Source organism: Camarhynchus parvulus, chromosome 1A, assembly GCF_901933205.1.
Source record: "Camarhynchus parvulus chromosome 1A, STF_HiC, whole genome shotgun sequence".
Lineage (NCBI taxonomy): Eukaryota > Metazoa > Chordata > Aves > Passeriformes > Thraupidae > Camarhynchus > Camarhynchus parvulus.
In genome coordinates this window covers 13,020,496-13,161,269 of record NC_044586.1, presented here as the reverse complement: position 1 = coordinate 13,161,269, position 140,774 = coordinate 13,020,496, and the positions used below count along the sequence as shown (strand labels likewise).

The window sequence follows — 140,774 nt, the reverse complement described above, 5'->3', positions numbered from 1 at the left end:
AGTTGGCAAAACAGGGCTGGGCCAGGAAGTGAGGCTGAGATGACTCTATAAAAGACATGAATTTTGTAGAAAACAGTTTTAATGGTTTAAAAAGTCATTACTCTTTACTGCTAAATCCATTGTCAGTGGCTGTCAGGCAGTGGCCTTTTGTGTAGTTGATGCTGTGTTTCAGGAGATGCACTTGAGCACTTTGGCTGTAAAAGAGAGTGGGAGTTTTTCTGCAAGTGATTGGCTCCTGGATTTGTTTCAATGTACTATTACCTGGAAATAAGATGGTTGCTGTGGTATTCTAGATCTCTTAAGTAAGATTTGCTCTGATATTTCGTTTAACCTCTGTGTGTGTTTGTGCGTGTTTGCTTGCACATATTATATTATGCATCAAACTGGTTTTGAAAGTTGTGAAAAAAACCTCTGAATGTAAGTAATATACAGTACTGTGTGCCTATATAAAAATAACTATTAACCAAATGGATAGATGATTCTTATTTCTATGAAGGAGATACTAAAAATAGTCATTTGAGTGCTCATGTTTGGATCTCTGTTTCTTCAGACTGATTTCGAGGGACAAGCAAAGCAGCTTCTGGAAATAATGGAAAACACAGATCTGATCATTGTTGCAGGAGGAGATGGCACAGTCCAAGAGGTACTGCAGGAGCCTGGTTTGTTGAGAATCATGGTTGGGCTGAGGGCAAGAAGATTGAGTCTGTGCAATGTAGCAGCATCATAACAACTGCTCCTAGAGGTCTGTCCAGTTTAGAATCTGTGTTTTTAGTAAATGTTCTAATATTTTGGGGACAGAACGCTCTGCTTGTTGGTATTAGTCTTAAGAGATGATGAGAGAGGGGGCAAAAAGAATGTGTGACATAGCTGTCTTTCAGAACTTTATTCTGGAATGAGCAAGCTCTTTGGAGGGACACGATTCTAACTTTTTCTTTCTGTGTGATGTAGTTGTAGTGGTTTGATTTTCAAAGTTCTTTCCTTTCTATAAACTCCCCCAGAGGAATGCATATTTTGCTAAGTGGGAATCAGATAATTTAAAAATTATGTGGGAATGATAACAAAGCTTGGAATGTATTTAATAAATGCCTGTTGTCAAGATGATTAATGACAGGAGCAGAACTGGGGGTTACTCTCTTTTTCAAGACTGTATTTTATTCAAGCAGTTCCTGATTTCTAACTACTGATTTCATAAGACAATGGCTAAATGAATACAATGACCTTAAGAGAAAGAGATCAGAATACATCTGTAGGTCATTTTGGCCTTGTGTTAATTGCACTGACCAGTGCTGGTTTTGCATTATGCAGAGCATTATTCAGTGTTAAAACATTTACACTGGCATTGGTTGTGGTACCGGCATGTACTCAGGCATGCTCATAAACCTGGTGTTTCCAACATGTTTGCAGGCTGAACATTCCTCCTTTCCCATGTAAACAACTGTAGCACCTTACATAAAAGAGTAGCTGCTCCTTAAATCTTCTCAAAGATTAAATGTGGTTAAGAATTTAATCTGTTCTTACTGTTACTGAAAAATAAAATTCTTAGAGCATTTCATGTGTTTTTCAGGTCATAACTGGACTTCTCCGTAGAGCAGATGAGGTGAGAAGGTGTCATTTTAAAAACTGTGTTTATTTGGAGTGTCTTATGCATCCACTGTGACCTCTTGGCCTCAGCTGCCTCCAGCAAATACTTTGCTTACTGCTCTGGAGCCAGCTTTCTGTGCAGCAATCCAGCTGGGCTACTGTCCTGCAATGCTGCCTGCTGTTCTTTGTTCCCTTTCTGAGGGAGTGCAGTGACTCCCAAGCCATGGCTTTGGGAAGTTTCCAGCATCAGAATGGGGATTGTGGAGAAGCCAAATGCTCAATTTTCAAAGACCCATGGACCAGCTGTGCATGCCACTTTGTTTGGCAGAAGCATTGGGCAAAAGTACATGTTTTTCTTGTGTTTGTACAGGCTTGAAACTGAATTCAGTTATGGTCACACTCCTACTGCTTTGGGATTGCTTTGCTGTTTCTTCAAGCAGTGCATACCTACCTATGCAGATGGCTGTACTAAGCAAATTTTAACCTCTCAAGGTGGATCACTCTGAATGGAAATGAGAGAGATTTTTCTTTTTCAAGTGGGAGGACAGTGTTATTGAAGAAAGGAGGGAATCATTGTTCCCAAAACCTTCTGGCAGGAGCTGGCTAAAACTCAATTAAACGATCCAAACAAGATTATGATGATACCCTTGGCAGCTAGAATTGTATCTGTTTAGGCATTTGCTTTGTCTGAATGTGACAAGGGGGACTCTGCAACCAAGTCAATATTTTTAAAGGAAGGCTAGTTGTATCAATTCTGGTGCATCATTGTTTTAAATCTAATATTATTATAGTTGGATCCTGAGACTTTTATAATCTGACAATAGTGGAAGCAAAGTTTAGAGGCTTTACTGGCTAGTTTCTCTTTATTTTTAGGCTTCTTATCTTGATATAGCTTGGATAGTTTTGCAGTAGTGTAGGGAATTCTGCATCCAGCGCAATTATGGGTGGAATATGGCATTGTAGTATTGCTACTGTGTCACTTCATGTCTTTGGCCAAAGAGTTCTTGTCCTTCCTGTCGCTGTGTCCTAGGAGTAGAGATCTGCACTTGAGCTCCCTCTCTCTGTGCCCTGCTTCCTTTTCCCTTGGGAGTGTCACACCACTGTTGCCTGCATAAGAGCCTGTGCAAGGCATTCCAGAAGCCCTGTTCCTAGCAGCCAGGGGAGCAGAGCTTGACTGCAGGAGCTGCAGACAGCCTCTCATCTGCACACTGCAAAGCAATGCTGAAGAAAATGAGAGCAGGGTGTTTTGACAGTGTTAGCACCTGCAGGTGACAACACAGATGCAGCAGGGGAGAGGGCTTGGGTGTGCAGTGAGAGGGAAATTCCTAGGTGGCTGCAGATTGGCTGTGTCCTGGTGCTGCTGGCAGCATCCCCCAGGACAGGCATGGTGCACTGGGGTATGGGGTAGCTTACACTGCTTTGCTGACATGCTTCAAAAAGCAAGGTTTGAGATGAGGTACAGGGTAATAACCTGCTCCTTCAACAAGCCCTTTTGCTGAGCAGCTGTACAGAAAAATAATATGGTCAGTGACTTCCAAAAATTAGACCTGCTGCTTCATGATTTGGATGGCAGAGGAATCAATTAATTTCCTTTCCTTAAGTGAGAAAGTCTCTTTGCTGTGCAAGGTTACTCTGTCAGAGGGGGATTTCTGCAGTGCTAAATGGGTTTCAGAGCCTGTGGTGGCTCCATCAGTATTAAGAAAGATGGCAGATTGCTGACAGAATCCATGCATTAGTTGGGATGTGGCTGCCAAAATGCATGTAACAATGCCCTTAATGATTACAGAGAGCTCTTTTGTACCCAGTTGGCAGTGGTGGCTTCACAGATTTGGGTGCCATGTTCTGAGTCATTGTGTGAGGAAGTGCCTGGTGCTCAGTGCCAAAGGGGTGATGCCAGACACAGCTGTGATCTCCACACAGGAAGCTTCATGCAAATGTTAATTTATTCTCCTTATGTGTCCAGGCTGCCTTCAGTAAGATTCCTATAGGATTCATACCCCTTGGGAAAACTTGCACTTTGAGCCACACACTGTACCCTGAGAGCACAAATCAAGTCCAGTAAGTATGACACGTTTCTGAAATATGATTGGTTGTTTTCAAGAAGCAGTGCTTCTTGGTAGCTTTATACTTTTCTTTTTCTTCTGTGTTACATAGAAGTTGGCAGTCTCTGGGCAGAGCCTGATGATTCTCTGGACTTACCTGAGTTAATGACTTCCAAAAACTGATTAAAAATTAAAAGAAGGAAATGTATGTATTATTAGAAATAATTTGCTGTGGCTAATTTCTCTATGATTGTGTGATGCTCAGAGTTTAAAAAGAAAAAGGGATTAAAAGGATCAGCCTCTTAAGGTATGACAAGGATATAGCAAGGATTTGACAAAATAAGCCAAAAATAAGTCTTCTTTCTGACCCTTCTCCACTCTAAGAATTCTAGAAACTGGTCCACATATAGGCTGGTTAGGACTTGCAAAGTAAAGCTTGCAACAATATAGGAAAGGTTGGATCCCATTACTGACTTTTGCAGGGCGGGACTGACTTTTCCCTGGGGTGGGGCTGATGCTGGCAGTAATCCAACAACCCAATTCTTCGGCATCCTCAATATGATCCAGTCTGGGGGTATCTGTTGTCTGCAGTTCAGCTTGCTGCAGGATTGTTTTGTCCACTTATATAGAGAAAAGGGAGTCAATCTTTCTTTTCCCCACACTTCATTTCTTTTCAATTTTTCCCTTCCTCTCCTCTCATAATAATAAATATATTTCTTCTTGATCCTGAAATCTGTTCACTCTCATTCTCCCAGTAACTCATTAACATTGTTCTCTTTGTGGAGCCCTTGCTGGTATCCATCATACACAAAACCCACGAGTCAACTGGCATAACATCCTTCCTTAAAACTACCAGAGTGCTTTGAAGCTCAGAAAGGTGGATAAAGTGTAATCAGCAGCTAAGATTAAAATAATAATTTATGTTTGGGTTCTAAAGAAGCTGTTTGAAATTGATGATCTTCTTGTGCCAAGGTAATGAACTGTGCAGGTGGGACTGCAGCACACTGGAGAAGTTGAAGGTAATTTGGTCAATAGGCTGCTTAACAACCCGCACCAGTGGCAGAAGCTGAGTTAAGAAGTGCAGAAGTGATATTTTTTGAAGAAATATTTGGGCTTTGGTTCCTTCTGCAGTCTCTTAGGAGTGTAGGAACTGTAAAGGTCTTAGAGAAAGATAAGAGCTGGGAGAGAAGATGGGCTTTGAGAAGAACAGCTTCCTTATCTGTCTCAGTATTGTAATCCCGATGAAACCAAGGGCAGTTTCTCCCACTGATTCACATGAATATTGGGCTGGATCTGAAAATTGCATTTTTTCCTTGTCCAGCTGAGGCACTGGAAACATATGCAGTATGGAAACTAAATATTACCCAACTTTGAAAACAAAGAAGGGGTTTCAATCAAGTATATGCTTCAAGATTTGAACAGAGACTATTTAGTGGACTTAGACACTCTGGTTACAAAATCTTTACAGCTTGAAATGACAAAGTACCCTGGGTTCTGTCCACAACTTAATAGAGACCTAAACAATATGGGCACTGCTGGTAGGTAGATTTATGTTGATTAAAAACTTCAGAATAAATTAGCACATACTAATGCAGTTCAATTGCAGACATGTGAGTTGAGACCAGTCATGCTGTCCCATTCTCTCCCAGGCTGTAGTACTTGCTACCACTAAAATAAAACCATGATTTGGGTCCTTAGTGTGTTAAGTATCTGAAACAAGAGGTAACACAGTTGGCCTCTGATCTCCCAGGTTAGCTCAAAAAGGAGGAATCTCAAAAGCTTAGGCTGATAATTTCCTTTTGCTGTTTTCTGTATTTTGCCGTTAGGTTTTGTCATGCATTGCAACCAGCCATTTTGCTTTCTGAATTCAGTTGAGTGCAGCATGTTTCCCTGGGGTTTTTGCTTTTGCTGAAAAAAACCCTACTTGGACTCATAGTGGAATTTTCTGGAAAAAAAAAGTAATTTTAAAGCTTACTCATTTCCTTTTTTCCTGTTTGTTTTGCAGACATATTACTAATGCTACATTGGCCATTTTGAAAGGAGAGACAGTTCCACTTGATGTCTTGCAGATCAAGGTGAAAGCATCTACTTACTTGGAAACCAACATTTCTAAAGCTTTCCCATTCTGATGTTTTTATGTTCACGTGGACTGGTTTTCCTCTGTGTCTTGCTGTTAGGAATTTTAGTTTATGATATCAGCAGTTCTGCTGGTAGTCATTTCTCCACCATGTGCTATGGCATCAGACAAACAGAAGAATGGCATCTTCTAAACGGAAGAAAACACTAAAATGCCTCAACATTGCCTTTCTTTGAGACTCAGAGAATATTGATGAATACAAAACTTACTACAGTGGTGTTTCTGTAGCAATGGTGAGAGATAGCAGTAGCTGTCTGCTGGTTTGATGCATTCATGTGGATTGTGAAGTTAATAGCTTTCGTTGACAAATGGAAAAATACAAAATTGGAAAACCTTTGACTATGCCTTGTATGGTTTCTGAATATTATTTTTCTGTTCTGTTGTAGAATGGACATTTCTGCAGTAAGAGTGTTGTGTTGCTGTGCAGAGCTCCTTGCTTTTGGCTAACAGTCAAATTCACTAAATGAAATGGCCATTGCTGGGTGTGCAGTCAAACTCAGGCTACCTGTCCAAAACGTCACCTCTTATATTCCTCCCTGGAGCAGATGGAATGTACAGTGCTTAAATTCTGCTAAGCTTTATTGCTGTTAGCTCTTTCTCATACCTCTTCTGTTAAATTTCTGTGTAGAAATTTAACAGAAGTTTTTATGTAGCAATGCTGTTTTTCCAACTTCAGAAAATAAAGTTGGAAAAAAGGTAAGAGAAAGCAATTTTGCAATGTTTATTTTTCTTGACAGGGAGAAAAGGAGCAGCCTGTATTTGCCGTCTCTGGTTTAAGATGGGGATCTTACAGAGATGCAGGAGTTAAAGCTAGCAAGTAAGAAAATACTGTTTTTTGAAACAGTACCCTTTTTAGTATCTGTTGCTCAAAAAGACACTCCCCTCTCTCAAGTAAGTCTTTTTTCTGAATGTAGGCATCTGACAGGGAGAGGCACCCACTCTTCTTAGGTCTTTTGTTACACACGTGGGAGTGTAAGATGTATCAGAATTCTTGTAATTTGAATTAAATATTTGGTGCTGACCTGTTCTTTTAAGTATTTACTTTCTTCTTGCCTTGTGGTATCTGCTTCTGGAACTTTATTCAGATTGTAACGGGGAAAAATCTCTCCCTTGAGTAAAGTCTAAGTAAAGTAATTGGCCATTGTCTTTCATCGTCTGCCAATGAAAAGCTGTGTGTGTACTCTGAAACTCAATTCCAGCAAGGGACATCAGGTGCAGTAGAAATGCCTTCAGGTTCCTGCCAGAAGTGGCATGGACTGTGCTATCTAATGACCGTTCTCTGAATGCTAAACTCATAATTATTGGCCTTTCTCCAAATGGACACTTAACATGTCAGTGTCTGTGTATCAAATGACAGGCATTATCTGCTGAAGGAGCTGCAGAGCCAAAGCAGCTTACTCCCCAAACTCTTATGGAGGAAATGCAGCTGTAAGGAAATACCATGGCTTTGTGAATGAGCTGTCATTGTCAAGAAGGAAGAGGGAGCAGACCTCTGGAGTTTGTCTGGCAAATGTTTTTAAGAGATTTAAGAGGGGATGGGGGAGATGCAGTAAATGGTCAGGTTGTCTGTCCCTGGGAAGCCAGGGACATTCTTAGTGGGCTGGGTAGGTGCTGACTTGGCTGTGCTGCAGGCTCTCCTGCTAATTGCAGCCCCCTGTTCAAGGAAGTGCAGTTCTCTCTGCTCTGCACTCCCGCAGGGCTTCCTGCTCATGCCTTGCTTTTCTCCTGGTGTCAGCCTTCAGATCTTTCCCTGCAGCACTTCCCTTTTGTAAGAGTCCTTTGGGCTCAGTGCTGGAGGCATGACAGCACCTTTGGTACATGAGGCACGTGAACATCCTCAAGCCCTGCTTCCTTCCATGTGTTTGAATGCAGAGAAATGTGTCCAGCTTGGAAAGTACTTCAGCAACAAATGAACAAGTGCTCAGTCTGCTTGGAACAAAATCCTTGTGTGCTTGTCCTGTTTCTATACTTTGCCATTTCATCCACTTTTGCTCCCTGTGAGAGATGGATTATTGGACTAAAAACATTTGGTGTGTTCCAGTGCAGCTGATCTTAAACTAAAAAGAACTCAAAGGGAGTTAAGCCATAAGACACAGTTCCAGAAGTGTGTCTGACAGTCCCTCTGCTAAGGACTGTGCTGCTGGAGACCTGGTGCTGTCCTATGTTACTATTTTACAGACAATTTAATAGCTTGAGGGGAGTGGTGGCACATTTGCATGCCTTAATGGTTAATGAGATCCTTAGTTCTGCAGTACTCTTGCGCTGGTGGTGTTCAATGTGCTTTGCTGACCCTCTTTGGTGAAAGACACTGATCAAAATGCGTGCCAAGCCTGCCTAAATACAATCACATCTTTAGATTCTGTACAGTGCTGTGTGGCTGGCAGGATTTTTATTTTGTAAAACCCTGATTTCGATGTCAGAATCCTTTGGGACTAATGAATGTTTGCTGGTTCTTTTGTCACTAAGGTTTTTGGTTTGTTTCCTCCAATCTTTGGAAATGTGCTGTATTGCATATTGTGGAGATGCACACCACCAGCTGTTAGTCCACAGACCTTTGAATCATCCCCAGTTGTCTCACAAAACAAAGTAAAATTCTGATAGTGAGATGTCCTGCTGCCTGTAGTGAAGATTATACACTGCATTTTGGTGATGTGTAACTCAGGATAGAGATGTCACTGCTAGGCTGCTGGTGATGTGTAGAAACTATCTTACAGTATCAAAAAGCTGAAGTTTGTCAGAGAGCACTAACTCAGTGGCAAACAAGTCTGTATGCTCTGGCTTCATGCAGAGTTTCTCCCTTTCCCGCTATTGACTCCTGGATATCTTAGAGGTTCTATTTCTGTTCTTTTTCCAGGTACTGGTACCTTGGGCCTCTGAAAACCAAAGCAGCTCATTTGTTCAGTATATTTAAGGTAAACATTAATTGTGAGGAAAGTGTTTGGGAAATGAACAGGCTGACTTTGCTTTGTATAATATGTCTGCAAGCTTTCCTGAAGGATTCTGGTAACAATATAAAATGGGACTAAAACTCAACTTGTTAAAAAGCCTTCCAATGGGTAGATTTACTTCTGAAGAGAGGAAGGAGAAGAAAAATACTTCTAAATTTTTTTTTTTAATTTTTGCTACAAGATCACCAGGGGAAGCCAGTAACCCCCTGTGAAACTGGTGAGCAGCAGTGGTGAAGTGCTAAAGTGCTCAGCCACATTTTCTCAACAGTCTTTGCAATACATTTCACTCTGATTTATTCTTCTGGCAGAAGGGTCTATAATTAGACTGCTCATGCACATTGATAATCAGGCTTCCTTGTGTAGAATGAACATGAAGATGAATAGCTTTTATCTCACCTTAAACTTTACTGTTGCTTAAAATTGATCTTGGAAAGATTAAAATTTGACCTGTGTTAAAGGTATAAGGCATTTTCATTCACGTGGTTTTCCTTTTCTCTCAACATATAAGGAACGTCCTGAAAGGCAGTGAAAATGCCCAGGAGCTGGTACAGTAGATCAAATAGTGCAGTCTAGCCATGCTGTCTGTGACAATGCCAATGCTTCCTTTAGAGGCAGCTGCTGTAAAGGGGGGTTTAATAGTAATGTATCCAGAAAAGTTAGGATGGGTTTCCCCCCCCATCATCCACAGAAAATTTGAGGTTATGCTTCTGTGTTCTGGCATTCTAGGTAGAAACCTATTCTTCTTTTCTGTCTACCTCCTTTCTCGCTTCCTTTGAGTCCTTAGGCTCAGCTGGGGCTGGTGATAGTGGATTTCTGTGGTGAACTATTAAGTGTACATTGAAAAGATCTGTTTGACCTGCTGAAGGTTAAAGAGAAGTGCCCACTTCTTCAGCCATTTAGATAGGAAACTTTCTACCTGATCTCACCTAATTGTGATATTCACATTGCTTTATGTGCCTCTTATTGTTATCATTTTGTTAATTTCTACAAGAAGTGTCTCCAGCCTGGTGAGTTTAATCTCTTCCTGGCTTGTGTTTGCTGCTCCACACTTCATATTTTCTGTTTTTACTGGGGGTGTCTATTGAAACAGGATGACCTGTAGCTGAAAAAAAGTGTAATTGGAAATATCACCTCTGATATTGGCAGGGGCATTGTTATGAGTGTTATCTCTTCTAAAATACACAGGCTTAAATTATCACAGCATTGCTGCTTTTCCATTTAATCATTAATATTTATTGTTTGTGTACTGCCCTACTGATACAACCTCTGTTTGTCCTGCTTATTATGTAAGTATGAGAGTGGAGTCTTTCCTTGCTCTCAGAGGTGTGAGGTGAATTAGTTTACCAACCTGTGCTATATGATCCAAAACTACTTCTGAAGTTTTGTACATAGAAAAATAATTGTACTGAGTTCATGTGGGCTCTTGGCTGTGTTGTTTTAGTATATAAATTTAAAGACCAATTAAATTATTCCCTCCCATAAGTCCTGTGTTTGGAGCATTTCTGAAATTATTTTCAAAACAATGACAGAAAATAAACTTTGTCAGGATCTGGAGATATTTTGAAAGCTAAGGTTCTTCTGTAGCCCTGGTGCTGGAATCTGAAATATCACCAAGAAAAATGTGTTAGTACTTTACTTTTTTTTTTTAAGATACTTTATGAAACTCACGTGACTTGCCTGAGGAGCTGTTGTGTTGCTGTTCAGAAGCAGCTGACTATCAGGTCAGGTCTGGATTGTTTGAGTTGCTGGAGAACAAAGGCCTGTCAGGTTTTAGTGCCCCTTGGCTGCACACAGCACTGTAGGCTTTGTCTGTTTGCACTGGTTCCTGCTGAGCAGTTACTCTTTGAGGTTGCCTTTTTGCCATGCAGAAACCAACTGTGCTTTCAGACATTACTGTTGACCTGGCTGGTTTGTTCCCTCCAGGCAGAAGCAGCTGTGTCACCCTGCCACACATCAGCAGCAAAGGAAACATCCCTTCACCCTTTGTTCATAGGGGGAAGATGCCCTCACTTCTGTGCAGGGAAGGATTAGATTAGTGGATTTGGGAACTGTGGAGAATCTTTTTGAAACTGCAGAAATGTCATCTCACCAATGAACCTGGAGACTGGAGAGCCATGAAGTAGGCTGAGGCAGTGGTGGGGGTGGGGGGGCTGAGTAGCTCTGCAGGACTACGTGTGAGTACACAATAAATAGGCTACAGGACTAAACAGAATAAACTGGACATGCCCTAAACAAAATGCCCTTTATCTTCTGTCTTTTCTTTCCATGTAAATCCAAGGAGTGGCCTCAGAAACATCAGGCTGCTCTCATGTACGTGGGTCCAACTGAGAGACCACCAGAAGAGTCAGAGGAGAAAACATCCAGACCTCCTTTGTATGTGAGGCTTTACAGACGGCTTCGATCGTACTGGTCATCTCCAAAAGGTGGGCTGCCTGTGTTCTGGCATAAACTCACATGCAGGCTCTACTCCTCTAACACATCCAGGGCTGTGTTGTGTGGAGGGCATGTCTACTTTACTGCTCTCTTTTTTGTTGCTGTTATTTATTTGTTTGTTTCCTTTTTTTATTTATTTAAACTGTTATTTTTGTCAAGACAGTTATAGGGGCATCTGTCAGAAATGGAACAGAGTAGTCCTGCCAGTGTTTGTGGTCTCATAAGCAAATACTCACTTGTAGAGAACCCAGGGCATACCCTGGACTCACAGTTGCCTTTGCAGTGGAGGCCTCCATTGAGGATACTTGGCAGTTCTGGATGAGCTTCTTAATCTTCTTCCAGCAGAATGGCTTCTTAGTGAGCTGGGCAGAGAGGAGCAGCCCTTGTTTTTCCAGGGTGGGGAGAATTGCTGACACAGAGCAACAAATGTTACTTTAAATAGAACAGTAAAATTTTGGCCAGGCCTAAATTTCTCTTAATATGTTAAATTTTTTCTGTACCCTACACTTTGTGTTCTCCGAGCCTCTCTTGGGTTGGGTTGTTGTCTGGGCATTGCACGTGGCAGGCCACAGGAGGAAGGAGTGGGTATTCTGCACAGTCTGGTGCAAAAACCTCATCCCTCCTTGGTTAGCAGAGGTGATTCGTGGAGGAGCATGAACCAAGTGACCTGGATATGAGACCTGAACTGTGGAGCTCATCCTGTAGAAAATGTGTTACCACAGCTTTCTGAACACTGGATTCCTGTTTTTTTGGTGCTAGCATTTTATGGGTTTTCTAAATGTTCCTGTCACCAGCCCAGGAGATCTGTTAATCCCTGGACGTAAGGATTCACAGGGCTGTGATGTACTGTGCTTAACAATCTTTTCTGATACTGTATAAGTGCTGATGGTATTTTTTCTTTTCTTCAGTACTCCTAAGCTCCCTTTTAATTTTTTAAGATTTTGACATTTTAGAGAAACAAAACTAGTGGCCAGCATGGCTCAGACTGATTTTTGTGTCTGGCATCTGCTTCACGGTGATCTGTGTCATTAAATTCCACTTAATGACTGATACCTTCTCTTCCTGCTACACAGAGTTCCCCCAGGAGGTAGCCCCGGAGGACTGGGAAGAGCTGAAGCTGTCCACCATTGAGCTTTCCATTGCAACTCGGAACAGGCAGCTTGATCTAGCAGTAAGACCATAACATAATGGGATTCCAAATGCTGCCTGCCCACAGAGTTTTCCTGTCTTGCTGAACTCGCATTCTTGGGTGTATATAAATAACATTTACTGCTTCATGGAAGAAGAGGTGACTCTGACATTTTGGGGTCTCCCTAACCCCGGCTGCCGTGGTTGCCCAAGACAGAGAGGTCCAATTAAGCACGACCTGTCTGGGCCCCTCAGGCAGGCTCCAGAGCCACAGGCTACCTTAGCAAGCTCAGCTCTTAGGGGATATCAGCTCTGTAGTGATTATCAGCTCATTTGTGATTTCAGCTCTTTGCTTGCTAAGTGCCCTTGGCAGACACAGGGAGAGAGAGGAGAAGGCTGTGTGAGGTTCCACAGAGATGTCCTTTTTTGGCAGCTTCTGCAAAGGTTCTCAGGGACAGCTTCTTCTACCAAACTGGGCAAAAGTAGCTCTTTATATAGGGTACAGGGGTTTTAGGAATTGTCCAATAGTAAGGGTCAAGGGGAATGTGACCTATAGTCTTACAGAGAGATAAGCAAGGGTCTGAGGATGGAAGAGGGGCTTCTTAGGTCCAGCCATCATGACCAGGTGTTTCTTATCTTAGGCTACTGAACACCAGGGAGGCATTGCAGGCCCTGTGTCTGCTGCAGAGGTCCATGATAGAATCCAGGAATGGGCAAGTTTCAGATCCAGTGTGGAAGCACAGGAGACCAATGTAAAACTGGGATGCAGTGGGATCTGAAAGAATTTGTACAAGGTTTCAGTAGCCAATCAGAAGTTTTAAGTTTTCCCATGAGTAAAAAAAGGACCAAGAAGCATTCCTTTCCCTCTTCACTTATGTGAGAGTGATTCTCTTTTATCAACTGCTGCTAGAAGGAAGCTGAGCCTGAGTGTCTGGCTGGAATTTTTTATTTTTCTGTCTTTTTTAGACTTGCAGAGTGGAGTTAAAAATAATTGGTACTAGGGAAAGGACATGGGCTACACTGATTTGAAGGAAGGGAAGTGCAGGTGGTTAAAAGTACAGAAGCAAGGCATCAAAGGAGCTGTTCCTGTCATAACCTTCTCAGCACGTTCATGCTGTTCATTCACTGTTTTAAGAACCTCTCTTTGGCTTATGCCTGTGTTTTGGTGCAATTTTACTGCTGTGAAAGCTATTTGGATAGATGTCAGTCTTTCATTTTACAGGAAAACGCTTACACAGTGATCCTATACTTGTGAGCTGCCCTGCATTTCCTCCTCAAGGGTACAGGAAACCCTTGCCATTATACCCAGGTTAACAGGAGGTGTTGAACTTTCTGCAACATATTTCTTCCTTAGAAGTCAGGGTCTTGAAGAACATAAAAATATTAGTTATATTGGTATGTTATCTTGTAGGTTCAGACCAAAAGAACCCAAACAGGCAAATATAGGTTTTTTTAATGTTCCCCTGGTTTTGCCTTAGAATATGCCACCATGAACTTTAGTTTCTTCTTTGTTGTGGTTTATGATTTGGACTGTCAGTGTCCTAGTAATGATAGAAGCTAGACAGTGGTTTCTAGGTGGCACTTGAACAGAAGAGTTTTGGTTGTTCAATTGAATTGGAGCCGGTGATGTAAAGTAGAAACAGACCTACTAAGAACAGAAAAAGTATCCGATTGCTACAAACTCCCTTATGCTCTTTCTGTGGTTTTGTCTGTTTTGTCTCCCTTAGGCCTTCAAGAGGCACTTTAATATTGGTTTTGAAAGGAAGGAAGTAATGTAGAGTTCTCAGGTCTCTTGCAAAACCTAGAGAAATGGACAAGTTCATGTTAGGCCAGTTGTACTTTCCTGTTTCTAGAGCTGGAAGTATCTTGATACTGCATTTCTTTTTCTACAAGTGTGGATCCCTTATTATTGCATTAAAATCCCTTTCTTGAAACCATTGTCCCTGTAGTCCTCAAAGCTGCCCAGCAGCTGGAATTGTTAAAAGCCATATCTGCTGGCTGCTGCCAGCCAGTCTGTGTCTCACCTCAGATTCATGCGGAGGCTGCCCCATTGAAGGGAAGCTGATAAAGCCACACAGGTGCAGCTCAGGCAGTGCCTCTGCAGAACAGCACAGGAATAAACCAAGTTACACTAATGGATGCATTTATTTTTACTTTTGTCATTTTGATTGCATCTGCACACTATGACTTTTGCCAGGACAAAAATATTAAAATACATAGAAAAATAAGTTGCATCTTAATCAAAATTGCTTTCCTGAAAAAATCTGTACTGTATACTTACTTTAAGGGCAGGCTGTAAATAGGAAAGCTAAGTAAGGAGTTTAGAGGATTGTTACCAAGGACACTTTGATTTCCAATTTCTATTGTTTAAAATCCTCTTACTGTGGTGTTTGGTGGCCAAATGTTGTATCATTGTACTATTGCTTAAATTCATGAAAGACCCATTGAATAGAAAGTAAATAAGAGCCTAAGAGATCTGCTATTGTCTTTAAAGGCAACAAGAAGCCAAGCGTGTGACTCATTATTTTGCTTCTTGTGGTATTTATTGAATATTCATTAATGGGAAAATACAGTCTGTAATTTCTAATTAAAATCTCAAGTTGAGATTTGAATAAAGCATGAAATTCAGAAATGCATCTTCTGCCTCCTTTTGGGGGACAAAGGACTGGCCGTTGTGTGAACATATTGCAGTATCATGGGTGTGGCACTTTCAGATGTTAACTGCTTGATTCCTGGATCTTTTTTTGCACAGCGCACTAAGGACTTCATGGACATTTGCATCGAGGCAGAGAGTGTCAGCAAAGGGGAGTTTGTTCACAGAGGGTGAGTATGGCAAGGCTGCAAAAGGGGGCAGGGTCTCTGAAAAGTGTGCTGGTTTTCTCTTATACTGTGCTGCAAAATTCAGAAGCAGAGAACTGCAAAGCACACCAGCCAGTACTGTTCTCAGGGACTAGTACTTTTATTCTTTAAAATTCTTACTCATCTTCTGTTTCTGTAAACAAGGCAAATGCCAGAACCTGGAGTATTCAGAATCTGGAGTTCTTCCTAGCTTCTGAGTTTGCTATACCTTTCATCTTTTCCCCTGTTGCTGTAAGTCAGTACTGCTTAGATATTATTGTCCTTATTCAGTTTTATAGCCAGCTGTGCAGACGCAGACTTAGCCCAGAATCTTTTAGCCCTAGCTGCTCAGTGGATTGAGAGGTGGGTCACAGTGCTGGTCTGTTTGTACTAGTGGTACCTGGGAATTCTTGAACTGTGATTAGACAGGCCCTCCTCTAAGAAAAGAGCTTCCTTGCCTCAATAGCTCTGGGGGGAAATTAGGTCTAGGCTGGAAGAACTTTGGAAGATGTGAATTTAAACAAGGACTTTAAGCAAATGTATTGGTACTGCTTGTACGTGGAATAAGAAAGGCTGCAGGTACATAGAAGCAGTGTGTGAAGAAAGTGAATGTTACTGCTTCCTTTGTGCTTGTGATGTTGTCTTGTAGTGTGCTTGTTCCTCCTGCTCTTACAAGAAGTGAATCAGAGCTGCCTTTTTCAGCTCCTTCTTACAGTCCTACTCACAAATACATTGCATCTTCAGTGTGGGTTTTACCAGCAACAGATTTTCCTGCTAAATCCAGGGGAGCTCCTCTCCATATTACCTTTGAATTTGCTGTTTTCTCAGTCTTTGAGCTCCCTCTAGTGAAATCAACGTGATGATTTCAGTACAGTTTTACCTGCTTGTCATCGCTCTAATAATTCCTGCAAGATACTTGTTTATGATACTAATGGCAACTATGGCCCCTTATTTGAGCCTCCCAGGAGTCCCAGGGGGAATAAAATCTTCAGACCTATGCATACACTGTAAGTCAGGTTACCACCTGCTTTCAAATTGCATGAGCATGTGGGCCGTGGTTGCTTGGGACTGATTTGTTTGCTTTGAAGGCTACAGAGGGAAAGAAGGAGGCAGTTTTCCTGTTAGAAGCAAGAGGAATCTGGTCTCATAAAGGAGATGTTATTCTGGGTTCTCCAGCACTTTGCTGGCAGAAGAATGTAGATGAGCTTGTGTGGCTTGAGGGAGGCATATTCAAGTGTATTCCCAGTGTAAATAATACCTCCTGTGTTGACTGGACATGCTTCCTGCAAGAGTGTGGCTCATTTTCTGACTGCAGTTACAGTGTCATGCAGAAAAAGCCTCTGAGGAGCATTACCATAGCCCTGCTGTTGAGAGCTAATTAGTGGCAGTACTGAAAGCTTTGAGCTGTTCAAGCAACGTTCAGAGAAACAAGCTCTTTGGATTAAATAGTGCCAAAAAGCCTGTAGGTAACAAAGAAAGACAAAGAGAGGTGTGGACGGGGTGGGGGAGCAGTTGGAGGGGATGGTTAGCTGTACAGAGAGGAATCAGAGCAGAGAAAAGGTGCCCTGTTTTTCCAAGGCAGAATCAGGGTGTTCAGAGGTCCCACTGTGCTTTTGCCAGCTGGATTTGAGATAAGCCCATTATCAGAGGCCCCCCCCCATTGCCTAGCACCAACAGGGTTTGTCTTTGGAAATGTGTGAAACAGCTCTTTCTTTTTTCTTCTTTTTTACTGCATAGTTTAAATACCAGAATTTGGGGGGTTGAAAAAGGTTTTTAGGGGAAGTACCTTATCAGTGCAGATAACAAGGGTTTTTATACTGGAGAGGGCACTGACATGAGCTGATGGGTCACACAGAGAAAACCACACATCCAGCAGGAAGCTGCCATGAAGGCTCAGGCAGTGTGTGTGTCTGGGGAGGTGTGGGGATGCATCAGTGTGCTGGAGGGCAGCTGCTGTTGGATTTCCAAGAAAGGAAGAGGTCATCCCAGGTGTATAAAAGTGCCCTCTGGCTGTGGATCAGATCTGTGTGAACAAGAGCATCCACAGCAGCCATAGAGCTGATGCTTAGATAAGGTGGGGGAAGAAGAGTTGTTTACAGTGGAGTGCTTACTAAGAAGTGCTGCAGGGATGGAGAGCAGGCATGGAAAGTGTGGCATCAGTAATCCACATCCTGGTAGCCAGTTTAGATTCTGTATATGAAAGTACGGAGAGCTGTCACTCCAGGGCATGATTGCAGTTATCATCCACAGTGCACAAAACTGGGATTTTTTTGTTAGAGGTTTTACTCTGACTCATTTAACATTGGCAGCTTCTGGATATGAAAATGATGTTCCAGTTGTGTGTTATGTGCAGTAGATGTTGTGGTTCTCTGCCTGTATTTTTGTGGTTCAGCATAGAGTGGGATGCAACATGCAATGGAAACTTGCTGTTAGACTTCTGATCTTGTTGGTATTTCACATTGCTGTCTGGTCTCGAGTGAGGAGCAGAGTCTAAGGGAAATGAATTATGATTTTTTTCTGCTGGACCACTAGAGGGGCAATCACTGCAGGTGGAGTTGTCTTATTTGCTTATGCCAGTGTTCACCTTTGATTGATCTTTAATTCCATGTCTTGGGTCTTTTGAGTTTACCTTGACCCCACAATTACATCTCTATAGAGCTTCATGTGCCTTCATTGGCCAAAAATTCTGTTCACTCACCAGAGTATGCCTTGTATGTATCTAGGACCTTGTGTGATAAACTCCAAGCAGGTTAAACTTTAAGCGAGGAATCTTGCTGCTTGTTTGTACAGCACTGTATAAACTGACAGTATTGCATGCCATCAATGATTTATAATTTATATTGCTGGAGGATGTTTAATTCCCTCACAGTCACTCATCAATCTTTTAGTGTATACATATTTGATTAAAACCAAACTTTCCACAGTTAATATTGCTTCTGTCCTTCCCTGCCCTTTTCTTAGCTTTTCTTCCTTTGTCTTTGATTTTCATCTCCTGTTTCAACCCTCTCTTATGTTCCTTCTCTGGGATTTTCTGTGACTTTAGAGGTGCTGCCTTCCTTGGGGCATAGAAGACTTGGTGTACAGGGAGATTCTGACATGCTTTTGTGAGTTGTTTTCCTAGGCAATATTAAAATACGCCCTTCTTTCATATCAGTCTAGAGATGGAAATTTGGGGACAGCAGCAGGCATTGCCTGCCAGAGAAATATCTGTGATAATTCCACCATGGTTGAGAGTTGTGGTGTATTAACACTGTAATTCTGTGCTGTTCTTTTTGCTATTTGTGTGTTGCTGTCTCTCTGGGAAGGGGCCCAGACCGAGAGGGTTGCTGCCTGGGATGCAGTGTACCCTTTGCCAGTGGTCAGTCAGGAGGCCAGAGGAAGGTCAGCACAGCCCAGAGCTGGTGCTCACTCTGCAGCAGCACTTGTGGGGAGAAGGAATCACAACTCACTGTCTCTAACAGCTGAGACAGTGACAGGACAGCAGCCTAAGCCTTGAAATTTACCACGTGGCACTTGCAACACCAGCTTTCCAAGACAGAAAACTTCATTCCATGTGGTCCCTTTTGACATCAGCAGACGTGGGAAATGAAGCAGCACTTATCCAAGTACAGTACATAAATAAGAATCTCACAGGTACCAGAAGAGAGAAACTGTCAAAATTGGATGTGTTATTTGGAATGGATAAAATGATGGGGGTTTCTTCATGAGTGATAACAGAAGCAGCTGATAAGAAATGTCATGCTGATTGGTTTTGATATGAAAAATGTGAGGGTTTTGTTTGTTTTTAGATAGCATTATAATTACATTGAACCGTTAAATTACTATCTTTTTTGGCTTAGGTCTTTTAGGTTGCTGGTAAGTTTAGTTGCATGAGCTATGAGGAGATGGTAGTCACTGCAGGAAGTGCACAGTTCAGCATGAAAGTGAAGAGCACAAAACTGTGCTCAGTGTTCAAATATAATTAGTGAGCCTCAGAGCAGAAGCTGGTTGAAGGCTGTCGGTGCATTATGATATGCATTGACTGCAGCAGAAGAGGGAAGGACTCCTCTACTTTTTCACAGTTAAACCCACGAATATTTATGTATATAACCTCTAAGTTTACCAAATGCATAGTGATTTACCACAACAAAATGCCATCCCTGAAGAAGGCTGTTTGTGAGAGAAGCATGTCCTTACCTTACCTCTCTTTTGGTTTGGACAGAAGTCAAAAGATGCGTGACCCACACATGTGCCCTGAAGGGAGTCAGTGCATCCAAGCCAGCAGATGCATCTTGCAACTTCCAGAGGTGAGAAGCTGGGAGAGCTGAAAAACTCTTTCACTTTGTTTCTTGTACCTGTTGATGCTGCACTTTAAGAAATTCCTACTCTAAATCTGGGAGATTGATTACACTGCAAGTGAGACACTCAGTTCCACAGTGCAGCCATGAGTCCCTTGCTGGGACAGACGTACTGAAGTTCCCCAAGTAGTCTGTAAACCTGATGGGGGAGCTTTGTTCTGTCAGGAGATAGTGGCAGTTCTTTTATGAAGGCAGTCATGGTGGTTAAAGGGTCTCTTACTTGAGTGTATTGCATACAAATGGGAAGTTCCACCTGAACATTAGGAAGAACTTCTTTACTGTGCAGATAACCAGGCACTGGAACAGACTGCACAGAGAGTTTGTGGAGTCTCCCTCACTGGAGATACTTAAGAATCATCTGGACACAATCCTGTGCAATGTGCTCTGGGATGACCCTGCTTGAACAGGGAGGTTGGACCTGATGATCCACTGTATATTCAAACATTCTGTAATGCTGTGATATGCAGATCATCTTCTCCTTAGCACTGAAGATGTGTACTCTAGAAGGCATTGTGCTGTAGAGAAGAAGATAAATATTAGAGACAAAGGAGGGTGAGACAGGGCAGGGGAGCTGAGATCAGTATAAAGAAGTGCCTGAAAACTTTGAAATTATGAAGCTGAGAAAGACAAAGCTGTGCCTGCCTGTGTAATTTAGATTTGTGTTTTCCTACCTCTGAGCTGTTATTGCAGCCCTGGGATGACAGTTTCTTATTTTTACAAGGACATTGAATCAATCTCATAGACAATTTCTGTTTTCAAGTGATCTATCATTTGGCAAAATAATTCCATATTAAGGGATAAAGAATTTGTTGAAAGGGAAAAAAAATCTGTTGCTACCAAATAAAAATCATGAATGATGATGTCAGGATTAACCTAATGCTTGCCCTGAATTCAGATCATGGCAAATTTGTGATTCTGAAAGAATACTGTGCAGTGCTGGGCTAAGTACAGCTGGGCCATAAGTAAGGGTTGTGGTATAAAATGAGCTGTTCATACTGCAGCTGCTGCTAAGATCTTCAGAACATGGGTGCATGGTACAGAGCAGTGCTGTTTGACTCCATGGCCCAGCTCCAGTGAAGGAACTGGAGGCAGCCCAGATGAGTCTCACCAGTTCATGTTGATGGAGGTGAACTGCTTTGCTGTACCTCTGGCTGCCAGAACTTGTACTGGTTCCCCTAGCCTGTGCTGCTCTGGTGTCCCAGTTCCCTTGGAGTTGGTTTGAGTACTCACAGCCCTCCCATGAGTCAAGGGCACACAAAGCAGTCACTGAAGTTGTTTTTAGGTAGTCAGCCTGCCATTTTGATGAATGGTTTCAATCACATGGTGACTGTATCAGCATTAAACACTTGAGACAATTCTACTGCTGAGTAATTCCTGGCCAGTAAATTACTTTGCATCTCATGTTTCAGATCAATATAGTAAAACAAAGCTGAAAGGGGTTTTTAACATGGATTTAATAGAAGTTACTTAACAGGCATTTCTGCAGATTAGTTTATGTCACCACTGGCAGACCCAAGATCTAAGTTCACATAATTGTAGTTCCAATAGAAAAGAATCCTTCAGTATAAACAATGTGGGTCATTAGAGCTTCCTAGCGTTTAATTATCACTAATTAGTAACTAAGTGAGGTAACATCTCGTGCATCAGACTCTTAATCCATACTGTGTGGTGAAGGATAGGTCTCCCTGTGTTGTGGAGAGAAAATGGGCTGGAAGGCAGAGGCAGGGGGTCATCTTGGTTGAGACTGAGCTAAGTATGCAGTTGTGTTTTATTAGTAAAATCAGCATTACTGAAATAACATTTGATGTTTAACTCACTGCACACAGGGCACTGAGGGATCCTTTGGCATTGATAATGAGGAGTATGAAGCGATGCCTGTGGAGGTGAAGCTCCTACCCCGCAAACTCCGCTTCTTCTGTGATCCCAAAATAAGAGAGCAGCTGCTGCAGGCAGTGGTACAGTGAAAGTTCATGGCAGAGGGGCCAGTGTTCACCAGAGTCTGTCTCTTCAAGGCACATGAGACCTAACCAACCTGATTAACCCCACTAGACTAATAAGCCTTTTGGCTATTTTTATGTGCAAGGTACTTCCATTGGAAGTGTATGATTTGACTGGTCTCAAAGGGGTTAAAAATGCAAATGAAAATTCTGAAAAATGCATGTTAACTTGATGACATCTTCTTTTCCCCCTCCCCTAAGAAGTCATCATTTACAGCACTACAGGCTGAGTGCTGTTTGCCAGATGCTACTGCTGTAATGTAATTGTATATTAAAGTAAAATTGAAGTATACTTGTCCTTGTGTTCTAAGAGTTTAGGTTTACTTTACCCATGTAAAAATCTTGCAAAACCTGGGGTCCTGGGAAAAAATATTTGGGGGGAATAATGTTAAGGAATTCTATGGAACATTGGAATTGCCACATTAAAATAGATGATTGGTTATCAACTCTGTCACAAAATAAACTGGAGGTTGGTGATACAAAGCTTTGGAGCAAGTTTAAAAATTCCCCATATGTATCTTGAGAATATATTTGTTAATTTTTTCATTTTGCCAGATTCAACAGCACAGAGTTCCAGTAATTATATAGTAGAAATGTATTCCTTTGACCAATTTAGGTATTTTGCACAGAAGCAAATTGGAAAACATCATTGACCCAAAGCATTGACCCAAAGCTGTATGAAGTACATTTGGAAAGACTCTTTAACAAGCAAAGTGAGTCTTTTTTTTTTTTTTTTTGGTAAATATTCCTTTTATTCCTGCAGTAGTATAATGCTAGTAAGGATATCCAAATAAAGTTTATTATTTATTGTGTCTGATTGCTCTTCTCTAATGTAAACAGTGATCACCACTCCATATGCAACCTCCATCCACTTGAGCCTCAGTACCATAATTAGTTTTGCTGCTTTTATGAGCTTTTGTTTATAGCTTTGCTTTAATTGCTGAAAGGAAGTATTACTGACTTAGGCAAGCTTATCTGTTGCCCTTATTCTAACTGAGAAATTCACATGATTCTGCCTTGAAGAAAATTGTCCTTATTTTTCTGATGTGATTGTCTGTGGTCAATGTGTTATGCTGTGGTCTAGTCTAAGTTCACTTGTTGACTCTCTGCTGTTGTCAAAATACAGACCTAAGTGAGTTGGCTTCCAGCAGCTCTATTAAGGACTGAATTCTGGCAGCCTGTGCTCCAACAGCATCCTCTGCTGGAGACATCTTAAAGGAAAAATGCCTTGAAAGAGGAAGCGGGGTTAGGTATGATGCATGATGCTGAAACCCAGCTGAATGTTCTTTCCTGGACTACACTGTAGAGACACAAATTAGCTAAACTGGGTGACCCTTAAAGTCCCTTCCAGCCCTAGCTGTTCTGTAACTCTTGACTGGGACTGAAGGGGGAAGAGAAGCCTGCTAGTTCCTTTTCATAGTTAGGCTGGTGATCAGACCTGGTTTGTGCTGTCTGTCTTTTGGTTTGCAGTAATGAAGAGTGCTCAGTGGAGCCCTGGGTCACTCTCCAAGGAACATGGTGGTTGTGCTTTGCTTTTTGCTTGCCACAGAGACACCTGGGACATGGCTCTGCAGCCCCTGGCTCATTCAGAGTCAAGGGCAGGTCTCACCATTGGAGTTTTCCCTCAAGTTGACGTTTCTGTAATAAAATCAGCAATGTGTTTTTTCTCCAGTGGCAGGAAAGACAAGGCAACAGCCATTTCAAAAAGGTAAGCTTTAATTGTATTAAAAAATACCCATGTTTTTAGTAAGCAGTTTCTCTACAGAGCCACAGGCCTATGGGAGCAACCGCACATCTGCAAGATGCAAACAACTTCAGAGCTGTTAGAATTACACCCAGCCTGCTGCAAGGGGTGAGATGGTAAGAACTGGCTCCTTGTTCATCTGTACCATTTTACAGGGAAAATCACTAGTTCTCCTCCATAGCTCCCATTGCAATGTGTTTCCTTTAGAATTGGTATTGCTGATGCCATTCTGATGTTGAAGTACCAAGGATCATCTGAGACACAGGCTGGTATTTAAATATTCATATCAGCATAAGTTGAGTAGCTTGTAGAAATACCATTCAAGTAGTTTTTCTCCTTCCTCTGCAGTTCAGAGTTCTTCCAGTATAGGGTAATTCTAGGCCTCTGAATTGCAATGTTCAGAAGGGAGGTGTGAGATAAACACTACATAAAATAGGCAGGAGCTGAACCCACTATCTAAAGTGTTGAGGAAAGGACTCAGTTCTCATGTTTCTTTCTGATAGCAACACAAAAATCTTCCTTTGTAAAACTCCAAGACAGGCAGGAGGAGTGGAATCCTAGGTCCCACTCAAGAAAACATTTATCCTGGCTTCAACTTACAGTCCATTCTAAAAGGGCTTAAAATACTGTAACAGAAATAAAAAGGAGGGATAACAATCTAATGATGGACCAGCTCAAGGCACCTGTTTATTTTGACCACATTTAAACATTCCTATTTGAATGACATGTTGCATTAACCAAGATCTAAAATCCTGGTTCATAGGCATTTAGTACCCTCAGTTTTAGACAGATCACACTGTTAATACATTCCAGTCCCTTGTAAAAGACATTTATGTTGTCCTTTCTCATAATCACTACACCACTGGTTTTGGGAAGGGGGGAAGAAGACAGCAACTAACTTAGAAGTAATGCCAGGATGAGAGTTTGGGTTAGTGTGCATGCTTTTTACTTAGAATTCTGCTTTAGGATAGAGTGCTCTTGCCCTGCTATTCCAGGAGCCACTGTCCTTCCACCTCCTTGAGCAAAGCATGCCTGTTCCTTGCACAGTCTGTGGCCAGGAGGGCCACAGCTACTCCCAGCCTTTTGCTCATTAACCCTGCTTTGCTGAATAACCTGTACAGGGAGCTACTTCCACTTGAAAAGGTGATGGGACTTTGTTCTGCCCAAAAGGATGGTGAACAGGCAAGCTCAGCTCCTGTGACCGTGGTGACCATTGGCTGTAAGATCACTGCAGTAAGTACCTCATGTATGCCAGAAAAGAAGGTAGTGGCATGTCTGTAAGACAGATCTGAATTCTAATTCCATAAAGTGCCTTTCTCCTAGTATCCATTATAGTTCTTTATTGGCTCTATGCAGCTTGGCCTAACCTTGCAGTGAGAAGACTTTTGGATGATTTAAATGTCTGGCATGGTGTTGCTTGTTCAGCTTGAAAACCAAGCTTTTATGTCTCTCATAAGCTTTACCTTCAGTGCAGATAATACAAGTAGTAATAATTCATTGCTTGATTATACATTTCTAGTGCAGCTTGAGTTAAGATGTAGGCAGGAAGCTCTTGTTCTCCTGGTTCAAGTCAAGCAAGTACAAGCTGAGAACCTGCACTGGCTATCCAACAATTTGAGTTTTGGAGAATACACAGGGGCACAGCACAGACCTAGTTACTGTAACCACCATTCAAACCTGGGCTCTGATCACGGCAACTGACCAGAGGCATTACACCCAAGAAACTGAAGGCACCACTGTAAAGGCAAAGGAAGAAGATAAATCAGCAATATCCTATCTTATCCCACATTTTCCTCCCTCTTTTGATTCAAAACATACCCAGTAGATGTCTCCCAGCTGCTACTATGCAACAAAGCACCAATTGAGTGCCCAGGAGGGGATTTTGAATATCTGTACATAACTGTTTTACCTTGAATTATGGTATCTTCTGGAAAGGTAAGACTCAGTTAAACTGGTTCCACAGAATAGTCCTTCATGTCCCAAGCTATAACAATTTGTTTCTATTATGTACCCATTACCCATTTCTCAAGAACTTTCCCCATGTGACGAAAATAAAAGCACTATCTTTTAGAAAAGGAGTGCAGGTGAAAGCACTTTTGCAGCTAATCAAATAAGGAAAGGGTTAGGAGAGAAAAGTCTTCTTGTTCTGTCTTCTGTTGGACAACTTCCTGACTTCTGTAGCAGTTACCTGCCAAGAGAAGCTTGATAGGCAAAATTACAAGGAAGAACATGATTCCAAGGAAGAACAAGATAGGCTGCAAGCATCCAACTGGATGTAGCACATGGATGCTGCTGCAGCAATCTGCTTGCTTTGATGCTTCTGCACCCGTACTACTGCTAACAACTGAGGACCGGATTTCTGGAAAGCAGAGGTTTAATAAATGACAAATAGGAATTTCAGGAGCTTCTGCTCAGTGGGCTATGTCAGTGCAGTCTACTAGATCTCATGTTCCAACAGTCTGTAAACAACACTGCTCTAATGCAGGGTGTTAGAAAGACTCTGACTGCAGTGACTGTAAAATTTCAACATTAAATCAAAGGTTTGTTTCTGTTTAGTTTAGCAAAAGAACTACTGACAAAGAAAACAAAGTCATTAACAACTGATTACAGCTAAACTATGTAGCAAACCTTCAAGAAAGTGAGAGGAGAAATTGCTTGTGACTAGTTTCAGTTCTGGTTTTCTTTTGATGTTTGAAGAAGTGACAGCAATACAAGGGCAGCTCAGCTGTACTTCAGGGATCATCACTGCAGGCAGCATGTTAAAACTGAAGTGGAAGTTAGAGGAAAAAGTGTGGAGGTTGTGGGCCACTTTTATATGTCAGGTGTCAATTTCAAAACAAAGCCATTTCTTAAGGAAAAGAGACTGGTCTTTCCATTAAATGATACTCAGCTGTTTTTACCTCTTTTCCCACTTTTTTCCCCAACCTTCTAAGGATGATGTTACAGTTATTGTGAGCAATTGATAGTATGAACAACAGCCTATTTTCTTCTGTACAAAAACATCCCAAAGCCTTGAAAAAGCAGCTAGGGGAATGACTGCTCAGAGACAGGCAAATTGCAGGAACAATTACCTCCTCCTTTCCAGAGGAAGACAATCTACAGAGGGTAATGCTTGGAGAACATTGGCTTCACCTGTTTCAAAAAGGTGCTTGCCTGCTTTAGAGTGGTTCAGGCTCTGTCTCATCCTATAAAATGCTAGGACAAATGGATACATCAGCTGAAGTTTGCATTCCTACAGTGCACAGAAACCCTCCAAGGGTGCTGAAATCTGTAATAATAGAAGCAGCAACTAATCAGCTATAGCCACAGTTCAGGAAGAAACAGTCAGCTTAAAGCTGATATTGCTGCTGGCTGAAGGATTTGGAGCAAAGCTGTATGTCACACATAGAACCCCCAGTAGCATTCTTGGATTTTGTATGGCCAAGGGGTTACTCTTTACTGGGACAGCCTTCTTGGAGGTAATGACTAGTCCTTCAGGAACTGAATCCTGTTCTTTCAACAGCATAAGAAAACATCTATTTCATCTGGTTCTACAGCTCTGCCCAGAAAAAAAAGACAGACTTCGTTGTAAACATTGCTCCTAGCAGCTGTGCCAGGTAAGAATACCAAACTCCAAGGGAACCTCCTGCAAACTTCAGTTGTTCCAGCTGAAAGGTCTGTTCTCTGTCTCACATGGAAAGCCAGGGATAGCAGCAGGCAGTGCTGAAGGCTCAACAAAAGGATTAGCAGACAGTGTTAAAGCAAAGGAGCAACAAGTCCCATCAGCTACAAAGGAAGGGTTAGTGACAGTACTTAAAGCATTCTTATTCTACTCCCTCCAGCCCAGCACCATCCGAGCTGAGGCTGGACAATAAAGTGACTGCAAAGTGGCTCAGTGGTGTTGGTCCCTGTTAAATGGAGACCATCTTGCTGGTTTGAAGATTTTAAACCAAAGCAGCAGGTGGGATGCAACTAAAAGCCAAAGGTGGTGGTGGGATGGATTGAGGAGAGAGGCTGCTCTTCTCCAGCTATGAGATAGGTAGGTGCAGTCTCTGCCAGTTTAGAGCACCTTAGATGCTGGAAGTGAAACTGCTGCTCCAGTAAGCAAAGTCAGAAGATCCTGTAGCATCCCCAATCCCAAACTTTCTTCTGCCATTTACAAGGAAGGGTGGCTTGGCTCCAATTCACCTTAAAGTTGGGTGAGGAGTATTTAAAGGAGTCCTGGTTCTTATCATTGGTTTAACTGTCCCAGCCAATAAACTTGGTAGGAGCTGTTTATGAGATTGGGCCGTTAACAGCTTGTGCTAAAGCCCTCTTCAGTCCCCAGGTGGAAGGGGGAGTTGATAGGAGGATTTTCCAGCCAAGTCTGAAAGCTCAGCTATAGCATTTCACATTGGTTGTCATCAAACAAAGTGCTTTCCTGAAGTCTTCAGCCCTCAGGTATCCAGGCTAGGCCAAAACCTAGCTATCACTGGCAACAGTGAGGTTTGGTGCAAAGGTGCCACTGGTCCTAGCTAGACAAAACAAAAAAACACAAATGAAAGGGAAAGGGAGACAAAACCAAAAGGACCCTTAGAGCAGGTACTCACTGGGAAGTTGAGTGTGAGAAAATAAAATCACATTTTGTTTTAAAATTATAAATACTCTCCATATAAAGTTATTAAATAACTGTGGCTGTGGTGAGTTCCAGTGATCCTCCTAAGCAATGTCCAGTAGTCTTTAAAAAGTGATCTTTGCTCCCCATCTCTCTTGCCCTTGGTTTAAGTGCAGCAGGGGTTGTCAATGACCAGCATAACATCAATGCCATACACTTCCAGGAGGTCCATGAGGAAGCTTCGATCCCCTTGGGGATCCAGGCCCATGCCTCGTGCGTGCTCAGCTGTCAGGGTCTTGTCCTGGCTGGCTGACACCTCCATCAGCGTCTGGAATATGCGGTTGTTCTGCTCCATGAAAAACCTATGGGGGAAAGTCAGAGAAAGGGATTGCACGCACTCTCCAAAACGACGGTGTATTCACCAAACAGGCAGCAGAACTGCACTGAACCCCCTTCAGCCAGAGATCCCACCTTGTTAGGTGGCACTGTAGTGCTTTTCCATCCACTCTATGGTGACCCAGATAAAGCAGGAACTGTTAATTGACAGGGGTGCTCCCATCTGTGGGTGGCATTTCCCTCAGAAGGAGCCACGTTATCAGCTAGAGTGTGATCTGTGGTCACCAAGCAGGTACATCACACCTACAGCTCCCCTAATGTAAAGGAGGAAACAGTGTTGTCACCCATCTGATAAGCCAGTGGGTAAATAAATTCTCCATTACTGGTGCAGAACACACCAGTGAGAGCTACTTCTTACCTGTTGCTTTCCTAGAAACATGCAAAGCTATTTTGAAAGAGCCCTGGCTACACCTGTGAAGCTCAACAATCAGAGCTCTGCCTCCACAGCCCTTCACACAGTTTCATCCCCTTACTTCTCACCTGCTGCAGAGTGTGAGTAGCAACAGGCAGAGAAGGGCTTCAGAGGTGGTAGGCATGTGGTTTTTATCTAATTCTGTACCTCTCACTCTACACCCAGTTCTGATTCCTCTGTTTGCCAGGTATGAAGTCAGCCACATCAGTGAGCCAATCCTTCACATGCAGGTCTGATCTCCACACTGTACCAACCCCCAGTATGGTACAGTGCCTGCTTTCCATGAACACTGTCCTTTCCAGAGCCAAATGTTCTGGCAATAGCGCTTATGTTTGAAAGGGCATTCTTACGTCTCTAATTGTGTTTTTAAAATTCACTTCTCCCTTCTGGCACGTAAGCAACCCCAGTGGATACTACATTTTGGCTTCTTGAAAGGAAGATGATCTGAAGAAGAAAAGCCAGTCTGGTTTTGGAACCCTATAGGAAGAAAGCTAACTATGGAATTATGTCAAACATGCTGTTTCATAATACACCAAACAGTGCAACACAAAATCAGAGCAAGAGGCTCCCTAAAACTAGCAGTGTCCAACTAAGTATTAGAGGTAGCCACTCACAAGATAAAAAGGTCCTCTTCACAGGAGCTGCAATCCTCACCCACTTCTTGAGAATACATTAACATCTGCCTGAGAGAAGGGAGACAAGTTAATTGCGCATACCTACTGTGAACCTCAAAGCTTTATGAGAAGACCAGAATCTTCAAGAGATGAGCTGAACCAGTGGGGTATTTTGAAAATACTACAAGGAGGAAAATACAGAGGAACAGTGTCCTCTTTATTCCACATCTCCTGTCAGGAGCACCCAGACCTCTGTGATTACCTTTGGTCATTGAGCCGTCTGTACTTCTCCTTGTCAGCATTGTTAATTTTCAGGAGTGGTTGCAGATGTTCGTGATGCGTCTTCACATTCTGGTTGTCCACGTAGACATCATAGAGATCCCGTTTCTGCTCAAAGATCTTTTCTGTTGTACCTGCCAAAACCAGAGAAGATTTTCAGAGCAGCACGTTGCTTTCCCAGCAGACCAACTGTTCTCTCCTGCTTGCATAGTTAGTCATTCCATGCACAACCTATTTCTCATCAGTTCTATTCCACAGTCTGGTGTCTCAAGACATTTTGCAGCCTGAAGCTAAAAACATCATGCCTAATCCATCATACTTACAGGCCACGTATGATACTTCTGTCTCCAGCATTTCTATGTCTGCCACATTCACATAGAAGAATGGTTTGGACTCTGGGACAGTTCCTCCAAGACCAGGCAGAGAAACATTTGCAAGGCAACAGCAGCAATACACTGCGGACAAGAGAAGTACATCCTGAGATGGTTTTGGTTTCCCTCAAGGCACTCAGAACCCCATTTGCCCAGTTCTCCCACAGGTCTCTAGGAAAACAATGGTCAGAGCCCTGAAATGCCCTTGAACACCAGAACTTCTCAACTGATGACATCTTGTTTTGCATAGGAAATAATCAGTTCTCCCATAGGAATCCCACATTCTAGAATCCACACATTCAGTCAGTGCTCTTATTGTCCTGTGCTGACAGGAACTGAGTTTGACAGTGCCAGATGTGTCCTTACTCACGAGGCCTGAAGAAAAGCATTTGGTAGGAAGCATGTAAATGCAGATTGAGCGGTGGTTTCACAAGGCATGGTCACAATGGATTTTGAAGACCTGCATGACGTCTGTCCCCTCAGTACTTGCAGGCAATTTCTGCAATGCTTCAGCCTACATGATCAGAGCTCTGCAGTGTCCCTGGAAACATACCTCTGTAGCAGACAACTCCAACTGGGGGTGGTGAAAATATCAGTATGCGCTTGCGCAGCAGGGCAAACTTCCAGAGGACGAGGATCTGCTCACCGAAGAATTTGATGAACTGAGACATACAGCCAGCAGGGTGTGTGATCTGCAGGTGGAGCGAAAGGGAAGAAAACAGCTTAGAGGTGAAGCAGGGACACATGCACAGATGCTAAGTCTAAATGTGGGAGCAAGACCAGCACACAGCTTGCAACGGTCCAAGTAACAAAATCTTATCTAAGCAGCCTACAAAGCGCGGGAGTGACTGCTTACATAAAGGAGTATGAGGCACCAGCAAGGAGCAGCAGCCCTCTGCCCATTCCTGCAGGCCTCAGGCACCTGCCTCACCTTCATCTCTGGGTACATGTATCTGTGGATGGAAGGCAGCCAGTGGACAGGTTGCTGAGAGCTGGGGGTGCCCTTGCTATCAGGGAGAACTCCTTTCTTGTCATCATAGAATGCCTCTAGATGGGAGTAGTGCCCTGGCATTTCCAGCTGGTGTCTGGAAAAGAAAGGAAAAAAGGGGAGATCTGTAGTATCCCCATACTATTTGTTTAGTGCCCTGCCCCCAGCAAACATCTGCTCTCCCAGCTAAAAGGGATCCTGGGTGCCTCAAGTGCACAGAGTCATCCAAGAGGGATGAAGAAACATCAGGACCGCCAGCTCTCAGTGCAGCCAGAGAACACACACATGCTGACACAGGCAGTGAGCTGGGGTGTGCATAGCACTGGTCCTGTTTGAAATACACTCAGGTAGGAACAGTTTTCTACCATCACCATTTTTGCTGCTAGATCCACTCGACATAACTGAAGCACACAGCTAGCCAGGAGCATCATTACACAATTAGAAGCCTTTTGTAAACCCCTAGTAAAATGGTTTTCAGAAGGAGAAAAGGGGAACTTCTTGTTCTCTCAACTCTCCCTGTGACACTTATGTCTGCCTACAATAACCGGGGTTTGGGTGACATTTGACTAGCCTGTTAAGGAAGGAACAGACCGCTGCTAATCAGTTCCTTGTCTCCTTCACACTGTGAACCTGTAATACTTTCTGGAGAAAGAGCCAGTCAAGGAAATCACAGCAGAGCATTGTCACTGGATTCTCACTTGCCTAAAACTGCTCTCCATAGAAGGAACATTACTCTCCCAGGTGGGGAATGGCCAGGCTCATTCCCAAAGGAACTTACCTGACCTGGTTCTCCAGGAAGTGCATGTACCTATACAGCAGCGTGTAGGAAGGGGAGAGGATGCCCACGGACTTCATGCGGGCACCACGCTCTAACTCACTCTCCACAGGCATGTTGGCAAAGCAGGCCAGGCCAAAACAGAGCCCCTTCCTGAAATAACTGCAGACAAAGGTTTGACAGAAGGGTTAGTGTTAAAAAGAGGAAAGAAGAAGAAAGGTAACTGAGGGCTAAAATTGCTGATTTGGGAATATATTTTCTTGTGTAAGGAGCTCCCTGAAATCCCACTCTGCTAACTGAAGGGCTGTGGACAAGCCTTGGGTGCCCCAGTCTTCTGAGCAGCAAGACAAAATATTTAAGGCAAGAGTTCCCAGGAGTTCCCACTAAAGCCCCTACCAGCCTCGTCACAGGCCAGTAAATATAAAATAAATCAGTAACTTGGAAGGAAGACCAACAGAATGCATCATTCAGTCAGTGCAGAGGCCTTCCTCCAAGGAAGAAGCCTGCAGTGAATGCAGTCTGAGTACACTACAGCTACTTGGTCATATTTTGGGTACCAGCACATTGAAGCACACTCTGATCATCAGACTGCAAGAGTTCAGTTCACATGCCTTTAAGAAAGTAACTGTTATTCCTGACCAAAAGGAATTGTGACACTGCAGTTCATTGCAAAACATTGCTGCATTGCAACATTGGGTTAGCAGAATGCAGAAAATTCCTCTCTTATGTGTTTCCAGTGAAGGAACTAGCAAACAAGAAAGCAAGCAAGACCTGTTTATAACAACATTTAAAGGAATCAAAAGCCCTGTCAGAGTTAAGAACATTTTTCTAAGTCCTGCTCCTGCAAAATCCTTCCAATTTCAGTTCTGCCATTCCTTGCCCTTCACCCTAGGCCTCTGCTGACAGTCTCAATAGTGGCAGTCCAGATCATCTGCCCAGTACACATTAAGATTTGCACACCAGTGAGAAGCTGGCCTGCCCCAGTTGGTTTCCACAGGCAAAGCAGACATACAGCAGATCCCTGCAGCTAGCTGGTACTTAACATGATACTGAAAGTGTCTGAAAAGTATCTTTGGCACAGGTAGAAACAGCTTAGCAAGCCGGTTTCTGCAGGACCCTACTTCCTAGAAGGTATTTTTCTTGCATGTTCTGAATTAAGAGCTGGTGGTGTACATGGACAGCTAAGAAAGGAAGAAGTAACATAGCTCAGATGTACTCACATGAAATCTGACTGGATTTTGTGGGACCCGCTTGCCATGGATTTGAATTCCACACCTTCCAAATCTATATCTTGGGGTAAACACCATTCCACCATGTTGCCTGCAGAGAAGCAAATGAATTTGGGTAAGCTTGAATACAGTATCCCTTTCTAAAATGCATACATCATCAACAGCAAGTTGTTGCTTTTCTAACCCTGGGACACCTGTAGCAGTGCCCTAACACAACTCCTGAACTCCTAAATTGTCACAGACAGTACATGACATACAATACTCCACACATCTCTTGCAAATGTTACTTGTTGTAGCACAACACACAGACACTGCAGAACAATTTATCCATGATAAGCTTAATTACAGAGCAGCTATGATTTTACCTGATGGTGGATAAGCTTTGGTCTACACAAATATCCATCCCATAGGAAAGAACCAAAGGACAGACTGTTGTTCTTTAGGATGAGTTTCTGGGATAGTTCACACCACCACCAATATTGTTCTTTGCCTGTGCTTGGCAGGTGTGGTCAAACAGAAACCCTTAAGGCATCATCCAAGTCATCACTTCTTCCCTGAAGTCTCTCCTATTTTCTTTAGGATAGGAGGAGTTACCTGAAGCTCTATATGGAGGCTGAGGTGATACAGGTGCTGCAATGCGTTTGTGCGTGCTAGAATAACCAGCAAAAAAGTACATAAATTACAGGCTAGATCAAGATCAGCAAACATGTCACCTGCCAACCCAGCCAGAAAGCATGCAGTTGTTCAGGGGAAAAGGCCACCTGAGGAGCCTGATCCTGGAACAGATGATATCAGAGAAGTTATAAAATGTCCCTAAAGCAAATGAAGTCCAACAAGTTTACCACGGACCAAAAAAGGGGTGACTTCTCACACTTTCCCATGACAGCACTTCAGAGCCCAACCTGCTCACCTGGACATTCCCACTGCACTGAGATGTGCCCCAAATTTATGCACCAAGTTTCTGTTCTCTGTCAGTCTGCCCACAGCATTTGAAGTCACCTGGCTTAGTTTTAAAAACAAGGCAAACAAACCAAAATTCTTCAGGATAATACAATGGCAGGTGCAGCACAAAGGTGCTTCCTACTGGTTCACTCCTTTCCCTGCCCTTTAGGGTGAGCATTCCAGCAGTGCTTGCACAGACAGCGTACATTTGGAGGGGCCTTACACTCAGCCAAGACTCTTGGAGATATTTAAATCTGAGGCCTCATTTCTGAAGCCTGTCTTTTGTCTCATTACTCATACTGCACAAGTATATGCCTGCACAGGAATAGGGCTTAGCTACTGACATTTAAATAGGCTATTTTTCTTCTCACATAGATGCTGTATTCAGTAGACCTCCCCCAGCCCTGCCTGGCAAGGACTTCAAAAAACCCAAGAGCGTTAGACATGGCAACAGGAGGAGCCGTGCATCCAGGAGCCCACTGGAAGTGCACAAGCAGAGCTCTCCTGCAGAGCCAGGAGCAGCAGCAGCCTCGTGACCCCGAGCGCAGCCCTGTGCAGTGACAGGCGGGAGCACAGAGCTCTGCTGTGCGGAGCCTCGGCCTCTGAGGCGTGTGAAAGGCTGGCAGAGAGAGCCACTGACATCATAGCAGCCTGCACGCTCCCCTGGAGGGCCTGCAGATTATATATAGATGGTGGCTTTTGTTGTTTGGAGCTTGTGTGAGCCTGTTTGGTTCGCTTTTTAAAGGCGCAAGAACCTTCCTTGAAAGCGCGAGGAAGTCAACTCTTGAGACTGTTGCCTCATAACCATGAAATTGTGGTTAAGGCCAGATGTGCTTTTAAGCATCCCTTATTGGTCACTACCTGTAGATTCATAGATCAGTAGGTGAGAGTGCCAGCAAGAGCAAAGGAAAATGGGCTTTGCTCAGTTCAGTCACAAACACTGGCCCGTGTCACATCCGCTGCAGAGCTGTTAAAGCAGACGTTGCTCCAACAATGCCTGTTCTGTAGCAGCAATAAGGAAAGGACGCCTTGAAACAGATCTTTACCCAGCATGTGACCTCAAAACCAGCTCACCTATCACACAGCTTTTTTTTTTTTTCTGGGATCTGTCAGGAGCAACCTGCAGCTGTGCTCCTGGCTGTTCCTCACGCCACCTTGCCCTGTGAGCACATGAGCGACGTGGCAGTCGGAGAACAAACGCCAAGATTAAAAAGTAGGAAAGTCAGTCTGGCGAAACAGGAGAGCAAACAAAGGAGAGACTTCACCCAGATGCAACAGGACTGCCAGTCTGCCCGAGAAACCAGAGCAGGGAGGAGGGAACAATGTTGTAGAAAAACAGGAAGCACTGCCCTTCCCCATGGAGAAAGCAGCTCTCGTGCACACAGGAAACTTTCCAAGTGAGAGTCACCCAGCATCAGAGAGCAGACTAGTGATTTTGCTGAGAGTCAGATCTGCAGATCCAATCTCCTGGAAGCTATCTCCCACCTTCAGGTCAGGTCTGAGCCAGCACTCATTTTCTAGTGTGCAAATTTAAGGATGTTCTTCCTCCTTCCCTTGTATTTCTTTTCCACTGGATTTTCACATCCTCACAAAGAAGATATTGGCACCAGAATTTGGGGTCATCACCTGTCACTCCTCACTATTTGATGTTTGCTGAGGGCTTTAGGGTCCCCTGCTGTGCAGTGCTACCATGTTGTGCCAGGACAGGAGAAGCATAAAGTGAAACCTAAACATTACACTGGCTCCATTTCCTGCACGGAAGAAATGTGGGACAGAAAAACAGAATATTTGCATGTTCACTGGTGTAAAACACATTACTTCCCTCTCTTCCCTCCTTGTCTCTCTCCATTACTCACAGACCCTTTAAGCTAACAGACTGTGTGGGACCTCCACAAAGGTGATGTTATCAGCTGTCCCACAGCAGCAGTGAGGAGAGCTCCTTCTCAAGTGCTACAGGGCTCACCGTGCTGCAGGTGAGGACAGCACCGATTCAGAAGCTGCCTCTGGCTCTTATGTCAGTCACTCACATGAGCACTGACAGTCACAGGGACACTGGAACTGTAACAGTGACCTGGCAACCCCATAACCTACCTTTGGAAGCTCATCATGCAACTGCTGCACACTAACCTCTTCTGCTTCAAGCCCTCCTAAATTTTGGAGGGAAGTTGTTATGTTCTTTATTAGCATGGTCACCACTTCATGCTTCTACAGTAAAACCTCTCTTGCCCACACCTACTTGCCTGTAGTTGGGCAGACACTACCTGTATAACCACCTGCACAGCCAGTACCAGAAATTCAGCTGTTCTGTGCCTCAGCAAGCTGCCAAAGGAGGTCCATGCTTTTCCTAGGCAGGATCAAGCAGCTCAGACACTACCTGGATGATTTCCTTTAAGTCATACACAAGGACCAGCTACCCTTACAAACTTTACAGAAGTTCTTCATACTATCTGATGTGGTTTACCAGTAATTCCTGTATTCTCTTTTTGACCTTAGCAAGTTCACACCACTGCACCTTCATGATATTTTTCCAAGTCCGCACCCTCCACAGGGCACTTTGCTCCCCAGCTGTAAAGCTGACATTTGCTGGTATATTGCTCACAGACCTATCATCCCTGCTGGGTAGCAGCAGGAGGCTGAATCTTCCTGGACTTGACAGACTACTCTAAGGCTGATGACACCCAGCATTAACTGCACATCAGATGTGAGAAGAGCTGTTGCCCAACTTTCCCTGGACTTCATTCAAAGCAACAGCTGGTTCAGAAAAACTCCTGAGAAAGCTCAGCTTTCTGCCAACTCTCAAGAAAATCTCACAATTTCATAGAAGGCATATGCTGTCAGATTGAAAGGCAACCTGCTGTTGCTGCAGTCACCCAGACTCTTTCATGTTTTGGATACTTAGCAAAAACACCTCCATTTTCCATCTCCTGGTGGAAAGATGACATCCAATCTTATTTCAGATTTTTATGAGTGAATGACCTCTAGACTGAAGACACTTCCCTCTGGTGCAGTATGAAAGGGTAACTTCTCAAAATCCTTGGGTGTTTTGGGACACAGCAGCCATGCTGTCTGACAGTGGGCATTGCTGACACCACATCGCTCCAGCAGCTACGTCCTGTTCTCTACTTCCTTAGGATTTTCAGTTCAAGACTGGCATTCAGTCTTCACTACCAAGGCCCTCTTGTGAGCAGGATGTCAGGTACTTTCCCCTCCCACTGGAGAACTAACCTCACTGTGCTTTACAGACTCCTGTCTCTTGTACTTTTGCTGTGGATTTGCTAAGGCAGTTTCTTCTGTCTAGAGAACAAAGAGGAGCTCAGTCTCACACACCTGGGCTCCTGAATCTCTCTCTTGCCTTTGAACCCCAGGTTGGTGCCTGGCAGCCAAAAGACCCAAGAGTGGGTCTCAGGACATCAAACCCCTCTGCACAGTGGTACCTGTGTTCACAGGTGCAAGGCAGGTGCTAACTTCCTATCTGTGTCCTAACATCCTGTTTGGTGGATGCTGTGGGAGCACTGGGACTAGGAAAACAAAGTTAAGACATTTTCTGAAATGCTGACTTACAGGTTTGAAATTAATAACCTCTGTCAGTAGTGATACAACAGCACAGTCCAACAACACTGAGCGTGATGGATATGGCAGTGAGAAGCAGAAAATACATTCCCTTGCCCTTCTCCTCTGCGCTCCTGGATCGCAGCACTCCTTCAAAGCACCGAGTCCCAGAGATCCCACCAGAGGCCAGCCTCTAAACACACTGGTCACCAAGAAATAGGCAGCTGAGCTGCTGCTGCTGCTGCTGGTGATCATGCCCTGCGAGCCTGCCGGATTTACGCCTGCCACAAACGCCATCCATCACCGACAGCTGCGGGCAGGCCTGCGCCACTCCACGGAGACAGAAGGATGCTCTCAAGATGCTGCTAACAGGTTGGTGCCCTCCAGGCAGCGCTGGGCAGAGGCTCGGCCTAAATCTGTGCGGGGCACAGGGGATGCCCCAGCGCCGTCCGCAAACTCCCTGTGCCGTGGAGAAACACCCATCCCTCTCCTCCGAGTGGCACGAGACGCGGCGCCGTCCTCCCGCCAGAACAACTTCTCGGCGGGATGGAGACCAAAAGCAATCCCCTTGTGCTCCGTTTTCGGCAAATGCCCACGGCGCCCGCTCCCGACCCCGGCAGCCGTGCGGTGAAGCCGCGGTCCCGGTGCGGGCACAGGGCAGCCCGGCTCCCGCGGCCGCTCCGCACGGGCTCCGGCCACGCCGCCCAGCGCGGCGGGAGGAGCGGTCCCTGGGGGGCGGGATGCGGGCAGCGCTCCCCAAGAGAAGCCCGGTCCCGGCCGCATCCATCTTAGTCCAGCGGCACCGGGAGCCCCAGGCCCACCCCCGCGCCCCGGCCCGCCCGCTCCCGGCGCCGCTCACCCGTGCGGGGGTCGAAGGTGACCACGAAGACGGCCACGATCTGGTCCTCCTCCGCCTCGGCCCGCTGCGGCCCCGCCGCCTCCGCCGGCCCCTCGCCGTCCCACGGAGCCGCGCTCCAGCCGCCGCCGAGCCGCCGCCCGCCGCTGCTGCTGCTGCCCGGCTCGGCCGCGGGCGGCGGCGCCGACACGGCGGGGCCCTCGGCCCAGAACAGCAGCGGCGCCTCGTCCGAGCGCTCCACCATGGCCGGGCCGGGCCGGGCCGAGCCGAGATGAACCGAGCCGAGCAGAGATGAGCCGAGCTGGGCCGAGCCGAGATGAACCGAGCCGAGCCGAGCGGAGCAGAGATGAGCCAAGCCGGGCCGAGCCGAGATGAACCAAGCCGAGATGAACTGAGCCGAGCCGAGCGGGCAGAGATAAGCCGAGCCGAGCCGAGCCGAGCCGAGCTGAGCTGAAGCGAGCGAAGCCGAGCGGAGCCGCACCCCCCGCGCCGCACCGGCGGGGGGCGGGAAGCGAGGGGCGGGAGCACGGGGGTGTCACCGGGGGGGCGGGGCTGGAGCGGCCGGGGCAGCCGGAGGAGATCCCGGCTCGGAGCTCTCCGGTGCCGGCTCCTGGAGGAGCTCGGGGGCTGGGGACAGTCCGCCTGCCCGTGCTTCACCTCCTCGCTCCGCCTTCTGTCCCCCGCAGGCTGTGACAGCAACGCCGAGCAGCTGCCTCCCCCAGCCCCGTTAAAGCCGTCCTGCTGGGAAAGCCGCGGGAGCTGGGCAGAGCAACGAGGGCAGGCTCGCACCCCCTCATATGGCTGTGGTGGAAGCTGCGAGCCACAAATCTGAAGGAGTCAGGGATACCGATCCAGTGTATATTGGTATATGTACACACACACATATATATATATGTGTGTGTGTGTGTGTGTTTATATATATGTACATGTATTTTTTGCATATGTGCTACAGAAGGATGTGAAACAGTTCTGAGCGGAAGAAGCAGATTGAGTGATGGAGGCAGAAGCATGACCAAGGCATCAACAGTCAGCCAACTTCTTGTGATTACCGTCCTCCTTATCCCACCACCAATGCCATTAAGTGTCACTAGGATTAACTTGGTTCCCTAGGTCTTTCTGATTAATTGAATTGCCCAATTAAGCAGGCCACAATTAAAAGGAAGATACTGTCATAAAAGCCTTTAATTGTCTAACTTTTTTCCTGTTGAGCAGTTCTGAGTGTTCAATACCCCATTAAGAAACCCATCATCCAGTTTCCTCAGCAGCGGGGTTTGGGTTTTTTCTCTTTTTGTTGGTAACATTAGCATCCATTTGCTGTGAGCTTCATTTCAGACAGCTCCAACACTGAGTGGGCATTTTGTTTCGCAAAGCCCATGCACAAGTTTACTTTGCAGAGCTATAGACTAGAGTAGGTGGTTTTTAGCAGATGGAGTTTTTCATAGAAGGTGACTGGTAAAGAAAAAAAGAAACAAACCCTGCACAATATTTTGTTACTGTGTAAAGAAAAGCCAGATTCTGCAAATACTTGGCCACATGCTTTGCTTTAACTCTATAGACAGTGCCAATCTTCATTTGGATGAATATATTTTTGCATGTTGGTGACGCTGAAGTGACAGCTCGTTTCTATCTTCATCTCCACGGTAGTGCTGCTACAAATGTCAAGTATCTGTCCCCCAGCAATCCAGGCAGGAAATAAATCCCAAATAAGAATTTCTTCATGACCCACACGAGTTATTTGTGGTGCAGAGCTGTTCCTGGTCCCCTCAGCAGTGCAGTCACACCAGTATTGCCCCAGCAGGAGAGAGGGGATGCAGTGGGAAGAGCAAGCAGTGACAGGGAGCAGGGGCTGCCAGTGCTGGCTCTGAGATGTGTGAAACATCATCATGCTCTGAGCTCTGAGTTTTGCTGAAAAACCCCGTGGGACAAGGGACCTGGTGGTAGCAGAGCAATTGATATGGCTTTGGCCAGCAATCTGGGCCTGCTGAGGGCACACTCTTTGTTGGATACATGCAAAAAACAAAGACCACATTTTCTACTCTTTTATTATTTTACCAAAATCGAAACTATTTAGGCTGGAAGATAATATTACCCTTTTAGAAATAAAAACTCTACTTCAAAAGAAAATGAACACCTTTTCCCTCCAGCTGAGGGCTCAGGAAATTGTCGTCAGGTCTTTGAACAGTCAGGAAAAATGTCAATGAAAGTCTGGTAGCTTTTATTTTTAAAAAGCAAGATGAACAAGCTGGGGCCTCTTTACACAGCAGGTCCAAGTTTTCTCCTTTACATATCATACCCCTCCTTAGAACAATGGATAGTTCCTCTAAGTCCTGAGCTGGGGGAAAAACTTTAAAAACTGTTGAAGGTGGGATTGAAAACTGGTCTGAAGGAATTTCCTTTCTGGGTATTAAAAACATGTAGTCATGGGGACTAAAAGCATTATTTCTTCAGAACTGATATATTTCAATCTACTGCTTCAGGTACTGAACATCTGATGAATGCAGTCAGATCCCAGCAGTACTAAAGTGGCCCTGGATCTCAGCTGGCCAGATGCTGCAGACACAGCTTGTCACAGCAGCCAGGGTTTTGGACCTCGCTCAGGATAAGGCACAGGGAGATGCAGCAGCTGCATGTCAGGCTGAGAGGCTGCATGGTAGCAACAGCTCTGTGCCTGCAAGAAATACTGCAACCTCTGTGCCAGATGCAACCAGTACTGGGCTCCTGGCATGTCCTCCTGAGGCTGTTTTGGTGAATTAGATACAAATCATTTCTGTATCAAATTAATTGTTCATCAGTCTTAAGAAGCAATTTCAGAGACCCATAAGGCCATAATTTTCATTGAAGGAATGGGTTAGGAGAGCACAGAGAGCTCAGCCCAGTGTGGCCCTGTGTGTTCTGGTGGGAATTGCCCTTGATGTGTGCAAAGGAAAGCAGGTGCTGATTCTGCCAAGGACCCATCTCCTATGGGCTGCAGCCACTTCCAATCTCTGCACGTCCTTCTGGCAGCTCTCCTCAAGGCTAAGAAAAAAAGCTGCTGTAACCTTGTCACCAATTAGTTAAAATTTGCTCTAGTCCCACTTTGAAACACAGGTTGCCAAAGGCTCTGAAGATTCCTGTTTTTTACAAAGAGCTGCAGTGAGGGGAGACATTGACCTGCTCCCACACAGCAACCCCACCTCTGGGGCTGCCTTCCCCAGCACTGCTCCTCCCTCCTCTCCTCTGAAACCCCAAATGGGAAGCTGTCCCCAGACCTGTGTATGGCTCTTGGCTCTCTCCTGAAGTCTTATAAATGAGACATTCATAAATCTGTACATTATAAATTAGGCTAATGACCTCTCCATGCAGGCTGCAATGCTTGCCCACACTAACACATATCTAAAGGCAGGAAGTGAAATTCAGACTTAAAGGAGGAAACACAGGGCCCCATCATCACAGGTAAAAGGTAAAGCCCACAGAGGCTGGATCTCTGATGAGATTATGGAGCAGACAGGCTGTCAGCAAACATCATCCCCCATTCCAGGCCCTAGGAAGCTGGAGAAGGGATGGGCATGCAGGAGCAGGGAGATGACTCAGACTGAGAGGGAGTTGGGCTCCCTGCAGAGCTGGTTGCTGGCACTGCAAATCCACACCCAGAGAGAATTCCTCATCCACCAGGAAACTGTGGACAGGTGCTGCCAAGCTCCAGATGTTTCCCATTAGCATTGGCTCAGGTGTGGGGTGGTTATAAATGGCCCAGGGCAGGGGAGAGGCTGTCTGTGGGGTATCTGGTGACTCTCTGGTGCACCCTCTGCTTTTACAGCTGTATGTAGCATGGAATTTTTTTTTCTCCCTTCTGGTTGAGAAACTTAATGTAGAAGAGAGTGAGTGGAGGCTGTGTGTGTTATTCTTTAGAATGTGTTTCCCTGTGTGATGGGAATAAGGGATGGTGTAGATCTCTTGGAAACTTACTGGCAAAGGCAGGGGCTTCTGAGTTGTGTCTGACTTATGCCAATAAGGCAGAAAGCAAAAATCTGTTTTTACATGAGCAGTAGTGGAATGGCTTTGAACCTGGTAATTCTGAGGTGCTCTTCATTAACCAATGCTGTCTAGTTACACTGATGAATGACCAAGGTTTCTGTGTGTGTGGGATTGCAGAGTGTGGTCAGCAGAACTGATGTCCTTGATGAAGCAAGGAAGAAGATAGTTTATCTGTAAATAATGCTGTTTCTGCCTCTCTAACAAAACAGGCCAGTATCAGCTCTACCTGCTCTGTTTCATGTGCTAACATGGATGACTGGGACAACAACAATGAGTTCATCCAGCGACTGGACTTTTCCAGTTGTGGTGAAGAGAGTGAAGAAAGAAGTGTAAATGAGGAGGACTCCCTGAGCTTGAGCCCCCCCAGAAGCTCAGAGTTCCAGAAATGGCAAGAGAGCAGTCCTCTGCCAAAAACCCCTCAGAGAAAGCTTAGTGAGATTTTCCTGAGCAGAACAAAAGCCTGGATGAGTCCCACCCTGAAGTCTTCCCCATCTGTGAGCAAGAGCTGGAGTAAACCTGAGACACCACTGCACATCACCTGGAAAAAGCTGCAGCTCTGTGACACCCCACACACTCCTAAGGTAATGGCAGGTCTGGGGTGCCTCTGCAGGAGAGAAATACATCTCCCTTCAAGAAGCTTGTGGTTTGGGGGAGCTTGGAGGTAGGCAGCTGCACTTGCTGCTCTGTTCAGCACATTTTTCGATGCTAATGGGTTTTGTGTTGAAAATTGGAGATGGTGTTATGGCTGGGATGTGTACTTCACCTGGCAGGAGTGGTCAGCTCCAAACAGCTTGTTGTCTGGAGCCACAGTGTTCCTTTTTGTGTGAAACAGTTGCTCAGCAAATCTGAAGAAAGTAGGGCTTTGTTCTCAGGGCAGCAAATCTCCTCTGGAAGGGGTGGCAAACCAAGGTGAGATTCTGGAGGGGAGTTAGCCTCTCTTCACCTGTGCCACTGTCCTAAAATACAACTTAGCTACTGAGCCAGTTTCTTGGGAGAATGATCCCAGCCCCTGTTTTATGTGTAACTTCTTGGAGAGAGTATAATACAGCTGCTTTTTGTCTGGGGTAAGCACAGGTGGAGGCTTGGCACCAGCTTCTCTGTTCCTAGATGATTTCTGGTGTGTGCATGGCTCCAAGCAGTCCAGGCCTGCAGTGAAGCGTGGCTGTTGCTCTTCTCTCAATGTTCCAGCTCTACTGATGGATTGTTTGCTCCTTTGCTTAAGTGGTACACAGAAGATCAGTGCTTTAATGCTTCTGAGCTTTGACTTCTGTCCTCCTCCAAAAAACTGATTGTGTGGAGAGAAGGATGATCCTCTGGCCTTATATGATTGACTGTATACTTATTTATATGATTGACTATATATTTCCTGAGGAATGGCCTGCCACTCTCTAGGGGAAAGGAGTCTAAAGGGCATCACTCCAAAAATTTCCTGCAGTGACCTTTTATAAGAAACCTCACCTTAACATAGGTGAGAAGTTGTCCTTGCTTTGGATGGAGTTAATTTTGTCCTAGTAACTGGTACTGCATTATGATTTTGGGCTTAAGGACAGTGTTGCTAAAACATGGTTGTTGCTGAGTGGTGTTTACCCAAAGTCAAGGACTTTTCAGTCTGCCATGTTCTGCCAGTGAGCAGAAGCACCTGCAGCTGTGTGGCTCCAAAGGACAGCTGCCAGGAATAAACCAGAGGAAAGTTCATACCATAGAATGTCATGCTCAACATATAAACAGAAGGAAATTAGCCAGGAGGGGCTGATTAGGGCCCAGGGATGGGCTGGACATCAGTCAGCAGGTGGTGAGCAATTGTGAATCACTTGTCTGTCTTAGGTTTTATTTCTCTTTTCATAGCACTAATAATGATTATATTTTATTTTAATCATTAAATTGTTCTTTTCTCAACCCACAGGCTTTACCTGTTTTTCTCTATTTCTGCTCCCCATCCCACTGAGGAAGGAATTGTAGTTGTGAGCAAAGGGTTCAAAGGCGGAGGGCTTAGTGGCTGGCTGGGGTTAAACTACAATAGAGGTGTATAAAAATCTTTTCCAGAGCAGATGGGCTGCAGGTAGTGAAGGCTGCTTTCAGGGTGTGCATTGTGTAGGGAATATGTTGGCTGGATGATTCAGAACATGCTGATTGTGGTTTGTCATGTTGTAGCCCATAAGCAGCAATCACATGAAATCAACCATTTATTTTCCTTTCTCTCCTGGGATAAAGGTCTTGTTTTCCAAGCATGCTGCAAAAGATGGGCTCCAAAGGGCCTAAATCTGCCTGTAGACAAATCTGTGAGTGCTGGCCTTAGAATATTTGAAAGTGATAGAAAGGATGGGAGAGCAGAGCCCTGTCTAAAACTGCAGGCAGAGCCACCAGATGTGAGTGGAGATGTGGCTCCAGGATTGTAATAGTGAGACCACTGTGGGATTGAAAAGATATGAGTGCCTTGATCTTCAACAGGGAGACCTCTGTGTTCTTAAGGGGCTTTGAACTAAAAGAAAGCACAATGTTAAATAATCCTTTAAACTGTAAACCACTCTCTTGAAGCTGAAACAAGTCAAAACCAAATGTATTTTTTAAAAGCTGATGGTTACTGAAGGAGTCAAATCAGAGTGAGTAGATTTTTGTCTTCAGCTGGTGTCTATGCTTTCTGTGGTCCAAGGTTCTGGTCTAGTGAGTGAAACACAATGGCCTGTGTTCTGTGGCAAGGTGAACTATAGAAGATCCAGAGCTTCTTTCTGAACTTAAATTTCTGAAACTCTGGTTTTTACTCATGAGGACAAATGGGTTAATTTTTTTTTTTTTTTTGCTAGTAGCCATATAAAAATATTTCTAGCCACTTCCCCTATCCTAATGCTGCTAAGTGCTGGGAGATCTGGCTGGTGTTTTAGCTCATCTCCTGACAAACCTGTCCTGACTGAACTGATGCAATGGTCCATGCCTGGCAGAACTAGGTCTTCCATGTTACTGCAACATGTGATGCAATTTCTACCTCTCTGTAGGAGGGAAAGGGGAGCAGCTGGCTCCTCTTGAGGACTGTGATTGCCAAAATGGCTCTGCAGGCATAGCCCAAGTGAGCAGGGAATAGACTATGAAAGGGCTTAAAGAATGGAATGCTTTGTGGCAAATGAAAACTGTGGGGACTAAACTAGGGACACAGGGATTTAATGATTCAGCTCTGCCAAGGAAGGGAGCTGAATTCTCCTTGAGTTACAGGAGAACAAGAATTTTATTCTGAAATAGCAACAAAAAATGTCCTGGTTTATTTGCCACTTATTTTTTCCTCTCTCAACACAGAGCCTGTTATCGAAGACAGCTTTTCCTTCATCTGCAACCAAGGTCCCGGCCAAAGGCCTCCGACACCTGAGGCTCACTCCCCGTGCTGACCCTGAGGACTCCCCCCACGCTTCTCTCGTCAACATTAACCCCTTCACGCCGGAGTCCTATCGACAAACGCTCTTCCATCCTAACGGCAAGAGGAAGGCTGCAGGAGAGCTGTAAGTGAGCTTCTCTCGGGCAGCAGACTGAAATCAGACTGCTGGAAGGGGATAAGCAATGGAGATGTTCAGTATCTGGACTGATTTGCTAACAATGAATCATCTGCTTCTGTAGTATTATTCATTGGTGTGGAGTAAATGTTAGCAGAGGTATAAAGGTAACAGAAGTATAAATAAAAATCAATCATTGCCCATGTTCACAAAGGTAAGTGGGGGATAACAGCTCTCTGTAGTGCTGTGGCTGCAGCTTCAGCAGCAATTAGGAGGCCAGGAGAATGATGCCTCTGGACAATGTCACTCTGTCCTATGGGCAGTACTGAAATCTCTTTGTGGAGGCCTCCTAAATGGGAACAAAGAACTCCCAACCTCGGACTGCAGTCTTTAAGACCTCAACTAAAAACTTGTTTATCAACTCTATAAAATACATGATTAGGCTGTGAAGCAAGGTTTGGAGGTTCATTTGGAAGATGTTTTAATTTCAAACCCAGTTGGATTGCTGCACTGAAATGATAGACCAGACTTTCCTCATCTTCTGTTATAGGAATGATCCTCATCCAGGAAGCCAGATTAAAAAGGAGCTCCCTACAAAGGTGAGTGTCTGTGCATTTTCCTCCCACAGAGTGGGTAAGATGTTTGTAAAAACTTGGTGTTTGATGAAATTTATCCTGTTATTGGAGTAGAAACCATGGCACCGTGCCAGAGGATGAATACCTATGACAGAAAAGGTCTAAGCTGAATGTTTTGCTAACATTTGTTTGCGATGACACTTGGAAAAGGTGGAATTGTTGTTTGTAACTGCAATAGCCAGGCTTATGGAAGGACAGCGGTGCCCTCTAGCCGAGGAGACTCGGATTGCAGGCAAATGGTCTCCCTGGAAAAACTACACTGCCGAGCAAATCTGCCAGCAAGCCACATCCAGGCTGCCGCAATTGTTGTTTTACCTAGAAGAAAGCCTCAAGTAACTTGTGAATTACTGGACTATTATTCTGATTGATTGCTAATGAGATTGAGTAGGTGTTATACCTATAAAATTGTGTACTAGGAGGTATTTGTACTGCCAAGCTTCCTAATATAGTGTAAAATACAGCTGCCTTATGAAATGCAGCCTGTTGGGAAGGGCTGCTGTTTCATGTGAGCCACATTCTACTGGCTGTGAGGACCAACTCTTACCTCCTCCTCTGTACCATAAACTACAGCAGTCACAGCAGTTTCTGTGGGAGCCACTGAGCAACATGAGCTGCTGTCCCTGTAAGGGATGGAGAAAAATCACTTAGACCACTCTTGTTGTTCACTTCATGCTCCAGTGCTTATCTTTTCTTTACTTGTTTTCCCTGGCAGTAGGCATCACTCTCGCAGCAGTACCAGCAGTTCCTAGATCCCTAGTGGCCATTATTGCAGCAATAATTATGTTCCAGCAGTTCTGCCAGCTTTCAACTCTTTGTGGAAAAGTGTCTCTGGGTGAGATATCAGTGGCAATACAAACAAATACACTGAGACCAGCTAATCTGCCATTAACCAACAGCTGGTGCTTCAAACCTGCAGAGCCTGAGCTGGTACAGAATGGCCTTGGCTGCAGGCAACCTCATCTGCCAGGGCAGAGCTGCTCTTGCATAGCTGGGCTCACACAGAGCCAACACACCAAGCTCCTCTCCTGAGCTCAAAACAGGCAATAGGTCTAAGGGCTTGCCAAGTTCTGTCTTTAGGCCAATACCTTGTTGTTGCTTGCTGTTCATCCCTGACTGACTCCATCAGCTGTGGGAACTGGTCTGGGTTATCAGGAGAAGGGATTTGATGGTAGCAACCCAAGGAGGCTTAGGCATATACAGCCAACTAGACTAAATTTCTCCTTAACTACCATTTCTACCTCTATGGCTAACAAGTCCTGATTATATAAAACCAACCAAAGAGCCTTGCAACGTGGCCCTAAAGTGGTCAGAAAAATCACAAGTGAAAGGTAATTTCAAGAACTGAAATGGCACTTTCAAGAACAGGCCACACACCTGCACCTATGCCTGGATGAACACCCAGAACGGGAGAGGGAGCAATGTGGGTGCTCAGTGACAGCAAGTGTTACACACCTCTGAAACAATGACAGCTATTGAGTCTTTCAGCTTCTGTTTGCCTTTGCTGTTTTTGCCATTTTGCAGAGATACACTCTGAAGGCGAGCAATATGGTTTCCCGCTACAAGAAGGAGTTCCTGGAACTAGAAAAAATTGGTGTGGGGGAATTTGGCTCTGTCTACAAGTGCATCAAACGCCTTGATGGATGTGTTTATGCCATCAAACGCTCCAAAAGGCCTCTGGCAGGATCCTCAGATGAGTGAGTGTGCTTGCTGGAATCTGCCAGTTGAAATAATGGGCATGTTCTTGAGAGGCGTGATGGGAAGGAGGGAGTGTGGATCTGAAAGTATCTGATGGGTGGCATGAGCAAGAATTGGCTACTGCTGCACACAAGTAACAGCTGGGAGAGTGGGGGAAGACACCACTACACATCTATTGGATGTAAATGTCTAGGGAAGGAAAAAGTCACATGCACTGCAAAGTGGGAGGATGGAATACCTGAACACCTTGGGTCCATCCAGACAGTTTCTTTACAATAACTGCCGAGAAGTTTATTTGACAGACATACTGCTGTCCCTGCCTTGCTGCATGGCCAGCACTACTCTTATCTGTATTGACCAGCTTGTGGTGTCCTGTAGCTAAAGCAAAGTCTTTGAAGCTGCTGCTGCCTTTGCCTCTTTAACAAAAGACTTGCTCAGCAATTATTTTCTTTAACAGCTGCTCAGGACATTTGAGCAAGGGCAGGTTTTGCCTCAGCAGCTGGGAGAGCCAGTCTGTCTGTCAAAACCTGAGAGAAAGGGGGAACAGAGGGGTTCAGGACTTTGAGGCTGCAAAGCAGGGCTCCTCTCCTGGAGCCAAGCAGCCTCTGGCACCTCAGCTTTTTCCCTGTGTGCCCCCTAGGCAGCTGGCACTGCGGGAGGTGTATGCCCACGCCGTGCTGGGGCACCACCCCCATGTCGTGCGCTACTACTCGGCCTGGGCGGAGGACGATCACATGATAATCCAGAATGAGCACTGCAATGGTAAGGGTGCACTGTGCTCAAGGCTGACATCCCAGCATGGGCAAAGTTCCCTTCTTTTGTACTTAAATGTGGGTGTTTTGGCTTACAAGAAAGCAAGCTGCCCTGGGGCTGCATTTCTGTGGAGAATCCAGTAAGGGCACATAATATTTAGGTGAAGCTCTGAGTGGTGCTAATGTTTTAGAAGCAGTGAAATGTTGTATTTCTGGGATTTGAAAGCTGTTTCTCTGTTTTGGCTGGCCTGGAAAAGCATTCCCCATTCTGATGCTTAGGGTTGTGCTGGGACTGTCCAGGTAACACCTGATATGAGTGACCCAAGAGCTGCTGACTTAAGACCCATGTATCTTGGCAAAATCTCCTCTTAATGAGGGCGGATAGTGACTGGTGGATGAAGGCTCCTTGCATCCTGACTACAAAAAAGAGGTTTATAGCTGCAGAGGAATAGAGTAAATGCTGAGGCAAAGTATAAACGGGGTGCTGCAGGCAGGGTGGTAAACTCCTACTGAAGTTTGCCCTTGGCAATACCACTGCTTGAGAGGAATTGGAAAAGATGCCTTTAGCTACCAGAGTTGCTGAAAGCAAATATGTAATATTCATCTCTTGACTGCAACTGTAGTCTTGGGGCTTAATGAAGAATGGCGACAGCTGTTTGGAGTATTACTCTAAAATCTGGTGGAGGCAACCACAAAAAGTGGTGCCCATTGCTGCAGCATCAGTGTATTGCTTGTGTTCTGGTGGCTGAACATCTGAGGCCAAAGCAGAGGTGGTCAAAAGTAAGCTGATGGAGACAGAGGCTATGATATCTTCTAGCTCTGAAATATCCATAATGTTTCAATGGAGACCCACAAAACTGTGTTGAATGTTAATGCTTTTCAGTCAAAAATCTGCTAGTGGGAACTTAATTTCCTTGTTCCACCACTCCTACACCTGCTTTCTGCATCTCAGCACAGCAGAAGAAAATTAATTTTTCTGTTGTTCACTTGCAGCAGCACCAGCATCCTTGCAAGGTCAGCCCTCCTGGCAGGATGTAGAGCTGTAGGCTGGAGTAGAACTGCAGTTGGCCATCCTTGTTGAGCAGCAGGCTGGGCATTCCAGGGCAGTGGGAAGGCTGAAGCCAAGTGGTGATGTCCAAGTTTGCTCATTAGAGCACACAGAGCTGCTGGGGTTGGGGTTTGTCACTAGCAAGCCTCCAAGTATTCTGGGCAGCTAAACTGTCTCAAACATGCTGTTCCATGAAGCCTCTGTCAGGTCTCAGACTGACTGTCTTCCCCCAGGTGGGAGTCTCCAAGATGCGCTGCTGGAAAATGCAAAGCTTGGGCAGTATTTCCCAGAAGGAGAGCTGAAGGAAATATTGCTGCAAGTCTCCATGGGACTAAAATACATCCACAACTCTGGCCTTGTGCACCTGGATATCAAACCTAGTAAGTAGAGTGCCCTTCTCCTTTGTGGAGAGTTTTCCTAGTGAATGCTCAGGGGTAGGACCTGTAATAAATCCTTCTGAGTGGACTGATTGTAGTGCTCCAAAGAAAAGAGGACCTTGCCATTGTCTTGTGTATGGTGTTTTGGTTTTTTAATTTTTGTTTTGATTTATCCCACTACTGCTGCTCTAAAGTTGAGCTTTTTCTGATAGTTGGCAGCATTTTACTCCTGTCTCATGACTATTGCAATCCTAGCTCATGGGAATCACCTTCATAGTGATGGAGCAAGTAGGGCTGCCAGGGAAGATGGGCACTTCCTTATTTACTGCTGTCTTGTTGCACAACACTTGTCTTTTGTGTGTTTAGCTACCTTAGGGGCATAAGTTCCTGCAAAAATGGTAACAAGGTTTCCTCTTTGCAGGATGGTCACCTCCAGGGCAATGCTTCCCCTCTGTCACAGAGTTAATATTCTTAGAGAGGAACTCCTTTTTCCTGCTGAAATTATACTTCTCCCATAGAGGGCAGAGGGAGGGGAAAGCTGATTTCACTGGGATATTTTATGCACAAAACTGTCTTATGCCAGCTCTGTGGCTGAATGTGAGCTGGGCAGAAAGCTGACTCCTGGGTGGGAAGCAAGTGCATAATTTCTCTGGCTGCAAAGCTTAACTGCTTTGACAGGTGGGATTTTGACAAAGTTGTCAAGGCTGCTGCAGCCTGACTGCTAGTATCATCTTATTGCTAAACTTCTCTGTCTTGCAGGTAATATCTTTATCTGTCACAAGCTGGCAGTTTCAGGCCCTGCTGGGCAGGAGGAGAGTGACAGTGAAGATGAGTTCTCTCCTGGTGTGGTGTATAAGATTGGTAGGTTTTAGCCTACTTTGCAGCTGGCCTAAGATTAGGACTGCCCATTACTGCCTGAGACTGCTGTGTCCTCCGGCTGAAGAGACTTGCACACAGAACTGATAGGATAGTCATGAATGCCCCAATTACTCACCAGAATTAATTCCTCCAAGAAGACAAGTCACAGAAAATTCATGTGCTTGTTTCCAAGTGCAGATTCCAGGGTTAGGAGCAGACTTGCTCTCTTACTCAGTATTTCTCTGTTGGTGCCTGTAAAATGCAGGCTTTTATTGGAGAATGACTTCAGTTTGCTTCATTACATTTCAGCTGCTTGTTCCTTGTCTCAGGTGACCTTGGACATGTGACATCAATAACAAACCCTCAGGTGGAGGAAGGAGACAGACGGTTTTTGGCCAATGAAATTTTGCAAGAGGTAAAACTGCTAGAGCAGGGCAGTGGGGGAGAACAGGGGGGAGAGCAAGTAGGGAGAGATCAACTGTGGAGCAGTCATTAGTCTGACTTCCTCACTTATCTCCTCTTTCATCTGTCTGGTCTGGCTGTGAAATCTGTGAAATTAGCACTCTATCATGAACAATAGTGGTGTGGGTCTTATCATGTAAATACTTAATATGTAAATACTTCATAAGTAGCTATTATTGCATTATTGCATCTATTCCCCTTGAGGGATCAGTGAGACAAAACCTTTATCAGTTTAAAGACATTTGATTTGCATATCCAGCTGAGATGAAACTACTGGATGTGATTATTGAGGAATATATTTACCCAGACAGATGCCTTGTAAAACAAACATTGAACAGTGGCGAGAAAGGGGAGGCACAACACACCCCTTACACTGACTGCAGATTTGAAGGGAATCAGAATTGAACAATCAGCTTGGATGTGTTATTCAGTTCAGGTATTTAAGGGACAATATCTGTGCTGCAAGTGGATTTAGGAACTGTTGGGCCAATGAATCAGATGCAGCCTTCAGTGTGAGTTGGGCATGGGTAGCTTACTGCCTTGTGGTGGAGGCTGGAGGTACACACGTGTTAGGCCATTCTCTGGAGTTACTGCAGTGATCCCAACATGCCCTGCAAGGTCCTTATGGCTGCCTGAGATCCAGTGTGCTGTTGGTTAGTGGCACTGCCTGCTGCCAGTGTTTTCATCCTGAAGAGCAGAAAACAGCTCACTGAAGGCAGTGCTACATACACACGTTTGCTTGGCTGTTTGTTTTTGGGCTCATTCCCCAACTCACCTTTGCTTAGTGCAGCAAGATGTTCCTTTCTAACACCTTTCCTTCTCTCTGCAGCAATACTGCTACCTGCCCAAGGCAGACATCTTTGCCCTGGCACTCACGGTGGCTCTGGCAGCCGGGACAGCGCCGCTGCCCCACAATGGGCCCCTGTGGCACCACATCCGCAAAGGCAACCTCCCACCCATCCCCCAGAAGCTTCCCCACCGTTTCCTTGAGCTCCTCAAGGTGAGGCAGTAGTCTTGACAGGATGGTGGCTTTTGCAGCTGGCATGTGGTAGGAGTGTTAAGCTCTGAACTCCTTTGCCTTCTAGCTCATGATCCACCCTGACCCAGCACAAAGACCTTCTGCCACGGCTCTCACCAAGCACCCTGTTCTCCGTCCTTCCTGTGGAAAAGCTGTGCAGCTCCAGGAGCAGCTCAATATGGAGAAGTGCAAGACTGCCATGCTGGAGAGGTAGGGCTGGCTTGGGCATGAAGGGGAGAAGGTGTGGGCACAACCATGCTGGTCACCAGCTTTGAATGGAGGGTAGTAGTGCTGGGAGAATGCACGTGCAGAAATCCCCAGCCAGTTCCTGTACCTGGAGCTGGGGGATGATGGGGATGTAAAACAGGGACTTGCAGTGCCCAGGCAGCAGCCGTGCTTCAGCTCTGGCTTGGAGGAGCTGGCTGAGTTATAACAGTGAACTTGTGCACTTCCTGCAACCACTGGTGGAGCAAAATGCTGATCCAACTGCAGCCAGTGGGCAGGTGAGGAATTGATAATGCCCTGAGATAGTGGGCTAAGCATAGAAGGAAGAAAAATATCAGGTGGTGGCAGATTTCCCTTGTTCCCTCTTGCTGCTGTTGGCAGCAGTGTTTTGGGGTGCTGGGATCTATCTAAGAACTGCCCCACAACCCCCCTAAGTGCAGTGCTCAGCTGAGGAGGAGGTTTTCTGTGTAGACAGAAGAGTGAATGCTCTGGAAGAACAGCAAGTACCAGAAAGGGATGAAAGGCAATGGAAAAGAAGCATCTGCCTTTATTTAGGTATTATATATTTATGAGATGACATTGATCTAAGTTTCAGCACTCACAACTATCTGACATAATGGGAGAAAATCTGAGCCAGGTGTTCCCCATACTGGTGCCAGTGTGTTGCTGACCCAATACATAGTTTTCTTCCGGTAAATCTTCAGAGCTCCTACCTTTTCAAACAGGAACTCTAGAGACAGCTACAGTAATCTTCATGTTACCCTCTGGGCTGAGAAGCTGCCCCTTTCCAGCAGTGCTGGAGTATTACAGTAACCCTCTTGTGCAAGATTGTTCATAGTTTGCTTCTCTAGCTGCTGGGGATTCATGCCCATGACATGACATGGTTTTCTTCCTTTCCTCTTCCCCCGTCTCCCCCCTGCAGGGAACTTAAAGCAGCTCGCCTTGCCCAGAGCCTCATGAAGGACCAAGCCTTAGGAAGTGCCAAGTTACAAGAGTCTGAAACCTCTTCTAAGCAGAAAAGCAAGCGTCTGGTGGGAGGGAAGAGCTGTCGCTCCTTTAGCTTTACTCTGGGTTTTTGAATTTGTGTTGTCCAAAGACTGCTGAATGGCCCTGTGAAAGCAGAGGGTCTGCACAGACCAATGCCCCATATTCTCTCCCTGTTTGTGTTTTGGTTTTTTTCTTTTTGTTGTTCCCCTCTTAGTGATGATGAGATGTAGGCTGAGAAAAGAATGACTGACTTACAAGTGTTGGATAATGGGATTTAAGGTTGTCCTCAGTATTTTACCTGTTTAATTTTTTTTGTAATTAGCCTTGCTATGGACTCAGTGTAACTCTGCCGTGACAAAAGCATTACATTTTCTCTACTCACTTCCCTCTTTCTTGAGTTGGGCCCTGTTATTGGTGATTTTGTGGTCTTCAATGCTTGGGCTGATTATATTTTTAGAGGGGTGATAATGGCTGTACAGGAAGACAGCATCTACAGCTGGTCCCTTCTAGGAGCAAGCAGGCAGAGACTACAGCAGCCAGTTTTAGCTGCACATCAGGAGCCAGGCTGGTTACACACAGCTGTCCTGGGGGGCTCAGGGTGCAGCTGGAGTGGTGTTTCACTGAGGGGGGACACAGTCATAGGAAATACTTTGAGTTAAGAAGCGGGAGTTGAAGAAAAACATTCTTTCAAATTTTTGTAACTGGGTGTGCTCTAACAGACTAGTTAGTCGCTGATGCCCAACTCGTTTTCTGTCAGTCGGGGAGGATTCCTTGTTCACCTGGGGGACACATCTGCGGTGTGTTGGTAGCTGGGTCTGTCTGTACCCAATTCCCCTTCAGTACCTCGCACGCGGTGCAGCTGCCTGCCTGTGAACTGCAGCCTTTCAGCAAAGATGAGGGCGATTAGAAAGGGCTTTTTCAGCTTTTTGGAGTTGCCCATGTTGATGGTTGTATGTGTTTCGTACTTGAGACCTCATACACCCTTCCCCCTCTCCCCGCTGAATGTAACTTTGGGGGTCCTTGTCGCTTGTTTGTGTTGGACCGAGCGCTGCACTGCTATGAAGGGAGCGCTTGATAACGCGCTCCTTTCCAGCTTTTACTGGTTTGTTTTACGATGTTGCACATGCTGGCTTTTAACTGTTCGATCCTATCGTTTCGTGCGAATAAAGGTTTTATCGTTTTTTAACCGATGATGGAGTGATGGAATTTTGTTGGTTATTTTTTTTTTTCCCTCCTCGACCTCGGAGTCCCCCGGGAGCTGGGGGTGCAGGCGCTGCCCGGCTCTCAGTCGCGTTTCCGCCCGGAACCCGCGGCCCGGCCCTTTCCTGTTCCGGGCGGGTGCAGCGCGGCGGCGGGAGAGGCGCGGAGGGCGCGGGGTCGGGGCTCCGTGGGGCGCTGCTTCAGCCCTGCTTTTCCCTCCAGGTGCAGGCCCGGCGGCAGCATGTGGCGGCGACCGGCGTGGCAGGTAGGGCCGTGCGGGGCCGTGCGGGCCCGGTGCCCTCGGGGCGGCGGGGGGGCAGCGGGTCCAGCCTCTGTGCCCCGCCGGGAGGCTGGCGCGGCTCTCCGGACACGGAACGGCGCTCCGGGAAGGGGAGGGGCGGACAGAGCCGAGCGCCCGGAGCCCTCGGCCGGCCGTGCTCGCTGGGCCGGGACCCCGGCGCTGGGTCTGCCCTTGGGGAGAAACAGTGTGAGCTCTGGAACCACCTGTTCGGGGAAATGAGCCATTTTTCCAATTCCTGCACGTGGATCTCTAGCAAAAGTCTTTCTGGGCTCCCCCCCTTCTTCTTGGATGGAGTATTTGCTAGAATAATGGCAGTTCCTGTACAGCTTTCCCATTTGCAGTACTAAGAATTTTGTGTACTCGACTTGCCTTGGGAACAAGGGTGTCAGTGCATCCACTGTTCATCCCAGTGGATGGATGTACTTTTTGGAGCAGAACCATCAGACCTGTTTGTTTCCAAAGACTAAAGCTCAAACAAGTAAACCCCCACTCTCCTACAAACCTCCTCCCCTCTTATTTACATATTACAGAAAAACAGTCATTACTGCATGTCTCAAAAATAACTGCTGGAGGTGTACCTTTGGGCCACGCTTTTTTCTAGGCACTCTTTAACTGTGATTTAACCAGATGTTCTTTAAATAATCTTACTAGTTTCATTTGGCTGAACAGATTTCTTTCCTCAGGTCCCCCATTAGTTACCTGCCAAAGAACATACTTGCAGAGCTTTTGCAAGTTCTCAGAAAATGAGCTGTGAAGGCTTGGGAATGCTGTTCCTAGTTTGTGTCTTGGAAACTCACATTTCTCTGTTCCTTCAGGTGCTCCGCCAGTTTGTAAGACATGACTCTGATACGGTTAACTCACTGGTACTTGAGAGATGTAAGTACCTCCTGAGATGCAATTTAGTTGTTAGTCATTGTGTTTATCTCAGTTGTAGGACATCTGAAATAGGGCAGGAGAGAAGCAGTAGGAATGGTGGCTCCTCAGAATGTGTTGTTTCAAGTACATGGAGTCTTGAGTGGCTTCCTGTCTGGTCTCTCTCAGCTGAATCAGCATTTTAGGGGGAAAAGAAGAAAACCCTGACCAAGACTACCACCTGTGTAGGGCAGATAGTTATGCTTTATCTGTGGCAGTGGTTTGGCTCTGCTTTTGTATGGTTTCTGAACCTGCCTTCAGGGGTCTTGTGTGCTTGTTCCTCAGACTCCTGGGGCCCTTGTGTGTGTGCTGCTGCCCCAGGTTTATACTTCAGCCTTTACTATTCACTTGACACACTCATTGTGCACAAGGGATACTTCCCTGACCTCTTCCAGTTGTCCTTGAACATGGAGAAGGGATAGACTGTGCCTGCCTAGGCCTGGTAATGGTGTAAAAACTGACTCTCTTTCAGAGGATGGAGTACAGTAATGCAACTTTGTTTCAAAGGTACTGCTGTGCACTGTGTTTTATATTATGAAACAAAAGTCACATAAATGCAGTTTAGTATCAAGTGGTACATGGATGTATCTGCAAAATAGATGGAACAGAAAGAATAAGGAACCTTTGGCTTTTTAAATCAGTTATTTCACAGTGATAATGACAGTACAGACACAGTCAACCATCTGCTGGGCCCTGAAAAAGCCACATGTCACAAGAGTGCTCAGGAGGTGCAGAAAGTTGTAATCCTGGCCCTTGAGAAAAGCTGCTGACTGAGGGCTTGCCATGTTTAGAAGCGTCATAATTCACCTGTGTGTTTGGTCTCTCTTGTTTCAGCCATGAATCGTGTTCAGCTGCTTGGTCGGGTTGGACAGGACCCTATCATGAGGCAAGTGGAAGGAAAAAATCCTGTTACCATATTTTCCCTTGCAACCAATGAGATGTGGCGGACAGGAGATAGTGAAGTGGGCCAGGGAGGTGAGTCTGCACAGCAACGTGTCCCAGGTCACGGCTGCAGGGCCAGCAGCAGCACACTGGCAAATCTCTGGGGTGCAGGAAGGCTCCTTTGAGCGCAGCAGAGATGCTGGGGCATTTGTGTGTCTCACTGATGCCCAGCAGCATATACTGAAGAGAGATCTGCTGTTGGCCTTCCTCAGGGGGAGAGGAGAGTGTGTTGAGTGGGCAGTTTGTCAGTGGTGGGGGTGTGTTGGAGGCATAGCAGGTTCTGTACTCTTACTTGTATTTCAGGATAAGAAAAATAAAGAAAAGATAATTTTCTCATTGATTCTGTCATCAGTTTGCATCTGCAGATGTCTCATTCTCAAGTTCTATTCAGTGTGGAGTGTCTGAGGGGGGAAAAATTAATAGCATGAGCACTGTCTTACAGAAAAAATAATGTCTTGGTTTGAACTGTGCTTCTGCACAAGAATTTTTTTGAATATGGGCGAGTGGAACATTTCATTCTGGAGTCAAGTGGGAGATGGAGTGCTAATAAACTTCTGTTTTCAAATCACTTCTCATAATTTGAGAATATAAATGAGTTGAAATTAATTTCTGAGTCTTATATCATAAAGAGGATTTTGCATCCAGCTCTGTTACTTCTGTGTACCTTAGGTGATGTCAGTCAGAAGACAACATGGCACAGGATCTCTGTCTTCAGACCTGGCCTCAGGGATGTCACCTATCAGTATGTGAGGAAGGGGTAAGTGAACAACAAATGTGGGTGAGGATTTAGTGCCTTAATTATGGATTACTGTAATAATTATGGTGACCAGGAATTGTAGTAAGATACAGGTGGCATAAAACAAGTTAGCAGAGCAACTACAAACAGCTGATACAAAGCCTGTGTACTTAGATTCAGATTCTGTATTCAGCCTTTTCATCAGGAAGTGTAGTGTTAAGACAAACAGTCGTGGGCTCCAAGTGAAAGAAGGAAAATTCAGGTTGGATATATGGATGTAAACATTACTGTCAAGGTAGTAAGGTCCTGGCACAGGTTGCCCAGAGAAGCTGTGGATGCCCCATCCCTGCAAGTGTTCAAAGTCAGGCTGGATGGGGCTTTGAGCAGCCTGATCTAGTGGATGGTATTCCTGCCCATGGCAGGGGTTGGGAATATGTGGTCTTTAGGATCCCATTTTAACCCAAACCATTCTCTGATTACAGAGTGGAAAACAGCAGCACAGTTCTCTGACCAAAATCAAATTCTTGTTTTTTTTTCAGCTCTCGAATCTTTGTTGAAGGGAAGATAGATTATGGTGAATATACAGATAAGAACAATGTGAGGCGACAGGCCACAACAATTATAGCAGGTAAGGAGTGAAGCACCAAGGTGCCCCTTGCCCTTTTAAAATTAAAAGAGAGTGGAGGACCTCTGAAATGCAGCTTGATTTGTCTTCATCCTCAGTATCCACACTCAGGGATTTAGAGAGAATGGATAGTGTGTACCAGCAGATTTCCTCTGGCACTGCTTGTGAACACACAGAAAATGAAAGTATCCAGTTGCAAACTGTTGGTGCCATCTGCTTACCCCATAGAATGGGTAAGGAGTAGACTTGTGCCTTGGGACATGACAAAACTAGGAAACTCAACTTTTTCCTTGAGCCTTTAAATAGCCAGAGCATCCTGCAGCATCTTTATTATGAATAGAGCTGCTCCTGTGTTGCTTTTGAATGAGGGATAAATTAATTGGGTAGTAGAGCAAATATTTCTGTTACACAAGTATGTCTAGAAAAACTAGGACAGAGGAAGAGGAAGGGGAAAAGAAAAGGAAAAACAACAGTCATATTCCTGGATGTTTCTGCAGCCTCTTTAAAAGCTAGCAGTGCTATAAATTACTGGGAGGGAGAAGCAATTCTCTTTTTTAATTAGTATTCTCCTAATGGATTCTTGTTCAAGAGGCCCAGTCTCAAGGCACTTTAGAAATTCCTTAGGCTTGATGAAGTAGGAGCTTCCCATAGTCCTACAGGCTGTTGACATGGTATATAGTATAGTATGTAGTGCAGAGTGAACATGACAAAAGAAAAGGGAAATAAGCTGTAACTGATGGAGATTATAGTCAAAGAATTAAACCAATATTTTTAAGTGTTTTTAGTGTGTTTCACTGTTCAGCAGCTTTTCATCAGCTTTAGCACACTTGTTTCGTGGTACATATGGCCACCTTGAATTGTCTGCTTTCAGGGGAGATAGAGAAGGAACCTTGTATTGGACACTGTTTTGTTTAATCAACTATTATTTTGTTCCAAAATCCACATCTTAGCAACTTACTTTAACAAAATACCTGGGCTTTATAGTGTCAAGACTTGCAACAAGGCAAAAGAATGCTCAAGATTAATTTTTTAAATTTCTTTTCAGATAATGTGATTTTTCTGAGTGATGGCTCAGTGAGAGAAAAGGTGTGATGTCCTTAGTGCTTGGATCCAGGCCATTTCATTCCTTTAGTTTTTCTGTGCTTCATAATTCTGTAGTCACATATATTGCTGTAGTTTCTTTAAGAAATAAATAAAATATTTGTTACCTAGAGGGTACTTCTGTGTGTTTTGTTCTCCCATGTGCTTTGTCTCTGTTATGATCTTTTGGATTACTTTTTTCTTCTTAAAAGGAGAAGTATCCCAGGCATCTATATCAGTTCTTGAGCTGATGAATATATAAATGGGGAGTCACTCTTTGCATCTTCAGCCAATTTCAAACCTTCTGTCCTTTCTGCCTTAATCTCTCTCCTGTCTTGCGGGAGCCTGCCAGCCTGATCCCCTCTCACTTTTGACATCCCTCCTCTGTTCTGTAGGTGTCATTCCCTGTTTTTCCTTCTCTAAGCCAGCTGGACAGTGAGTTTAAAGCAGAACCATTGGCTTTGACTAGTGCTCAGCTGGAGATTTCTGTCACAGACCCGGAGAAGGCTTCCTGTGCATTTGCATCTGCCCCTCTGCTGGTCCTAGGTATTGTCCGTCTCCAAACCCTGCTTTAGGTCTTGTTTGCTGTGGTGTTTGGCGTAGGATGACATCAGCATTCCCATCCCGTCCCTCGTTAGGGTGCTGTGCCCGTGGTTTGCCATCAGGAGGAGCTGGAGGAGCGGCTGCCTTGGCTGTGCCTTCGGGGAGTCGCGTGGGAAACATGAAAAACATTCCGGGTCCGGGATTCGCGGTGTGGGAGTGGCCCTTGTTCCACTGCGTTTTTGTTGTCACAGTGAGAGTTACTGTATTATTGGCAAGAAGTTGCTCAACTAAAAGGTGTTTAATTCTACTACACACAAAAAACAGAAGGGGAAATTCCCACTGTAATACAACATGATGGAACAGTGAAAGAAAAATATTAGAAGCGACAATTTCCTGTCTTCAGAGCTGGTGGGATTTTGTATCTCATCTATCTCTGATCCCAGTGCAGAACACATTAATGTCTGCAGCTCTTTCCCCTACAGAACTTTGGGGGTTTTTTTATGCCCTGTGCACATTGTCTGTACTAACAAAAACTTCTATTCTTTCAATTCAGCATCTATTTCTGGTTGATGTTAAAGCTCTAACAAGTATCCCAGCCTGTCACTGGCATACTGGGGTGTCAGATGTATTGCAAAGGCTTAGCTACTTCAGTGGGTTGTTATCCACAGGAGAATGTCTTTTTAAACAGAAAAGCCTGACTTTAATTCCTTTAACTACTTGTTTAATCTAAGCCTGTTGTACTGTTGTGAGAATTGCGATGGTGCTCTTGCACAATAGTGATCCAAGTAGTTTGTGCTTGGTCCACACAAATTTTTCCTCTTTGCTAAAAGCTGGGATTTATCTTGAGCTTTCTGCTAGGAGGCCTTGAGCAGATGTGCTGAGCTTCTGTTCATTCAGTGGTCACCTTGTTTGCACTCTGCTGTGCTGGTGGAGCTCCTGGCAGTGCCTGTTTTGGTGTCTGGGAGCTGCCTTTCTCCTCCAGGCTCAGAGCAGGAGTGGCAGCAAGGATTCCCTTCACCACCACAATGGAGTGGCCAGAACTGCCAGAACTCTGCAGCTGCTGAAGGGCTTCTGCTAATCTCTGCCCCGGCTCAAACTGGAGACAGCAGAGCTAGCACAAGGTATTAGGATTAGGTGCCAGCAAGGAAAAATATTTACTCAAGAACTCTGAGTTTTCTTGCCCTTCCAGTTCTATTTAAAGTAGCTAGTACACTTTAAAGATTGCCCTGCTACAAAGACAACACACAGTGACTTTGAGCACACACTGGAAGCAGTGTGCTGAATGTTCAGCACCGCTTGGCAGTAGGGCAGGCCTTCCCAAATGGTTCTGCATTGCCCTAGTTACAGCAAAAATAACCAGTGGCAAAGGCTTGCTGTTCATCTTGTGTCTGCTCTGCCACTCTGGGGCAAAGTTAATCTGTAACTAAGTCATTTCACTTGTGAGAAAATCCTGTGTGAAATCATTCCTATAGCATCTGGTTGGTTTCAGGGGTTTTTTATGGATAGGTATTTGTTCTGTGAGGAAATGGAATGGGAATGGTATCACCTGAATGAAATACAGTGATTCTTTGTTTGTAACTAGGCAATAAGTGTTTTCCCAGTGTCCCCTGGAAAATGGCATTCTGCTTTTTCTTGTCTGTGTTAGCATCTTGTGTAAACCTGATGAGGCAAACCCTGGCTGCTTGCATCAACCAGGATATTTAGAAGCGTTTGACCTTAAGGAATTTATTTTATGTATTTATGGAGATAATTACAAAAGATAAATATGGGTGACTTCTTTTTAAAATGTCAGCATGTTCACCAAGTATTTGGAGCATTTCTGAGCAGCTCTGAGGCAGAGCTATTCTGGTCTGCAAGGCAGCTCCATGACACTCAGTTATTTTTGTCAACCTGCTGTAAGGTGTAGGAAACACTCTCTTCTCTGCTTGTTTTTGTGGCTGGTTTGAGGAAGATACCACATTATTGCGCCTGTGTCACACAGCAAAGAACCCTTTCAACTTTATTTCTCATTACTCTGCAGTAATTGATCTGCCCACAGAAATTAGGAGGCATGAAGAAGTAGGAGAAGATGCTTCAGCCAAAGAAATCAAGTTCTGCTTCACCAAAATAGCCCTCCTGTTCTCCTCCTGTGTGTTCTGTGGGTTGGGGGCACTGTGTCTGTGTTCCCAAACACAGCTCACACTTCAGTTCAAGGCCAGCAGTGCCTGTGGGGGCCTGGTGAAAGCCCTTGCAGAGGGGTAGGGATTGCAAAGGCAGGAAAGCTGAATTGGAGCTCAGAGAAACCCCTGGGTACAACAGCAAGGGAGATTCTGGTAAAGGGAGCCTGTATTTCTGTCAGTGTACCAATTATGTGGGTTTAGTAACAGGCTGTCTGCAGGGCTGGCTATCCCACTTTTTTCATGTGTCAGAAAAGGAATGAAATGCCAGGATTGTGGGAAGAAAACTTTACTATTCTCAAGCTCACCTTCTATTTTTAACTCTGAAATTTCTGTGGTGGAAGCCTTTTTGCCAAGTAGTTGAGCATGTCTAAATGTACAAACTAAGGCTTGGTGTCTGTTTATCTTGGCAGTGGTGAGCTTCTCAGCACAGCAGTGTGATTTAAATCTCATTTACACAAGAAAATTGCTTTGTTAGTGCAAGTAAAGTCTTTGCACAACACACAAAGAAAGTAACTTTCACAGGGTTTCTCCTGAGACATCCTCATGTGGGGAACGTGTGTCAGTGTGTGTGACATTTTTCTTCTTCTCGTTGCTTAGTCCCACGTAAAAAGTTCAGCTCATTACCATAGCTGACCATTTCACAAAACTCCCAGTAACTACTGTGATTTAAATTTGACTGCTGGTTTATTCTTTATGTTCTTAGACCTGGAATTTGTGTCCTGCACTCTTTAAGAGGCGCTGGATTTGTTGAAGAAATCTCTAGCTGTGGCTGTTTTCTGTTGCTTTCAAGGGGTAAGGTTTTTACTGGTAGCTGGTCACAAACCTGGCAGTTCTCATCCTGTGGGCTCTGTTGCTGTTTGCTCTTTTCTTGCTGGTTGGTTTCTCAAACTGATTTGAACAGAGTGGCTGTAGAAAATGGATGGTTATCTTGATCCTGGTTGTCACAAGTCAGAAAAATGTCACCTGTAAATATTTAATGAACCTTTGTGCAGCTGACCTGATGAAGAACTGAGTAATGATGTGGTTGCAGGAGTTGTGGCTTCTGTAACCCGGATCTGCAAGGACAGCACCTTTCCTTTGCCAGCTTTGTATTTTTCCTTGCTTTCTTCTTTGATGTTTTAAGTGGTGTTTGTTTGGAGCTCTGCCTTAGCAGCCTCCTCTTTCCTAGCTGGTTTGGTTTTCTGTGTGGGCTTTCTGCTCCTTGTAGAAAGGGAGCAGAATTCTCAGGGGCTCTTCTCTTCCCTATATGTACAGACAATAACTCCCCACCCTTTTATGTTCTTGTAGATTTTTGGTCAATTTTTGCATTCTCCTCCTGTGCTGCGGGGTGAGTTCAAACCCACTTCAGAAGAGTGGGGTGAGGAAAGGGTCTTACACAGAAGGAGAAATCAAAAATGCTCTCAGAATTACATGAGTTGGAACTTAATAGTACTATTATAGCTGTTCTAAGGGAAAAGTAATGAAGCATGGAGAAACAGCCTTGATTTTCAGCAGGCTGGTAACTGTTGAAGTCCACCATTCAAATCCTCCAGGAAGCATGGGGTAAAGTTAGGATAGTTGAGTCTGTATCATGTTCTTGTAGGCTTTAAGGTGCTTTCCCCAGTGCCTGATTGCTGGTGTAGTGTCAGTCTGTGGGCAGCAACATGTGACACATTGTGTTGTATCAGCACACTTAATAATTAATATTCTCTGGAAAGGATTAGTTTCCTCCACTTTTGTCTCTTCCTTCTTGGCGCCCTGTATGTGCTGCCAGCCTCTAGCAGAACCTTGCTGTTTCAGATGTCCTTTCCCAAGAAGAACTGGTGCTGCAGCACAAACACATCAGTGTGGTCTCTGTGCTGTTGGCTGCCACCATGCAAAGCAAGTTGGTCACATTTCCTTTCACAGCCTTGGGTCATTGTTTCAGAGATGTTGAAGCCCAAAACTTATATGTAGCCTTGAAGACTAATTTTAGTAATGTGTCAGTGACTGGGCAGGATGCCCAGTTACCAATAGAATGTTTTATATTTATATTATAGCCCCAGAAATGGATAGTTTTGTGTGTCAAAATATTTCAGTGGCCAAAGAAGTCTTCCAGCATACTTATGAATTCTCAGCAGCTCTGTGTCTCACAGCAGCAGCGATGCCTCAGTACCAGTGATAAAGAGAGAGCTCCTGGGGAAGAGCAGAGGGGAAAGGGACACAGAGGGAGAAGCTTTACATGGTGCAGGAAGAGTGGAACCCTCAGGGGAAAGCACCGTGCTGTTCACCCAGGGTGCCTCAGTTTGTGTGAGGGATTTACCCAAGGGGGAAGGACAGAAGTGTGTGCCTGTGCAACTTCTTCCTTAAATAAATATTTCTGCCTGAGAAATGTGTTAGGGTGAGAAAATTCAGCCCAGTACTCAAACACCAGAGCCCCTTGTTCTCATCATGCTCAGCAAAGGAGGTTGCACTCACCCAGTCAGGACCACCTCCTTCTAAGGTGGCCTTCATTCTGTTGGTTTACAAGGCAAACATGAGTCTCCCTTTAGACTTCTCATATAGGCAAAACATTCTTTGAGTGCCCTAGCCCCCAAAAATTATCTAGTCACAGCAGTGATTTTAGAAGGTGCTAATGCCAGCCAGCAGGGTGATGGAGAGCCTTTTGTTAAAGGGATTATTCACAAGGCCTCAAAAGCTTTGAAAGGAAGAACACATCCAATGAAAACACGGAGGCTCCTGGATCAGGAACTGACCTTTACAAATTTCACAATCTGCATCTCTGGACTGGCACAATGGAATTGCTTTGATAACAGTGCCTGGCAGTACAAACAAGAAGTTTGTACGTCTGGTTGGGCTTGCCAAAGTGGAAAGTAGCAATTCAGGTACTGGTAATTTGGCTTTTCTTTGCTGCTGAAGGCAAATATCAGACTGACTTCTTTCACAATAACTAACTTAAAATAACTAATTTTTGCAGGAGATCTTAGTGTAGCTTCTGTTACACTGTTTTTTTCCCCTAATCAAACTCCAGCAGTTTAATAAATTTTAAAGCAATGAAGGTGGTGGAGTCACCACAATTTTTCCTATTTTTGTTGCTGTTGTGCTGTTAAGTGCTGGGCAATCCTTCTGGCTTTGTTTCCCTCAGAGGGTTACTCTGGGCTCTGCAGAGCGAGGGCTGGGTGACTCGTGCTGCACAGGTGCTGCCTCTGTGAGCGGGTGGAAGTGGCTGCCACAGAGGTGATGTCTCAGGGGAGCTCTGGGAGAGAGGGAACACGCCAGGAATTCCAGTTCTGTTCCTGCACAGGGCAGCCTGGCACTGTCCATTGGTGCTGAGCTGAGCCCTGCCTGAGCTCAGACAAGCCCTGAGCAATGCCCAGCTTTTTGAACCCCAAATATTTGGCAGCTTGTCACTTTTTAAGAACAATGGAATGTCCGTCTGGCCCCGGTTTGGCAGCAACACGAGTCTCAAAATACCACAATTTCCCGTTGCCTGGGATTATTTTTGCCGCCGGTTGATGAGCGCTCTGGGACCGATCTGAGGCAGGCACCAGCAGCCTCGGTGCGGCTGCCCAGGGCTGTGAAGTTGTGGTTATCAGAAGGTGCGTTCTGCCCTGTCTTCACCGAACGGGCAGCCTGGTCTCGGTCCCGGTCCCGTCCCCTCTGTCCGGGCGCCGCCGTCCCGGGGCCGCCGCGGGTCCCTCCCTGAGGGCGGCCCAGCCCGGCCCGGGGCGGGGCGGTGCGCGCCGGCCGCAGTCTTGTCGCTGCCCCATTGGCCGCCGCTCCCGCCGCTCCGCCGCGCCATTGGCCGCGCGCGCCACGCCCACGTTCGCGGCCGCCGCCGCTCGGGGGCGCGCGCGCCCATTGGCCGGCGCCCGGCGCTGCTCGCCCCGATTGGCGGGCGGGGCGGCGGGGGCGTGGCGGGGGTGACCCGCCCGGCCACGCCCGCGCGCGGCCGCCGGCGGAGGGGACGCGCCGGGGCGGGGGCGAGCGCGCGGCTCCGCGGCCCGGGGCAGCGGCGGGGGCAGCGTCCGGCGGTGGGGCGGCGGACGGACCGACCGACAGACAGACAGACCGACCGACGGGCCGGCGCGGGTGCCTGCGGCCGCCATGGAGGTGTGCGAGAGCGGCGGGGAGCAGCCGCCGCTGCTGCACTGGGACCGCAAGCTGAGCGAGCTGTGCGAGCCCGCGGACCCCGAGACGCTGCTGAGCCGCACGGTGAGGAGCGGCGGGGGCGGGCGGCGGCGCCGGGAGGCCGGGGGTGGGATGGCTGGGACGCGTCTCGGGGGCCCTGGCGGGGTTCCTCGGGCTCGAGGGTCGGCACCGGGCGGGTCTGGCCAACAGGTGCTCCCCGCGCCCCTCGCCGTGACTGGCGCCCCCCGGGGCCGGGCTGTCCTCGGGCAGGCCTTGGGGTCCCCTGTGCGCCGGGGGGGGTCTCAGCTCCCTCCCCTCCGGGCCTGGCTCCCGGTGACCGGGGTCCCGCAGCCCCCGCTCCGTCCGGCCGGGGCTTCCTCTGCGCCCTCGGCGTTGCCGCTTCTCCCGCTCAGGAGTCGTCGGCCGTGTCTTCTTCAGGACCAGTGTCCCGGCTCCATCCCGCTCCCCGAGCGCAGGAAGGAAGTGACACAAGTTTCGATGTTTTTGTTGTTTGTTTTTTGGCTGGAATCCCCATATTTTGGCTTGCGTAAAACGCATAGTTAGGGCAGTTCCGAGGAAACGTGTCTGTTGGCTCGCTGTTACTCAGGAGGGAGGCTTCTCGCAAGCGCAGCGATTTAAAACCTCCGCAAAGCCCTGTCGGCGTAAATCCCAAGTGTGCCGGAGCACCTCGGGACAGCGTCGTGGAATTCTCCCCCACACGCTCGGTGTGGCTGTCGGGCACGTGCTGGGATGGAGATCCAGAGGGACACGGAGGTGGCGACATCCACACGGGATGTGGCAGTGGCCCAGGGATGGCGCCTGGCAGGGGCTGCCGCGGGCTCCGCGACTCTTCCTTGCCCCCAGGAGGGTGATGTGCAAACGCAGCCCCGAGCGAGGCACCCGGCTCTCCACGGGAGCAGCGGGGATCCCGCAGCGCCGCCCCCGTGCTGATCTTGGCGTTAGTCTTGTAAGGCGAACAAGGAAAATCTTATTTGTGGTGCGTGGTGTGTGGCAGTGTGACTGATCCGGGATCGTGTCCGTCACAAGCTCCAAGCCTGCTGGAGCAGGAAGCGAGCCTGCTGCCCGCCTGACGGGTCTTTAAACAGTGTTTGGCTTCTTTGTCTTTGAAAGTCTTGGGCTTTCTTGCGCAATGTGTGTCTTCTGGTAGATCCGGGGAAAGGCAATCCTGTTATGGTGGCTTGGGCTTCTAAAAGAGCCAGCAGGAGCACTTAGCAATGGAAAGCTCTTCCTTCAAACAGCTGTTTTCTTGTGGCTTTTTTTCTTTATCAACAAGAATGTTGTAAATGAAATGAGAGGCTCTTTGGAGAGTGTTCCCCTTCAGATTTTATAGTTGTGCTGGCATACTTCCTCTTGCTCTGTTTGGATCCTTGTGATGAGAATGGAGTTGCCACCCTTAACTTTTGTTTTCTTATTGAGTGTTCTCATGTCTTCTTTAATTAGTGCTTTGAAGGAGATCTTACACTTGGGCTAGAAACTGTGGCTGCAGTGGCATGGATATGTCTTTTCTGCCCTATTTCAAGGAGCCTGAGAATTAAGTGTGTCTTGATAAAGAAAACATCCTGTTTGTCTGGTGGGTGGAAATAGGACGCCTTTCCCTTTTCTGTTTTCACGTTTTATTGGGGATTTTCAGCTTTGAATGCTATGATGATGAGCATTTTGTAAGGGGCAGTGTGTAGCTGGATCTGCAAAATATTGGGCTGTGATGACTTTTGTTGGGAGTAACACTGACATTGATTTGTTTGTGTTTGCTGTCTTGCTGATTGGGTCTTTTCAAAAGGTTAAGATTTCTTCAGAGACCCTCTTGAAGCCAAATAAAAAGCATTAAATCAATTTCTCTTTTTGGTTGTTCTTGGAATTCTTCTGAAAGAAGTTTCAGGAAAAAAAGCCCAACTAAATGCTATAAAGTAGGTGTAGTGAGGTACTGCAATCTTTAAAGAAGAAAAGCATGTTTATGAAATTGACATTCTTTAGAGTGAAAAAACCCCACACTTGAGCCTGTTGAACTTTTTCCTTTGTGAATGTGCCCTGCCATGTGGAGAATACCATGAAACACAAGGTCTCTATTTACCTCTGGCCAAAACTTCACAGAATCATTTGAAAAACCCAAAACAAACAAACAAGCTCTCTGGATGAAACATCTGTTCTTCTCCTGGGCTGTGCTTTCTGGGAGGACTGGTTTGACCCTGTTATTCTGCTGTTTGCAAACTTACTGCAGGGTTTTTCTGGAAAGATTGGGATGATGAGGAGACCCTTCTCATGCCCCCTGTGCAGGAGTGCCCATGCCCTGAGCTGGCTGTCACCCTCACAGCCAAGGAACACAGGTCCTACAGCATCTTCTGATCCTCACACACTCCTCAGGTGCACCTTAGCTGGATGTGTAGGTCTGCATCAAGGAAATTTCAGGCTTGGGAAAAGTCCCTGAGGCAGTCAGGGCAGCCCTGGAAGCACAAGCTGGGCTGGCAGGGGGAGGAGGGAGAAGGTGATGGTGACTGAGGGGAGAGCTCACCAGCAGGAAGAAGGGTCAGTGTCATTCCACCTGTGTGTACAGACTGGTGAGGGTGAGAATTCCGTGCCAACTGCCTTTTGTGTGTTTTGAGTTGAAATTTAACCTTTCTGTGACCAAAAGGGCCGTCCCTGGCTCTTGTTGATTGGTCGCTAGCAGACAAGTGTGAAAGCATGCATACACTTAAAAACTTGACCTCTATTTTAAACTGTTCCAGGCTGCCTTAATTACCAGGGCTGAAATCCAACCTCCTGGGGATTTACATTTCTCTTTAACAGCTGATGATTTCACCAGTGCCTGGAGCTGCTTGAGGAGCCCTTCCCTCACCCCGCTGGTGCTGTCGGTGATACCATCAGCTGTACCTGGAGAAAGTGGGGCCTGGAGGAGCTCAGCTCTGCTATTGGCAGGCGGCAGTTCTGGAGGTTAAAGTCTCATTAAAGTCCTCACCTGGCTGCCAGATAGCTTTATAGCAGTTATTTTTCCAGAGTGGTTTCCCATGGAAGCAAAGGCTGAAAGGTTTCCCAGAGGCGTGTTCATGGTATGTGTCATGTGTCTGCATTATATAATCTTCAGCTGTGCTCTAGCTTGTTGTGACTGTGTTGATAGTACCATGTGCTGGCACTGTGTAAGGCAGTGTTGTTGTTATTTTTATTAGTGCTATTATTGTTATTTTGTGCTTTTTTTCTGGTCGTCGAACAGAAGGGAAACACAACAGCTGCCACTGCCCAAGGGGAGCAGAACTGTGGCCAGGTGGCAGGACCTCCAGCTTCTTGCTGCTGCTGTTACTTTCCATAGCACACAGGTGGGCCTGAAGCAGGAGAGCTCTGGTGGGGCTCCACTGGAATTGATCTGTGTTTTGACGTGGCCCTGCTGGGGCCCTGTCTTCTCTGACAAGTGCCGCATCTGATGTAGATGGATAAGTCTGACAAACACGCCATGAAATGCCAGCTACCTGTCCCATAGCTGGATGGGGGCTGAAAGGCAGGTGGTTCTTGGACATTTTTATTCCCACCCCCCATTTTCATGGCTATTTTAACCCATGGGCTGCTGCTTCCAGATGGTAGCAAATGCAGCAGAATGGAAGCATGGATGTGATCGTGGCATGGCACATGTAGAACTGCAGCTGCCCTACAGGTGTGGGGGGACAGCAGCTGGCTCAGATATTTAGGACTAAATTCCTAGATGTCATGTCCTGGGTGTTTGGATGAGTGGTTAACTGGAAGGTAAGTTCAAGTGCCAGGTAGCCCAAATGGGTTGTTTGGTAAAGAGCCTGCCTATTGAACTTGGAACTGAGGAAAGCGTTGAAATTAGTGAAATGTCACATTGCATTGAAATTAGTGAGATGTCACATTGCTGCTGCTGCTGCTGTTGCCTGGGTGGTGTCTGAGCCCTGTGATCCTGTTTCCATGTCACTGGGGATGCTGTGGGGAGCTCAGCCCCGGCTCAGGGGTGTAGTGTGGGTTGGAATGAGAGGAGGAGGCTTCCCAGGCTGCAGCTACCAAGTTTCTGTCTCCCTGTGAAAGCAAAGCCAAAGGTGAAGGTTAATGGTCAGGGTTGTGATTGTCATCTAAGATGAGCTGGGGAAACTCTGAGCTGGCTTTTCCTCCCCATCACAAACCCCTGAACCTCAGCGGAGATCGCCGGGTGACTCATTTCCTCTGCCGCAGAAACGATGCTTGCTGCTGCTGTTTTGTGTGTCTAATGACTTCTGCAGGAAAGCTGCTTCTGGATGAGCTGCCAGGGAGTGCCTCGAGCCTTTGGAGCAGGGCAGTCGTTATTTTAATGGATGGCAGGGCTTGATTTTTACAGTCTGTGTGTATTTAGTTGAAAGCTGTGGTTGCTGCAGCCGGTGTGGATGTGGAGCTGGCTGTATCTTATTGTGTGGTGGCTGCATGTAGCTCTCTGGTGTCAGTATAGTTGGATCCAATTTCTGTTTCATTTTGGTTGGGGGAGAATTACTTCATTTATTTGCACATGGGGTTTGGTCTGTTGCCCACAATCCATAAAGCTGAAATCCCTCATCTTTCTTCTCTATACACCTGCAGCTGGCTTTATGTAAAATATTTGTGTAGTCAGTACTTGTAAAGATTTTTCCAAAATTGCAGTGAGGAGGGGAAATGAGAAAGTGAGATTTTTAAATAGTTGTATACAGAGCTCATACAAAGCAGTAGTGTTAAATTTTGTCAATGACTTTCCATATCAATAAAAAAGTCAACATCAGAACTGCTGAATAGCAAAATAGTTGTACGTGGTGCCTTGCACTAAAAACCATTTCTCCTCCTTGTTTTCTTCCTAAATTTAAATAAGAAAACTATTCCAGTTTGCCAAGAGACATGCCACTTACTTGTAATGGGTCTAAATGATCTACAGTTCCTCTAAAAGCTGAGATAAACACAAGTAGGAGACCTTGAAACTTTACCCTGCTGTTTTCTGACAGTTAAAATTAGAAAAATGGGGGTATTGAGTTGCTGGCTGTAACTGTATAGTGAAGTGCTTGATCTGCAGTGAAGACAGGAGCTGGAAAAAATGTCAATCTGTCCTGGGACCAACTTTGAAGCGTGGTAGATAGAAATGAGCCGGCATAATGTACAAACCCACTATTTATTCTTTTTCCTAATGGACGTGACTGCTGTGCACTGTGCTCTGTAAATGTTTCCTTTGGAAAGCCAGTCCTTACACATGGAGCAGGTTGTGCACGATAGCAGGGCTAAAGGAATTCCACTTATGGTGTTACCAGACAGGGCTTTCCTGTGTCTGGAGTTGTTCAGCTTATCTGCAGGGCTGGTGGGAACTTGTGCTCTTTGCAGGTCTTTGTTTGCAATGTGAAGAGCCCCTTCTTAGCTAGGGCTAAGTGAGTTTCCCCTCTCATGGGATGGGGACTAGTTTTTTAGTGAAGCAGTCTCACTTTTTTAGGATTATCTGTGTCTGTAGAGGAGGCCAGCGTATGCTGTGCCTTGCTGGCTGCTCCTCCCTCCAAAGAGCTGGGAGTTCTGTGTCACTGTGGGCTGGTTTTCTCTTGGTCCCTCAGCTCACAAGGTCCCTCTGAGGTACTTGGTTGTTGCTTTGAAGATGCTTTGAAAGTAGCCCCGTCTCTGGCCCGGCAAGTTTTACTTCTGGCCTTGCACCTGCAGACAGGATCTGCATTTTTGTGCTTTTTTGTATCCAAATGTTGGTTATCAGGCCTTGCTCTCCCTACTGCTGTCTGCACACCTTCCTCCCTGCATTCCCAAAAGCTGTTTTCCAGTCTCTTCGTAATACTTGGTTTAAACATCCATCATCTCTGTATCCTCTGTCTTTGGCTGCTTCTCTCACTTCTGGAGAAGGATCATTTTGTGGGTGAGATCAGCAGTTACTGATAGGTGAAACTGCTGTCAGACACAGTGTGTCTGACCTGGCTCGGTGGCATTTGTCACGGGCTGTCTTGGCTGCTGACCCTGAGCTTACAATGTCCCCCCTTTAACACCTGTCATTCCCTAGAGCATCTTGCCCTTTTTCCAAGAAAAATAGGTTCCTGGTGGGTCCCTGAGGGGTGCTCTCACAGCAGAGCTCTTAGTCTGTGGTTTCAGGAGGGCACATTCTTTTGTGCTGTTGCTCCCTATTCATCTCTCTCTGAATCACAGAGATGCCTTCTGGCTGTGTTTTTTTTTGTGGGTGACAAGACCTGACAGTGCAGTTCTGCACCTGGATGTAACCACAGGCTGTTGTGGCAGCTGCCTGCAAGCTCATCCAGTTTTGAAATTACTTTTTTGGCCAGAAATTAGCTTTCAGGTTGATCATTTCTCTGACACAGCTTGCCCTGTAGCAGCCCAGCTACTGATGCTGATGTGAAAGGGCAGGTAGGAATATCTGGCTGGGGAAGGGGTAGTGGAACTGCATTTTGAGCTAAAGGAATGTGCAGTGGGAATAGTCACAGTAGATTTATGAGTTGTGCTCAGATGCAAGCCTGATGTGCATGTGTGTATTTATTTGATACCAGCAGACTCTGATTTGGATGTCACTGGAAAGAACAGGGCTTGCCTGGAAGAAGTATTTGTTCAGGGATCAGCAGGAAAAAGGGTTGTTTGAGAAGGATGTGGGTATGTAGCAGAAAAACAGACAGACCTGATTTTCAAGGAAGCACTGATGTTGGATTGGTCCATGGCCCTACCACCCCTCCATGATGTCAAGTCCTGGTGAAAAGTGGAGGCTGCCTTGGATGCTAAATTATTTTTCTTTCATAAAAGCAAAAGGAATGGCATGCAAAGAATAAGCTTGGCTTAGGGCCACAATTTTGCTGGCAAATAGGTTGCCTTTCACCTCTCTGAAGTGAGTAATAGGCAGGAGAGAAGACAGGTGAAAAATGGTGGGGTTTAACAAGTCATAGCTGAGGAGCACATTCAGTCTGAGATGCTGAGCTTTTCAAAACAGGGACTTTCTCCTCATTCTCTGTCCGTGAGCTGTCAGACACAGATCACAACTGCAGAAAAGAAAGTCACTGGATTGAGTGGAGTGCTAAATGTGTGCAGGAAGGATACACATACTCTACCAAATAATGAGCATTCCCTCTCCTGAGGGTGAGTTGGGAAGCAGAGAAGGCAATGTGGGAAAATAAAGTGTGGTTAAATGGGATAGACCTTAATTGCTAGAGCTGTCCCCATGGGTGCCATCCATCCAAATGTGGAGCTGAATACTGCCAGTGACCTCTCCGTGCCTTCTCTGTGTCTTGGAATCTACTACCTTCTATTTTTTTTGCCATCTGCTGCTAACTGGCTTTCAATCTTCTGTATGTGATCTGGCTCTGCTGTGGTGACAGGCAAAAATTTAATGGAAAAACGTGACACCCACTTCATCTCTCTCCTCTCTGCCAAAGAAAAACATTCCTCTGCAGCTGTGCTGGGGCTGGCTTTGTCCTTTCATGCAATCTGTCAGTCATATAGGGTGAGAAATAGAGACCAGGCTGCTCTAATAACCTCTTAGGAAACTTTGGGTGTCTTAGGGAGCTCCAGGCCTCCTTCCTTGCCAGAGTGGATGTGTCCTGAGCAGCAATGCAGGGCACAAGTTGGTGGAGTCTCCCCTCCTGTAGTGTAGGGGCAAGGAGCAATATTCCTGATGGGCTTTAGTGGCTGACTGGGCTTGCTGCACTCCTGCAGCTCAGCTGGGGTGAGCCCAGGCTGTTTGGTGACCCTGCAGCACTCTTGCTGCAGCTGAAGTTGCCTGCAGAGCTAAGGAGTGTGCATTTTTGGGTGAGATGGACTGATCTCCAGCAGACAGGAGGAAAGTCATTTGCCCTTGTTCTGCTCTAAGGATGTTGAGTGCTGCCCCTGATTTTGGATGTAAGCAGAGTCCTCAGCTGTGGCAAAATTCTTTGAAGCTCATGGTGACTTGTGAAGCAAGAGAAGAATCTTTCAGTTGCTGTGCTTAGGAGTACCTGGTTTAATTTCTCTTCTCCAAAGTTTGGATGCTGTGATGTGAAGGTCTGTAGAAAAGAGTGGAAAAAGAGTCACCACAGCATGGCAGGAGAGTGAGAGGAAATGGACATCAGCACAAGGGAGAGAGGTTCAGACTGGTAAGGAAGAAGGGCTTCACAGTGAGGATAACTGAGCACTGGAGAGAGAGCTGCCCAGGGAGACTGCACCACCTCCTTCCTTGGAAGTTTTTAAGACCTGACTGGCTAAAGCCCTGACTAAGCTGGTCTTAGCTTAATGTTGTCCCTGTTTGGGCAGAAGGCTGGGCTAGAGATGACTTGAGCCCCATTCCAGCTGGACCTGTGCTGTGATTCCTTTTACAGCAGTCTGGTCTCAAGGCACTGACCTGCTCAGATGGAGACAGGGCACTGCTGGGCAGCAGGCTGGTTTGTTTCAAGGCTGTTTTTCTATGCTGCCTCATACCTGTGTTATTTCCTTTTCGTGGATAACCCTGAAACTGTGGGTGTGGGAAGAGACCACCTCATGGATTAGCTCATGTGAGTAGCATGGAGGAGGTTTTGTAGACCTAAAACCTGAAAAATACCCAACTAAAAAAACCCCAAACTCCAGTCCTCGAATACCAAGCAGATCTCTGTTCCTTCATCCCTGCAGCAAATTCTGTGCAAAAGAAAATGCTTATTGCAAGGCTGCTTTTTTCCCCAGTCTTAGGAAAAAAATAGGTTCTTTTGTTGGTTTCTGTACTCCACCTGCAATGTTTTGGTTTTGTGGGGGTTATCTGAACACATGTGTGTTCTCGTTTATGGAGCCTGTGGTACCCGCAGCAGAGATTTGTGTACATGTAGAACCAAAACTCAGGAGCAGCAAAGAACTGATCTGTCCTGGATTTTCTCACCACTGCTGGAGCAGTGATGGCAGGGTTTCCTTAGAAAGCCTGGGGTGTTACAGACACAGTGATGCCTTCAGGAGAGGCCAAGACTGAGAACTTAGTTCTAAGGCTGCAGTATTTCCTGCAGCCAGACACCTGGCTTTCTGGGATCTGTCCTGGCTAGCAAAGGATGAAGACTGAAGGAAAATATGATGTCTGAACTCTCCACTTTCATAACTGCTAATATGAGGCAGCGGCTGACTTTCTGCAAAACATCTGTCTTTCTCATCATGGGTGGAACTGGCTCGTCATCCGCACTGATGGTGTGTCTTGTTGGAGCTCCTTGGTGCTGCAGCTCCCTTCCCTCCTCCTCTGTGCCTCCCCCCTGCACTGCTGGCTGTGTGACTCAGGCCTGGCAGTGGTGTGTGTGGGCTTTCAGGCAGGCTGGTAAGATGTATTTTTTTAGAAAAAGGGCATAAAGCAGAAGGGTTCTTCTTTGAAAAAGAAAAGGAAAGCAAACTGGCACTGCCTACATATGGCTCTAACGCTTGTGTGCTCCCTGGTGAAATGCCACAGGGGCTGAGGGCTCTCTGGGGATGTCCATTATGGCTGGCTGTGGGCCATCTGCCCTTCCTCTCACTGGGAAACATTTCCCCCTTGCCTCTCCAGATGGAGAGAGTGTCATCCACACGATTCAGTGCCTGCTTGCCTGGCTGACCCCTTCCCGCATGGCACTCCTGCAGGGAGGCTCACTGGGAGAGGGCAGGAGCGGGCAGCTGCAGGGGGGCTCCAGATGTGTGGGTGCTGCTGCAGGGGGGCTCCAGATGTGGGTGGGTGCTGCTCCCTGGGGATCTGCAGTTCTCTCTGCTGGAAGGCACGGCTCAGGCACGACTGCCTGCAGGAGCAGGCATGGCAGGAATGAGCTTTGGCACTCACTGCTTTTAAGGCATGAGCTTTCTGGATGCAGAATTTGTCTCCTCCTCGAGCCTTAGTGATTTTGCAGCTCTTTTTCCAGTCAGCTCATTTGCTTCTCATGGCTTTCAGTGGATGGTGTCGCTTGCCAGAAGATTAAAAGAGAAGAAGTAGTATTTTGTACTTGCCCAGGGTGACTTGTGACTTCTCACTTGGCTGGACTAATTCAGAGCTAAAATTTCAGCTACATTTCCATCAGAAAAGTGCTTTGGGGAGTCTGCTCTGTGACTTGGGAATGTTTTCCTATTGCCATTGCTTGTTTGTTTGGTTGTTAGAAAAACCACAGGGAAAAGATGAATTTAATTTATGTTGCTGGTTTTTTTCTCATCTACAAACACTGCCAGATCTGCAAGATCAAAATGAACACAAAAAGTGTCACTGGCTTTCAAAAATGTGCAGTTAAAATCTTGATTACTTTTCTAAAAAGTTTAAAGCCATTTTGTGTCCAGAACATATTTTCTTAGCTTTAATGAAAAAGAACCTTGCTTGGGAGAGCTTGCTGGCAAGATTAGTTGGGGATGGGAAAAAACCCTACTAGGTTTTAAGATGTGGTTTTAGTGCTCAAGGGGGACATGGTGTGGTGGCTGGGATGGAGCCACTGGAGCTATGAGGAAATTGTTTCAAATTCACAGGCATTTGAGGGGGAAAAGGGAGCTTGGAATTGTAAGCAAGAAACAAGAGTCTGCAGAACCCTGCATTGCTGAAGAGGCTCCTGAAGCAGTTATTGAGTGCAGAAAGCTGTGAAGTCTGGGTGTAAAGGAGACTGGGCTGTGGCTGGGGATGGCAAATTAACAGTGCTGCTGCTATTATGGTGATGAAAGTGTTGACAAGTATGGTTTGGGGAGATTCTTGAAAATCTGGCTCTTGCATGTGTCAGTATGTCTCAGTTTGGCTGAGGAGTTTTCAGTTCTTGACACCTGGATATCTGAAAGAGGCTAATTTGGGAGAATTCCAAGAACAGCTGCAAAAGTAAGTGGTTGTGAGGTTTGTGAGAAATTATTACAAACATGAAATATGTATTGCTTTAAAGGTGGACAGGTGTTTGGAGGAGTTTGAGGAAATGATGTGATCAGAACAGTTTATATTAAGCTAACATTACTATTCTTGAGGCATCTTTCTCAGTTTCATGTGATGTATGTAATGTCATTTTCAGTATTTGTACTAGAATAGAGTGTCTGAAAACTTTGATTTCAGCTGTGGTTCTCATAACACACAGATAATGAATATTTCTGTACTTGCAGCATGATCCTTTCAGAGCTTTGTGCTTAGATTAAAATGATCATAAAGGGGATTATGAATCTTAAGCTATCATTATGCTGTGCCTTTTTTAAACTGCTAATGTCCTCTGGTAGTACCTTTTCTCTTTTTGTCCAATCTAATGCTTACAGGCTAGAGAAGGGTAAAAAAGAATTGCTATGAAGTAAAGAGAAACTGATGATGATCAGCAAAGGATATGCAAGGGGAAAACACAATGTTGGCAAGTGTAAGGGTAGAAGGGTGTCTACCTTTCTAAATGGTGTCATGTGAAAATTAGCCACTGTCAGTAATCAGGTTACAAAATGCCTTGGAACCAATAAATCTAGATAACTGGAAATCCAGATAGGCTGGAAGGTCCCAGAGGGGAAGTTTGGCTTGTTGACATTGATTTTTGTTGGGTCATGACATCATGAGGAAATATCTGAAAATATTCAATTAATAGAGTAAAGGGGAGGAAATTAAAACTATGCACTGGAGATCCTGGTACCAAAGATATGTAAAAATACTTGGAATCTTTTAGTATTCCACCATTACAGAGTGCAATAATACAGATAGGATTTGACCCTAGTAGATAGAATTTAATGGAAAGCAGATATAGTCAGACAAATCTGGTTACATTCTTTGAGATAAAAAAAAAAGATAGTAAATGGAGAAATTTTGCAAGCAATTGGCTATTTATTTCATTGTATTGGCTGAAAGATTGTACCACAAAGTGTATGGAATTAAAGGACTAACTCAAAGTAGTTGCTCACGGAGAACTGGTGTCAGAGGATAGATTTATTGGGTTCTGCAAAAAGGTGCCAGACAGGAGGCTTCTCAAGGTTTTCATCTATGGTCTGGAAGCAAAGTTATGTGACTAGGAACAAAAAGATGTGTCTGCCTGTGGGACAGGTGAATACATATTGGAAATCGAGACTTGGAATGCATAACAAAAAAAGTGCTAAAATATGCTTGAGTTAAGAAAAATGCTCATTCCTCAATCTGTGAGGCACACCCATGTTGTCTTCTGGCAGTTATATTTCAACAAATTATCAGATCCTATATAAGGATACCTCATGGAAACAGTGGATTAGAACAGGGAAGATTAGGAAGGTTTCATAGTCCTTTCTAACTTGAAATGCTATAAAACTTTATTGCTGGGTCTGTTGATTCTGGATACTTCAAGGCATAACATTCATCACATGCATCACAGCATTTGGTCATTTTCCTGAACTGTTGATTTCAGTGAAGTTTAAATAAGTGCTTTAATTGCTTCAAGCTGGTTTTGAACTGCTTGTGTTTATCACGACACCTCTTGGCACATATAAAGGGGGAAAATATGCAAGGCAGATGGAGAAGGATAAGATTTCTGCTAGAAAAAAGATGTTAGTCCCAAAATACAGGGCCACCTTTATGTATGTTCCCTCTTGAAGTTGAATACCAAAGGTGGCCTTGTATAGAGTGGATAAAACACACTTGATTGGTGTCAGTGTGCCAAGGGTCTTCAACCCTGATGAGGCAAGGGCAGAGGAAAAGCAGAAAGCAAGGCAGTGTGAGTGAAGTATGGGGGAGAAGGGAATGTCTGAGAAGATGGGATAAATATACAGATAAAAAAGCAAATTTTGTAGCTTTCATTTTAAAGGTGTAAGTAATGGAAAGTGGTGGTTGATATGCTACCAACTTTTACCCCAGTGTTTAATAGTGGAAGATTGTTCTTGTCTCTCTGCCTCTGTGCATCACTCTACATGCCTGTACTTTTCTACACCATCAGCTGGAGGACGCTTAAAATCCCTTGGCTGTGGCAGCCTTACCTCATTAGTGCCTGTCCAGAACTTCTGCAATATTTTAACCAGCCTGGAGGTCTCTGTGTGATCCAGGGTCAGTCTCCTCATAGTTTATAGGGAAATAGTCTTTAATTTTGACATGCAGATTGAAACAGGAGGAGAAGGGGGCCTGGGGCATTTGGGAAGGGCTCACTTGGCATCTCTGTATTTAGGCAGCTGGCAGACAGAAGATACTGCCTTAAACTGCTTCCATGGCATGGCATAACCTTTTGTAGTGGTAATGCTGTTTTGGTTTTTCTCTGGAATATGTTAGAAGCAAAAATATTTTGTTCTAGTATAGTGTGGACAGCAGATGTGCTTTGAAAGTGTCCAAAAGCTGTATTGGAAACATGGCAATGACCAGGAGAGTGCCCATCTTCTCTAAAGCAGTGTTGCTTCTCCTTGTGGCACGAGGTCCCAGTGTGCCTGTGGTGGTGGTGTGTGGGGGAATGCTGCTGCACTCGTGGAGTGGCCCCTTCCTGACCTGCTCAGCATGGAGTGCCTCCTGGAGAATGTCTGCAAGGAATGAAGCTCCTCAGCCTGATGATCCTGTCAGGCTGGTCAGGCTCCACCAGGAGAGGCTGAAGCTACGTGCTGCTGGGAGTCACCTCCAGAGCCTGTCTGGGGATGGAATAAATGAGCAATGCTGGTTGTTCAGCACCACTTAATTTGTGGGGCAAGTTCTCCTCCTGTGACCACCTTCATCATTCTGCTGTGCAAAGGTAAGCCATGGCAGTGGAGCCACAGGACAGGACATGCCTGGCTTTTCAGAGTACTGCCAGAAGGCCTTTCAGGGGTCTCACTTGACTTACATGTCCTCTCTTGATTGAGCCCTCCTAAGGCACTTTCCAGCAGGTGTCCCAAAAATCCTCAGTTCTGCCGAGGTCTCCAGCAAGAGGTGTGGTGTTTGAGGCAGGCAGGCTGCATTCCATCAGTTCAGTCAAGCAACAGGCGAAAATGGGAGTCAGAATTCTGTGGAGATGGTAGGAAGTGAGTGAGCAAATGCCTGAGAAAACCTGGACCAAGCAGGGGTGTGAACAAGTGTGGAGGCAGATGGGGTGAGGAAATGTGATGAGTTGTGTGCAGCCCAGGCTGTGACATCAGAGGTCTGCACTGCGTGCCAAGGAGAGATGGCTGTGCTGGTGCTGGGAAACAGCTCTTTGACCAGCTCAGTCACTGGCAGATGCTGCACTGTGTGTGAGCTTTGAGGCAGTGCTGTGACAGTCTGAAATGTGTCTGGCTGATGCTTTGCCTCAGAGCTCTTGCATTAAGCAGAGATATTTGACACATGTAGGACTGGAGCTGTACTCACACAGGAGCTGATCTTCCCTCTGGACTTTGGAGGGGAGGGGGTAGAAGCAGCCCTGAGGTTACACATGGCCTGGTGCTGTCTCATAGCAGCAGGGAGGAGGTTGGCTTTTTTTGTCTCTAAACAGATTGTCAAGAATTTCTCTGAAGTACAAGGACACAATTAATATAACCAGCCCTTTCAGGTTCCTCACTGTGCTTATTTGCAACACAGACACACTTAAACCCTCTTTTGTTAGCTTAGCCAGGGACAAGCAAAGACCAGGTTCCTTCAGCATCCTGTATTTTCCCCTGGTTTGGTGTGAGGAGAGGTGCCTGTGGGTTGCATTGCTCCTTTGGGCTTGTTCTTGGAATCTCCCTGCAAGGCCGGCTGTTTCCAGTTAGTGACGCAGCGCTTCAGGGAGCTGAGCCAAGGCAAACAGGGATGTTCCCCACTCAGGGAGGGAGCAGGGAGCCTTAGGACCTTATGGTCAGTGTAACTGCAGACAGCATATTCAAATGTTTGAGGTCACTGGTAGCTTCTCGGAGTCTCCTTTTTAGCAAATTGTCTTTGTGACCTGGTTTCTTTGTGTCCTTGTGTTCCTTTGAAAACCAAACAGGAAAATAAGGTTGAGAGGAAGAAGGGGTTTTTTCCTCTCTGACAAGGAGGAAAAAAAGTTATAAAATGTCTTTTTTTAAATAGTTTTATGTGAGGAACATCTCTGGCTCATTTAGGTCTTTTCACTATAGCCTAGTGCAGTTTCTCACACTGGTGGGCAGGCTCGTATGGAAGGGCACAAGTGTAACCACAAAAGGGAGTAAAAAAGGTTTTCCATTATCTTACTGGAAAAGGGTATAGCCAGAGGCTCTGTTGAGGGGATCCAGGGAAGGGGTAGAAAGATGTAGAAGAACTGAGAAATGTGTGCTCTTTCAGCCAACTCCTGCCCTAGAAACCATACAGTGTAGGAGAGTGTCACTTCTGCTCCTTACCTTGCTGGTAGGTGCTGGTGGTCTTGTGGAGCTGTCATTGTTAGGTTTTTGTGTATCTAACTCAGACCTGCCAGCTCCTGCTGAATATGTTTCTATAGGAGAACCTCTTCCCTTTTCAGATTAAGCTTTGGAGAGCTGTTCAGGAGGTTCAGACTAAGGGACATGGACTGAACCAACAGTCAGTTCGACAGAATTTGGGAGGAAAAATTAGCAAGAAGCTCTCTTAGCTTAAATCTTTAATAATGACAAGTTGGACCCGGAAGAGATTTAAGAAAACAGAAACTGTCTGTAATTTCACTTAAAATAAGAGTTGTCCCTAGAGGAAGCTGGGTTCCTCTTATTCCATATTTCTAGTATATGCATGATGAACCTATGGCTTAGCAGCAGAATGTTTATGTGCAAGCTGTGCTTTTTTATCTTTGCCTGGCAGACATGATGCAGTTGTGTGTATTGATGCCACCGTGAGGAGCTGGGCCTGCTGGTCAGGGGCACCTCTGGGAAGTCTGGCTTGCTTGTTTGGTCAAAGGCTGACTGATAAAGTGAAGTACAAACTAGCTCAGCCACTTTGGTTTGGATTCTGTCTGGGGTTGGAGGGGTTTAAAGGAGGCTTAAAGACAGAGAAAAAAAAAGAAGACAAAATGTGCCCTTACCAGGAAGTGATGCAAACCTCAGAAGATCCAAATTTGATTCCCTCTTCAACAGGGGAAGGAGTGTACTCAGCCTTTGCAAGAAACTGTCATCTGTCCACTGGTGTGTTGTTTTTCTTGGAGGTGTGCAGTATTTTGGAGACAGTTTCTGTATTTTGGGAAAAGAGTGGGAGTGCACCATCCAAAGCAGAATATATCAGAATGTGGCACTGGCATGTTAGCAAAATAATGCTTAACTAATATAGCTTTAGTAACTTAAAGAAATTTAAGTGGAAGGGGCACATTTTGCTTAGTTAGGGTTATGCATAACCACAAGGAAGGTAAAGATCTTGCTCATTAATGCTAGATGGGAGCATATGTGAAGAAGAAAACATGGAAGTGTGAAACATTTTGAAATCTACTCTTGTATATGCAGTACTTAAAATGTGACTTGATAACTCTATAAGAATGAAATAATTCCTGTTATGAGTTTCTCATAGTTTTTGATCCCACAGTGTTCTTGGGCAGCAGGGGAAGTGCACTGCTCTGGAATCTGAGATGTGTAGGGCTCCTCCTGGTCCTTACACTTGGCACAGGAGCTGCCTTGCACCCCAGACACAAATTTGGGATCTTGTGGGAGGGCTGGAGCACCAACAGCACTGCAGCAAGTGGCATTCCAGGCTTGTCAGGCTGTGTAAATAGGGAAGGAGGGGTTTGTACCTCTGAGTACATCTGTGGTGTGGGTGGGTACAGACTCAGCTGCGGGAGGGCGGCTCAGAGAATGTTTTACTGCTGCTGTCACAACTATATATGGAAGACCAGAAAAAAAAAAAACCAACAAACCCACTGCAGTGGTCAGGCCAGAAGAACTTCGGCTGAATTTTATTTTCCAGTTGCTAAAGCATGGCTGGATTGTTTCTGTAGTAAGAAACAAAGTCAAGTACTTTGTGTCTGGTGGATGGCAGATGGCCCAGAGATGGATTGCTCAGTGAGGCTGTTGCCATCATGAAGTACATGGCTATAGAGTAATCTTTTTTGGTGGGATTTGGGAACATTACATGCCAGAAGCAGGTGTTCCCTTCAGTGGGAAGGGTTGAACAGTCCTGTGTGTGTGCTGTAACAAGAGTGTGCACAGGTCTTGGAGGAAGCAGCGTTGCTAGTGCCCTCCCAGAGCTTGCAGTGGCAGTCCTGTCAGTACAGCCTGCAGGATTTTGTGATTTATGGGAACTCTGGCACCTCCAGCCGTTTGGTGACTCAGAGCTGGGGAGAGTAGCCTGTGAAATCTACTCGGCACTTAAATTGTGTTGTTGCAACATTATAAGAGACAGTGTGTCCTGGTCAGGATGCACTGTAGCCCGAGGCATTTCAAGCTAATCCATGAGATCATAAAGATAGAGAACCACACAAACCACACATTCTTCTCTAGGAAAGAGCTGTTCACCCTGGAGATAGTACAGCTCCTCAGTGCAAACTTGGACAAGATGTCCAGATCAATCTGCTTTTTTTCCTGTCCTATGACCATGGCATGACAATTTAGTGAAATTGGACTTCAAAGTGCATCTTCACACAAAGAAATTTTGTGAAGCCTTTGATAAAGCTCAAATTGCTCATTCCATGAATTTAAGAATTGTTAAAGATATCTGTTGTCTCTACCAGTTTTGGTTCTTCTTGAGGCTGAAGACAGAGAATCTCTTTTCCAGACTTATACATATGGGGATAGGTAGGTTTGCAGATCCCTTACAGGAATACTCACATTTTTGTTTTGTTTTCAATGCCAAATGCTGCTCTAGTTTGAGGAGGCCGCTTCTTGCACTACTTTATCTGGAAAATAGATGCTAACATACCTCACTGTATTTTATGGAATAATTATAGAAAATGAAGAGTGGCTCATATTGTTGGCAAAGATCTGCTGCAAGAATACGGGTCTTTTTTTGATTTTTTTTTTTAATAGAGTGCATTTCTCACTTCAGTGAAGTTCTGTGCCCCTGACCTCAGCAAGAATGGTCTAATTGTTGCAATTAAATCGCCAAATTCTGTCATTTGTAATACCTTTGTAATTGTAAAGGGAGCAGTGCTCTGTGCAAGGCAGTGTGATTTAGATGAAGCAGCCTAAACAACCTACATCATAATGTCTCATTTTATAAAGACTTACACACACCAGATGATGCAGGAATAATGTATGATTTTTTTATCATGTCACTGTAAGATTCTGCATGAAAACACTGAATTACTGTTATTATTATACTATTATTATCAGCTCTTGCTGTAAACAATGCAGATCTGAGAGATGGAGAGAAAAAATAAATCCAAATTTTGCTTGAGTTGTACAGGGCTGAGTGCTTGGGCTGCTGCTGCTCCGAAGTTGTGGAATCTTGCTGATCTCTTAAATGAGGTCAGTCCTGATTGACCAAACAGGTAGAAATAAAGTGGGAGGGAGAGCAAGAAATGAACCATTGGTTATGTGTTCTGGCTGTCCACTTCAGAGCTGCTGGCATAACTGAACTTGGAGTAGCTCCCTTGTACTGCTCTGCCAAGGTGGTCTCTGGTAGTTTGAATAACCCACGAATCCATCCTGGTGGAACTGGGTTGGAGCAGCAGGTGTGGTCTGAAGCTGAGAGAACAGTGACCTCTGGGAAGGATGGTGCCTTCTGTTGAATATGAGGAATAAACCAAAAAGTTTCTGGCAGAAGGGCACGTATTTCTGCAGGTTATGGCTGTTAAACATCTTTATCTCAGAATTCCAGTGATACAGCAATACTAGGATTGTCTTGGTGGTGGCCTTTTGCGTGGCCTGCTGATGCTGTGGGATGCTGACAAGAGGCTGAACTGCACTTTTTGGTGGAACAGATAGGATGGAAAGTCAGGCTATAAGAAATTGCATATTTATTAACTCCTGCACTTGCAGTCTGGTGTGATGGCTTCAGATTGAGTCTTGCAGTTGAAATGTGCCTCTTTGTTGTGCTCAGCCTGAGTTTTAATGGCAGAGCTGGCATAGCTGAGTAGTTTGCATGTGACTTTGCCAGGACTTGCTCAGTTTTCAAGATGTGCTCTCATCCATTGGATATGAGCAGCATTTAGACTCTTGAGCTGTTAAAGATAGGTTGCCAAAGTATGTTTCATAGCTTGATATTGTTATAACACTCCTTCCTGCATGTGGGTTTTCAGGCACATCGAGGTTTTCTGAAATGTGTTCTTTCAGCTTTGTTCACACTGGTTTGTGTCGTCTGAGATCCCTGCTTTCTCCACCGCTATCAACAGAGAAAAATGGTTTCTCAGAATTTGAAAAAACCCAAGTGTTACCAAAAATGAGGCTAAGACCGTGGTCATTTAGGCTGGAGAGCATCCCTTCAAAGCCTAGGAACAGGCAGAGGAGCATTCCATCACAACAGGCTGCCTTATAATTGTTCCCCTTGTCCCTCCACTTAAAAGCAGAACTTGGGAAAGAAATAAGAAAGACCAAAAAGAAACCGACCCCAAAATGTACCCAGCCAGGGCAGTCTGAGACGGTGGAAGCAGAGGCATGCAATTAAAAAAAGCTGCGTGCGCCGGTCCTAGACATTCCTGCAGCTGCAGGCTCCTGGCGCGGTGTCCGGGTGGGCTGGATCGCTGCCAGCCCTGCCTCGGCAGGGACTCAGGATGGGGGACAGGCGGGGGTTACTGCTCCTTCTCTGCAGGGCCATGGGCTGCTCCTGCCTCTGCTCAGAAATGTCTCACTGGCCGTGTTTGTGTGCTGCCTTGCGCTGGAGGAAGAAAGAGCCTCAGAAACACGTGTGGAAGGCAGATGGAGCACAGCTCCCCTCCAGCGCAACCCACCTCAGCTCTCCCCGCACAGTCCCCGCTCTGTGGGGCCGCGTTCCCAACAAATGGCTCTGTGTTCCCTTGGATTGGGAGGGACAGGGCAGGGCTCAGTGCCAACAGTCAGGCCTTTGAGACCCTGCGACCACCGAGCCCTGTGTGTGCATAACTTTTAACCAAACCCCGCCGAATCCATGTGGTTTCATTCTGCCAGAGGGATGATGTAAATCCAGGGAGGGGTTAGCACATCGGTTACTGGTGGTTAAATATAAAGGGTGAGAGCATGGCTGGGACGCTGGTGGGGTGAACTGCAGGGATGCTCTCGCCTCTTTCCAAGGACAACAGCTCTGTGTTTGTGCTTTGGGCTGAGGCAGGCCTGGAGCCGCTCTGGGCACACACTTGGCCCGTCTTTGCACAGGGCTGCTTTTCCATACCGCTGCCTCCAGTTGTCCCTTTGGTGTCTCTGCTGGTGACTGTCATGGCAAGAGGTGCCTGTGCCTTATGCACCAGTGGTTCAGCTTAACCCTGCCCAGGAAGGTGAGTTAGGCTCTTAGTCCCTTCCTGAGAACATGAGGGCAGGGGTGAAGGGCTGTTCCTGCCATCAGGAGAGTGATAGTCCTGCAGGTGTGTGGCACGATGTTATCTTAAACCAGGGCTGTTCTTCTGGACATTTTTCTAGAACTTGTTTATCTGAGTTTTTGGGCAGTGACTAAAGGGTTCAGGTATCCTGGGGCTAGATAGGTATCTACATACAAAAAGCACCTGGAGTGTGCTGGGTGGCTGTTGGTGAAATATTGTCTCTTTCCCCAACATCCCCAGGTCTCTTCCCCATCAAGTGTGCTCTTGTGCCACACCTGGCAGAGGCTGAATGACCACAGGACCTTTTTGCTGCTAGAGATTGTCTTGCCAAGGATGAAGCTTGTGTGTGTCAGTAGAGGTTGCCTGCTGCTGGTGTTCCTGCACCAGTTTCACAAGTGTGCTCTTGTTTTCAAGAAGAAAAGACTCATTGCCATGGGAATTTGAGTATTGAAGGACAAGATGGGGAGCTGTGCACATTCCTCTTCTGCTCTCCAGTTGTGTCTTTGGGTCTTGTGTATTCTTGTCTTACCACTGAAGGCTTCAGATGATCTGTGTTGTGGTTCTTCTAAGTCCTGGTAGGGACCCTCTCTGTAGTCCTCCTTAAATGCTGGATTTTTTCCCTAAACAAAACACCAACTTCAGAGGGTTCCAGAAGAACACCTGAATACGTGCATGGACATCCCTTGGCAGTGAGAGATTTCACAGCCCTTGGCTGGATCTGTAGCCTGTTTCCTTGTTGGCCCAGTTGCCCCTCTTGGAGGTGCAGAGTTGTGGCGCTGTCTGATAGTACAATGCATTGCCTGACAACACTGTGATGCGGTGTGAAAAGTCCTGTCCAGCTTTTATTCCTCTAGGTACAGCACTGTGTGCAGAGCCTCTATCTTATCAACAGAAAAACCAGGAATACAAATTTCTGCACATCAAAAAAGGCTGATACTCAGCATGTATCCTTGTTTACTGCTTGAACTTTTAAGAATGGATTTACATCAGGATCAGACAAATCATCTGTTTGAATAAGAATGGCTAGAGCACTAAACCTTTAAAAGCATATCAGATTGTCGCTGCTTTTATTTAATATTTTCATTTTAGTTAGGGAATATGCAGTTTGAATTGTTATTAGCATGGGAATCTGGTTTAAATCTATTTCCATGTTCTGTGCTGACCTTTTCTGGGTAGTTTAACAAATCCTGTGAATAGGGGAGTAGCTCTAACTGCAGCTACATGCACCAGAGATTGAAGCACTGTAGGCAGGATGGGGAGATGGATGATGTCTTCTACTCCTTCCCCCCATCCCACCCACCTGGTAGCTTGTAGAATAGCACATATGGGAATTATGCTAAAAGCTGGATGGTCCATTTAAATTTCTATTATCTCCATCTGTTTGCAGGCTTTTCTGGGTGTGCCTGGCTGTCCCCATAAAGCTCAAACTGGAGGCTTGTGTAACAGAACCCTTTCATGGAACAAAACTATAGGTCTTTTTGTAAAATGTGTTCCTTTTACAAAATGATACCCTACTGGACTTTTTGAAATGTTACTAGATATGTTTATTGCATTATTGGAAAAATAAAGGTAACTTAGTGGGGAAAAGAGGGGCAGCTGCTCTTTCCAAAAGAAGAGCTATTTCCCTCTACTTCCCTCTACTATGCTTGAGTTCCCAACGTGTGCATGCTTGCAACTGTTACAACGCAGGAGCAATTCAGCTTTCAGAAATCCCAGAAATACGGAGTTCTTCTCCTTTGGCATTAGTGCCACCCATGCTCATTTTGACTTGCCAAAGACCAGATTTTCCAAAGCTATCTGAAGCCACAACTTGTTGGTAGAACAGAGCAGTGCTTTTAAATCCCTTGCTGTTTTTGCACACCCAACACTTTTCTGGGGAAGTTTGTGGACTCTGCAAACTCAAACATATTTCACGTCCTTTAGTTTCCTTTGTTAGACTTTGCAGCTCTTGCAACTAGGAAAAAATATTAAAAATAGAGGTATAGAGAGGAGGATGCTCAGCAGTTCTGAAAAACTGATGGTTTTAGTTTTGGCACTTGTGAGTCTTTTTATTGTTATTGCATAAGATGTGATTATTGTGAGCCTTGATTTATAAAATCTTCTAGTGTGTAAAACTTTGCTCTAGTCTCTGAAGAACAGAAGCTGCTGAAGGGTCTGGAGTACAGAACTTCTGAGGAGTGGCTGAGGTTGCTGGGTTGTTTAGCCTAGAGAAAAGGAGGCTCAGGGGAGACCTTAGTGATCTCTACAACTACCTGAAAGGAGGTTAGGTCAGTCTGTTCTTCCAGGTAACACGCAATAGGAAATGGCCTGAAGGTGTACCAGGGTAGGTTAGATTGGATAATATGATAAAAAAAAATTGTGGAAGGGGCTGTCAAGCATTGCAACAGTCTGCTCAGGGAAGTGGTTGAGATTCTATCTACACATAAACATTATGAATGTGAAGCTGTCTTGGTTAGAAGGATGTTGGAATGCTTTACACGGGAACCATTTGTTCTTGTATGTTAGTTTAATGAATTAAAACTTGTGTGGCTTTGATGTGCTTTTTTTTGACAGAAGCAGAAGACACACTGTGCTAACCTGCTGAACGCCAGGTACCACTTTCAGTTCACTGGGGCAACATCAGTTCAGTGCTTGATCTTCTGGCACACTGATGCCTGTCCTGGCAACTTGGCTTGGTTTCATTTCATGATGCTGAATAGAAGTGGTGTGAAGTCAGTCCTGTCATCTGCAGCCAGCTCCAACCCCCACAGGAAGCAGCAGTTTTAGGATCACTTCTGTTTCTTCTTTTTTCCTTCTTTTAGTTAAAGAACCTTCCTGATACTGCACATTTGTCAGTGTCCCTTATGCAACAGCTTTCTGTGTAAAATCCGCTGCAAGTTTTGAATTCCTCAAGAGTCCCATGGTGTTCTGGTCTCCCTCCCTCCCAGCCCAGATGGTCTGTGGCAGATGCTCATCTGAAATGTTAGAAAAATGGTCTATATTTAATGCACACAGACACACAAGCCCACACACACATACACATGTATATAAATCTATGTATATATAGTCCTAAGTGGCTCTGGAGTTACACATTGCTGATAAGCAGTACAAGGTTCCCCTGATTATTTTTCTGGCTCTGTACCTGTGTTTCCCTAGAGCCAGACAGACTCATTTAGCTCTGGGAGAGTTTTCCTCCCTCTGGGTCTCTCTCCTTGAGCTGTGTGATGCCAGGGGCTGTGCTGGTTGGTCCCTGGTAGTGGGGGTCTTGTTGGCCGTGTGCCACAGGTGCCTTCCAGGCTGCATGGAAGAAATCACAACACCTGAAATTCCTGAATGCAGATTTTCATTTCTGAGCTCCTGAGCTTGCACTTTGCCTCTGGGTACCCCTCAGAGCCTAAAATACTGTGTGTGGCATTGGTGAGGTGACATCTTGAATCTGGTGTTTGCCCTCATGAGAGGAAAGACACTGAGGTGCTGGAGCAAGTCCAGAGAAGGGCAGCAGAGGTGGTGAAGGATCTGGAGCACAAATCTTATGAGGAGCAGCTGAGGAAGCTGGGGTTGTTTAGTCTACAGAAAAGGAGGTGCAGGGTGACCTTCTTGCTCTCTGTACAGCTATCTGAAAGGAAGTCATAGGAATGTGGGTTGGGTCTCTTCTCCCAAGGACAAGCGGAAATGGGCTCAAATTGCCCCAGTGAAAGTTTTAGATTGGATAATAGGAAAATATTCTTTACTGACAGGCTTGTCAAGCACTGGAACAGGCTGTCTAGGGATGGGATTACGTCACCATCCCTGGGGATTTTTAAAAGATGTGCAGATGTGGCACTTAAAGACCAGGTTCAATGTTGGACTTGTCAGTGTTGGGTTGGACTTGCTGATCTCAAAGGTATTTACTAACCTAAACAATTGCAAGTGCTTGTGTGCGTGTGTCTCACCCCTGGCCTTGGTGCAGTGTCCAATGCTGTGCCCTGCAACAAGGGGTTTTCTCTATCTCCCAGCTGGCTTTGGTTTTCTTATGATCCTGATAATTTTGGCATTGAATGTGATGCAATCTTCCATGCCACTACCCTTGAGATCCCTCCCTTGTGACTGGAGAGTATCCCTTCCTTACTGCCCTTGGGTGCGTGGAATGAAGAGGCAAAGGGCACCTTTGCCTCAGGGGAGGAGAGGCCCAGGCTGGCCCAGGTGCTGTGTGATGGCAGCTCCTGCCCAGCCCTCTCACCACCAGGCCATACTTCTTTCCTTAGAAGAAGGAAAATATGTTGGTCAAGTCTGGAAAAATGACATTTTCCACCCTACTCCCCCCGCTTCTAAACTGTGGGGTAATGGTTGCACAAGCAGGGGCTGAGGGGCCCCTGGAGGTGCTGGCTGGGCGCTGGGACAGGCCCCATGTCCGTCCCCAGGCACACCCCCAGGCTGGGCCTCCCCTCCCTGCTCCCCCATTCAGGCACCCAGCCGCTTCTGAATAGCTGGAATAGATCCTGGCCGTGGCTGGCAGGGGTCGGAGCTGGCGCTGGCCGGGACAGCGGGAATGAGCCATGATGTGGGCCTGTGCTTATGCAATGTCTGATACTCCCCTGCGCCGTCTCTGTCCCCAGCACGCTGGCAGGTTCCTTCTGCAGCCTCAGGAGAGGCATCTTCCACACTGCACAGCTCACTCACTTGCTCAGTATATCCAATTAATTAAATTTCAGTGCCGCAAGTGAAAGCGGCTTTGTTTGTGCATTAGGGTTTGGGGAAGATGCTGGGCAGGGCTCTGTGTGTGTGTGCTGGCTGGAGCACCTTCTGCTGGCATTAATCTTGTAATTAATCTTTAAAACTGGATCACACTCCTCCTTTCCTTAAATGCTCCCTCTCCTTTCATTCTGTCAGCTGGTTGCTTTTAAAGCTTTTCTTTATCAAACTAAAAAAGCTTTAAAACCTTTTTTAAAAAAAGTTTATGTCTAATGTAAAATAAGAGTACAAGTAACCTTGTTCTCACTGTGTTTGAACAGGGTTGCACATTACACACTTGTGTTTGTGCTCTTTGTCAGGTTTAAAGCAAGAATAAAGTTACTTGCCTTTGATTTTTCTGCTGTGGGCAGGCTTCTGCTGCTGCAAACTTGGCACTTGGAAAGGATGATAGGCCCTGAAAGAGATGCCCAGACACATGCAGCTTTACTAACTAGAAGACTTAAAAAAGATTTTGAAGTGGGCAGCTGCTAAATGACTTCTTTTGAAGCAAATCTTTTCATGTGGAAACTCCCTTTTAATTTCCCCATGCACTTCAGCATTCCTCTCGCTTGGGCTCGTGGGGAATCTCCCGTCAGCACTGAAACTGGCCATCTATTGGATGTGGAAGTCAAATGTGGACTCTGAAAATTATAACAGTGCTCTGTGCTTGTGAGTCCTTGCCGTTTGTCACTACCACTTGCGTGTGGTGTGGTGTGGCTGTGGCTGCCGCTCTGATCCTGAGGAACAAATTAGTTTCAGAAGGATAGGGGATAGTTTGCATGTGTGTGTTTGCATTTTCAGTTTTTTGATAGGGAAACCCTGAAGTCCAGTGCAAGCTTGCCAAATCTTTCCTCTGAGACCCTCTCTCAGCTTGCTGTTGAGGTGGGGCTCTTGCAGTGATGACAGGTAGGAGGGGCTCCCTCTCCCAGCTAGCTGGGACATGTGTGCAGCCCTCTGGTGTGGGGAGGAAAGCTGACTCACTTGTGCAGCAGAGCTGGAGAACCTAGCCTTAAAAATAAACAAGGGAAAGGCTTTCAGTGGGCTGCTGCTGTGGGATGTGCTGGCCGCATGGAGTTTGCTGAGCGCCATGTTTGGAGCAGGCTTTGAGCGAGGCGTTGTGTGTGACATGGACAACCTTTGGTCTCAAACCTGCCTTCCTGAACTGTGTTCCCCAGCTGCCTTCCTGATAAACATATCAGGTTATCTGGAATACAGGAATGCAAAGCTGCCATCAGCAGGTTTCCCGGCTCTGGCTTTGCATCAGTTTCTCCAGAACACGCTGCCATTCTAGTAAACAGCCTTGTTTGGCTGCCAGAGGGCCAAAGGAAACAATTATGATGAATTATTTTAACCTTACGCAAATCAAGGGCTATAAAACTTCCCCAGATTGTCTGAATTCCTGCATATCTTTTTAGGGCAACCTCTAATCTTCAGTTAAGAATGGCTTGGGTCGAAGAATTCGCTCTGTTCCTTCATGATTGATTGTTCTCCCTTTTTTTAATATTGTGAACCACAATGAATGGATCTGGCTCCAGATGGTAGCTGGAGAGCTGCAAGTTGGTAGAGCCATCCTCTGAAGCCTTATTCCCTGTTTTATTACTTAGGAACATTCATGTTCTGCATTTGTTTCCTCTTTGATAAGCGGAATACGTTTCTTCTCTTATTTGCTTTTATTTTGAGGCAAGATTTCCCTTTCTGTAGTGATTCTTGTGATTCTCTGAACTTTCTCCAGTTGTTCAACTTTTTTTTTTTTCTGAAATTTGGTGGCATAGGAGTGGAGCCTGGCTGTGGCCAGTAGCAGCTGCATGCACCATGAGCACAGAGAAGTTTGTGCTTCACACCTGTCTGTCTTCTGAAGTCCTCAAACTCTGGTTTTGCAGGAGCACAGATTTGTGCAGCAGGTTGTGTGATTGGGGTGAGGCTGCAGTACAGAGCTGTAGCAGGGGGTTGGGCTTTTCAGGCACACTTCTTTTAAATATGAAAGAAGTTTCTCATTTAAGAAACAAGTACAAGCAAAAAAAGTCCTAAATAAATAAAAGGGGCAAAAATTTCTGCAATACCTCCCTGCTGTTCTTTAGGTGCTGGCCCCACAGCATGGGATGGCCATGCAGGAGTCCCCAGTGCTTGGCTGCACCTGGAACTGAGTGAAACCCCAACACTGGCTTGGGGGCTGAACCTGAAATACAGCAGAGATGTCCTGCATTTGGAGCATGAGCACACATCTGCAGGAATTCCTCCCCAGGACCCAGAGATTGTGGTACCTGTCCCACAGGTGTTCCTCAGCCATGTCCCTGAGTCCTGGGGTCTTGGCTTCTGATTGTCATCGCCCAAGTGTGACTTATGGTTTGCACCATAAGACACTTTTATTTTTTTTTTCAATTTACCTTTGGCTTTACTTAACACATGTCTCTTGTTTATCGCTGCTTACCAAGTTCTCTGTGTTTTGGTTTTGTGACCTGACCTTTTTCTTGCTTGCTGCTCCTGCTGATACTGCATTATCTGCAGCCTTCAGTGGTGGTGGCTTTTCCTCTCAGGTCACAGTATTAGAGTCTGGGGCCAAGAACTGATCCCTGTCGGAACCCACTGAAAACATGTGGCACAATCAGCTCATTTGTGTTTCACATCTGGAGATCTCTGATTTCCTTGTCACACTGAATGGGGCCCGCTGACTTCATTTCACTCTGGCTTTGTTTGTATAGCACCAAGTCAATTGCCTTACACGACAAGAGGTATTAAACTTGTACGCTTGTAACATTATTTCAGAAGGAGAGAAAATTTAAGAAGCTTGATTATCAGTTATTGTGAAATAGTAAGCATAAATTAGATTCCCTTTTGGAAGTTCTTGGGCTCTTCACTACTCTTTTCCCTTTTCCATCTCTTCCCTTCCTCAGAAATGAACAGTAGGTAGGTTAACTTGCTGTTACTTTGGTTGCCTTGTTTACATTTAAATATTTTTGTATTATTTCTTACAGTCCATTAATATTGTCTCCTACTGAAAATAGTTTCAAGGGCTCCTTAGAAGCTCTATTTAGACTTTTCAGATGGAAGTTTTCTAGGTCTACTAATTAAAATGGCCAACTTTGAGTAGCTGTTTTTATATTCTCTTCCATTATTGTTGGAATAAAAGTCATTTCATTACCATCCTGTGGGATGGCTGTATCATCTGGTCTTACATAAAAAGCAGTAATTCAGAACCGCCCCCTCCCAGGAATATTCAATTAAACATTTTGATCTTCTTTTTTCTCCCCTCAATAACTGCAGCCAAGCAGTGGCCTGATCTATAATTAACATTCTTCTGGATCCTGACAAACTCAGAAGCAATCTTTCTCCCTCTGAATTGCATTTTCTATTAACTTTCTTGTTTTCTAGATTCTGATTTACATTAATTCTTGGTAATTTTTCCTTTCTCTCAGTAGCTCAAATATATAATACTTATGTTCCCATGGTAAGTAGGTTTGTTTTCCCTGTGTGGTTTTCTCTTCACCTGCCATGGTGAGGTGGCGGTGGTTTCGCCTTTCAGGTGGGGAGGAGCAAATGAGAGAAAGTCCAGAGCAGTCACGAGAGTAAACACTGTAATACACTGAGATTTAAATGGCTGTGCGCAAAAGTCAATGACACTTGGCAAAAATACACAGCTGGGGATGGAGGAAGTTCTGGCACAATCTTAATATGCTGCTTATCTGTCACTGGTTTATTTTATCCCTTTCCAGGAGCTGTGACTTTGACTTTTCCGGTGGTTTTTCTTCTGCTCCCTTGCTTTTCTGGCTTTGCTCCTCCAGAGTCTTTGCCTGCAGCTTGCAGCTTCATTCCCAGTTCTGCTGCTCTTCTTTATGTCCTGCAAGGGGATGGATGAGTAGCTTGGCCTCAGTTTCACCTGCTTGGGAGCAAAGGCCTGGAAATGGAAGGTACAGAGAGGAGCTAGAGATGAAGGAGAGGGGTGCTCTGACTGGGAGAGAGCTAAAAAAAAGAAGCTAAAGTGTCAGGTCACAGACAAATAAATTATGGCAACACTGGTTTGAAAGTCTCTTCTGTATTCCCAGGACTCATGAGGAGAGAGAGCCACCATACCTCTTGCTAGATAACCTGTTCCACAAGTCCCTGCATCTCTGGAAGGAAGCACAGAGGAAAAACAAGCACAGAAGTTTATTTTTAGGACCTGGTCTTAGGATACAGATGTTTCCATCTATTGCTGTCTTGGGTCCTGAACCCTAGTCCAGTACCACTCATGGTTTATTTATTTATTTATTTTTTATGAAACTGAGTGAAGTAATGTTTACTGGCACTGGGACAAAAGGCTCGTCATAGGGAATTGGAATACCAGCTCTCAAGTGTGGGGTATCTTAAAATGATTTTTCCAGACACATGCTTGTAAGTGTATATTTATTTATCTTTTTCATATCCTGTCTCATTTTTTTAGCTTTCTGCAGATTTCAGCAGGGCTTCAAAACAAACTTTGTCTGCCTTTGACACAAGTAAAAACCAAGTGACCCACCCACACTCTTGTTTTGACATAAAATGAAATGTGTCTTCCCTCAGAGGAAGGGTCCCAAAGTACCAGTGCTGATGGAAGTACTGGTCCATACAAAATGAGGTGCCAAAACCATTTCTGTGGATTCCTGTGTGGATTTCTGTGGAGTTAAGGCTGTACAAGTGCAACGTGGGTGTCCTGAGGGATCCATCTGATGGTCCAGAGGACCACTGGGGGTGGCTTTAAAAGGCAAGGCTTTTTGCTGTGGGATGGATTTGGTGGGGCTGGCTCATCTGAAGCAGCTCCAGTGTCATGGCCTCAAAACCAATGTTCTCTTTCAGGTGCAGGGCAGGGATGTTCTTGGTGTTGTCATCACCAAGTACTGTCACACTGCTCTTCATTAGCTTGCTGGGGCAGCAGCAGGTTTGACATTAAACTTGCTGCAAAGTTGCAAACTGGGAATGTTTTGTTTGTCAGGGATGTGATGATAGCAGCTGTCGATGAAGTCCTAGCTCTGTGTGCATCCGTGGTGTCTGGGCTTAGTGCCGGCTCAGGGGAAGGGTGAGGGGTATGTCACATCAAACCCCAGGATGTTTCTGCTGAAAGCAAGGTAGAGGACTTGTTTGGAAAGGTGCTTTTCAGTGTGGTTGTTTGTTTGCCTGTCTGGTGAGATCACACACTGGAAGAGTATTAGACACACAGCCAACTCTTTTAGTGCGCGGTACTTAATGTGTAACCCTCAGTGACAGCAGCACTGAACACAAAGTCCTGCCAGTGTGTTCCTCCTCCTGCCCTGATAGCAGATATCTGTGTGATAGGCACAGGTCCTGCTGGGCAGGGTCTGAACCCTCAGGCAGCTCAGGTCATTGCTAGCCAAAGGCTGCTGATCCTTGAGCTCTGCAAGGGTTGGGCAGTTCATCCCTCTGTTTAGGGCAATATGACCTGTTGATTTCTTTACATTTGTTTCACAGAAGAACTCAATTTTTTATTCTCCCTCCACTCTGCTCAGGCACCTGTTTCTTGAGTTCAAGAAAGGGTTATATGTGCATGGTGTGTTTTTTCTTTTTAAAACTATGCACACATCTGCAATTTCAACCATTATTTGTATGAAATTTTGGTAGTTTTTATAAAAGCTAATTCATATTTTCCATAATCAACTCAGGGTATCTGCATTTAGGCACTTGATAGTCTGACTCTTTAAAGCTGAAGAGTGCCTAAATAAACATTGAGGAGTTTAAATTTGTGTATTTTCAAGCCTCAGTTTCTATTCTTGAAAACAAACAAACAAACAAACAATGCAGCAGAACACCCCCCAACCAGTACTGTAAATCTGTAAAACAAAGATTACTAACTCTTTTGTGAAATAACATGCCCAATCTCTCCTTAAGCTGCCAATACTGATCATAAAGCCTTACTTATTTTATAATAACAGACAGCTTTAATTAAAGGGCAGGATTTTGATGGGTGGTGTGTAGGTTTGCAGCCAGCATTAGGAAGAAGAAGGAATGATGGCTCCTGCAAGCTGGAACCTTGCCATTTAAACTTTGCAACCATTAAAGAAGAAACACTTTTGAAGGAAAGTGTAAGGATTTTTATTTTAAATGTCAAGTGTCTTGTCAGTCAGGACTAGCAAGCACTGCTGATAGAGCAGAAGTTTTTTCTACCTACACCAGTCAGACTGGTGAAAGATCCTCCTTTGAAAGATACTAATTTGGTCCTCAGGGAGGAGGCTGCTGAGAGCGCTTTAAACATGAAACAGCTGAACTGGAGAGCATCTGTGTTGTGCAGGAGGTCCCCTGCACTAATGGGAACCTAAATGTGAAATTATGATTTTTCTGAGGTTTCCTAGCAGTATCAGTGGTTATCTTTTCCTCCTTCCTGTTACAATTCTAAAGTCTGCTGGGAGTTGGACTTGGTGATCTTAATGGGCTCTTTCCAACTTGAGATATTCTGTGATCTCTAAGGTGCATGCAGGACTAGTGGATTCTGTTTAAAATACAGGAACTGTGCTGGCTGTGCCCTTTACAGAGGGCTCATCTGTACCCATCAACAAGGGATGCTGTTGCAGGAGGCCTGAGATGTATTTTCTTTGCTTTCATCCCCTCCCATTTCCATGTTGAGGGAAGATGTTAAATGAAGCCAAATGCAGTGTGCCCAAGTGGTGTAAAACTCTCCTATATTGCCAAGATCTGTCTCCTGTCAAGAAGGAACTGGAGCAACCATGCTCTTTTAAAAATGGCTGTAAGTTGAACCGGCTGTGCAAGAGCAAAATGTGTTATCCCTGCTGCTGAGCTCTTGGGCAGCAAAGAGGGCCATAAATGCCCACCAATGAATTGTAAATTTTGTATACAATCTGAAAACTTTCTTCACTGTTTATTTTTTGGTTTAACCCTGTGAGTTCCACAGAAGACACTAGTTTGATGTAAAGCTTGTAGTAAATCCAAGTTCCTTCCAGAGAGCCTGGAGGTGTTGCTGGGGTGTAACCAAGCAAATTAATGTTATCTCACAGCAAATATTTATGACAGGCACTGCATGGCTGGAGCATGGGAAAAAAAAAACCCAAACAAAACAACCAAACATACTTTTCTTCACTACACAGCTTTTAATACATAACTGGTCTCTTTAGGTATCTTGTGTGGGTGCCAAAAATCATTGGGGACCCCAGTGAGTAAGTTTTGGAAGCTGAGCTCCCCTCCCTGTGTGGTGTGAGCCACGCTGGCTGGAGGGGGCAAAGAGAGGCTTGCCCCTACTCTTGGGGGCTTGTGAGATGCAGATGGGTCAGCCAGGCCTGTCCTGCAGCTCTGCAGTCACTGGGGTAAGGAATTGTGACCCTGCTGCTCACTGGTGAGGGGAAGGGCATGGGGACAAGTAATGGAGAGGTTCAGTGTTCTGTGCTTCGGCTGCTCAAGCTGGCAAAAAAAAAAAAAAGGCATTGTGGGGGTGGGGGAAGAGCTGAGAGGAAAAAACAGCTACATCTGACCTGAGATCTTAATCCAAATGCTTACTTGCGACACAGAATTAATAATGTACTTGGAGGTCTCAGTCAGGGACTCACATGGGGGGAGCCTTCTTGAAGGGATTCCAGCTCACTGACTCACTGCTCTTGCCCCAGTGACTCACTCCTCTGGCTTTGGCTTCTTGGGAAGGGGGTGGGAAACAGCAAAACATGCACCCAGCCTGGTGAAAAGTTAGGCTAGATCCAAGAGCTGTGCACTGGGAGAAGGGCAGGGGAGTGTGAGAAGGATTTTCCTATTTTGCATGACTCCCAAGAGGCTTGGGCTAGGAAGGAGCAATAGCATCCTTTTCTCTTCTTGCAGACAGTGGACTTAAAGGACTGAACTTGAGGGTTGTTTCTCACCCTTGTCTCTGCTGCACAAGGGCTTCTTTCTTTCTTTCTTTGATTTTTGTTTTTCTTTCTTTTAACCCATATTTAAGTCCTCTCTATTTAAGAATTTAATTTAGGTTTTAGTTATATTTTTAAATACAAAATACTTTCCTGGTGGAAGTTGTTGAAGAAAAGAGTGAAAGAATATTTTGGAAGACAGGCAAAGGAGTAAGCATGGTTCTTGGAAAATCCCCCTGATAAGTTAAAAAAATGCATGTCTGCTTTGCTGGTTGTGGGGTGGAAATATTTGAGTGTTTGCAATGGAAATGTGTGCATACATGTGTACATAATGGGGTGGATTATAAGATTTGCTCAGCATGAACTTCAGCATTTCCAACTGTGTAACCTGAGCAAGTTGGGAAGATGTGCAGATTTAATTACCATGTAAATCTATTAGCTCTGAATTTCCTGGCATTTGTTTTGCTTATGACACAACTTGTATGTTATTCACTTAATGGATTTTTTAAAATCTGTCCACATTTTTTTTAGTGCTTCAAGTGAGTAAATGCTGGTGTGAGAGTCCAAACAATTGTGTCTGCTTTTACAGTGGAACTCATTGCTGGTTTCAAATACCAGTTTTGTGTTACTCTTCATATTCTCCCACAAGTGAGGGAATTTCAGTATAGTTACTGAGGAGACATTAAATGATTTTACAGTATAATAAAGACATGAAACCCAGGCTGTTTGTACCTACAGGTGAATGGTGAGATTTTTTTTTTTATGAGTGCCTGTTGTGTACTTGACAGTTCCTTCTGTGGAGGGGTGACAGATCCCTTCAGGATGGGGAGATTTTGGGATGAGCCAGGAGGGAGCCACTAACTCCCAGGAGGATAATATCTTGAATTTGTGGGTGGTTATAACCCTAGCATGTTGCATGGCTGCCTTGCCCTGGTCTGCTGGGAGAGCTGGCCTTGTTTTGCAGTGTGCAAAAGGTGCTGCCATTGCAGCTCCCCTCTGGCATGGCTCTGCTGGAAAAGGTGGGATTGCGCTGCTACAACTGGTGTGTGGCACTTGTAGCCGATGCAATGCATTTTCCAGCCTCAGCAAAGCCTGCTACTTGCTTAAAAAATTAAATAGAATTGGGAAGTGTCATTTTGGGCTCTTGACTTCTCTGTATTCCTTTTTTAATGAGTTCTTAAAAGGTCAATTTTCTGAAGATGACTTCAATTTTTAGGCATGGTAGCATCATATTCAAACAACCAACTGGGCTAGTGCTGCTCTCATCTGACTTCAGGTCAGCCTGTGGAGAAGCCAGCACCGCCATGCACCTAGCAAAACCTGAGTGTTTTGCTTCACAGACCTTCATTTGATCAGACAAGAAATAAAAAAGCCCCTGGTCCCTGAGGCAGCTGGAGAAAAGGGCCTTTGTGTGGCAGGAAGAGGCAGATGCTGTGCAGAGCTGCAGCCCACGGCACAGCTGGTGTGCAGCCAAATGCTACTTTCCAAGAGCTGCCCAAAAATCCCCTGTGCACCCGGATGTGAGAGCTTTCCTCTGTTTGCTCACTGCAGCAGCATGGCTGGAGGTGTTTGTGTTCCCCAAAAACACCCAGGATGTAGGCATGAGCCAGTGTCCAGGCAGATGAGTGCTGAAACTCCTCAGGGCTGCCATTTCCTTCCTGTGTGTAAACAGGAGTGCTGCTGTTTTGTTCTTCTTCTCAGGGTTCTGGGGGAGAGGGAGGTGGAAGATAAGGTTACATCTGTCCTAAATCCCTGACTTTTTACAGAGGTTAAAACCCTAGCTGAACACATCTCTTTGCGATGTGGTGAGGACAGTTTAATAATTCAAACAGACTCCTTGTACTAACATATGTCTGCAATTAGTGCTGGGGCTGCCAGTGGGGTGTGAGGATAGCAGGAATCTGGCAGCTGAGCTGTCTACAGAGGTATTAACAACAAAAAGGGAAAAGAAGAAGAAGGCAGATTGTCCAAGTGCTCTTTCCTCTGTTTTTTAAATTTTTGTAAAGGTGAACTCTCTGGGTGAAAGATGCCCAGCTGAAAGCCATAGACAAAGAATTTCTTTCTTTTGCAAGCAAATTTATATACAGGTTCTAAGGGTCAAGGTCTCAGTTTCCTTCCCAAATTTCCCTTTCCTGTTCCTGAGCGCAGGGATGGTTGCTACTGTGTCAAAATTGAGGGTTATTCTGGGGCTTTCCAGCTATGGAAGTTGCACTGCTGAGGTGCATGTGGAAGCAGAGAGGGAAGGAGGAGGAGGAGGAGAGGGGCTGGCAGTGGGAGAATGAGCTCTGAAAGGAGAAGGAACAGCTTAGGTGTAGGTGGAAGTTTTGGGGAGCTGGAAGTCTGGCTGCCCCTGGGTGGTTTCTGCTTTAGCTGCTGCTCAGATGCCTTTTCTTCTTTAGTTCTCTAAGCAAACTGAGCCACGCTCAATGAGACAATTGCATTATTTGGGACAAAAAGTGATCTACCTTTAAGCATTCACTGTAGTAGAGAAGGGTATCACATCTGAAAAATTCCTGTAAATCAAGGAGCCTGTGATTTTTTAAATCAGGGAAGTCCACATCCCTAAAATTGTCTGTTTGCTGAGTTCAGTAGCTGCACAGTCTGACCTGTGGCAGTCTCTATTGGCCAGTGTACAATGTTACATCACAGACCATTAAAAATAAACTTGATACTTATAATGAAACTAAAAAATCATTTTACAAACCAACCATTTATTTGCTCTCAGATAGTTCTGTTATAAATGCATATTCTTTTCTTGCTCACAGCTTGCTGCTTTGCAGCTGCACGTAAAAAGGAGAAAGCACAAATATTGACAAATGCGTTTAACATCCTTCCCCACCCTGAGGTCCTCTTTCTCTCTGGTTTTCTGAAGCTGAATGTTTGTTTCCTCCTTTGCTTTTCCTGAAGTGGTTTTAGTAAAATTCCCCATTCAGAAAGGAAAAAAAAAAAAAAATCTGATGGGCCTAGCTTCAGTCAAATGGAAAAGTAAAATAACATTTGATAAGCTTTTATTCCATATCAAAGCAGTGATAGATAGAAGGCTGATAAAAATATTTATTTCTGAATTTGCCAAAAATAGCTGAGTAGCCTGTGACCATGTTTCTTTAAGCTGAGTCTGTTAAGTTATAACATCTAAATAGTCAGACTAAGTCAACACATAGGTATGATATTTTCAATGATGACATCCTGAAATTGGATGATGCTGGTGGCAAAGCAGCTGCATGTGGAACTATGGTACAAATATTGTAGCAGCCATATTCCAGCATCTGCTACTCATCAGTCAGAGTGATGCATGCAAGAGTTAGAAAGAAGGAAATGCTCCAGCTTTAGGACAATATGTAAACAAATATAATGGACTCTTGCCATTGCTCCAAATGAAAAGAAATGTGTAGACTGGGGGGAAAATCATTGTCCCTAAGAAAGACACTGCTTTTTACTGCTTTTTATAGGTTCATTTTTGACTTTTCATGGATGGGAAGTATTTCTGTGCCTTGTTTACACATTAATGGCTGCCTGCCCTGTTTTATTCAGAGTCTTTATTGATGTACCAGGATGTTCGACTACTCATGTGCATTCTTTTTCTTTGCATAGTGGGGTGGTGTAGTGGGGTGTTTACACTTTTCTCCTTGTTGAGAAGCCCCTGGTTGTCAAGTTATAGTGAGTCCTTGGGTATGAAAATTAAAATAAATGAGGCTTTCTAAGGTGGTCATGACCCTCTTGCAGAGTCCTCTAAGAGTTTATTAGTGTTATGACTTAGAGTAAGTAAATATGAGGCTACAAATCTGTTTTGCCATTTGTAAAGGCTTTTCTTGAGCTAGTTTGTTATTCCAGCATAGCAGCGTGGTCCTCTGTTTATTGCCTTGTATTCAGTCAATATTTTCTTTTCCTCATTGTCGGTCAGAATTGACTCAAGACTTGCTGATTTTAAAAAAAGGCACAGTTAGCATTTGGAGGAGCTGCTTGAACATCCAGGAGCTCTGTGGGAGCCAGCTGTGCTCAGGGTTTTCAGCATGAGGCTTCAAGGCCACAGGTGCTGCTGGAGCTGTGAAATGTGAGTGTGTGAGGGTGTGAGCACACTGCTTCCCTTGTGGGTTTGCACAATATTGACTTGTTTAATTCTCAATTTAGCCTACAGGAAGCTGAATCTTGAATTTCAGTGTTTGTTTCTGCAGGAGGGAGCATGATGAAGAGCCAAGATCAATATTGCTTGCAAAAACTAAACAGATCAAACAAACTTGGACTTTTATAGCATCATGCCTGAGCTGACAAAGATTCCTATATAAGATGGTAGATAATGGCTCATTGTTCAGAAAATCTCATTACAATTCACTGTGCAAGTATTTTTATCCAAAAATAGAATTCTTTGTTGTCAATGAGATGAACAGGAGTGATTTGTTGCAGTGCAGATTTTTCATCTGTCAAAGATGTAGTTTTCTGACATTGGAAAGAAGAGACAAAGCTTTTGGCTATTGATAGGAACTGCACTGGAGTTTGGATGAAATAGATTGCAAAGTTTGGTTTGTGCTCATTTTGAATAATAAACAAACATGGAATTACTCTGCTACATGCAGATCTAACATGTGCTGCTGGTGTAATGAATTCAGTGCAATAGAGAAAGTGGCAATTAGTACTGGCTGTCAGGAGCTTTAGCTCTGGGGCCTAGAAGCTGGGTATGGGCTCTAGGTGGAATGCTACTTCTAAAATAGATACATAAATCAACCAGGAAACCCATTTTATAGCACATGTGTTAATTGCTTGGCTGTGGATGTGCATGGACCCGTTTTCCTGGAGCACACGGAGTGTTCTGCACAGCTAAAACAGTCATATGTGGTGTCAGTCTGTGCTGGAATGTGTTTCATTTTTCTTCTGTGCTTCAGTGAACATTAACCCCCTACATTCTATTCCATAGACAATATGTTCTGGTGATAGATCCTGCAGGATCTTTCACTCTGTGAAAGGGAGATGTGCTTTCCCATTTTTCCCACTACAGTGCACTGTAGTGTGTACCTTTGGGGTGGCAGGAGGAGACTGCTTCAGGACATGAGTACCATGCTTCCATTTTCCATTTTTGTTGCAGTTCAATGAGAGGCTCTTCTATTGTAATGCATGCCTCTGAGAGGACTCTTGTTCTAGCTGTAGCTCTTCAGCTTGAAGCAGTGGTTGGAGGAGGAGGTTGTTTGACAGGGCTGGCAGATTCCTGCTGCTGACTGGCACGGATGACCAGTGCACATATAGAATTGTTCTCATCTATTCCCTCCTGGGGTTGGCATGACAGACAGCAAGGAGATAAACTTTCCCCTGCTTTTTTGTCTCCACAGCACTTCACAGAGTTCCTGGATGAATTTTCACCTGATGTCCTAGGCCAGCTGTTGAATGATCCCTTCTTGTCTGAGAAGAATGAAATCATGGAGGTGGAACTGTCTCCAGCATCCCCAGCACCCCTCATCCAGGCTGAGCACAGCTATTCTCTCTGTGGGGACTCCCGACCCCAGTCTCCCCTGACCCACATCTCCACTGATGACAACTTTAATGAAGGTACAACACACTGAGCCCAGGTTCTTTTGTTGTGATGATGCAGTAATGAAATGCTCCTGGTGGAACTGTGGCTGTGGAAAATGGTGATGCATAGAATTGATGAAAACCCATAGCATTTTTAACAGCTACCTGCAGTTCAGCAGTTATAAACTGCTGGAGGGGAAAAAGGGGAAAGGCAGGAATGGTGGGAGGAGCAGATCCAACCTTCTTGTTGTGGTGTGAAGTAGTTGGTGGAGGAGCAAGACCATGAGTATCTGGTAACTATAAGGAATAATTGCAATGCCAGACTTTGACTTCTAAAAATTGGTTTAGCTTCACCATTAGCTTTACAGTACAAAGCAGTGGAGTGTTAAGCTGCATTAGAATAAAAGGGAGAGAGATTAGTGCTTTTGGCTAAGCATTGACCAGCTGAACTGTTTGTGAAGATCCACAGTTTTGTAGTCCAAAGTGCTCTGTTGGAACAGGATGAAATCTTTTAGAGATTTGACAAGAGGACAATTAATAAAACCTGTGAGAAGGATTTTTCATTGTGAGACAGGATTTTTGGAAATTATTGGGAAACATAATCTACACAAAGTTTTCCATTTTCCTAGCTATTTTACAGGAATATTTTTAAATTAACACATACAGGAGATATTAATTGTGGAAGGGAAAACTAGCACAAGGAACATCAGAAACCAAACTTTTATGGAAGTTAATAGGGGGAAGCTTCAAATTAGGCTAAAAGTGAGGGGAGTTTCCTTTGGGGAAAATTCCTGAAGAAATTCATACTGCTGAGACCACTGTAATAGAGCTGTAGTCAAATGATGTTTTAAAAAGCCAAGAAACATTAACAAGTGGGTTTAAAAATAGAAAATGAATGGAAAACATTTTGTCTTATGTTCACTCTGCAGAGTGTTTCATAAGGGAGGAGGAGCTGTTCTTGGTGTTTGGGATTTTATTTAATCCTAACCCCAGAATCGTACTCACAACCTTTCTGCACCTATTGACTTCAAAACAGCGAAGCTCAGAGAAGTACCTAAGGAAATTGCAATATTAGAGTTAACCTGGCTGTCTGATAGATATTCAAAGGCATCACACTGATGGTTTTCTATTCCTTAAATCTGTGAGAGCAGGAAAAGAGGATGGCAGTACTGCAGGGCTTGGCACTGGGGGTTGAAAGGATCTCTGTTATTAGACAGTGAAGGTACACAGTGGTCCTGGCAACTCCAGTGAAGGCCAGTCCCCTGGGTGGGGTAAGGGCGCAGGTACTGGGAGCACCAGTGTCCTTTTGGGGAGCAGAAAGTACAGAGTGTGGAGGGGGAGGTCTGTATGCTCCAATCCTCTGCTGCTGGGGAGCTGGGAGGGGTTTTGTGGAGTGGCAGGAGCTGAGACATATATGGAATGTCCAAAAAATTTGCATTTTCCAAATACCCATCCCAGTGGGCAAATTGGTGAGCTCTTGTAGTGTTTTCATGATTTTTCCCTGGTGAGGGATGGTTTTTGAGCTTCAGCATGCAGGGAGGCTGAGAAAAATGCTGGCCTTGTTCAGCACATGATCTTCAAGAGAGGTTTAAGCCTTTTGGTGTCTGTTTCCATCTTTTGTTTTCCCCCCCTGTTGCAATATGACATGAAATGAACAACATACACTTGAGATGTTTAAGGCAAAAAAGGCACATTTATTTCTGGGCTTCGATATTTATAGAATTCTAAAAGTGAGCCTGGATAGGAGGATGAAATTGCTACCTCTCCTACCACACTGGTCAAACCAACAGTCCATCAATTCTCTCCTCCTCCAGAAAGGAATGCAAAACAATCATTATTTACATGAAAAGTGCATGAGAAACTCCATTACAAAAATGTAAACATCAAAAAGCTTAGAAGCATTTTAAAAGAACAGAGCAACACCACCCCCCCACCCCAAGTCTTCCACCACCTTATTGAAAATATTATTTAATGTTTCCTTTCAGCCATTATGGTGGAGTAATTGGTTGCTCTGATTCCATTTTCCTGCCCACTCCTGCAGGGAAATGAGTAATTTCTGCTGTGAGCTGTTTCTTGCTGGCCACTGCTTGGCCATTACCATAATTTCTGCAACTGCAGAATTGACCTATTCCTGTAATTGTAAATTTTATATAAAGTTTTTCTAAAAAGAGCTAGAACTGTAAAACGTAGAAAACTCATAAGTCTGGGTTTAACTTTTCCGAGAAGTCCTGTTAAGTTGAAGGTGAACACACATTTAAATGTCCATAAAGCCAAGGTCCAAACACTGGCTTTCCCCACTTACTCTTCTGACTTCACTGTATTGAGCCCATTTCCCCAGCTGTGTACAGAATAACTTCTTTGAATACTTGCAGCCTGTGGCTATTGTGGGCTCTCTGAAGGTGTCAGTTTTAAAGCACATGGGTACAAGACATCTGGCATTTAATGCATTATTTGGTTTCTTCCCATGACGAGAATCTATTCTTAGATTCAGTTTTGCATAAACTTTAAAGATAACTAGAGGGAGAAAGATTTCCAGGCTTGACCTATCTGCTTGCAGCTGGTTGATCACTTTTGTTTGCCTGAAGTGGTGAATAAGGCACATGGCCTGGGGAGGGCTTCAGGCTGGAGCATGAAAAAGGAGGCTGTGTCCTGTGTACAAACTGTCCACACCAGCTGCACTGCCACCTCTCTCCCACCAGGTTTCTGCTTTCTATTTTTGAGCCCTGGGGTTTCTGAAACAACTGCAGAATGGCTGTGGAGAAGGACAGTGGATAGCTGTGGAGTGGAAAAGGCTCCTGAAAGGACCTGAAGAAGCTGGGAGGGCAGACTGGGAGTAGGGCTGATGGGTAAGGGAGATCTCATCACAGCCTTTTGAGGCACAGAGTCATTTCTGACAGCTGTAAAGAAATAGGGAAGGAAGCCTGATTTTCTGTTGTGGTCAGTGCAGGTTTGTCTTCAGTTTTCCAGTCTCTGCAGCCTTTTAGAAAGGGAAGGCTGTGGGTCAGACAGCCAGGAGCAAGGCAAGACCCAAGTTTCAGCAGGCACTACGGTTATTCTTGTGACTTAGTGTAGGCTCTTTCCCTGCCCTTCTGTGCTTGATCTTGTTAGCTGTGGGTACAAACTTTGGGATTGTGGCTGTCCCGTGTTTTGGCCGTGTGAGATGCATGGGTGACAGAGCCTGCAGCATCTCTGTGGGGCTCTTCATCCTCTGAGACCAGTTGGAGTGCTGGGGGTGTGTTGTGGTGGGTGTGTGTTTGATTTTCCTGGTGTTTTTCACTTTGTGAGCCTGGCAGGGCAGAGCCAGTGGACAGCTGGCCAGTCGCTTGGATGCTGTGTCTCAGGTTGTGCCCAGGTTGCTGGGTGCATTCCTTCCCCAGTCCCTGCAGGGCTCTGCGTTTGAGGCTACTCTGGGTCCCCACCTGCCCCTCCTCTTGGTGCTTTCCTGCTCAGGAATGCTTTGAAGTTACTTTTGGATTTGAAGAGGCTTGTCTTGGCTGAAGGTTTGACAGACTGATTGCTGAAATGGTGTGTTTGTGTTTTACTCCTAGCTGTGCCAAAACTGGAGCTGGCCCCAGACTGTAACCTGTATTGTTACTGGGTTTTTTACTGCTGAGGTTATGATTTTCTGTAATGTGCTTTTCAAACTCGAATTTTCTTTTTCAACTTTTAAACTTCAAGTCCATCTCCCTACATGGGGAGATTTTCTTTTCTCCTACATTTTCTTTTTTGAAAAAGAAAAACACAAATAAGAAATCCAAACGAACCAAACAAAACCCCCAACACCATGGCTCCCACTTTTCTCCCTTCAACAATAAATCCATCCCTCATATCAGGCAGGGCTATGAAAAACCCTTGCTTAGGTATGGGGGTCACAAGCAGTAATCAGTGTCATGTGCTGTCTCTGCATAGAGGCACCCCTGGGCTTGAGGCTCAGGTTGGTCTTCATGTGTTTTATTTGTGTCCATATGTATGCACACATTTAATATACATGTGTATATGTGAGTCATAAGAGTTTTATTATTTATATTAGATTATATTAAATATCCTGATGTATTTTCTATATATAGAGAGGTACAATGTCCTGCTACTGCCTGTTTTTGTCCAAATACTGAATTGATGTAATGTGAACAATGAAAATGGGAATCGCTGCTGCCCTGACTTTAAAGAAAACAGAAATGAAAGAAGAAACTCACTTATGCTTTCAAAAGTTGCTGTCAAAGCCACACTGGTAATTTTTTAGAGCACATTCCTGCAACTTGTATTCTGTGTCATTTTTTTTCTTTTGTATGTTTATTTAGGAAATGAGGGGAAAGCCATTTAATGGGAGTGGCCTGTGTTTGTATTGATTTTTATGTGGAAAGGTAGCAGTCAATCCTTGTCACCATCTGCAGTGTTAAATTCATAGAAACATAGAATACTCTGTGTTGGAAGGGACCCATCAGGATCATCAAGTCCAGTTCCTGACCCTGCATGGTGACAGTGTAAGGACACCCCAGGAATCACACCATGTGCCTGAAAGCATTGCTCTGTATGAGAACAACTAAATTCATGCCAGAGTATGAGAAGATTTTTGAACTTCTGTATATCCAAGGTCCACAGTCTCAACAGATCACTCTGCATCCACCCTGTAACTCCTACTTGAGCAGCAGCATGTCTGAAACATGCTAGTTTTGATTTAGAGGTAGGCATTTACTTATGCTTACTGTTAATTGTCAGCTTTATTTGCAGTCTGGCCTCCTTTAGCTTCCAGTCATGAGATCCAGATGAGATCTCATTATAGCCTTTGTTTCTTTTAAAGAACCATCTGCTCTCTGAAACCTCTTTCCCTAGGTGTTTGTAGGCTGTGATTAAGTTCTCTCTTGACTGCTGCTTGGATACAGTCTAAATGAACTGCACTTCCTTGGTGTTTCCCCCTGGGTGGAATCTTCTGGACCTTCACCTATTGCTGTGCCTTTCTCAATACAGGGACCTTTACAGCTTCTTTTTCAAACTCTTTGTCAAGTGACTACAGGAACTGATTTCCCAGGAATAGTTTCCCTGATGATGCATGTTATGGGAATACTCCTCCCACTTCCAGTCCTGCTGTTTGTCAAACCAGTGATCTCATTTTTTCTGTAGTGTTGCACTGACAGCTTGTGCTCACTTAGTTATGTGCTGTGAACATCAAGTCCATTTCATGTGTGTTGAAGCCATAATACAGATCTGCCTTCACAGCATCTGTGTGGGGTGTGAGGAGAAAAACTGGGACCTGAGAGAGAGAAAGAACTGTTTTATTTGACCACTGTCAAATAAAACAGTTCTTTCTCTCTCTCAGGTCCTTCTGTGGATAGATTTCTCATACCTGAAAAGAAAAAAGAAAATCATAGTCTTATATAGGACATATAATGTTATCCAACTTTAAGGCTGTAAATCCAGCTACCACCTCAGTCTGTGCCTGACTCCCATGTATATAAAGGTGATATGTTTTTGTTTCTATCTTAGTAACTTTGATAGTGATGCAAATTATCTGTGGGTTTTACATGGACTCCGTGCTGGTCAAAGAGGGGATGCTGGTATGAACGATGATCTTTTGTTATGAAAAAAGCTATGCATTGTAATTACTGTGTATTACTGCTGCTTATCTTTGCCCCTTTATTTAATTTTCCCTTCCTGGCACTTTAAAAAGGACCCCAATGTTTGGTAGTCAAACAGTCTCTCTTTTGTCACAGCCCTTCTGAGGGCTCCGGTTTCGTTATTTGCGGTGGCAGCGTGTGCACGCCGGGAGGGGGAAATGCCATCTGGAAAATCTGTAAGAGGAGCTGTTTGTGGATGAATGTGGGCTCTCACCTCCCAAAGGGGAGAGGGGGAGAGGTAGAGGCGTTGGAGTTCAGCATTTCAGGCATAATAAACAGGGCTTGTGTCTGACAGGGAGCGTTATGTCAGCCCAGAGCTGGGCACTGAGAACCTTCCAAAGCCAGGGGAGTGAGAAGGAAGCAGTTATTTCTCCAGAAAGGTCCAATTTGCCTTTGGGAGGCTGGAAAGGCTCAGACTGCAAAGCTGGGGATGCTGAACTTCCTTCCCTGCAAGTAGCATGTCCTGCAGCATGCCCAGAATGTATGCATCAGAAGCCGTTTTGGGTTCATGGTGCATAGGTGCTTCTCTGACAGATCAAGCAGACATTTTCCCTAAAAACAACTTGTGAGCCTCTTCCAAGAGATGCTTTCCTTTGCAGTTGGCTGGCTCCCAGCTGGCAGCTGTTCTGTGGTGGTGACACCCCTAGGTCCCACCCTGCTCTTTGTATAGAGGCACTCCCCTCAGAGGGAGGATTCAGGTGAGGATGGACATTTGTTCAAAGGCCAGCTTTACACACAGGGACCCTTGGTGCAGTTTAAGCACCCTCTGCATCAAGGTGTGTCATTAACATGTGGTGAGTTGAGCCTGAGACTGCAGATGTTGTTCATGGCATGGCTATGCAAAGCCAGGTGGGCTGTGCATGCAGCCCCGTGGTGCATGGTGACAGTGTAAGGTCTGCCAAAAGGAATTAGTTGAAACCCTATTGTTCAAATCTGTAACACAGCTGAAGAGGGAGGTTATTTAAGTGCACTTGGCTGGAGAACACTTTGACTCATTAGGGAACTTCCTGCATTACCCTGTTCAGAGATGGCTTTTCTGATACCTGTGCAGAGCACTTTGACTGATAGTCTATGGTTGCTCTAAATTTTCTGTTTTGTTTTTCTCTAAGTTACTTTATCCATCACTTGAACAGAGTGATGTTAAGGAGGAGGCAAAAGCTTCCTTTTCATTCTGGTGATACAGATAAGGATGTATCCCTTGATGATTCTAGAGGTCATATTTGCACACTGGTTTGAAATGACATTCAGTGCATGCATCTGTTCTCTGTGATGGAGATCTGTAATGGTGGTATGGGCTTTTGTCCCCTTCAAAGATTGGGTTCAGTGGTACTCCCTTCATGTGGGTTGTTTACATAGTGGTGCTATCTTACTTTTTACTGCAGGGGAAAAAAAGGTGAGAGGCATGTTGTTTTTCTGGGTACTTGCATTCTCTGTACTTGAGAGGAGCGGGGGTGAGATGCAGAGTGCATCTCTCATTTATTTAAAAATGCGCAATAAATGCACATGCAACTTAATTATCCAGCAATAAGTGTCTCTATAAACTCTAATAAAGAGTGCTGAAAAGAATGTGGGGAGCAAGGGACACCATTTTAGTTATTTTTGTAAGTTTTTCTGTACATCTATCAGAAAAGGTGAAATTTAGTCAGTGTTGGAGAAGATCTACTTTTTCACAGGAAAGGAGGTGGTATGTTGGACAAGATTGAAGAATTAGTTGGATAGAAATAAAAAAGGAAAGCAAAACTTTTGGGAACTCTCATATTAGAAAAACTGTACAGTTGAGGTAAGCATTTTTCACCTGGTTTTCCACTTTGCCTACCCTGCCTTTCTATACCACGTCCACAGAACAAGAAGAGAAACAAAATGTTGCAGTTCTTCTGATATGAATATCCTAGAAAGCTGCACATGGTCTTATTAAGAGACTATGTAGAATTTTTAAAATATGTGTGTAAATACAGATATACAAAAATGTTTTTTTGTATTGGACACAGGAGATCGTAGGTGCATGTGTCACAAACCCTGGGTGGCTGTGATGAATGGGGTTTTTGGATGGCTGAGTTGAAACTCTGATGTTTAACTTGCAGCAGTGGTAGGTGCTCACAGACCAACCTGAAAGTGTGCTGGATTTTGATCAAATGTAGTAACAGGGCTAAATCATCTGAAAATCCAATTCCAGTTGTCTCCAGTTGTCTCCAGTTGGCCATTTGAAATGACTATTTACTTTTTGGCCTTAGTCTCCCCATGTCTCACTTGAATTTTCAGCTCCACTGTGAAAATGAATTCAGATTGTGGAATGTTTCCCTAGCAGGGAATTCAATAGCCCTGTGGGAACAAAATCTGGATTGTATTTGGTAAAGGAGAGGCGAGGCTGTGCATGAGACAGTGCAAAGAACAAAACATGGAATATCTTCTCAATTAGTGAAGCACCATGCATTGTGCTTGTTGGATAAAGCATGGGTTCTGTAGAGAAACTGTTTAGTCATTAAAGCATTCCTATTTTTAGGTGTATTGGATGTGCAAAAGGACACTGAGTTAAACATTCACAGGTATTTCTTAATACTTGGGTGCTTTGCAGCCTGAATGTTCAGTTCACCTGTGCAATTTATCAGCATTAGTGCATTGCAGGTAGAAGTGTTAGTTGGGATTTTGCCAAGTGCTGTGTGGACTCCCTAAATTACATGTTCCATGTGCCAAAATGCCTAGCATTCATGCACTTGGGAAAGTGTAGGCAAAGGGGAATGCTACTCATCTAAACAGTCATTGCATGATAGGGTTCTGAGGTTTGTACAATATTTCAGCTGGGGAGGGAACTGACAGCCAGGATCACTTCTTCAACAGTGAACTGTTCTGAAGCCTGAGAAGAGATTTTTCAAGAGAACCAAAGTGACAATACTTAGGATGTGTATTTTCTTAGCCATTTGGAGAGCCAAATCTCTTGTTTAGGCTTTCTTGTCTCGATATCTGAATGACTTGCAGCATATTTTGTTTCACCTTTGAGGATGCAGTGTTGCCCTTTTCCTATTTGTCTAGAATTCGTACCATCATGAAGATCATATTCTCAGCTTCTTGTTTTGGACCGTGGCTCAAGAGTTCATGTGTACCTCCTGGATCATGTGAAATATAAACATAAACACCTCTAACTTCTTGACACCAGTCGTTTACTCTTACCACAGCACATCTTGGTTTGGTTTGGTTTGGAGAGGACACCTACCTCCCTCTTCCTCAAATGGGTCTCTTGAGCCAGCTCCTGTTGTCCTTTTCATTCCAGTATTTCACATGCACCTTCTTTGTTGTTCTCATTATTGTGTGAAACCTCTCTCGTGGTTCTCTGAAATACTCTTGTCTTGGAGGATGTGCCATACCTCTCTGTATGACCACTGATCTCTTATCCTGCTCCATTTTCCCTCTGTTTTTCTCATTTTGTGTTACATTCTCAAGGGCTTTGGGAGAAGGGTTGCCACTTTGCTCTGCTAGTGCAGTGCTTGGCAGAGTACACTAAGATGCTAAGGAACTATTATAAGAGTAAACTAAGAATGTTATTCAGATGATTTCAACCTGCAGTGCTCAGGAAGAGGAGAAAGGAGAGTGGGAAATCCCTTGGAGCAGAGAGGGTTATTAATGACTTCAGAAGCTAGACTGTGTCAAAGATCAGGGAGTATTGTAGCACAATACTCCCTGATCCAGGTAGGGAATGTGTAACTGCAATTTGGAAAAAGGTGGCAGGGGAAGGGGTGCGGGGGAAGGAGAGTATCAAGGTGAGATTTGACCAGCCCTCCCTCCCCTCCTTTCAGGATTGTTCATCTGGAATGGCAGCTGTCACCATGCATTGTAGGAGGCAGTGTCAGAGAAGTGCCAGATGCAGCTGTTCAGAATTAGCTCAGTGCTAAGTGCACCGTGTTGCTGTCCTGTAAAAACCTCTGTAACCCTACAGACTGGTTAGACTGGCTTAAAGCCTGGAATAACTCTGAGCAGTTTATGCAGATCTAAGTGGTGATGGCAGGGATGTCAAGTTAATCAGCAAAGTTGGCTTCCAGAAGAGTAAAATGACGGATTCCAGAGGAGTGAAGTGACCAGCCAAAGGCCAGCATATCTTGCTGTCTTAGAGCAGCTGAATATTCATTATGAGTCTGGGGATTAGAGGTGATAAACATCATAAAGTGCAGCCTTAGAGGACATGCCCTGTTGTGCTGGTCCCCCATGGCTGGATTTCCCTTCTACTTTCATGATGATACAAATTTAAGAAAATGAAGGGCTAATTACTGGCTTCACTAATAGCTCTAATTTATCCATAGCCTTCACAATAGTGCTGCCCCAGGGGTAGCTCGACCCAGAGGTGCAAGAGGCAGCAAAGGGAGGCTCTGCACAAGGTGATGTGGGGCCAGTTTTGACTCAAGTTATCCAAACAGGCATTTGAAAGTTGCATTTGCCAAGGGATTCTGGATTTCCAGGCAGAATTCCAACCACCTTAAAGGTTTTGCCTGAACAATGCATACACAGCAAGCTGGGAGGGAGCTGCTGCTTTTGTGTTGTGACTAGAGAGGCTCAGGGAAGGTTGAAAAAGAGCAATGTCCTCTCTCCTGAGTTAATATTTAGGCAAGCCTACCTATTTTTTCCCCATAAATACTTCTAATTTTGCATTTTTGCTTTTCCCAGGAAGCTTTGGGAGCAAGCTCTCCAGAAGTTTAAATATGGTGTTTAGCCCTTGCTCTGCAGTTAACCTGGCAGAGTGCTGGCCTTGCTGTTCTTGAGCTTCTGATTACAGGATACATATTTTTCATTTTTAATTCCTTGGTGTGTCTTTACTCAAATTACCTCCTTCCTTGCCAGTGGTGGAGGTTAGGTCCCACCACAGAGTAATTACCAGCACTGGAGATGCACATTCTCCTCCCTTCCTCCAGGCACCCAGCTTCTGCCCAGTGCCTGTGTGCTCTGTGTGTGTGTGGTCTTAATAGCAAGGACACACAGCAGCACAGGTTGTAAACCCACTCTTGTTTTTGTTACCTATTTGCAGCTGAGCTCTGTTGACATCTCACCAGCTTGATACACTCAGCTGTGAATGAAGGGTCTTGTGCAGCCTTGCAGAGTGCTGGTGGCACAGCCACAGCCCCATGGCTGCCTCCCAGGCTGTTGGTGCAGCACACAGTTAATTCAGAGCTCTGTTGCTTAAACCAGCCCTACAGTGGATGTTTTTGCTCTCTCTCTCTCTTAATTTCATATATGCAGTAAAGAATCTGTTTGAAGGCAGTAGAAGGCTTTGAAAGAAAGATCAGCACTCTTCTTCCTTTTGTGTATATTTGCTTTCAGATTCCAGCTGCTCTATTTAATGGATATGCCTCTTACAGCCACTGCTCAGCCGTGGCAGAGGACTGTGCCACACGCAGCTGGGATGCAGTGCCCCCGCTATAGGATATTCTCCTGAAAGAGGGAAGACTAATTCCATTTCAATTGGAATAGGAAGTTTTCTAAGGCAGAATTGCAATTGACAAAAATGCATTTGATTATTTTGTATTTTTAAAGGGGGTTGTTAATAGCCTTGTGGAATTGTTTCGAAGGTTGAGTCTTTCTAAGTTCTTGGTACTCTATTACACTTCAGACCTGGGAAAATAAGTCCTTTTTCAGCAAGTAAAACAGTGAATGGAAATGGAATGGAGATGGGGAGCTAAACTTGCTGTGCCAACCTTCTTCCAGTTCTTGACAATGCTGAGCAAACTCTTCAGTTTTGTCTAGAAAAAAGTTGCATGGCTTTCTCTTGACTAGGGAGCTTTCACTGAGTGGAGTTAGGGGATAATTCTGCTGACACGTGATGCACGTTGCATTGCTGCCAGATAAAATATGCATCTTGTGCTGTCACTTCCCAGAGGCTCTGTGGAGGAAATCAGCATGATCACCATGGCACTGGTGCTCCTGTGAAATCATCAAAGCCTATATCCTCTTTTGCACATACTAAATGAATCCTTGGGGGGAAAAAAATGAACTTAAGGGTGTGACAAATACTTTGTTTTAAAGAGTATAATCCCACCATTTGAGCTATTTGCTGCCTGCAAGCAGTAGAAGAAGCAGAAGTCTGGCTAAAGGCTATCTCTAGAAGGAGGAATAAAACTGAGTCAGCAGGCATTAGGCTGTTTAGGACAGGGCTCTCTGGCTGCTTTACCCAGAGCTTGTTTAGTCTTGTTCTGCTACGCATTAGCAGCTTTCAGCAATGCACAGTGATTAGTGCTCTGTGTCTTTCCTCGCTGCTCCTCTGTGTATCCTGGGGCTAGGATTAGGTTACAGCCCTGAAATGGCATGGTTGTCTGCATTGACTGAAAGCTCAATAGTAAGGGCAGAGTTTTGTTGATAGACTAAAATGTCTTCTGTGTTTGTTTCCCTTCTCTGGAAGAGGAATGACATTATTTTCATTTGTAGTCTTTCTGTTTCTGATCTAAACATGTGGTGTCCAATTTCCTTCCCTGGCAGGTGACCTGGAAAATGAGGAATGGTGTCTGGCTACAGAGTTTACTCCAGCTGCAATAAAGACTGAGCCAGGGCTTTGTGAGACATCAGGCCTTGCTCCCTCAGTCAGTCTCACCGTCACGGCCACGTCGCTGGAGGGGGAACAGCCTGAGCTCCAGACAGATGCCCTGGTACTGCACACTCTGTTCTCTCTGCACACTTAGCCCCAGCTTCTCCTAAGGCTGTTACCAGTGGAACCTCCTTGGTGCCAGAGCTTGGCAGTTCAGGGTGCACACTGCAGTCTGTTCTAATGGTTTTTAATGTTTGCTGGTGTCCCACTATTGCTGTAAGAGCTTGTTGTCTGCATCTTTAGCTCCTAATGTTTGGATATACAACTTTGTCTTCTATGCTAACCCCAAAGCCTGGGGCTCTTGGGTTTCTAGAAATATTTGAATAGTTTCTAATGAACCAGTTGCACCTGAACTGCCTAATCCACTTGCTCTGTGAAGCCTGTGACAAGCTAAGTGTCTTTAATAAGACCTTGCTTTAATGCTGCTGTGCCTTCCCCTTAGCAGAACAAGAGTCCTTGTTTGGATTGACTGGAGAGTTTCCCTGTTTGCCTGCAAAGTTACTTTTGCCAGATATGTGAAGCTTTGACATTTCAGGCTGCTGCTACTTCCGGACCAAGCAGCCTCACAAGGAGCTTTGTGATGCTCTTCTGACCACAGCTGGAGCAGCCAGTGGACATTCTAAAGAGCTTAGTTTGGCTGTGGTTGGGTTAAGGCGAGTGAACTGCAGCAGCTGGAGGCTCACCAGGGTCCCCAGCCAGTAGAGGAAGAAGCATGGCTGTTGTCAGCCCCCAGCATGCAATGTCAGTCCAGGCTGGAGGGAGTTGGTGTATGCTGAAAATAAATGTTTCCACTTGGATGTGGATCAGAAATAGGTGCAACAGAAATTATTTTATGAGAAACTGAAAGAAGCTAAGCACAAGTTTCCTATAATTTTCTCCTGGCTTGAATGTGCTGTTCCCAGGACACAGTCCTGCTGTAGCTTGGGATGCTGTGATTTGCTGAGTATTGGGACCTGCTGGTGGCTCACTGCTGTTGCATGGATTGGTTACACAGGTTACTGGGAGAGACTTTGGCTGCAATTAGCTGCTGGTGTGCCAGTCTGGCCTCCTCAGGCCTGGCACTGCAGCACACAGACAGGCTCTGGGCAAAGCTTGGCAGCCTGGTGCCCCATCCTTGTCAGTAGGGCAGGCCAGGTGTGTTCCAAACTTCAGTCAGCAGTGAGTGTCTCTTTTCCTGCTCCTCAGCACTGTGAAAGGAACTTGAGTCCCAAAACCTGGTGCTCAGTGACTGGCACCTTGCTCTTGCTCCCAGATGACAATGGCCTTTAGGAGGCTGTCCCTGACTCCCAGGGGTGTTCCTGTCCTTGCTCAAACAGAGCCTGCAGTCCAGCAAATCCTAGCAGCGGCTCTGTTGCTAAGAGAAGTAATTGGAGTGGGTTACATGTTAACTTTCAGTCTGAAATGTCATCTCTGAGGCGTAATCTTTTATTTTAGCTAAATATAGTAGTAAGAAAAGCCATAGTGGGAGTAGTCAGGGCAATATTCTCTGTAGCCTGGTTTAGCAAACTGTGTGAAGCAGTTAAAGCTTTCCTGTGGCAGAGCAGGAGGAGAGGAAACCTCTCCATTTATGGAGAAGTAATCCTTGTGCCCTTCTATTAAGACTTTAAGATGTGTACTCCAGGTTTTCATGCTGTTAATTTCTCTTTTCTAGATGAAACCACTGACCCAGAAAGTTCTTCCAGAGATTAAATTGGAACCCCATGAAGTGGATCAGTTCCTGAACCTCTCTTCTAAGGAAGGTCTGTTAAATACCAAATGAAAATGTAGGGCTAGATGTCCAGCAAGTACAATAAATGTACTTTACCCTGATTAAATATTTGGATTTCTTGTTCACCATGTCAGATTTTAGGCTGAAGCTGTCGTTTTATAGGGATTCAGCTCAGGCTATTGAAGAGCCAGAGTCTCTCTGAGCCTTTATAGGAAGTTTTGTTTTTCTTTCTTCCCCCCCACCCCTTTTTCATCATAAAGAAAATGATCCCTTTTGCTCTGTAGGATATTAATAATTGTACTGAAGGGAGCTTGAATTATTGAGGTACAGGATTATTTAGGACAGAAAAGAAATCAATTTGAGGAGACTTAGTTAAGATATAAGAAACTTTACTGCTAACCTCTGGTGCAAAAGCAGGATGTGAGTTTATATGAAAATAAAAGTTAGGTGAATCTGTTTGTAGCACATTAGTTTTAAGAACAATCATTATCTCTTTGTACTTGCACTTTAAAGTGAAAGGAGGAGCAAAGATCCCTACCCTGAAAGCTAAACACAATTAAAACCATGAAAATTTGGAAGAGCCAAATATTTGGTGTGAGATCTGAGCAGATAACTGCATTTTAGTTAGAAACACTTGACATTCTGTTAGTGAATTAATTTCTGTGGGTAAGTAGCACTGCTCCAGGGAGAGAAATAAATGATGTAGCAGGTGGATAAAGAGAGGTTGTATCTCAACCCAGGTGTAGATTTGTTTGCTCACTTTGTGGGATTAAGGGCCTTTCTGTTTTTCAAATATGTTTCTTCTTCTGGCAACTGCAAGAGCTATCATGTGAGATAAAAAGAGTATTACAGAATTTTTTTTTACTATTTTTCTTCCATCCTCCCTTACCACCCATTTGATCCTTTCAACTCAAATATGCAAAAGCATAACAGAAGTGGAAGGTGGTAAATCAGCCTTGTATCTTCCTACTTCAAAATTCAATTGCTTTAAATGTAGCTCAGAGAAAGAGTGACTTAGTTATGGCTGTTTTGAGCATCTGCTAAATTGTCCATTTAGTAAGAGTGGGTGAGACATGCCCTGTTTCTCTTGGTCCAGACCCATTTGATCATAAGCAGCACTTTGACAATTCTAGAGCAGGTTCTTTTGGCTGCAGCTGAGGTTATCTGTTGGCCCTGGATAGACTCTGTGAGAGAGGCTCCTGTGGTGGCTGCCTGTGCTGCTCCTGCTCCATCAGTGCACCGAAGCCTTTGCTGTCACTAGGTTGTCAGTCACTTCCCAGCTCTGCCAAATCATGTCCTTCCTGATCATGTAACTCCTTGGATGTGATCCCTTCCCTTGCAAATACTGGCAGATTGTTTAATCCATGGCAAAGTTAGAAAATACTATTGTTTTTGGAGGGAAAGTATGCTGGCTCAGAGCCCCTCTGTTAATGTGGTTTCCCAGGAACAGGGAGCTTGTACTTTACATTATACATGAACCTCAAAGCATTTGAAGAAGGAGCTGAAGTGTAGGTAGAAGTGACTGGAGCATATGCACAGAGCCCTGTTTTGTCTGTCAAACCTAAAGATAGCTGCTGCATTTCATTCCTTCTTTGGAGACCTGCATGCTCCAAACCTCTTCCAAGTTGCCCCTTCTGCTTGATCCATTTTTCAGCAGACACTCCTGTTCCTGGGAACTGTGTGGTGGTGGTGGCTGTAGTGGCAGTCAGAATGGACACCTTAAACCCTTGTGTTACTTTGTGTCTCTGTTGCCATGTAGCAGTGGATCCCCTGCATTTGCCTCCCACCCCTCCGAGCAGCCACGGCAGTGACTCTGAGGGAGGGCAGAGCCCGGCTCGGTCGCTCCCTCCTTCCAGCCCAGTGCAGCTCCAGGCCACGGCCAAGGTCGCGTCGCGCGCAGCTTCGATGCTCTCCAATTCCCCTCTCCTGACTGCGCCACATGTGAGTTGAGCTGGCTTTCTCCACCATTTATCTGTGTGCCTTTTTTATTTTTTCACTTTTTAAATTACCAGTTTTGACAGAGATTTGCTAACTTTCTGTTGTTGTTTCGATGAATTCATCTCTGGTCAAAACTGCAGATCTGGTAGTTCTTGCTCACTGGTCTGTTCTGTTCCCACAGGGAACAGCATGTGCCTCTCCTCCAGGTTGAGACAGGGTTCACCAGTGTTATTAGGTTTATCCCATCATGGACCGTGTTTTGGCTTAGGGCCCAGCCCGCTGGGTTGACCTGTCTCTGATAGATCTGCATCTGTCCTCTTGCCATGTCATTAGCAGGTGGTGATCTTTAGGGAGGGATTTTCAGCAGTGTTTCTCATGTGTCTCTATCCCTGTTTGAGCCAAAGGCAGTTATACTGTTGGCCTCAGAGCTGGGCCAAGAACAACTCTTTTGAGGGAATCCTGTCCCAAAGGTTTGAACTCAGAATGGAAGTTACCTGAAAGGTCCACACATTCCCCGTTGCAGGAGGCTGTTCTAGTAGACTTAGTCCTGTCTGAAGTGAGAGACCTGCTGCCTCTCCTCTGTAACAACTTTTTCTTCTAGGACTGTGTGCACTTACAGAAATGTGTTTTATTTTATTTTATTTCATTTCTATGACCGTTGAAGAAATTACAGGGCACTGGCCCCCTCATCCTGACAGAGGAAGAGAAGAGGACACTGATAGCAGAGGGCTACCCAATCCCTACCAAACTGCCCCTGACAAAAGCAGAGGAGAAGGTTCTAAAGAAAATCCGCAGGAAAATCAAAAACAAGGTAAATGTTAGTTAGCTTTGCTGGACGGTTCCTACTTGTCCTTCATTTTAGAAAATGCTGCAGAATTCTGCAGTAATGGTCCATGTACTGTTGAATGCTGTAAGTTGTCTTTTAACAAAGTGCTTTTCTTTGTTCCTGAACACATCCATCAAATTGTCTGTCAGTGTGAGTGTGCCTCAGTGTAGGTATTTACCTAACCCCATTAACAATGGAGTATTTAGCAGGCAGGGTATCAAGTTGCTGTGGCTTGGCTCCATTTAAAAATCAGAACAATCCTACCCTTATGGTGGGCAAAGAGCTCTGTATTCTTTGCATGGTGAGGAAGGTGTTCTTTTCTGTTTCCTATTTTAAAATATGACTCTGTATTTCAGTGCACTGGTCTTTTGATCACTGAATTCAGTGACTTGTAAAGTTGATACCAAGGATGCCAAATGCCCTGCAAGTTTGTCTTTTTTTTCCTTCTGACATGGGGAAGATCCTAGTGATAGGGAAGAATGCAATTTTTTTCAGACCTGGCCAGCTCACTTGTTCTGGAGGATTTTAGCACATATTTCATGGTTGCTATATTCTGCTACTGGTTTTAGCAGATAGAGGGGTAAATTTGGATACACTAAATTGGAATTTGGTCTTGTACTGTGTTTTTTCAAAATTTTCTGAAGTGATCTTGTGCATTTCATGTACCACTTACATAGAATCAGAGTCATTTATATTGAGGAGAAATCTGGAAGTCCTTTGGTCAAAGCCCTGGCTTGGAAAGCAGGGTCAGCTTAGAGAAGGTTGCTCAGGGTCTTGTCCAGTCACATTTTACTGCTACAAAGGCTGCTGAGTCCCCTGTGTCTCTGGGCACCATGTTCCCATATTAGGACACTCTTGTGATAAAAACAAATAAATAGAATCCCTAATGTGTGATTGGAATTTCCTTTGCTGCAACTTGTATTTGATGCCTCTTGTCATTTGCTGTGTGCCTGTGAGAGCTCTGACATCATCTTTGCTGCACGAGATAGTTGAAGACAGCAATAAATCAGATTCCCTCCTAGGCCTTCTCTTCTTCAATCTGAACAAGCCCATCTTTTTCTTCCTTTCCTGAAATGTCATGTGCTCTGGCATGCTTATTATAGCAGAGCCCTGCCCCAGGCCCGCTTCTGTACATCCAGAGGATTTGTTTCTGAGCCATGGACTGCACTGCTGTACTCAGCTGGGGTTTTGCAGCCCCTGAGCAGAGGGGGAAGAACCACTCCTCTGGACCTGCTAACTGCAATCTCCTTGATGCAGACCCCTGTTTGGCTGGCTGCTTTTCCAGCAGGGGCACACTGCTGACAGTTGTTTGACTTGTTCATCAGGAGCCCATGTCCTTGTCTGCAAAGCTGCTTTCTAATACATTCATGGGCTTTTTCTCTCCAGGACATCATCCTGGGGTCATGTTTTGGTATTTGTCCTGGGATATTCTCTCCAGATGAATCTGATTTCTTTTTTAAGGTTAGCAGGGGATGATCTTTTTTTGTGTGATTGAAAGGAGGAGCCTTGCTTCAGAATGTGGAAATAGATCAAGTCAGTGCTTTGCTTGCCAGGAATAGAAATGAGAACAAGACAGATGCTGGAATCCAATAACACTGGGGCTTTTTACCAGTTTATTAATTCGTCTCTGATGCTTTTGTTTTCTATGCAAATATTTGGTATTTTTCATCCTTTTTCCTTAGATCTCTGCCCAGGAAAGTAGAAGAAAAAAGAAAGAATACATGGACAGTCTGGAAAAAAAGTAAGCCCGCCTCCTTCCTGTTTCAAGCAGGCCAATAGCACTAGCCGTGGGACTGGGAAGGGATCCAGCTGTGGCTGCTGGGACAGTTCCATGCACAGAGTGCCAGCTGCCATCTCGTGGCAGTGACTGAGAAGAGGCCCTGCTCCTGGCAGCTGCTTGTCGGGGTCAGGACCGTGCCTGCCTGCAGCGGATGGCTAATGTGCCAGCAAACACTTCACGCCTTAAATTAGGCAAAACCCAGCTGCATTGGCCTTCACCTCAGGCGACTGTGTTGGCCTGGTGGACAGGCAGTGTTCAGGGAAAGATGGATCCAGAGTGAGTAAACTCTGTCTTCTAGTGCGGATGAAAACAGAAATAGGAAGTGGGTGAGTCAGGACTGCCTGGGAAAATAAGCAGGACTCAGGAAAATAGCATGTGACCCGTGGACTTCCCTTAGCAAGCAGGAGCCAAACCCCCAGTTAGTGATTTATATCCCAAATTAATCTTTCTTCCAGGAGATGAATATTTTAGTATTCCTCTTATGCAATTCACCAGATGGTTCTGTTAAAACTCTTGTACCATCTTTGGTGATATCCTTGATGTAATTTCCATTTTTTTCTTGTCTCTTTATAGCTCTGTCTTGCTTCCTCAGAGTTACTCTTCTGAAATTCCACCTCATGCATACCAGATATCAAGGATATTTTCTTTTTCCTTTTTTCTTCTTGAAGCTATTCAGGATGGTTCTGTTTGTTTTCTTAGGAGTCACATATTTTACTTGGACCTCTTACATGTTGTATGACAATGTCCTGTAGTTTGGGGATTTCAGGGGTGGTTTGGAAATGGGTAGTATCTTGGGACAGTCTTGAACACTGTCCTTAATCTTGTGGCTTATTAGCCCTTATAAACTTGAAATTTGAGTCTCTGGTTTCAGAAGCATGGCATTTGCCAGACAGCTAATGCAACTTTTGCTTTGTGTTTCATGCTATGAGCTAAGGTTCGTTGGTTTAATTGTTTCTTTAAATGCAGGCAAGATCATGGAGCTCTCAGTGAAAGCAAGTTTGGCTTGTTTTACAATCACTTGAATAAATAACTGATGTTTTTCTATTTCTCATTGTGCTGTCTCCAGAGTTGAGACCTGCTCAAATGAAAACAGTGAGCTGCGTAAGAAGGTTGAAGTCCTGGAGAACACTAACAGGTAAGGTATGGATATCATCAAACAAAGCTTGGTAGTGGGATATCACCATGAAAAGTGAAAATCTGGAGGTTAAGAGATCAACTGAGATGTGAACAGTAGCTGTGTCTGCTAGGGTTCATGTCCGAGAAAGATGTGGAAGGCCAGTTATTGTGACTGCAGTGGGATGTAAAGCATGGAGGTTTTGATATCATGTCTTAAACTGCCTCCCCAGCCTGTGGTGTGCCTGAGAAACCTTTTAGCACTCTTCTCTGAGTTCCTCCACTGCCCAAGGGAATGTAATTAGCAATACAAAACAAAAAAAAAACCCTACAGTCCAGTTCTCCCAATTGTCTTTATTTAGTGAAATTTTGCCAGAAAGCCTTAATTTGAGACATGACACTTCCAGAATTAAGAGTGCTGAAACTCAAGAGTCATTATTACTTCCTTATGCACTACTAGATGTCATTGCAATTATTGTGCACCCTTCTAACTATCTCACACCCCAGAATTTCCTTCATTTGGAGGGGGAAATCATCTTCTTGCTTCTTCATTTCTGAAAAAAATGGGTGGCTCAGTGGTGGCTTTTTCAAAGGACACATGGCAGAAGATTTTGCTTTTAATTAATCAGAAATAATAATTTAATTTTAATTAAAAGCTAAGCTTTTAATTCGATGTTAGCTGAGAGAGCACAGTGTCAATCCTGCTTTATGCTCAGTGGCAATTCCAGTGAGTAGGAACTAGATGAGCCCACCCTCAACACTTCCCAGTTAAGAGGCATTTGCAGTGGTGGCTGAATATTACCAAGGAACATGATGGTGACACTGATGTGTGGGGGGAGGCTGGGTTTTGAAGATAAGAAAATGGAAAATGGCCCTAGAGCTGATCTGGCAGCCAGTGTATTGCTAATTGAGTGGCATGTGTTGTTTCTAATCTCTGGATCCAATCTCTAATTTCATGAAGCCAGACCCTGTAGCACTGTGACTTGCTGCAGAGTGTCTCCCACACACTGCTCATGCATAAAGACATCTGCTGCTTGCCTGAAGAGAGCCAAGCCATTCCTGTGCCTCTTATATCATCCTCCAGGGTTTGACATAAAAGAACCAGCAGCTATTCTGTAGGTGTGGAGTAGAGATGTCTCACCCAGAATCTGTCCCAGAAGGTACTGAAGCCAACTTCTCTTAAGAAAAGGTGCAGCTGTAGATTATCCCCTTGGGGCAACATGTTATCAACCCTGGAGTTGTTCTCCCCACTTAAAATAAATTTGGCGAGCTGTTTTCATCTCTAAGCTGTTGAGGATTCACTCAAGCTTTGTTGTCCATCCTTTCAGAAAGGACCTTTGGCATCTTACCTACTATTTGATTATCTTAATTCTTTCATGCTAAATGCTCTAAAAAGTTTTAGGTAAGTGAGATGATCTCCAAATCCCTCATACTTTCCCCATGTGGGATGAGTTGCATTGTTTCCTTCCCTCTGCAGTAGCGTTGATATTGATCTGTAATCTCATGCAGAGAAGCAGATGTTCATCCTTCTGCACTGAAATTCTTGTAACTCATGGCAATGCTGTTTTGGCTATTTAGATATCAACTGTGTCTAAAATCTGCTAAGGCTTATGTGTGAAGTACTGAGAAATTTGTTAAAGTGCCTGCTTTCATCAAACCTCAGTTTTGTAACATATCATATTATAGAGTTTTTCACCTTAACTCCAAAAAGCCACTTTTCCTCTTTACTGTGTAATTGTGCAACTGTCTCATGCAGAGAATGGTTCCAGGCCCTGGTTTAATGTACATTATCCACATCCTACAGTGAATTCAAAATGTCTCATTTCCTCATTGGTATTTGCACAGAGCCTTGGCATGACATCCAGAAACTGTTCACATGTTTCAGAACTTGTCTTCACAGCATCCTATAGCTGGAACTTTCATCTCCTACATACAGTCAGGAATCTAAGTTTGGAGCTGTGGTGGTCAAAATTATTTAGTGTCACTTCGGTGTGTCAGATAGCTGATTTTATATGTTTAGGATTTTATTTCTCAAAGTACCTAGCACAGTTATGCACATTTGTATCTTATTTAATATGCCCAAAGCAGAGCCCTAGTTGACTTTAGCTGTAACTTTTATTCATTTCAGTAAAAAATGAAGACATTATTGGACATATTATCTAAAATTAGATCTACAAACATCAAAGCTGTTCTCCCATTGTGAAAGACTGTAAGAGTGGAAGAAAGATAACAGGAAAATAAGATTATGTGTTAAAGTGATGCTTTCAAATGTAGATGTCGACAAAGCTGGATTTTTACCTTGTTGAAAAGTTGGGCTATAGTTGCTTACCTAAAAGGTAATGAACATGTATTACTGTCAGTCACTATCATGTTTGTGTAGTCTAGCTGGATTGAGAGGAACTGAAGAGCAATTTCCAAAACATACAACTATTGAACAGCAGTTTCCTTTCAGTATGTGCAATCAGATTTTAAGAGTATGTTAATCTATAGATAGAAAACATTTGCATAGATACATACCTAAGACTTCAGGGAAACCCTGCTTGCATTTCGAAATCTGGCTCCAAACCATGGAAACACTAGAATTTTTTTTCTGATAGAAGTTTTCCTTCGTTACTCTGAGTAACATGAAAAAATTTAGAAGATTCTTCCTTGAAAGCCAGCCTTAGCCTGAAAATCTGGGTTTGAAAATATGTAATGTCAAAGGTGTGGATGTGGTCAAAAAAATTGTATCCAGGAGCATCTCCCTTGGCATTCACACATCTCAGAAGACAAGGCAGGAGGCTGGGGATCAGGATGCCAGAGTTTTTAATTCTCATTACTCTGAGTGGGTGAGTGCAGCATTTTTGTCAGCTTTAGTATTAGAACACTAGCATATGTTACCTCTCCTAATTTGTGTGACTCAATCCCTTAAAAGAAAGCCATCCAAGTTCCTTCCTAGGCAGTTTTCTCAAAACTAAGGAAGCCATTATTCCATGCTTACCTGTTTTGCCTTATAGCCGCAAATGAGCCATTGGTTTGAGTAGCACCTAAGCATGTGCTCTCTCAGAAAGCAAAGGGTGGGAGAAGAACTGGTGCTGGCTATTGAATTAAGTTGTCCCAGTCACCAAGAAGGCTTGACCCACTCACATTCTGGCACTGAGACCAAAGGCAGAAACTGCCAGAAATCCAGAGGGTTGCAAACATTCTCTGACACCAGTGTTGTCTACCTGGGGCCCTGTTTGGGCTTAAAGACAATTTTAAAACATTTGGTTCTGGGTATCATGTGTTGAGAAGTGCTTTTGCTTCTCACTTTTGTTGAGTCTGTATTTGTAAGTATCTTGATGATCTCTTTTCCTGGAGAAATGATAGACAAAGGATCCAGTGTGTGGTTGAGAGTGTCACACATGGACAATGAATGCAAGTGGCTGCCAGAGTTGATCCCATGGACTAACAGCAGCCAGCTGTGTAGATCTGCACTAACAAGCACCTTAAACACAATGCCTTGTAAATAAAAATAGGATATTCTTCAATTTCTTCAGCTCCCAGTCACCTAAAGATCAAGTTGTACATCAGTCTGACCCACCAAGGGTTTATCAGCACCAGAGCTGCCAGACTTCACTGATTTGATTGGGTGTTCTCTCATTTGAGACTGATAAAGTCATTTTAGCAAATTGTTTTCAAGGAGTAAAGGATCTAGGTTCAAGTTACAATGAGATATCTTGTGCCTAATTTCAGGCCATCCTTACAATAGTTGACAAAGCTTGGCAGCCCTGGAGTAACTCCTTACTTTCAGACCAGGAGGACATTGGTTTTCATGATGAAACATCTTTTGTGGAAAATTGCTGGAGATTTTCTTTATAATTCAAATGAAGGAAGATTGTGGATTTAAGTGGTCTTTTAGTTAAAGCTTCACTTTGGGATTTGTCCCCTTTCCTACAAATGGGACAGGCAGAGAAGGAATCTCTGTAGAATTAAAAGACAGAATATTTTTGTCTCTCTTGTTGTCAGAATTGGGTTTTGTTCCTCACACAATAGGAATAATCCTCTAAAAGCTTTTGATTAGGATAAAGTGTTTGGTGTCCCCTAGAAAATGTCATTTGGTTGTTTTTTTGTTTGTTTGCATCAATGTTGGATTTTAAACAGAAATACTGACTTGAGGAAGTCTCCCAGGTGGTTCTGTAGGGGCAAGTTTTCTCTCCTTAATTAAAGTATCACTGGGAGCAGAAGGGAAGGCTTGACTTGCTCCATACTTTGGTAGTGAAAAGGCCTCTTCTGAAGATGAATATTTGTGAATATGCACCAAAACCAAGACATCACTGACAGACTGAGTCTGCTGGCAGCATGTGGAAGGAAGTGCAGGAGTCTTCAGGCACTTTACAGCTTTCCTATGAGGTGCTTCCATTGGCAGGGAAAAGCGTGAAAGCACACTCACACCTCCTACAGAATTGACCCTCTAATTGAATATCCCTGGGAAATGTGTCAGACACAGTGAAAATAATCCCTGTGGGTGCAAACCCCCTTAGCATGCTGTCTTGGCATTGCATTTTCTCCTGTTAGGACTTAGCCATAGGCAGTGTATTCCACTAAAAGCATTTGTGGCCTTTCTACTGGTATTTAGAAGGAGCATCATAGTTTAGGGAAGTCCCTTTTCTGCAGAGCAGAGATCTGCTCCTTTAGCCTCTCCTGGTCCAGATCACCCTTGCAGCTGTTCAGTCGCAAGGTTTTGCATGGAAATCTTTTGACCTCAGAATCCAGTCTTCCACCATTCCAGATTCAAACAGAGAACAAATGCACCAAGGAGTGTCTCATTTTGGCAGTGGCAGGATAAACTGATGTCATCTCTGATCAAACTTGTTTCTTGTTCTTGCCTCGGTTCTTGCTCACAGTTTGCAAATGCACCTGTATCCTGTCAGCTCCAAACACTGAGTCCTTGTCTGTTGAGAAGGAAACAGTAGCTCTGCTCAAACAGATAAACGACTGGGGGAAGAAAGACATTTTATGTGAAGGTATTTGGTAAATAAGGTGGAGGATGAATCTTCCTCTGTCTGTAGAAGACCTCAGAATACCTGTCTAATTACACTTTCCAAAGAGACTGTTTTGTAATCAGCTCTCTGGGCCCACTCTGCCCAACAGGTTTTTTAAATTGAGCGTGAAAAGGCAGCGATGAACCAACTGAGGAGAATTGCCTCTTCTCTGTTGATTTCCTCACCAGCCATTAGCTGTTTTCTCACTGACGCCTCCACAAAAAGTGGCAGGAATGATCAGCATTTCAAGGCTGCTGCTGCCAGCCCCCAAGCTGAAGAGGAGGAGGAGGAGGAGTAGAGCTCCTTCCTCCAGTGAGTCAGGCCTGAAATGGGGGAAAGATTTAGTTTTCCAAAATAGTACAGAAGGTTCAGGGTTGGAAGGGCATTGCTGTCTAACCCAGCTGGTGGCACGTGGTGGGAATACTGCAGGCAGGGTGTTCTGTGCCAGGAAATGATGTGCACAGCTCTGGTGAACCCTGTGCCATGCAGTGGATGTCAGGAGGAACTGGGGAGAGATGCCAAAGGGAGCAGGGAGTTAGGATGGTCTCATTTAGGTGGTGGACACTGTTTGTATCTCTTAATTTGCCTGTGGTCTCTGTATTACTGAATAAAGGAATGTATTGGGCGTATTGCTCTCTTTTTTAAGTACTGAGTTGCAGAGTAAGCCATGCTCTCAAGAGCATTCAAGATATCCTTTCTTAACAAGTTGAGAAGGATCTGCTGGCCCAGATAAATCTGTGCTGTGAGAATGCCTTGTGCTCATTTCAGAATGTATTCCTGAAGTCCTTGAATTCATTAAACCCTAATTAGCAATGAGCATTGATGATTAAAAAAAATCTATGAAAATAGGCAGACCAGTGTATATTGAGCTGTGAAGGCACCTCTGGGTCTGTCCTACAATTAGCTTTTAGCCAGTTTGGTCTTAAAATACTCTTTCTATTTTCTCTGACAACCTGACCTTGCCTCTTGCTTTAGCTTTTGACGTAACAGCCTCCGAAACTGTCTGGAGTTTCTGTGGGGTATCCTCCACAGTAGATTGTGAAACTTACAGGAGAAGTGAAAAGTAAACTTGGGAACAAATAGAAAATTTAGCATCTTGATACAAAATTATACTATATTTGTGTTGAGGACAGGCATTTGGGTTCCTGATAGATTGTTAAAAAGACTTATGTGAAAATCCTGTACCAATCATACTTTGAGATCATTTCCCATTTAAATTACTTGTGTTCTGACTGTAGTAATTGATGCTACAGCAGAAAAAGTAAAAAAACCCAAAAAGCAGTCAGAAAGCTCTTCTGGTCTGGGACTGTTGAATCCAGCCACAAGAGAATTGTCATTGTGGCTGGGATCTCTGAAAGACACAGAGGAACCACTTGAAGCATCTGCAATTTTTGTCAGCTCTGCAGGATTTAACAAATAGCATTAAAGTGTTTTATTTAATAAATGAATGTGAGAAGTGAAGTCTGTGCCTATGTCTGGTTTTAAGTTCTTCTCTTTAAAAGTCAGCCAGTTCTAAACAACTAAATAGCAAGATTTTGGGAAAAGGGGTTTTTGATAACCAACTAGATAACTGACTAGAGAAGTTGAAGGTTTTGAAAACAAACTGAGCAGTTATAAACTTGATTTTGCATCTTTAAAAATAATGACAAAACTCCTGCTGAATTCATAACATAGAGTCAGGTTATATATCTGCATGCAACTGGTCACTTGCATGCAGATCAGTTTCAGTTGTTAATGTGCCATTTTGTATAGAAACACTGAAAATACAATTTTTATTTATAAAAACTTAATGAAAGTACTAAAGAAGTAATTGTTCAGGGACATAAGCTGGGGGAAAGCAAAAAATCTGGAACGTTTCAGTGCTAATACATATAAAAACTTTGTAAGAATTAAAACCATGATTTTAAGGAGAAGACTTTAACTCTCTCTACCTTATCCTAAATACTGTATTATTGCCATGTGTGGAATTTGAAACAAAAATCTATTTAACCAACAAGCCAGGTCAGTGTGTGTGATGCTTGTTTGTTGTCTTTGCTTTCCAGAACACTTCTGCAGCAGTTGCAGAGACTCCAAGCCATGGTTGCTGGCAAAGTGTCCCGCTCGTGTAAGGCAGCTAGCACACAAACAGGGACCTGTCTCATGGTGAGTGTCCCTAAGGCTGGGAATTCTAAGGGAAGGAGAATCTCTTTCAAGGCACATCTCTTGTTCTGCAAAGCCTCTCAATGGCAAATTTGCAGCTTAGGGAACTCCTTTTCATGATTTAACAATTTTGAGGGAGGTGAGAGTTGTGACTGATGGAGATTAATGATTGTGGGAAGGTACTGAGTTCTGGAGGAAACTGGGCCTGTGCCTTTGGTTGGGTGCTGCAGTGATGAAAGAAGGAGCAATGCTCTTCCACTTTATTATTTCCTGCAATATTATATGGTGGAAATGGTGTCTAGGGTTGTAAAATGAAAATGAGGGTGACCTTTGAGGCTCATACTTTTGATACTAATAAAAATAAACTTGCTCAACCAAATCAAAATATGACTGAGGCTGTAAATCTACCTCTGTCCTATTTCAGTAGTAGTAGTCAAGATAAGAAAATTAGTAGAATGAAACATTTGCTTTCCCTCCTTACACTCAGCTATCAAGTTCCCTTTATACCTAAAGTGCTGTGAATTGATGGAAATCATTTACAAGGCATAAGCTGTTCTCCCAATCTAGCCTTACTGTCATTTGGAAGCAAGACTGGAGCCAGCAGCAGAAATAACTTTGGAAATCCTCAGCAGTGCCTGTAAAACACACATGGCAGCTTTATCTGCATTTCAGCTTTGTGAGTAAAGAAGGCAGCTGGTCAGAATGGTGCAGACATTGAAAACAAACCCCAGCCTTGAGATGTGCCCTTTGAAGCACTGAACTGTTATTGTGTAGGTGCCTTTGCTAGGTGTGCAGTGGTGAGGATGGCCCCACATGGTTTGTTTTGATCAAATATCAGTTCTCACATGCGCATGTGGGTCAAGTGCACTCACCTCTCCTGCCTCCTCCCTTTGCCAGATGGTGGTGCTGTGCTTTGCAGTAGTTTTTGGCAGCTTCTCTCAGAGCTATGGGCCATATCCTTCTGCTACAAAGATGGTGTTGCCCAGGCAGCATTCCTCACCAGAGTCCTACACAGATTCCATTGGTAAGTGACAGCTATTTCAGTCTTGCTCTTTGCTTGGTTGTATTTAAGCACTTGTTTTCCACCCCCATTCCTAGCCCCCTTCTCGAGCACCTCTTGCATTTCTGCTCCTTAAATGGCCATTTTTTAATATATACCTGTGTTTTTCTAAGAAGGATAGCTTGGCAAACTATGCTGATGGCAGCAGACTTCATAAAAATGAGCAAAACCTTTTCCCCACTAGCCTGCTTTGTACTTCTGTTTAAAGACTTTTTTGCCTCTGTTTGCAGAACTAAAGTTAGTGATCTGTGAAAGGTAGCAGGGTTTCTACTTGGTAGCAGATGTTCATACTGTTAAAATGCACAAATTATTTCTTTGCCAGTGTCACCAAAGAGTCCAAGGACTGAATGGGAAACTGTTAGTATTACATAACCATAATGAACCAATATATTATCAAAGCTATTATTTAATTTTGTTCTTGTTTTTTGAATAATTTAGGGCTTTTGGATTCCTACCTAGACCATTCCTGTGGTTTGTTTCTTCAGCTCTCAAATTGCCAGTTAATCACTATGGAAAGGCCTTTGCAGCTTTGGCTCTGCCCTAACAGTTTCCATTTCCTGAAATGACCAGGGTTGTTCTCTGAGCTGTCTGTTGCTCATCTCATTTTGCCTTTTGTCTTTGTATGCAGTGAGGTCAAGGAGCCTCCTAATTTATGAAGAGCCTCAACAGCTGGAGGAGCCATCCAGCGCGATCTCCTTCGCAGATCGCAGTGACAGACAAACAGACACCTCCAAGTTCACGGCACTGTCCCTGGAAGCTGTGCCAGGGACACCGCAGGATGAAATCATGCAGTTCACAATAGCCAACGAGACAAGGCTGGAGAAATCAGTGCTGCTGGGCCTGCAGCAGCGCAGGTGAGTGCAGGGTTGGGTGCTTGTCACACAGGTGTTCTGTGTCGCTCTTGTTCATGCCTGAAGGACACAGGTTAGTGCTAGCAGCTCAGCTGTGCTGGGCACCATGAAGCATGAAGGAAGAGTTTGGCTTTTATCTGGAGAGCCTATAGGCAAAGTCACTGTTGCTCTGGAGAAGTGGTTGCATCAGAATTGTAGTAATACAGCTACCAAACTCGGTACTTCTGCCAGAAGCCTAACCCCTGTAAGCCTGTTAGTTGGGCCTACCCACTTCTTTAAAGCACTTACTTGTGTGCTTCCCAAAGGAATAAGCTTTTGGCAGTTGTATGGAAGTGTGAGGTTGTGATTCACTGGAATTTCAATGAGGTTAGGGCATGAAGAGCTGGAGTTTCTCACAGCAGTGATTTTACTGAAGCATTACTGCTGAAAGTTTGCAGGACTCAGTCTCAAGAGACAGACATGTACAATTATCTGACTACTTAAGTTCCCACACTGAATTCCCTCACTTTCAGCATAAATGTAAGGGATTTTTTTTTGTTTGCTTTTTTTTTAGCATAAATGTAAGTTTTGCAGGCCTCTGAAAAGAGTGTCACTGGTTTAAATATGTATGCTTCTTTCTGCTGCACTTTGCTTGCCTAGAACCAAAGAGATGACTACTTAAGTATAATTCAGTATGTTACCAGACCCAGCTAACTGACCAATACCTCACTGGTAAATACTGAGTGGCTCTTTAGCATTAGCCAAATCAAGCAGGATATATACTTTAAAAAATACTGTTAGCATTAACCTTTGTTTTTTTGTTCCCTACAGAGTCAACTCAGAACTAGAAGGAAATGAGACACTGAAGATAATTGAAATAGACAGAAGAGTCAATGCCACCTCTTAAAAATAAAAAAGGCCTTTTTTCTTGACTTCCCTCCTTCCCACATATTTTCAACCAAAGTTCCCCTGACTTGTCATCCTCAGTGAACCAAAGTACAAAAGAGAGGGAGTTCAACTTCTGCATTGACTGATGGGGCTGTGACTACAGATGGGATCTCTTGTCTTTGTAACTCCCTTCCTCACGTTGCACACAGTCCCTGTCTCTGCTTTTATCCCTTTCCTGTCTAACACTGCAAGGGCAGCACTGAATTATGATGGCAGATGATGCCAGCAGTGTGCCAGTGACTGTGTGTGCCTGTACAGGCACACAGCCTGATCTGAGCACAAAGACATTCTGGAGAAGGGTGAATTGTGCAAAACCAATGGGAGCATGTGGGTGATGGTTTTCTTGGGAGAAGGTAATGGAGAGAGAGAGGAGATGCAGCATGATGGTGCTTAGAGTCTCACCACAGCTGTGTGCCTGCTGGTCTACAGCCCTTGAGCCTTTTGGGGGGATGGAGAAGCACGTGTGCAGCCTGCTGCTGAGGGGACAAGAAAGAGCCCTGACACTGCTGAGTTCACAGCACAGGCAGGAGAGGGCTGGTGATGCTGCTGAATTGTCCTCCCCGTGCTCTTTCCCTTCTCCCCTCCAGTCTCTTCATCACTTAGCAGGGTAGGTTTATCTGTGCATTGAAAACAGTCCTAGTGGGCTTCCCTGCTTCCACCCTTGAGAAATTAAGCAAAGATCAGTCACTGTCTTACCACACACTGTGTGGGAGAATTACACTAGTTTAACTAAATCTGTTTAGAAAGCAGGTTTTGTTACATTTATGCAATATTTTAGATGGATGCCCTTTAGTCTGCTTAAGGCTAATCTATTTAGCTTAAGTCAGTTCCTTCCCAAAAAACTAAATCAATGTAAGGCTTAAACCAGAAGTGCCTCCTGAGAGGACTGTATGGATTTAATTTATTGGCTTCTAGCTGGTTGATGAAAATTCTCGTGTAGACCTGATCTCAGATTGTCTTGTGTTTTCCTTTCCTTGCCATCTTCCTGTTACTGTTGTAAATAGTATTTATTAGCTTTGAAACATTCTGTTCAGGTAGTTGCAATGAAGAGAACTGAGCTTTCCTAACCCTGCAGGTGATCTGGGCAGACCCTGAAATTGGACAGACAGACATCACTGAATGCCCATTTCCTCCCCTTAAACTTGAATTGTCCTAAAATAAAGCCAGGTGTCTTGTTTTCCTCTTACCTGCTTTTCCAGAGATGTGGTCTGAGACCAGCTGCTTTGGGTACAGATAGGCCAGCCCATGCCTAGAGGTGGTGGCTCCTGTATTAACTGTCTGCCAAGGCAGCCTCTGATCTGAGGAGCTGATTACATGGGCAGGAGACCTGTCAAAAGAGGAATGAGATGAGCACGTGGGGAGGTGAAGTGACTGGCCCAGGCTCACTGAGAAAGCCAAGAGCAGCATTCAGGTCTGATCCTGGTCCAGTACTCTTCTCCATGCTTTGTTCCTTCTTGTCCCATGGTGTACTTCATGTGCCCTCTCTCTCTCAGTACCCTGGTCATGCCTTTGCCTGAGCTGTGCTTCTTGCATTTTGTCCTTGCAGGGGCATCGTTGAACTCGGTCCAGAATTTGAGCAGGGTTTTATCTGGTTCCTACAGAAGGGCACTCATGCTCCATTGAGGATGGATGTAATGTGAAAATCCTGATTCAGCAGGCTAGCAGAACTACTTAACAGTTTACCAGAAGAAGTCAATTAAAAAAAAACAGAAGTAATTTGAAGCTCTTTTTTCTTTTTTTTTTTTCTAATGATAAATAAGGGAAAAAACTAACCTAGCCTTACAAATAATTTTTTACTATGTACAGTAGATATTTCTTGCAACTATTCTATTTTGTAAAATATTGAATTTGTATTTTATTACAGCAGCTGTCGCACCAGCTCCTTTCTTGTTCTTCATTCTCCTTAGACTTTCTTCCTTCAGCATCCTATTTGCCACTCTCAGGCCTGACTCAAAATCCAGTGAAATGAATGGAAGGGATTTGGTGGATTGGAGGGGACTGTGGATCAGTCCCCCCTGTGCCATTTTAAGAGGGTGTTTCACATCAGTGACAGTGAAACAAGTGCCTGACTCCATGGGCTCATTCTGGTGTGCAGATTGGCTGTTCTAGGTAATGCTCTATTCTACCCAAGTGCCTTATTATTTTACCTGAGGTGACAATGAGAGGAGAAATGCTGTTGTAGTCTGCTTTGCAAGTGTTCCCATCCTGGCATGGGTCAGCCTCCAGCATAAAGTCTGTTTCCCTTCACGGTGATCCTGCTGGGTTCACTGCATCATTCCAGTATCCATTAACAACTTTTGTATTTGGCTTTTTTAAAAAATAGTTAAAAGCTTCACATGAACAGTGATCACTTGTGGGTGCCACAAGGGATGGCTGCGTTGCTCAGCCACTTGAGGTCAGCAAAGTGACAGGAGAAAGCTGGGATTGACCCCAACTGGTCAGCATAAGTGGCCAAGGTCATAGTTTAGAAAATTCCCTAAATGGTAATTTTTTTTCCAGAGCAGCCTTGGTTTGCTGCCTTTGAGGGCTACCAAGTGGTTGAGTGTTCTGCAGAAGAGGCCCCAGGGTGTGAAGCACAGCCCCACTTACCAGCCTTGCAGTTTGCAGTGTGCAGCCTGAGCTCCTGCCCATTGCCAGCTAAATGGATCACCTCCCATTTCAGATACAGCTGGCTGACTTCACTGTGTGAAAACCTAAGTGGAATTATTTCTCAGCTCTTAAAGGATAGATGATTTTGCACAACCAAAATAGCTCCTCCTCTCTGAAGCCTACTGCACTGGCAACCATTAAAACTTTGCCCTTTTTTTGGTTTCATTTGGGCATACTGGTTCAAATCTGGTTGGAAGATAATCAATCATGTTTTCATCCTGAGCATTTTAAACTGGCCATGGTCTGGGTCAGGGCTCCGTACTAATCCATCCAAGCCAGTATGGCCATTCTGATTTCTTGTAAGTATTTGATAATCTATTACTATAATCTTAATTTGTGTACTCCTTTAAGTTATTTTTAGGTACTCTTTTTTAGGGAATCTCTTGACCTAGCACACACATTGCTTGGGGATTTATTGTATTACACGTTATTTTATAATAAGGAAAAGCTTTGCTTCACTTTGCTATGTTTGTGATCATTTTTCTTCAGGGGCCTTAAATAGAACAGGTTTCTCTGCCAGGGGCCCAGGAATCCCCTGCCATCACCTACTCACAGGCTGTTGTGTGGCAAGGACCCACGATCTCCAGAGGGGCTTTGTGTCCCTGGTCTGTGCCTAGCAGGGGACAGGAGAGGCAGGACAAGGTGCCATTGCACTGCCAGCCTCAGCATGCAGGGGTGGGAATGTTGATGCACTGCAGACCACGTGGAGAGGCAGCTTCTGTGCTCTGGGTTAAGGGCATAGGAGTAGTGAGGCATATTCAGGGAGGGTGCCAGTAAGTGCTTTTGGTCAGTTCAGCTCTATTACTTGAGGCCTGAGCCCTCTGCCATTGTGCTTTTTCTGCTGATCAGTGACTTGGTGCTGTGGAATCAGATGTGTGTGTATGGACAGGGTAAGCAAAGGCCTTACATAATTTCCATTTCCAGTAGAGGACTTAAGTGATAGACTTAAGAGTTCTCAGCTGTAAGGTTATGTTGCTCACCAGCACAATTTTATACACAGTAGTAAACTTCCCTTTTGGCCTGTAGCTTTAGAGCATGTTTAGATCTGTTTGGTCTTTGCTTCTAGGGAGATAAGCTATGAAGGAATATAGGGCATTATTTTATATATATATATATTTAAAAAGTCTGAATCACAGGATGCGTGACGTTTCTAACCTTGTTACTGGGGTGTAGATAGTGTTCAGTTCTTTTCCCCCCAGGCTATTTATAGTTCTTTGCTGCACTTCTTTCATTTCATCTGTACCACTCAATATTTTTCAGCAGCACAGACTGATGGATTAGGCTGAGGTTCTTAGGCCAGATCCCAGCTGTTACAACCAGCATGGTTCTCACACACTGCTCTTGGAGGCTGCAGGTCTGATTCATACTGACAGGGGACCTCTTCTTCCATGTCTCTCTGTGTAACAGTGTATCTTAATGTGTTCTTGATTCTTCTAACAGAGACCAAAAATTTATCTAGAAACTTTTTTTTTCCCTGCTAAAGAAACCAGCCCACCTCTCCACTCCCATCCCTCCGAGCTATCAGTGGTGAATTCTGTCTAGACACTTTTAGAATGTAGGTCAAGTGAGTGAATGATGCTAATTGCTACGTTGGGAGGGATTTCCACTGAGTATTTGGGCTCTAGATTCCAGCTAATGCCAAGAGGCCATTGTTCAAAACCCACGCAGCTCAGAACAGAGGAATACAGAGTATTTTTATACTCCTGGTGACTAAAATATTTCTTTCTCCAGTCACTAATTAGAAAGGGAACATTTTGTATTCTGAAGGTGAAATGATAGGTCAGTACTTTGTAGCTACTAAAGTTGTCCCAGCCTATATAACAGTGTCGTGCTATGATGTGTTGCTGCTTTGCACTATCTAGCATTAAGGTTTGACAACTTTGGGGGTTGCAAAGGGGAATGAACTGATGTACGTGTTAAGTAAGGTCTTTACAAAGAAAATGTAAGGATTCAATCCATCTTGTAGCTTTCTCATGGCCAATAAAGTGACATTGGGCATTCAGAGAATTTGTTGAAGGTTGATCCTGGTTAATACTGCATTGCTTGGGTGATTAGCATCCATTGGAGACTCCAGGATTCAGAGGGAAATTGGCATTTGGTTTTCTCATTTTTATGTCAGGTGTTTTTCTGCTTTATCAAGGTGTGTGTGTGTATATATATATATATATATATATATATATATGAATCAAATTCCTATGTAGAAAAAAGTGCATCATGCAGGAAACTCAGTTGTGATGCTGCTTGGATCTGATGCTGAATGGAGTTTGGATATTCTTTATTAGCAGTAGTCTCTTGTCTGCCCTACAATCAGTCTCCAGATTCTTCCTCCGAGAGCTGCAACTAAAGAGGTGAGAACAGAACATGGGAAAGCTAGATTTGTAGACCTGTCTTACAGAAAGGATGAAAGAAAAGGCAAGTAAAGGGACTCCTTGCATCCCAGGGAAGCCTTCTAGTTCTTGGTTCCATAAATCAGCAGTAATAGCCTAAATCAGCAGTGATAGTCTCTTTCATTAGTTCCCTGCTAGGTTTAGGTTCACTCCTGTTCCCCTTGCTCTTTAATGCTATGCAGTCCTGTTTATGCATACCTGACCTCTATGTTACATCCCACTTGACCCTCTAAACAGCAGGTGAAAATCTTTCTGAGCCTTAGCAGTCCATAATGGAGTGGAAGAGAGAGAGGGAGAAGCAGAGGCAGGTATTGAATTTTGTTAAACAGAACTCTGCTCATATCTGACTTTACCATAACAGACTTTAATTCAGTGGTGCTGATATAATGGCATCTTGCTTTCTTCATTTGTACAGTTAGAGAGAATGATTTTTTGTGTGTGTGTGCATCTGTGCACATGTGCATGGTGAATGATGAAAAGGCATCAAAACCAGAGTTTTCTTCTTGTAGTAAGTGTTGCTAAATAAAGGCATCTACCTGAGCACACAGGGCACTTTGGGCTTGGTGCAGCAGAAAGTTCAGGCATTTCTCTCTGAAACCTGTTCACATTCCACATCACTGAGCACTTGTAAAACTGTTGTGTGAATTGCTCTGAAGACTGTCCTGTGATTAATTGTTGACTGGATGTTGTTGCACTGTGTCATTTTGTGTGTGTGTGCCTAGATTGTCTGGCCTTTCTAGAGACCAGTTCTGGCTTGGTACAAAAAACTAATTATTTTATATTCTGGTATCATTTTTGGCCTGCAGAATTATGGCTTTGAATGCTTTTTTTATTATTATTTTCTTTTTTAAGTGGTGTAAATTGCCTTAAAAGGTGGCCCCTGGGAGCACTGATGCCCTAACTGCCCTCGGGCACAGTGAGATGCAATCCAGGGGAAGCAGTTTCCTCTCAGAGGGTGCTGCAAGTACATCCCAGTTTCCCTGAGATTCACTAGACCTTGCAAGGGTAAACTACCTGGTGGTGCCCTCTTGAAGAGAAGTATCCATGGCCAATTCCTTTGCCTTGGGCTGTGCAGAGCAGTCACTCTGCTGTGACACTCCTAGGGCACTTAAGCTGGTGTTTGGCTTTCCCTCTGTTCATGTGGATGCAGTATAGGTTTGTGCAAACATTTAAAACTGTCTAAGACGACAGGGACAGTGACACCAGTGCAAAAGCACACCACTCCCCCCTCAAAACTCCTCAGTAAACTTCATTGGGGCCTCTTCTGACTGCAGATATCTCTATTCTCTTGCCATGTCTATTTAACTCTGTGTCTGTGTTCAGTGACCTTTCTATTTTTGTACAAGTGCTGTCATCTGGATACAGTCCCACCTGATTGTTCACACTGCAAACATGTCCATTGGGTGGAAAGAAACTGCTGGTTTTCCTTTTTAAATCATCTGCCTGATTCTGTGAGAGAACAGACTACCTGCTTTTTTAGCCTAAATATGTATGTAGTGAAGTATGTTATGCTTTTCATTTCTTGCAAATAAATATTTTCTGTAGAAAAAAGCAATTGCTACTTGTTTGATTTCCTGATGACTGGAAAAAACCTGGGCCCTGGACTTTCCCAGGTGTGCCAGTGTGTGCAATGTGTCCATTTAGTAACTGGTAATTTAGTGATAGAAAAGGAAGGATATGGGGTTTTACTGAAGTTTTACCCTTCCCTTTTTGAGGTTGGCAGAGAATTATATCTCAGTAATGAGTGGAAATCGGGGCCAACAGCATTGAACAGTGATAATGACACTCAGTGCAGCACTGTGCTACAGCCCCATTAAC

The 140,774-nt window shown here is 44.7% G+C and overlaps 5 protein-coding genes across 6 annotated transcripts in view; 4 read left to right on the top strand and 1 right to left on the bottom strand.

Annotated features, from left to right (window-relative positions):
* AGK (acylglycerol kinase) overlaps positions 1–21,733 on the top strand; it is a 36,350-nt gene extending 14,617 nt beyond the window's left edge. The window contains exons 5-15 of the mRNA XM_030960653.1: positions 551–643; positions 1,565–1,597; positions 3,545–3,639; positions 5,629–5,698; positions 6,498–6,577; positions 8,615–8,672; positions 10,987–11,131; positions 12,215–12,312; positions 15,022–15,092; positions 19,309–19,393; positions 21,271–21,733. Coding sequence (XP_030816513.1) covers positions 551–643; positions 1,565–1,597; positions 3,545–3,639; positions 5,629–5,698; positions 6,498–6,577; positions 8,615–8,672; positions 10,987–11,131; positions 12,215–12,312; positions 15,022–15,092; positions 19,309–19,393; positions 21,271–21,408 — 966 coding nt within the window. The 3' untranslated portion in view covers positions 21,409–21,733. The remainder of the gene's footprint in view (positions 1–550; positions 644–1,564; positions 1,598–3,544; positions 3,640–5,628; positions 5,699–6,497; positions 6,578–8,614; positions 8,673–10,986; positions 11,132–12,214; positions 12,313–15,021; positions 15,093–19,308; positions 19,394–21,270) is intronic.
* Positions 21,734–23,139: 1,406 nt separating this feature from the next.
* Positions 23,140–38,824, bottom strand: DENND11 (DENN domain containing 11). The gene is made up of 9 exons (XM_030960806.1): positions 38,173–38,824; positions 32,814–32,913; positions 31,597–31,755; positions 30,762–30,915; positions 30,384–30,522; positions 29,783–29,914; positions 29,443–29,593; positions 29,181–29,249; positions 23,140–28,120 (listed from the first exon to the last, which is right to left on the bottom strand). The coding sequence occupies exons 1-9, from the start codon at positions 38,411–38,413 to the stop codon at positions 27,925–27,927; spliced, it is 1,341 nt and encodes a 446-aa protein (XP_030816666.1). The 5' UTR covers positions 38,414–38,824; the 3' UTR covers positions 23,140–27,924.
* A 3,592-nt stretch (positions 38,825–42,416) lies between these two features.
* Positions 42,417–53,808, top strand: WEE2 (WEE2 oocyte meiosis inhibiting kinase). Its single transcript, XM_030960532.1, has 11 exons — positions 42,417–42,764; positions 45,469–45,668; positions 46,210–46,258; positions 47,816–47,988; positions 48,630–48,751; positions 50,023–50,169; positions 50,926–51,027; positions 51,354–51,439; positions 52,316–52,486; positions 52,572–52,714; positions 53,652–53,808. The coding sequence occupies exons 1-11, from the start codon at positions 42,432–42,434 to the stop codon at positions 53,806–53,808; spliced, it is 1,683 nt and encodes a 560-aa protein (XP_030816392.1). The 5' UTR covers positions 42,417–42,431.
* A 1,226-nt stretch (positions 53,809–55,034) lies between these two features.
* Positions 55,035–59,645, top strand: SSBP1 (single stranded DNA binding protein 1). Its single transcript, XM_030960155.1, has 6 exons — positions 55,035–55,181; positions 56,033–56,093; positions 56,964–57,104; positions 57,741–57,828; positions 58,347–58,435; positions 59,478–59,645. Exons 1-6 carry the CDS (start codon positions 55,158–55,160, stop codon positions 59,522–59,524), a joined length of 450 nt encoding a protein of 149 aa, XP_030816015.1. The 5' UTR covers positions 55,035–55,157; the 3' UTR covers positions 59,525–59,645.
* Positions 59,646–66,162: 6,517 nt separating this feature from the next.
* On the top strand, positions 66,163–140,507 carry CREB3L2 (cAMP responsive element binding protein 3 like 2). Of its 2 annotated transcripts, none has more exons than XM_030959359.1 (12): positions 66,163–66,387; positions 104,224–104,440; positions 116,470–116,636; positions 118,227–118,314; positions 120,046–120,224; positions 120,886–121,032; positions 122,730–122,788; positions 123,894–123,962; positions 130,986–131,085; positions 131,980–132,106; positions 132,771–132,996; positions 133,804–140,507. In XM_030959359.1, the coding sequence occupies exons 1-12, from the start codon at positions 66,280–66,282 to the stop codon at positions 133,877–133,879; spliced, it is 1,563 nt and encodes a 520-aa protein (XP_030815219.1). In that variant the 5' UTR covers positions 66,163–66,279; the 3' UTR covers positions 133,880–140,507. The 2 variants fall into 2 exon arrangements, with proteins under 2 accessions (XP_030815219.1, XP_030815218.1); XM_030959358.1 differs by having other exon boundaries at positions 120,043–120,224.
* Positions 140,508–140,774: the final 267 nt, after the last annotated feature.

Bases quoted from the DNA above. Each gene is read 5' to 3' on its own strand.
- DENND11 (XM_030960806.1), bottom strand. From the start codon at position 38,413: ATGGTGGAGCGCTCGGACGAGGCGCCGCTGCTGTTCTGGGCCGAGGGC. The intron at 32,914-38,172 runs GTGAGCGGCGCC...GCTTCTCTGCAG, and splicing joins CACCTTCGACCCCCGCACGG to GCAACATGGTGGAATGGTGT. The intron at 29,915-30,383 runs GTATGTTTCCAG...TCTTGTCCGCAG, and splicing joins TGGAGTTGTCTGCTACAGAG to TGTATTGCTGCTGTTGCCTT.
- WEE2 (XM_030960532.1), top strand. From the start codon at position 42,432: ATGGATGACTGGGACAACAACAATGAGTTCATCCAGCGACTGGACTTT. The intron at 50,170-50,925 runs GTAAGTAGAGTG...TCTGTCTTGCAG, and splicing joins GCACCTGGATATCAAACCTA to GTAATATCTTTATCTGTCAC. The intron at 51,440-52,315 runs GTAAAACTGCTA...TTCTCTCTGCAG, and splicing joins CCAATGAAATTTTGCAAGAG to CAATACTGCTACCTGCCCAA.
- SSBP1 (XM_030960155.1), top strand. From the start codon at position 55,158: ATGTGGCGGCGACCGGCGTGGCAG. The intron at 57,105-57,740 runs GTGAGTCTGCAC...TGTGTACCTTAG, and splicing joins TAGTGAAGTGGGCCAGGGAG to GTGATGTCAGTCAGAAGACA. The intron at 57,829-58,346 runs GTAAGTGAACAA...TTTTTTTTTCAG, and splicing joins TATCAGTATGTGAGGAAGGG to CTCTCGAATCTTTGTTGAAG.
- CREB3L2 (XM_030959358.1), top strand. From the start codon at position 66,280: ATGGAGGTGTGCGAGAGCGGCGGGGAGCAGCCGCCGCTGCTGCACTGG. The intron at 116,637-118,226 runs GTACTGCACACT...TCTCTTTTCTAG, and splicing joins AGCTCCAGACAGATGCCCTG to ATGAAACCACTGACCCAGAA. The intron at 121,033-122,729 runs GTAAATGTTAGT...CTTTTTCCTTAG, and splicing joins GCAGGAAAATCAAAAACAAG to ATCTCTGCCCAGGAAAGTAG.